The 108,645-nt window shown below is 43.8% G+C and overlaps 5 protein-coding genes across 7 annotated transcripts in view; 1 reads left to right on the top strand and 4 right to left on the bottom strand.

Moving 5' to 3' along the window:
* The first annotated feature begins 6,373 nt into the window (after positions 1-6,373).
* usp6nl (USP6 N-terminal like) lies at positions 6,374-56,994 on the top strand. The gene is made up of 15 exons (XM_061080371.1): positions 6,374-6,488; positions 13,249-13,355; positions 39,948-40,021; positions 43,969-44,048; positions 45,076-45,115; positions 45,515-45,595; positions 48,395-48,502; positions 49,215-49,324; positions 49,880-49,928; positions 50,284-50,404; positions 50,541-50,635; positions 50,824-50,889; positions 51,331-51,430; positions 51,525-51,677; positions 54,243-56,994. The coding sequence occupies exons 2-15, from the start codon at positions 13,352-13,354 to the stop codon at positions 55,793-55,795; spliced, it is 2,634 nt and encodes an 877-aa protein (XP_060936354.1). The 5' UTR covers positions 6,374-6,488; positions 13,249-13,351; the 3' UTR covers positions 55,796-56,994.
* A 951-nt stretch (positions 56,995-57,945) lies between these two features.
* eri1 (exoribonuclease 1) lies at positions 57,946-61,619 on the bottom strand. 2 transcript variants are annotated; one of them, XM_061095025.1, is made up of 7 exons: positions 61,240-61,619; positions 60,306-60,475; positions 59,996-60,212; positions 59,824-59,907; positions 59,608-59,717; positions 59,397-59,511; positions 57,946-58,952 (listed from the first exon to the last, which is right to left on the bottom strand). In XM_061095025.1, the coding sequence occupies exons 1-7, from the start codon at positions 61,318-61,320 to the stop codon at positions 58,710-58,712; spliced, it is 1,020 nt and encodes a 339-aa protein (XP_060951008.1). In that variant the 5' UTR covers positions 61,321-61,619; the 3' UTR covers positions 57,946-58,709. The 2 variants fall into 2 exon arrangements, with proteins under 2 accessions (XP_060951008.1, XP_060951088.1); XM_061095105.1 differs by lacking the exon at positions 61,240-61,619 and adding an exon at positions 60,567-60,653.
* Positions 61,620-62,562: 943 nt separating this feature from the next.
* On the bottom strand, positions 62,563-96,093 carry tmcc3 (transmembrane and coiled-coil domain family 3). 2 transcript variants are annotated; one of them, XM_061068140.1, is made up of 5 exons: positions 95,898-96,093; positions 68,648-68,812; positions 67,227-68,002; positions 66,486-66,621; positions 62,563-65,555 (listed from the first exon to the last, which is right to left on the bottom strand). In XM_061068140.1, exons 1-5 carry the CDS (start codon positions 95,940-95,942, stop codon positions 65,250-65,252), a joined length of 1,428 nt encoding a protein of 475 aa, XP_060924123.1. In that variant the 5' UTR covers positions 95,943-96,093; the 3' UTR covers positions 62,563-65,249. The 2 variants fall into 2 exon arrangements, with proteins under 2 accessions (XP_060924123.1, XP_060924132.1); XM_061068149.1 differs by lacking the exon at positions 95,898-96,093 and adding an exon at positions 85,259-85,486.
* A 3,447-nt stretch (positions 96,094-99,540) lies between these two features.
* ndufa12 (NADH:ubiquinone oxidoreductase subunit A12) lies at positions 99,541-101,022 on the bottom strand. Its single transcript, XM_061074407.1, has 4 exons — positions 100,920-101,022; positions 100,489-100,574; positions 100,287-100,374; positions 99,541-99,820 (listed from the first exon to the last, which is right to left on the bottom strand). The coding sequence occupies exons 1-4, from the start codon at positions 101,006-101,008 to the stop codon at positions 99,640-99,642; spliced, it is 444 nt and encodes a 147-aa protein (XP_060930390.1). The 5' UTR covers positions 101,009-101,022; the 3' UTR covers positions 99,541-99,639.
* Positions 101,023-104,768: 3,746 nt separating this feature from the next.
* LOC133017648 (FYVE, RhoGEF and PH domain-containing protein 6-like) overlaps positions 104,769-108,645 on the bottom strand; it is a 26,381-nt gene continuing 22,504 nt past the window's right edge. The window contains exons 14-21 of the mRNA XM_061083826.1: positions 108,579-108,645; positions 108,344-108,446; positions 108,105-108,254; positions 107,907-108,009; positions 107,688-107,782; positions 107,466-107,594; positions 107,232-107,380; positions 104,769-106,727 (exon numbers count right to left, since the gene is read on the bottom strand). The exon at positions 108,579-108,645 is cut by the window's right edge and continues 13 nt beyond it. Coding sequence (XP_060939809.1) covers positions 106,685-106,727; positions 107,232-107,380; positions 107,466-107,594; positions 107,688-107,782; positions 107,907-108,009; positions 108,105-108,254; positions 108,344-108,446; positions 108,579-108,645 — 839 coding nt within the window. The 3' untranslated portion in view covers positions 104,769-106,684. The remainder of the gene's footprint in view (positions 106,728-107,231; positions 107,381-107,465; positions 107,595-107,687; positions 107,783-107,906; positions 108,010-108,104; positions 108,255-108,343; positions 108,447-108,578) is intronic.

The following is a 108,645-nucleotide window of genomic DNA, read 5'->3' as shown; positions in this document are numbered from 1 at the left end:
TCAAACACGTAAAATATGACATGTAGGTTTTAGAGCTTTAGAGAGGCTGGGAGGCAGATTTTGTCAAGTCAGCTGTTTCCTCCTGTTGCAGTGTTTATGCTATGCTAAGCTAAGCTAATAGCTTAGCAATAGCTTAGAATAAATTTCCCAAAATGTGGAAATTATTTTACCCTCAAGTAGATATTTCTTATTTTGATTCATTATTTGCTTAAATCCAGCTGGGAAATTTTACTTTTTTTAAAAAAGTGTCCATCACTCATAGTGAAATTGGCTTCCGATTAGAGGGCGGACTCTTGGCCGCTCTGGGTTCGATCCCCGTCCTTCCTGTGCTGTCCGCTGTCCTGGGCGAGGCCTGTCCACTGTGTGTCCACTCTCTGTGTCCGATCCACTCCCGTACTGTCTCACCGTCACAACTGTATCCCCGTAGAGAGAGAGAGAGGAAAGAGAAGTCAAAGGTCAAAGTTTCCACCTTTCATTCACAGAAGTGCTGCTTTTCTACCACTGGTTGAAATTTATCACGCAGGAATTGTTGTTGGACTGTGTAACTTGTGAATTGTAAAAAGATCGACAGATTCTGTCTTTTTAAAACGAAGGCTTCAACCTGCACAAAACTTTTTTATCTTTACGACATTCTGTGCTCTCTGGCCCATCACGGCATCTTTTCCTTTCATCGCTGCACCAAGTCCAACAAGTCGGTTATTAAATATTGATTCTGGGTTCGGGCGAGCGCACAATAAACCTCCATTATTGTCGACGTGTGGCCTGTAATTCAAGAAAATGTCTGCGGCTCAAGATTTTTTATTTTTGCTCTTTGGGTTTTATTCCCTCCCATAGAGTCATTTTTAAAACATGGAAGCAGCCGGTGAGGGAAGGTTGTAGGCTTCATGCCGGTGTGTGTGTGTGTGTGTTTTCCAAGCAAAGTTTAAATGAAGGTTACACACACAACTCTGAGAAGCCTCAAAATGTTTTGCTGTGGATAAGGTGAGTGATGACGACGCTCGCTGCATCAGCTGTTACCAGGAGGCCTCGAAACTCAAGGTAAGGTCCGCACCGGGTTCCAGGTAAACAGAGATTTCTCGAGTGTAGATGTCTGAAGAAGAATTTTGCAACTGGCAGCGCTCGGTTTCTTTCAGTCCGAACACTTTGAAGAGCAGAAGGTGTCAAGGATTCACACGACTTTTCCTTTTTTGTGTCCTTCTCCGGATTGAAAAGCTTCTGAAGCAGCATTTGGGCCGTGCAACATTATGATTCTGCTTTTTTAAAGGAGAACATTTGCGTTGCATAAAACTGTGCTTACAACTAGAATTAAGAATTAAGAAGTGGAGATCTGTCATGAAGGACACTAGATTTAGTTTTTTTTTGGGGGGGGGTGGGGGTTAAATCTCCATGTCACACAACAAAGATTTGCTTTTTTTTAAATATTTCTCTTTATGCCAATGCTGGAGAACACACGATGAAAGCTCTCAGCTGCACAGTGTGAAGAACACACGAGTAAATGAATCCAAATAGACGTGAGTATTTATAGTGAGTAGACGGCAGTGGATCAATAGACCAAACACAAAGACACTGTGTGCAGATGAAAATAGGGTCACGCTCAATGAAATAACCCGACAACGGGGATGTTTTTGGAAAACACGGAGAGCGCTGTGACTAATTCAGGTCATGTAGCTGCTGTGGTTTGGATGCAGGTGAAACAAAGCAGATGAATGCATTATGCAGCTGAGTAGGAGGCTATACGGTACCACTCTGTGATTTATTTTGTAAAAAGATATACAAGACGCTCTTAACCACCAAACCACAGAGCTGCTCGATTATTCACATCTTCTGGAGAGGCAGTGGAGAAGCGAGGCGTGCCGCAGGGGGCCGAGGAACACGTTCACATCAGCGCTCAATCCGTCACATTCTCCACGGACACGTGGAAACTTCCTCCCGTGAGGGAGTCGCCACAAAGCAGCAGAGGGAGTGGGCTGCGGAACAGGATGAGAGGAGGATTTGAGATGTGAGCTGCCAGCACAGAATGTTCCTCTGCCCCATCATCCCCGATGGGAGGTTCCCCACAGCGGGGTCAAAGGTCACATGAGGTTTGAAACTAAAAACCCTAGTTTCACAGGGTTTGAGTGCAGGAGATGAGCTATTTGCTTTTTGGTCACAATAAGTCTGATTCCAGCTTTTCACACAAGGACACAATTTATTCAGGAGAGAAAAGCTGATTTCAGTATGTTTAAGTTACTCAGATCCATTGAAATGACAATAATAAATAGTCATGTGAGATTAATAATAATTCCTGTTTTAATCATGAAGAAGATGAACCAGAAAAAATGATTGTATTTAATTGTGTTGCTGCAACTTTGTGTCAATCAGAAAATCATGAATTACAACATTATGAGGAATTTTGATTTATATGATACTGGAACTTTATTGACCATTAAAATACAAATACCAAAATGCAGGAACATTTTAAATTCAATGTTTTAATAATAGACGGTTTATAGAGATGAGAGACATGACAGTTCCCACAAGTGAGGCCAAAACATCTTTATTGCCACCTGGTGGCTGACTGCAGTACAGGTCATAAAACACAATCTCTGCATGTAAACAGATGGAACAAATAAAAAAGTCAAATAAATGTTAATCAAAGATGGTTTCTGTCATTTTAGGTCGTTTTATCACACTGATGTATTTTCATGTGTTCACATTTCTGACAAGTTTGGTTCTGATGTGGAAATGGTGTGATTTAAAATAAAAAATGTAATTAATTAAAACATCTTGGATACATCCCTTAATCTGCATCGTCTCCTCAGGACCAGGCCTCGTCCCTCCACCCAGACTGATGGTTCTTGGTTTTCATTTTGTCAGTGAATCCGTTTTCATCTGTTTTGTGTTTGGGTCGTTTTGAGCTGATTAACATCAGCTGCAACTTTCAAGGAGCGAAACTTTCTCGCTCCTGAATTCACTTTGCCTTGGAGAGGGTACGACGACTGAGATTCCAAATGGAGCCTCTCCTCTGCATGCAGGTAATTAAATTATAGTGTTGATCAAAGGGAGGCCGCGGAGAGTTCCTCTTCTCCTTCTCTCTCCTTCTCCTCATGCGTCCCTTTGAAGAAATGAAGTGACTCATTCTCCCTTTGTTAGACAAAATATTCACTGCATTGTTATGCTTATGCAACGCTCGGGCTCGATGGCGGTGCACAGACTAACCACAGAGATGTGTTAAACACAGCCAGAGGACCTGATGTGTTCAGCTCAGTGATACGATGCTGCCATCTTGTGATGGAGGAGGAAACAAACCCTGATGCTGTGACCGAGGGAGACACAAGTCTTTAAACCAGAAGTAAGAGGCGAACTGCAATGATTTCCACTCCACAGACTAAATAAAGACAAAGGACACGTCTCCAAGTCCTCCTGCTGCCCAGGAAGAGTCAGTCTCAGGTGTCAATCATCATGTCTCAGCCCATTGTCATTCAGTATCATCAAATAAAAACCAAACATGAATATTTAAACATACGTCAGTATGATACTTCAAATAACAGAAATCTTCTTCATCTTTGATAAAATTTAATTTTACTTTTTGTTTCGTCCATGTCCCATCTAATAACGTGGAGGGGGGTGGCCTGTACGTTAGCCAGCCACCAGGGGGAGGCCGAGACACTTTGGCTTCACTCTTGTCGTCCATCTTTATTTACAGTCTATGTGCAAGACATCAATCTGCATATAGTGAGAGTACTGACGACAAATTATAATACCAAAACAAAGTACAAGTACACACAACAGCCTCCTCATAGCAACCTGTCTCTTCATTTACTGCTCGGATGTGATAAAATTGAGGCCAAGATGTCAGACCTTTTATTTAAGATCATATACTGAAGGTCATTTGACACATTCTGTGCTCACGCTCATGTTTGTGTGTCCCCACAGTGTGTAGTTGTGTCGAGCACTTGCAGGTGGAACGGATGTAGAATTTGTTGCAAACTGCGGCGCCACAATCAGCAGCTTAATAGGCCGTGAAATCAACACTCGCAGTGGGGGGGAGCCAGAGTCACGTCCCTCTACTTGTCCCCTCAACGCGGTCATGTGACACATTAGGGGAACAAACAGGCCGTAACGCCTGGAGCTAACAAGGTAAGTGGTGCAGGTCTGCAGCGCCGTCAAATACTGGACCATAAAACATGTAACACAATCAGCTGATGAGCTGCTGGCTGCAGGACACTGAGGTTTACTGACTACACACACACAAACACACACACACATAGCTGGGTTGTGTGTTCCACTGTTTACTCTCCCTCCTCAGAGTTCACCTGACGGACGTGTCCAATAAGTGGACGCAACATGCAGCAAATGGATAAATCAATCCGTGACTTGGATAGAGACTGACATCGTCTGGGGGAAGTCAATAACGCAGATGTAGGTAAACCAAACTCACCCTTTTCTAAAGGTTTGTTTACCTCCAACAAGCAAAAAGTGCCGAACACATTAACACAAAACTTGGTGGAAGGATGCAGCAGAAATAAGTCACAAAATTTTGCTGCAGATTTGGAACAAAATCTGAATCTAATGGATGTAAATGTGGTTTTATACGGTGACTGTCGGGCCCGACTGGTGGAGCTCTGCCATTCTAGTTGATTTTCAAAACAGAAATAAGAACCTGCTCCTTCCTGTGTGTTCCTGCCACATCTCAGCAGCATGAAATGCGCATTTTTCACTGCACACTGAAGGAAGCCAAATTAAATTTTCATTGCATATAATCTGCAGGTTGCAGGAAGCCTTATTTAAAACAGTTGAACTCCTGTGAAATCCAGAGTTGGTCTTTTTATAGTGACTGGTGGGATAAGAATAAATGAATTGGAACCCGTTTTAAACACATATCTGCCAGATTTTAAATACATCTGGAGGCCGGAGCTGCCAATAAGATTCCTCCTGTGACTGTCCCTTTTTTTAACTTCTCCTATTCCCTTCATATTTATATTGCTTGAATCCTGCAAAAATAAAAGCCAGAAGTGTGGAGATCTTTTAAAGTAGAAACATGATGAGGAAGACTCTGCTTTTCTTTCCTGTTGACACTCAGACGCTGCATCTGATCTCCATCTTTCTCCTTCTCTTTCCTTCTCGTGTCCACTCACACTCTTTTTCCAGTAGCCACATATAATATATAATATGGAGCTTTTACCCATAATCCCTTTCTGCCTGTAGAGGTCAGTGTGAACGTACAGAAGCTGAGGTCAGTAAACTCCATGTGTATAATTCAGTGCAGCTTGACTGAATTGAATGAGGCTTTTTGGCTGAGATATACTCTTCACTTTATAAACCACTGTTGTTCCTTTATGTGTTTATTTAGTATAAACTGAATATTAGAGACTATAGATTCCACTGATTCCAGGCTTACATTTTTTTATTGCATATAAGCTCCTATAATAAGTGATGCACGTCCATATGAATGACTTCATTTCATTGGCAGGTTTCTCTCACACACAGGAGGCTCAAAATAAACACAAACGAGACTCCCCAGTGAAATTAAGATATGTAACTTTCCTATGTGTCACAAATAACATATTAACAACCGTACAAAACTGAAAAAGCTTCATGTGGCAGATAATGGTGCAATGCTTAAATGATTTTAGTCTATAGCAACGTCCTCACCTCTAATGCTGTGTTTATGTTTACACTTATGTATTGTTTATGTATGTAAGCGACATGTATTCAAATCTGTGTGAGGATGATGGTTCTCTACCATTTGCACATTGAAGTTACGTATAGTTTGTTAGCATTTGTCCATTTGCGTGAGTAGCCTACAATTAACACCAATTCAAATTCCTTGTGTGTGAACACATACATGGTAAATAGAGCTGATTCTGATTATCTGACTTAAATGAAAGATTTCCTGTGGGGCTGCGTGTGGAAATGTCTGACAGCCGCAGAAGACGTGACATGTGCAAAAAATAACAATAAAATACAGATATCGTGTGATGTAAAGTAAATGGTAATGGTTCTGTATTTATACAAAGTGGTGCCTGAGATGTGGGAGAAACTCCGGAGACTTTATGACTTACTCATTTTGTTTTGGAAACACAAAGTACTTTAATCCCAGCAGATGTGTAAAGTCTAAATTGTGGTTGTTGTGTTTCCATATTAAGACAAGTTGTTAAAGCGGTTTATTGTTGCTGGTTTAATAATAATTACCGTAATAAAGCGTGTTTGGTGCTTGAGGAGCACTGAGCCTCCTGCAGCCGGTGACATGAGCCCGGAGCCCGGCGGGCGGCGCAGTGTCTACCTGAGCTCCTCTCACACACACACACACACACACACACACACACACACACACACACACACACACACACACACACCGACTCACACACACACACACACAGGCAGAGTTTGAGAAGTGCTCCGGACTTCCTGGTTACGGGACCATGGACGTTCCCTGCTCCGCTTCGTCCCGGGAGACCCCCGCAGCGATGTGACCGAGGAGGAGGACCGGCGAGCGGACAGAGAAGGTGAGGGCTCCCAGTGGGGGGGTCGGTGCTCGTCGGTAACTTACCGGAGGGGGTGGGGGTGGAAACGGTACCCGCCGCGGTGTCATTAACGGGGCTCTTCCCGAAGTGACGTCCCAACATGGCGCCGACGGCTCTTCTGATCTCCCCCCGGCGCCAAACGCATCGAGCTCGTTCTACGTTTAGCTAACTGAAGCTACGCGTTGTTTTGTATTATTGTAAACTTTGCGCTTTATTTGTATTAATTGAGGCCTACGCAGCTTTGGAGCTAGCGCAGCACATCAGAGGCACTTCCGTTTTCCTCCTACACAGTAAAAGTCTTTATTTACATGCAGCCAAGGGGTGATCGTGGACCCGAGCTTATGGATAAATTGTGTTATTAATATGTATATAGTTTAAGCTAAAGTGCACATTTGTTAATAATTGTATAGAGTACTGGGACACTTGAGTATAGCAGTCATGCATTACTTTGAAAGATAATAATAAAAGGCTCTTCAAAAGTTTTAATTGAGTTGGTATTTAATCTATCTCAGAGAGGGGTTTATTCACCTTTATGATCTTTTTTGGAGGATTAACTATGTGACGCTGTTGAATTGTAGGTGTTCCTATTATTTGGATTGCCTTATTTATATCGGTGAGGTTGTAAATCGTCACCACATTTGAAATCATTCTATATAAAAAACAATTTTTATCATTTAACCCTTAAAGATTTATGCTAAAGTGCATTTTCTTGTATGTTTGTATAAAGCAGCTCTACTAAATCAGTGTTTTATTTTGAATGTTGAAACGCTGTAGTCCCGGTGTTATTTTGGCGGATTGCTGCAGCTCTGATGTGACCGAACCTCCCGCAGCGGAATCAATGAGGCCGGTGCACAAACCTCAGCCTCTGATTGGCTGTCACCGCGAGCACCGAGGCTCCTGATTGGCTGTGGCGGCCTGTCACTCACTTTGATGAGCTCGGAGCTGCAGCTTCATTTTTTACAAGAATCAGTTGTTTACGTTTAAAAACAACAACAACACGATCGTGCACGCAGGCAGCGGCGCGTGCACGTGTGTTTGTTTAGTGCTCGTGTTTGATTTAAGTTGAGCAGCGCGTGCAGTTTCCTTTAAACAAGGTGCATCAAGTTCAACATGTCAGGAATAACGGATGTAAGGCTGTCAGTTATTCAAAATAAAAGCATGAAAATAATATTTTATAAATGCATATGGTGAATGTCTTTATCGCGTAAAGTAACAAATATAAAATCCTTGTGTTAGAGTCTCCAAAACACTTCTGGACTTTCAGAGGTATACAGCATTGAAGCCAAATCCTATTCAGTTGAGAAATGTCCACTGTTACGACCCCACAGGAGAAGTAATCTAATTTTACAGTTATATAATAATAACAATATCCTTATGGCCTTCTTAAAGAGAATGGAGCATTTTATTTTGAAAATGGTGGTAGGAAGTCGTATTTTCTGAATGCAGGTGTCTTGACAGCAGTGAGTCTTTCAATCCTTCCTATCCCACTTCAGGATAATGCGGCTTAAAGCAGACAGGAGCTTTTCAGTTTGAAAACACAAGGTGTTTACAGTAGTAGTGTGTGTGTGTGTTTGTGTGTGTGTGTTTGTGCTACTGTGACTGCACGAGCTTTAACACACTTACAACCTTTAAACTCGAGGGTTCGATGAAGTGGAGGCAGAGCTTTGACTTTCAGTTTCCTGGAAAACAACCAGAAGCTGAGACAAATTCATCAGAAACATTATAAATGTCTTCTTCTGCAGGCCGGGCGGCTCTGGTTCTAACAGCTGTGGTTAAAGTTTGAGTGTCATGGCCGCAGTGAAACAAGCTGCATGTCAGGATGTGTCAGGGTCAGGCTATTTGCCTCATCAGCTTTTATTTGAAGCCATTGTGTCTCTGCTGCTGAATCGCTTCTTTGGGATCAGCTCTTTCCCGGCTCTCATGCAAAGTAGAGACAGAGAGCAAAGCGTCCGGTCGCTCCACTGTAACATCGACTTTCATCCACAGAGCCTGTGATATGAAAGAAGGATAAATACAGAAACCTGCAGACGTTAGGCTTTAAACAGCTTTATTTTCGTATTTTAAACATGACATTAATCCGAGTTGGAACTTTCATTTCACAGTCCTGCTCCTTCATTTCCTGCATTTTTTTATTTGTTTGGATACAGAAACGTGTTCTAACGCACACAAGGATCCAAACTGTCCGCCCTTAGTCCGTCCATCGTCTTATTCCACACTTCCCTCTCCCCACTCCCTCTTTCCACCTCTTCCTGGTGGATCCCGAGGTTTTCTCAGGCCTGATGAGATATGAAGTCCCTCCAGCGAGTTCTGGGTCTCCTCCCGGCTGTGCGTGCCCCTTAGACCTCAAATGGTAGGAGCCCAGGAAGCGTCCAGATAAAATGTCCTTCCAGAAGTCTGAACTCCTAAATCCTTTCCCTCAGGCTTACCCCAGACACCTGACGGGGGAAACTAATTTCATCTGTTGTATCCTCAACCTCGTTCTTTTGGTTGCTACCCAGAGCTCACGGCTGTAGGTGAGGGTTCATATCGACTGTGAAGCTCCTTCTTCCTGCAGCTGTCTGGTGCAACGCCTGCACTCCTGCTGACGCCGCATCCCGCCTGTCCTCCTCTTCCTGCACAGACTTGACTTGCACAGCTCTGTTCCCAGATGCCCCCTCACAGCGGGTGATGGGTCCATGTTTTTCTTTCGGGCAGGGCCCCATGAGCCAGGCTCTGGCTCCAGGGCGGGCCCTGGTTTCCCTGCAGCTCATCACGTCTTCAAGCTTCAGTAGCGTAGACGCTTGTTGCTGCCGCGTTTTGAGGTTAAAGGTCAGATAAGTCATCGAGCACCATTGTCAACACTTGACCTTTTTTACACAGAACCTCCCGCTGACTTTTATCCAGTCGCTGCTCTGTGACATTTTCAAGACCTTTGAGTGTGACGGGACATTTTCGCTCTGCTATTAACAGAATTTTCTTCATACAACATTTCATCATCAGAACTGTCACAAGATGCTTTTACTCGCATTACACCACCACAGGCGTCTGTAGCTGCAACTACAACTAACATTTATTTCCATATTTCACAGAAAAGAACGTTGAAACTAGTGTTGTTTGGTGTATTTGCGTTAACGTGATTTAGCTTAACTGAACTAACTCTGAGTTATTGTACTTTAATGGCCTTAATTATCACTTTTAAGCATGTCTGCTCTTGCAAGAAATATGGTTTTGTGCAAGCTTTGTTTCAGTTTGGACCTAAATCCATTTCCAAAGGAATCGTTCAACATTTGGCCAAGTTTGATAAACAGATTGATACCTCTCCCAAATCTCTGCAAGAAAGCTCTGCTGTTTCCTGAAATGTGGAACTGTCCCTTTAAAAACACCAAACAGGAATCTAACCTTACACGTTCCTGTGTAAAAGCTGCAGCTTTTGTGTAAATCTGCTAAGAAATTTCAGTTCAGTGCAGCAGAATGACTTCACAAGGCGGGCGGCCCACCCACATACCAGATGCAGTCCACGCACACAGACACACACACACACGATGGAGGGTTTCTGCATTCCCTCACTGCTGTCCAGGCCTTGGCACCGAGCTGCTGCCGCTGCCTGTCTTTATTGGCTGCTGATCTCCGCTGGCTCTGTCCTGCACTTTGTCTTTTAATGCCCAGCATCACACACACACACACACACACACACACACACACACACATACAAAACACAACACACACCACGAGATGCTGAGCTGCCCTCTGCCCGCTGTGTGTTTGTGTGAGGATCCCGGCTGCACTGGCTCCTGAACCTGCATCACATGTAACTAACCTCATGTCCAACAAACGCACCGCTGCTGTTAGGCCGGTCTGAGCTCATTGCGGTCGATACAGATAATTTTGGATAAATCTTCCTTCACCGCCCGTTCACAGTGTTTTTATTCATGTCGGTGTCGGTGGTTAATTCACCCCCGGAGACGTGTAACCAATCTCAGGTTACGTGGTTAATCTTTAACGCGGCGTAACAGTGGCTACACGTCCCTCACAGCTGCCGTCCTGCCGAGTTTACGGCCCCAGAACAAAAGAGGTTTTGTTTCTTGACTAACATGGAGGCTTGACACCGAAGCTGCCAATAATAATGATTGTTTTATGTTACCGACTGTGGAGGTGCCAGAGTATTCTAAAATAAACCAGTTTTATTACATGGACGGTGGGGATCATAATATTTATAATTAAATACAGGATTCTATTGGTGCAGTAATGTTTGGAAAAGTTCAGAATATAAACTTCGTGACTGTCAACTAGACGACACATAAAGAGTTCAGCTTGTGGCGGCAGCTGAGGTAAAACCTCCCTGTCCAGATGTTGATGCTGCTGTTTCTGCAGGATGTGGAAGAAGTTCTTCAGATCAACTTTAAGTTCATATACAGGATACATGCCACAGTTTACTGAGAGGCTGGACCCACCAGTTGGTTTCACTGGGAGTCGTTTGCTGGTCGTTGAGAGTAGTTGACCCACCCACCCCCAGAGGGGCTTGTGTCCTAAAGTGTGAATCGTACTGAAACTTTCTGCGGATGGAAGTCAGGACTGTGTGTGTTAGACCTCTGTTGGATGATGTGTTTACAGTGTTGTGTTGCCTCGGAGCAGAAACTAACAACGACAACAGGTTTTCATGACGTTTCAAACACACCTGACAGATTTGTGATCCAGGCCAAGTCTCGAATTGTGTAGCTGTGTGACTAAGTGATTAATTAACTTGTCATTTGAGAGTTATGTAAAAGAACAATGTGGTGGAAACATTGCAAACAAATGTAGTGTAATCGGATCATGATATTCTCCTTTTAATCGGTTTAAATGCTCCACAGAAACACATCAGAGAAAACAAATCCACCAGTAGCCGAGTGTTAGTCTAAATCTTTTAATAGACCAGTCAGAACGCTGGTCAGCCTCTGAACTGACCCCACCTCTAACGGTGTGTTTGATTGGCTGCCTCCAGTGCAGCTCGTTACTTTCAGTCCTCGCGACAGGCTGGTGTCCGAGCTCGGGACAGAGGCGGACATATGGTGGATCTAATCCCAGGTCACAGCTTGGAGGCTAAGACGTCTGCCGGGAACACTCTGAGATCTCACTTCCTGTCTGTCGCTGTTACACCTCTTCCATCCAACATTTAATCGAGGGGTGGAGCCTGGGTGGAGCGTGCAGGAGGCAGGACATCACGTTTATTTGTCTACTGAGTCACTGCAACACTTGGAATCTCCCCATCTTTCCAAGTTGACGTCTTCCACGTGTTTGGCTCCTCTTAATCACAATGTGATATTTTAATTCTTCCATTTTCACTTTTACTATAGGTAATAAAGTTCTGGGAAATGCCCTGAGCAACTGACTCGGACATTTGCGTTCTAACATACAGGCTCTTTGAAAAAATATTCCTTATCATTGTCATACCTTGAAGTGAAGTCAGAAAATTACATCCTTCAAAAATACATTTTCCGGAATATGTCCGATCCTAAAGCTTCTCTACATCCAAAAATCTATGTATGATCACACAGTAGGAATGACATCATCGTGAAGTCAGAGAATAACGTCATATTGTGGATTAAATCGTTAACTGACGCAAACCAACAAGATTAGAAACCAGATCAATAGCTCATTTTGATTAACCAATCATTCGTCATCTTACATAATCGCCCCTCGGATGCTTTCCATCGTCATTTCACTGTTTACGTAAGTCACCATCACGATCGATGATGAGAGTGATTTGTGAAGAATCTCACACTTTGCACTTGACCTTTTGTGAGGAGCTGGACGACGATCAAACCTCTGCTGCTCTTTAAACTCTGCCTTCTCAAACTGTCTGCAACCGACAGTAAATTCCCCGTGGCTGGTGACGGTAGAGAGACCGGGGCCCTGATGGCTGTATCAGCTCTCTCTCCCTCCAGCCTCACTGTGAGTGAATGAACCGGTGTTTCAGTTTGCTGCTCTGCTGCGTATTTGACTTTCCCTCTGCTGCCGAGGCGTTCTGCTGACCTGTGCTGCTTTTCGCTCGCAGCCCCCGGAGGATATTGGATCTCTCAGCATCTGCAGGAGTCGTGCTTGTGGCAACACGGGGAGAACTTAATTTCTACATCACCTGCATCATCCCCCCCCCCTTCTCCATCTTCCTGCCCCCCCTCAACCCTCTTCCTGCTGCTTCTGCCGCTGCAGCATCTGCAGAGTGATCAAATAACCCATTATTACCGCATACTATCATCCGATTACTGTTATTTAGTCCAACGACCCGGCTGATTGGGATGGATGGATTTTCATCACACACACACATACACAGACACACACTGTGAGGCTGCTCATTCACCCACTCTGTGCCTGGCTATTTCTGTCCCAGTGAAGAGGTTAATGCTAAAGCCCACATCCTCTAATCAACTCATTCGCACATTTCATATGCAATTTGTAGCTTTTGAAGAAACTGGGCCTCTTGCTTTCATCAATTTAGTTGTAAATGATTCTAGTACCTTCACCAAGGAGGTTCAGTTTTCTTCTGTTTGTTTGTTAGATAGCAGGATAACAAAAAACTAGTTGAGGGATGATCATGATACTTGGTGGAAGGATGTGGTGTATCTTACTGTAACATGAAATAGGATCCCAGTACTGTGACTGTCTTGAAGGAGCCTGAATAATTACTTTATTTTGTGAAAGAAAAGAAGAGAACCTCTCATTCTGTCGTTCTTCTTCACTGGAGATGAACAGACGTGATCTCATGCTTTTCTTTTGTCTCCCTCAGGTCATGAGTGCCTCTAGGAAAGACCCAGCGGAGAAGAACCTCACCTGTCCAAAGCCCCGCCCTACCTGGGCCTCACCCTGCCCCCCACCCCTCAACTCCCACCATGAGTAAGTCCCTGTTTTTATTCAGTTTTATTTTGAAAAACCAGCCGTTCACGTGTGCTTTTGTCGAGCTGCTTGTGTTGGAATCTGGACTTTAGTTTGTGTCTCTATTTTTTAAGTCAAACACTTGTTTGACGCTGATGTTCATTGCAGTATCTTCAGTGGTGGTTGTTGTTGGGAGATGTTTCAGTTTTCTAAAGCTGGATCGGTTACTGGAGGGTTAAAGGAGACGTATCATGTTTTTTTTGTGTTTCCGTAGTGTGTTAAAAAAGAACAGACAACGGAATTCAAGAGCTTTTGGTTATAACGGCCAACGTCGGTTTGCTCTAAACAAAAACCTGGTATTTCCTCAGCAGAATTTAAACCTTATCTCCCGTCTGCTGCTGCTCAACCCAGGCTCCACGACTCGCCTGGATTTTCCTGTTGTTGTGTTTGAGTCTGAATCAGATAATCTCCTCCTGCTTCTTCATATGTGAAAGATAAACCCCGGAGAAAATCTGGATTAAATTAAAATAATGACCCTGAATATGAGCAGAATATGTCTCCTCACAGATTAAGCTGAGTAGTTTTTGTGGATGGAGATTTTTCCTCCAGTGGTTGCTCGTGAACATTAAATAGATTTCAGATCGGCAGCTCAGTGGGAATACTCGTAGCACGAACACACTTCATTTGCACCTTCCTGCTCTTCCACCCCTGATGGCAGAAACATATGGCGCTCAGGAGAAGTGCTGCAACCCTCAGCACCTCATCACTCATCAGCCACACTGCAAAGCATGATGGGAGGGCAAATGTAGCAGGTTGTGGAGTCCATCCCATCTCCACCTTCACTATATCTGCTTGTGTGTGTGTGTGTTTGTCGGTGTGCTCCTGCACCACTGTATGTCACTGTGACTGTAATGGCTCGGCCTCACATGTCGGCTCAGTGTGAGTCACGCAGCGAGGCCAGACTGCAGCATAATGTCGTACATACATGTGTGTAGCGTCACACACGCACTGCACCAGAGGATCGGTTTCTGGGGTGTGTCCTGAACATGAAACTGGATCACATGGATGAAATCTGCATCACTAGTTTGAATATATTCCATAATCTGGTAAATATTTGCAAAAGTCACAGGTTGAATAATCCAATTAGTCTTTAGTTTTATTTTGTGTATCGCTACCTGAAGGTTCACTGACGGCGGAATATTCAACCTTTACATATTTTAATTTGATATTTCACGTGGATCTGTCACATCGTGGACAGGGAACTGATCCTATCTCTGTTTCCAACGCACCGGATCAGTGCATCACTAAATGTCACGTAGCCAGTGAGATTAAAGCTGAGATTATCGTCATTACATTAATGAAAGAGGCAGAAGTTTTTTTTTATCCTGTGAGCAGTTTATGTATGTTGTGATATCGTACCAGTCATGGAAATTCAATTGGGAAAGTGTTTATTTGCAAAATCAAATTTATTTTGATGACATTTTAAAACAGATACTTTTATATCTATATATATATTGAGGTTAATTGGCATCTATGTGATTGTGAGCATCGATGGTTGTTGTTTCTATCACAGACTGTGAATAACGCCCGATGATATCACAGCTCCTAAAAAGTAAAGCCAAAGCTCTTGATCGTCCCCTGGTGGTTTGCTGCAGCTTAGATTGTAAACCCCGGCCTCCTCCGTGTTAGTAGATGGGACATGGAAGAAAAATCCTTTGACATTGTTTTTTTATCCCAGGTCTTGGCTGAGCATGTGTGAATTATTAAGGTTCAGAAAGAAAGAACAGTGAGAAAGTGAGTTTATTTGTTCTTTGGTATCAGGCCTCCACTTGTTTCAGCTCTCTCCTCTCAGACCTCCTTGTTTTCTTTACCATTTAGCTCACTTCACAGATAAGGCTTGAGCGGGAGCCAGCGTTTCCTCCTGCCAGCGCTGTCGACTCCCGGTGTGCCGCTGGCGTCTGGTCTGCGGCGTTTCTCCGTGAGGCTGCAGATCTGTGTACCAGGGGGCAGGGACTGGGTTACCGGGGCAACCATGTGAGGTGTTTCCTGGAAGGAGATTGGATTAAGCACACGCTGTTGAAGGAGGTGGGGAGGGGGGGGGGGGTGCTGAGAGGTTTAACCCAATTACTGGCTTTGCCTTTACAGACTTTGTCAGCCGCACACACACACAAACAGGTGTGTGAGTGTGTGTTAGGTGGTTGGTCTGATTGATTGTGAGTGATGAAAATGGAGAAAAGGGTGATTGATGAGTATTGGTAAAAGCCCACCAGCAGCTCAGTGGTTTACGTGATACATTCTTCTGTGTGTGTGTGTGTTTGTTTGTGTTTGTGTGTCTGTGTTTTGCTGCTTTCCTGAAACTTTGTGTGGTTCTTCTTTTCTTAACCTAAATGTGCTTTGTAAGCAGCTGCCATTGTGTTTCATTATTCATCTGAACCTTTGATGGACTCACTCTCTCTGCCTGAGATGTTGATATCCAGAACTAATTATCCTAATTGCCCTCCTACCACACACACACATGACCGTCGACCCCGGGGCAGGGCGGGATGGCCTCCTCTAACGAGAGCCTTAACAAGGATGGATGAGTGTCTCCGGTCGGTGTGACTTTTAGTGGAATGGGAGGAAAACAAATGAGACAGAAGGAGAACAAGCTCCAGAGAACCCTTTTAGATTTGGTTAAACTCACAGAAGAGCTGGTTAGATTCTGTTGGTCGAAGGTGAAGGTCATTCTGACTCCACAAAATGCTTCTTTCCCCTTGTGACCGTCTTATCTTAACACAACCTTGAAAAAATCCTTTCAAATGTGACACAAACGTTCACTGGGACTCGCAGATGAACTGTTTAGATTGTGCGACTGCATGCGAGTCTGAAACTGTACTGGACTGCAGCACCGTAATTCTGGTAAAGGAAAACAATTAGTGCTTGGCTGAAAATCTAAATTATTCCATATTCACAAATTTCCTTTCAACACAACTGGTAACACTCAAGGTCTTTACTGGTCCATTGCAAGTTAGTCTCTAAAACAGGACGACAACTGCCCTGAAATTACCTCTTCACAGGGTCCATGTTGTTATTAACCCACGAAAATACACTTTCAGATGTGCCGCTGGTCTCCATGAACTCACAGGTTGGAGGTTTCTGAGGAGCACCTGAAGGCAGCATGAGTGTGCAGACGTACACTGTTGGCTCCAATCTGCTCACCTGTCCTTCACCTATCCCCCCCCCCCCCTCCCACACACACACACACACACACACACAGTCATCCCTCCCTGTCAGAGGGAGACTGATGTCATCTTGGCGTGCTGGGCACACAGCGTCTGGGTGTGGTGCAGGATAATTATCCCCTCTTCAAAGCATCATCTGGCCTCCATCTGCTGGACTCGAACGCGTGGTTAGCTTTGCCACAGGACACACAGCCGAGGTCCTTGCACTTGACTCTGTTGCCAGACCTGCAGAATCTATTCACAGTCAGCTGAACATGCATGTTCTTTTTCCAGCCTGCGTCCCGGTTTACATTCGTGCACCCACACACCTGGAGGCTGCCCGACTCGAGCTCGCTCTCAGCAGTCGCCCGCTTTCAGGGAGAGTTTGTGTCCGACCCCCCGGGGACGCCTTGGCAATGGGGCTCGAGGGAAGCGAGAGTGTTATTCACTCGACCACATTTTCCAAGCCGGGGGGAATCTTGTGAACACGGCCTGTAAAGCTGCCAATTCCCTGCTATGATGTTAATCACACAGGATAGATGACAGCTAATGGTGCTAATGTCTCCCCGCGGTGCATGTCATTCTCCGCCCAAGACATCGCAGTTTCAAATAGCTCTTAGCGGGTGTTCAGCCTGAAAATAGAATGGAATTAAAGCGGCGCTTCAGTGGAGGTGCGTCGTTTCCGGTACCACCCAGTGGGCGAGGGGGACGGATGTGTGATTCAAGGAGAAAAAGACCTTACAATATTCTCGGTTTACTGCAAGAATACTTGAATTTAAGAGAAGAGAAGAAGAGAGGATGCAGGAGGGTGTGAGCCAACACAATACTGAAACATCAGCTGATATAGACATCAAAACAAATACCCAAGACGTCCATGAAGTTCTGTTGTTGTTTTTGGTTCCTTTCCAGCACTCATTGTGTGTGTGTGTGTGTGTGTGCATTGAATTATACAATATTGAAGAACCTGTTTAAGACCTGAGGCAAAGATGATGGCAGATCTCCTGTTGGGAAATACCGTACCTCTTCCCTGGCTCCAGATTCCAAGAGCTTCTCTGCCCGCACAACGGCTCCAGGCTGATTACTGCAGAGATCAGTATTTGCGGAGAGTTTCAGTTTGTTGTTGTCGCGCAGGTTAGGCAGGTTTATTTGCTCGTGGCTTCCTCCGCGTTGAGGCCTCGTCACCGTGGGCATTCTGTGGATTTGAACTTGAACGGAGATTGAGGATTAAGCCGAGTCCTGATTTAAAAAGGGATGACACGCTGTTTTTTGTCAGGTCCTCATCGAAGGGGACAGGCGTTGTGGCGGCGGAGTTTGTCTCTGGTGTGTGTTTTTTCACTGCAGCACCAAAATGCTCATTAAGTCTGAGCTGTGCACTCCCACAGTTCTCTCTAGTGCGGCTGTTACACTGACTTTTCTCTCTTACTTACCCGCAGTTCAATTTCTTTCGCCGGCTGCTTTAGCGGCATGACGCAGACATTTCATAGACCACCAAAGCACGAGCTGGCAAAATGGCAAAACATTCAGTGTGGAGCAGAAACAATCTGAGGAGAATTGATTAGCTCTCTGCCTTTTCTCTTAACACGACGTGACACAACTCTGTGTGATGGCGGCAAATGATTTCACACGATTTAACCCATTTGCCACAAACCATGACTGCTGCCGACCACGAATCCAGAGTCACTCAGTCAGTCCTGAACCGTATGGATTCATGGAAACCAGTGGCTGCTTGAAAAATATGAAGATACATTAGAATTCATAAAACGACTCCACCACCAGATCCTTCTAGTAGTTCTAGTTTAGTTTTAGACCCACGCTAGAGGATAATCAAGCCGATTTCTGGTCCAACGATTTGAGACTGATCTGAGCAGATAATCAAACCAAATGATTGTGTCGTGTGAGGAGTTCAAAGATATATAAATATCAGTATTATAGTAGAGTATTAGAATAGTATAAAGTCTGCAGAAAGTCCAGAGGAGCTGATGTGAGAACACAGCAGGATCTGTGACGTTTCTAACATGCGACAGATGTAAAAATGTCAGAGAGAGAATAAAACTCTGAATGTCTCACTTGAATGTTTCGGTTTCTTCTGTCATTATCTTGTCTTCTCTTCCAACTTCCTTTCTCTTTCTGTCAGTGATACTTTTCTTTCCCCTGCCACGTTCTCCCCTCATGCTCCATAACGATGGAAGATTGAACCATGTGTAGCATGCGGGAGACGTGTGATCCGATGCCAGTTGTGCTACTGTGGAATGTTGTGTGTCCACTTTCTTGGCGTTTTCTGTCCATTCCTGCAGAGTTGAAGTCTGCTTGGATCTGATGTTTGTGGAGACGGGTGTCTGTGTGTGTCTGTGTGCGTGTGTGTCTGTGTGTGTGGAGTTACAGGAGGAGTGGTGGTAGTGGGGGGGAGTTAGAGGAAGGAAGCCTCGCTGGAATATAATTACATCTCCCAGTAAACAGGGCAGCAGGAGGAAATGGATCCACAGACCCTGTCCTCAGGGCATCAGAATGTGTGTGTTCACTGAAGTAGCCAGGGAGAAGTCTAATGAGTAATATAATGTTACTGCAACACACACACACACACACACACCCACACGCCCAGTAGCTCACATACCTGAACACATCCTCACCTGCACATTACGTACTTATGTGTCAGGTTTTCCGTACGTGGGACCTCTTATTAAAAAGCAGCTCTGGTCCAGGCAGTGTCGTCCTCTTCTGGCTCGATGGATCACGTGCAGGTCGATTGATTTGTTTTTACTTTATTTGCTCCGGTGGTTTGTGGGAAAATCTAAAACCACAGGGACTCTCCCTTGTAGGAGCCACAGTTAAGTGACGCCTTAACATCCTGGAAAGTGTTGAATATGTAATGGTGTCCTCATCTCACCCTGGTAGATGAGTGTTTTTCCACTCACTCATCCCACTAACTGAAGTTTTAAGACCTTTTTGAGGTTTTTGTTTATCCGCTGATGATGTTCTCAATTGATTGACTGATCTTGTGGCTTAAAATGTCAGAAGAAGGTTAAAAATGTCCATCACGGTTATCCAGTGCCTCAGGTCATGTCCTCAAATGACTTGTTTTGTGCAGCCAACTCCTCGAAACACTAAGAAACTTATTTGCTCTCATCGACGCTGAAGAAACTCGCATTTAAAAAGCTTGAACCTGAACATTAAAACGCTTTTTATTGAATAATCAACTAATAGGTTCACCTTTCCCAGCATTTTGATGATATTCTACCAACCTAAGACGTTTTAGACATAGAAGAACACAACTGTGGTGTTTATCATGTGAGACTGATGTAGATGATGTTAAGGGAATAACGATTGTATTCAATAAAGTGAAAATATTTACAGAGACCAGTGCCTCTCTGCTAAATTTGTAACTGCAGAGTTTCAATAATTGATTTTGGATCGGACGGATGTTCTCTCTGTTGACGAGAGGAGCATGAAAGAACATTTTTGGCACATTTCTCTTATTCGCTGCTGCCGCTGAAAAACAGTAACAAGGTTAGCAGCACTTTCATCGGTTTACTCTGCTCCTGCCGTGCAACATTTCCACTCTGCCACACTTTTATCAAGTTTTTCTGCTGCATTATACAACTCAAAGTGGACCTTGGGATTTATAGATGGTCAGTGCAGCGTATATATCTGTTCTTTATTCTGATGTTCTTGAGAAAACACCAGGTGGGCTGGCGACCCCGGCAAAGATTACAGAATGTGAGAGTAGCAGAGAAAACGGCATTTTGAAGCCATGAAATATCAGATTCACAGGGAAACAGAGAGCTGTGGTGCTCTGAAGGTTTGATCAAGTTGATTTTGTGAATTCTTGCAGCTACATCATAAATATTCTGCAAATATAGTTTGTCCAGGCGCTGATAAATCTGCAAAAGAAAGACTTGAAGCTGCTCTGTGCCTACTGAGGAAGAAAGAACATTTTCAGGTATATTTTAAACCAACCCTCTTTCCCTCAGACAGGAGCACACAGACATTCTGAAGTTGTCTAATCATTAGCTTTTGTTGGCCTCAGTTTCCATGGTGAGCCGAGTGGAGTTGCTGTGTTTCAGGGGCGGCGGCGGCCCTCCTGCTCAGAAAGTTGAGTCCATCAATACTTCATGTCTGGAGTGGACTGCAGACAGACGGGTTTTTATAACAGTAAAAAGGTTCAGCTGTGTTTGATTGTATCTCTTCTGTGACCTTTTATAATATGTTCTCACATGCAGCCCCTCTGGAACATTTCAGGGAAATGTCCGGACGTCAGTGCATGTTTGAAAGCAGCTTTACAGCGAACCACTCAGTACCCTAACACATACACACATACACACATACACACATACATACACACACACACACACACACACACACACACAGACAGTGACAAACGTCTTACCGCCTGTCAACCTCATGATATACGACACACGCCTTATCGACCAGTGTCAAGCGGGATACACCTGATCGACTTTGTGATGTATGAATGCTGCCGTGTTTGCGTCAGAGAGAGTGAGAGCGGGCGAACACAGAGCATTGTGGGTAATATTCATAGTCTCCCACGCTGGTGCAGTCACTGCAACCGTGCGGTCGTAGATCTTCGGCAGTCTGCTCCTGCGTACATCAAACCATGTGCTCCTCCTCCTCCTTCTTCTGAAAAAGAAGAAGAGGAGGAGGCCCTCGGCCCTCTGCTGCTTTACCAGCTGTTTATTCAACTCTTGCCTTGTAAACAACGCACACACACACACACAAACACACACACCTTTGTGGTAAACATGGTGGTTGTTCAGTGGGAGGCCTGGGAGAGGTTAGCTCGGAGGGAGGCCTGCGTCTTAATGTGGAGTCCCCGTCACAGTTTGGATTTATTGGTTCACTGATCCTTTGGCCTTTTGGTTAAAGTTATACTTTCACTGTTTAGTTTGAACTCTAGAACATTTACTCCTCTAGTTATTTCTCAATTCATCAGTCAAAGCTTAGAAGGAAAGTAGCGGTTAATTCAAATCATATTTATATCTATTTCATTTGAATTTCTTATTTTTATTGATGGAACAGATTGGAGCACTTCCTCCGTTCAGTTCCGCAACTTTCATATTCTGCGACACGTACAACATCCTCTATGTTCACTCCCTGTGAGTTGGACACAAAAAGAACGTGTCTAACAAACACGAGGAGGAGGAAGAGCGACTATAACGTGGATAAAACAAATAATATCAAGTAATTAAAGTACAAACTACTTCACTGGGGCTGATTGAGTTGGAGTCCCTGACTAACCACAGGAGATCACCACTTGTGAGTCATAACCTTTGTTTGCAAATGCTGGTTTGTATTTTATGTGGCAGAGCGAAGCGAAGAAAAAACCACATGCAGTGAAAATGCAGTGAATTAAAGTTAACCACGGTGGTTTAAAGCAGAACAACACAGTCAGCCAGAGTTTGAGCGGAGCTGCCAGCTGGACTCAGATCTGCCACGATGATACGATTATAAACAAATCTATGTATTTATATTAAATCTATCGATCATATTTATTGTTCACTACGATTCTCTAACCATCTGTACATAGAATAAAGGTCAGGAAAATCGAAATCACATACAGAATATACACTTTTTTAATAAGTTGCCTCAACAGTAGAGTTTATAGACAATTATTGACCTATATTTCATAAAAAAACTGTAATGGCTGTTTCCATAAAGAAGTAGCCATTAGGTAGTTTTGGCTGAAGGACTGGTTAAAGGTCGCTGGAAAGTTTCATGCACGACATGTGACATGTGAAGGACACTGGATCTCTCTCTGACGTTCCTATTGGCCTGAAAAAGTTGCACACTTCAAACAGGAAATGACACGGGGAGGGCAAACAGGAAGCGCGAGGCAGAGCGGCAATGTTGTTCCAGCGTGTTTTCTTTCCCGTCCGTTCCCGTTCCCTCGCTCGCCGCGGCACGACGCCAGCTTGAGAGAGGAAGGAGAGAGGAAAGGGAGTGAGAGAGTCAGAGAGAGGAGGGCATTCTGGGTAATTCCCCCCCTCTCCCTTTCACTCCATCCTGAGACATTAGGTTGTTTCATCTTTTCGAAATGCTGACTCTTTATTCTCACTCTATCGTGTCAAATGACAGGGAAGTTTTTAAATTGAGATATTGTTGTTTTAGTTGAGTTTATGCTCCGGAGTTTTTTTGTTGTTGTTGGTGAAACATCATTTTTGAAATATCACCAGACACTTCAGCTCTCTGCTGTTGGAACTACTCTCTGCGGGCAGGACACAAACATGTCTCCGGTGGGATCATGTTCCTGAAGTTCTGTTGGACGTGTGAGTACGCAATTGTTTTCATAACATTTTCAAACTGAGTTTATCAAGCTGCAAATATTTTAGCTTATAAGAAGAAACCAATGCAAAGCAATCATCTCAGAACAGCTGAGGTCAATGGAAATATGTCCGTTAGTTTCCTAGAGGCATTGAGTCATAAAATACAGCGTCTTCTCCTCTCTTTTTATTATTCATCTTCATAATTTTGTCTCTATCTTTGTTTTCCTGCCTTTGGTGTTTCCTCATTGCAAACCTGTGAGATTTATGTCACAGTGGAATCACTTCCTTTTACTGTTCTGTTCCGTGTGTGGATGAACGTCGCTGGTTGTTTGTTTTATTGTTTTTTCTTTATTGACCTCCTGAAGTCTGATGTAATTGAATTGAAGTGGTGATTGAAAGTGAGGGAGTCAAAGTTTCTCTGGGTCCAGTTCAGGAGTTAGGGGAAGAGGGAGTGGGGGATGAAGATCTGACATGCATTGTTCATGTTCATATTGTTCCTGTGCATTATATCTCATTCTGCAGCCGGTTTCTTGAGTGCCACGACGCACTGGAGCGCAGCAAGCAGCATTAATCAATGTGCCGAGCAATCAGCGCCGAGCCTAATCCAATCACCCCCCTCCAACAGAAAGCTGCCATTAGGACAGCAGAGGAGTGTGTGTCCTGTGTGTAGGACGTGTGTGTGTGTGTAGCAGCGCAGACAGACGTCCAGACTCGCAGGCCGGAGATGACAGCGCGGTTGTTTCTGTCATTTTCACCGGGAGGGGAGATTACTAGGAAAGAATGAAGTGGCAGTGAGTTGAAGAAAAAGCTTTTTTTTCATTCATTCATGTTGTGATAACTGGCGACTGATTTTGGGAAATTGGGACAAAAAGTGTTTTTCCCAGTGTTTCTTTCCTCCACATGAAAACACTGCTCTCTGCAGGATTCGCTGTGTGAGTTTCAGCCATTGTGCAGGATCTTGTCTTTCTAACATCCAGAATTGAAGACCCAATGCAGCATCGACGTCGTCCTGGTTTCCAGTTTGAGAAGAGAAACCTGTCGCTTCCTCAGCGACTCCAGCAGACTTACAGTAAATGTCCGTTCTCAATCAGCATTATGGCAAACTTGTCGAGGGCCCATTGATCTGGTGTTGGCGAGAGCCTCCCATGTATGACTGGACCTACGGGTGTTGTCAGGAGAAGACTGAGGTTCAATATCTCCCTGTCCCCCCCCCCCCCCCAACTCCATTACAATGATAGCAGCTCAATCCATATCTCTGCAGGTGTCTCCACCTCCACCTCCTCCTTCACAGTTTCTATGTCTCTCACCTCACTCACCTTTTCAAGTGAGACTTCTTTGATTTTCTATTTTAAAATACACAATGGAAAAGCCACTGAAACGTAGAGACTGGGTGATGTGGATATTTGACGGGCTCTACAGAGAAATACATTTCCATAAGACAAAAGAATAATTGTTTAAGATTTCTAAGATGCTGTTTTCAAACCCTTATGATAAAGAAATGTAATTGAGGCTTGATATTATACATTTAAAACATTGAAACACAATTGTTCTAATCGTTTCTTGGCAGTTTGACAGCATTGCTTTCACAGTTTGGTTTTAGAAACACCAGGATCATGTTTGTGTCATTCATGTAGCTGTCAACGAATGATTGTCTTTACGATTGGCCTCCATTGTGTTTTTAAAAAGGCCACATGTTCACCTCGTGTAGTTGGTGTGTGTGTGTGGGGGGGGGGGGGGGTCACAGCCTAGCAACAGTGGGTCTGAGGCATAGCAACAGCAGCAGCAGCCTCAGTCCTCCGACCCTGTAATTGGACCTCATGACTTTGTGCCGGAGCATCGACACACACACTTCATCACAAGGACGCATGTGCGTTCTGTAGCTCAGAAAAACATGTTTATTATAGAAATAAATACACAGTGGTTCCATTCGTACACATAATAAACCTGCAGGTGTTGCATCACCAGCTGTTCCTCTGTGTGCTGCACTGTCCTTGGATCTGTGCTGCGTGTGCATGTCATATGTGTGCGTGATCTCATTGTGGGTGTGTGTGTGTATATCTGCCTGTTCAACAGGGCAGCGAGATCTAATGACACACTTCATGTTCTTGTACCTTGAAGGAGTCTCGCTGCTCAAGGTCACTTCCCGGGGGCAGTTCATCTACCGTCCGACTCAAATACAGATATAGGAGGATGTGATTCGCTGCAGGGGCTGCTGGGAAATCTAATCTGTATTAGAAACTAGAGAAGACGAGGAGGGGGAAGTGGTGAAGTGGGGGCTTTTGTTTGTTTGTTTATTTTCAGTTTCAGTGACACCAGCTGAAACTAAATTTATGAAAAGGTCGACATGGTTGTAATGAAATTACAAAACTGAATCCGACCCAACGCGGAGGGAGATGAATTCCAGTATCAACAATTTGAAGTATAAACGGACTGATCACATCAAGATGATGCAGTTAGAGAGAGGAGCAGCGAGGGCGTTCAGCGTTTGGACTGATTAGAGAAGAGGCGAGGAACAGAAGAAGGTAAAAAAGATGAGAGTTACCAAATATTATCAAGCCACAGACATAATGGATCTGATCTAATCTAATGGAAGGATGGGAGTGCCGTGTGTCCTGCAAAACAATTGAGCGCTTAATTCAATGATTTCTGGAGTCAAGTGATTAGGAAATCTGCCAGTGAAGCAACAGTTTTCTATCCTGTGTCATTTATAAAGTTAATTTCAAAAGTTTGTCGTTTAAAACAAAAATATATAAGATCGGAAGATGGTGAAATTTAGTAAATCGGCTTAATAACGCTTCATCATAACATCTTGTTAGACACAGCTTCAGTAACGCTTCTGTTTTATATGCACGCTGTAAATGTCATCTGATTATAGTGTGTCCACCCCTTACAGCTATAAACATGATTTCTGATATGGTGAACCAGTATGAACCAGTAGCATTGATAACAAATGGACAGAAAGGGAGGAACAGTGGGATCCAATGTATCAAAGCTGAAGAAGCGTCCAGAGGTCAGACGGCATGATCACCTGCTTTAGGAAACATTACAGATGGTATTTCATGTGAGGAGCATTTGGAAATATCCTGAAAGTCCAAACAGCCTGATATTCTTAAATGAGCAATTTGATTTTTCTGTTTTCAAAAAAATCTGTATCACAGTGAGGGAGAGAAGACAGAGACAATTTGAACAATGTGTGAGGGCGTGGCCTGAGGATTTAAGTGGTCCTGACACAAATTCTCTTCCCCTCAAAGAGATCTTGTGTTAGCCTAACACACACACACACACACCTACCTTACGTCTACCCCTCTACATTCTGCCCATGTTCTCTGCTTGGCTGTAAATGTACTGTAAATGGAAAAAGGGGATGAGTGACTGAGACAGAAAGTGACACGCTTAAAAGAGAGAGGGAGGAGGGGAAGAGAGCTGCGAGCGGAAGGGAGGGATGGAGATGCTGTGGGTGAGTAAGTGGAAGCGCTCATTAATTTGAATCTAAAGGATGCGAGGAGAGGACAGCGAGCGCAGGGCGGAGAGAGGCTGATGGGAGAAGATAGAGATGGATGAGAGGAGAAGGAGAAGGTGAGGGAGTCGAGCAGTTGAGAGGCATCATCCACGCGCAACTGTGCATCTACTGATCCACAACAACCCGGTTGCTCGTCTGTCTGCGGCAGCCACGGAAGAAGAAACGGCAAGAATCAAAGAGAGAGAGAGAGGACTGCTCTGTTCTACTTCTCTGCTGCCGACCGCCAAATGAAGAGTGTGTGAGAGCACTCCAGCTGAGCGACAACACACACACACACACCACGCTGGAGATGAACACACTCAGTTTGAGAAGAGCCGGCGCCGCCACTTTCAGCAGCTGCCATTAGTTAGGATTTATCGTCTGTTTCATGTGGACCAGAAGCAGGATTCGAAGCAGCTGTTTTACAGAGAGATATCAGCAAAGAGCATCTGTGTTCTGTGCATCTGAGTGTTGCAAGCACGTGGAGAGTGAACACTTGAATAGAGGAACCCGCTCCGGATCTGACTTGTGGTTCCTCGCCTCTCGTTCGGGATGTTAAAACCAGGAGCCCCGGGTGCAGGGAGTCCAGATGATGATTAGCGGATGAGTCCTGAGGAGGAGCCAGGGAGGGATGAGGTGGAGGGCGGGAGGGCAAAGATGGGCTGCCCCTGCCCTGTGGCACCTGCGGCTGCCTCCACCACTGCCTCCCCGTGAGGATGCAGGTCCTACAGATCGTCAAGGAGCTGGTGTCGCCTTCCAGACGCAGGGCAGCAGTCAGATTCGGAGGTGTGTGCATGTCCGGTGTGTCCGTTTGGTCATTAAGGTCATTTCAACAGACACAGTACAAATATGTGACCTATTTGAGAGAAATTACAGACATTTAACGAGTAGCCATGTCCTTGTTTTATCATGATCATGATCTTTCTGCAAAATCAAATACAATTTGGGACCTCAATATGAGGACAGGGCAGCAGTCCAGCAGATTTATGAGTCTTGTGAATGTTTGCAAGAAGGTTAGACAAATGGAAACGCAAACCTTTATTAAAGCCGGTTATTGGCCAGTTATATGGTTCAATGAAGGTCTGGTGCTGTTCCTACCGGTAAACACAGAGTGAAAGCTGCCTCCCCTCCATGTCAGGGGCTGTTAATCCACCTGAAACAACTTCATTAGTTCACTCTCAGCCCAAGTGTCGGCATCCTGTTATCGTCTAAATGCTGCATCCAAGGCTTCTCCTTAGTGGGTTCAGTTTCTGGAAGATTTACTTAGACTGATCTGCAGGATTCAGTTACTTTACAATATCTGCAAAGTGATCGACATCTTAAAAGCGTGTGTTTTTCTACCTTTTCTGAAGTTGTGCACTTGAAGAAAAATGTCACTCTGGGGAACTTGAGGGAAATTAAAGGCCAAGTTGGCAACTCTTTTGTATGATGGGGTTATCTGTCTCGCTGTGCTCCTATCATTTCTCTGAGTGGAAGGGACATCCCCCCTGGAGCTACCACTGTAATAGCTCTGTTGCTGCGGGACATGATTGTACGTGTGTGTGTGTGTGTGTGTCCTGCAGCTGCACTTCCTCTAGTGTGCGATGAATAATGAAGCACAGTGCCCGCGGTAATGGGGACACTCTGTGACCCCTGACCTCTCGTCCTATGTCCTGCTTGTTCCATCATCTGATGGCTTCCAACAAGCAACGTCTTTATTGTCGTAGCCAAACATTTATTCAAGCTTGTCACAATAAAAGCAGCAGGTTTGCATAAACTTTACTTGTGGCTAATGGGCAGGTAGATTTGTGCCTCTTGCAGTTTTTTCCCCAGAATGTGTTATAATTAGAACGTTGATGATAATTAATCCTAAGTACTTTCATTTCCAGTTATTAGTGAAGTCTGTGTGCAGCTAGATTTGCCTGGAGTGTATCCAGCTGTGTTTCCTCATATCCTCAAGTTCACCTGGATCATCTTTTCCGAACTTGATTCAAAAGTCAAGTGATCATTCTCATTTTGCCTTTCAGTCTCTTAAGCTGCTTTCAGGCATGCACTGAACTTCGGACATTTTTTAGGCCGTGTTTCTAGTACCTGCCGGATGTGAAAATGGTGGAATACAAATTTCTCAGAATGAAAAAGAGGAGACATACACGTAAAGGATGCTTATGAAGACGTCCATTTAGAAAGACGATTCCTGTTTTGTGAATGCGTCTGAACCAGACAATCATCTGCTGCGTTAGCTTTATTGTTGCTTGTGCAGGAAACAGTGGTCTTTTCTTCATTTGGGCCCTTTAAGCATTTCTCTCTGAGTGATAAAAGTAATCTATTACATGTGGTGCCAGGTCTCAGCCCTCTGTGATGTAAACATTTGTGCAACAGAAGCCAGTGAACAAGGCTGAATGTACCTGCTCTAAGAGCCAACAAGGACTTTTCTTCAGGTAAAGAATGCTTTCAGTCTGGTGCCAGCTGGCTTTCATAACAGCTTTAATTTATGACCTCCGCTGGGAAGTCGATATTTTGGGTAGAAATAGCTTTTGTCTTGAGTCGGTGAATGATAGATGGAGGCAGGTGCAGTTCCTGGGGCGGTGGACGAGGTCAAATGAGTCCGATCGAAGTTACATTAGCAACTTAACCTCCTGAGCTGATGCACGGACTCAGTGACCACTTTAATGGAGTCGCTCCAGAGGCGTCACCGACACTCCTGACCTGAGGTACTCTGTCTTTAATGATGATGATTGAGTCACCAGCTTTGGCATAAATTCTGCAACAGTGATTAACTCGTCTCAGGCCGGCCACACACCGGACGCGTAAGCGTCGCGTTAGCGTCGCGTAGGCGCACCGTCATGCCTTAAATAACAGCTGGCTCCCATCCACTCCCACGTTAATCCCTTGTGCCGGCCACACCGGACGCTGAAGTGCAGCGCTGCACCAAAAGTGCCTCGCGTCGTGCAGCGATCGTTTCGGCGTCGAGTCTATTTTTTGCGCTTGACGCGAGCGTAGCGCTCCGGGAAACACAGTGAAAAATGATTTTAAACGATATTGGGGACATATTTTATATTATTCAAATGATAAAATATGTATCCCATAGTTTGTATTCCCCTTCTGTTGTCCTGGAGTTTTAATTTTACCAATTTTACCAATCACATTATTAAATGTCCCCCTCTGCCCCTCCATACAGACACACAAGCAGTCATAAAGATAGAAAGAGAGAGGGTGTGTGTGTGTGTGTGTGTGTGTGTGTGTGTGTGTGTGTGTGTGTGTGTGTGTGTGTGTGTGTCTACGTAGTCTCCACATAGGCTTGAGTGGAGAATACGTAATTTACCCTCGACACCCGACATTGAACTGAGCAAACAGCGGAGAAGTTCTTGAAGATGGATGACATTAAATTAATAATTGAAGTGGAGAAGTAGTACAGTGAGCTGTACGATCCTCGGCCGTGTTGTTTAAAGACAACATTAAAAAAGGACAAATGCTGGGACACCGTTTCAGTTAATAACAAATATCAGCTGTATGTGTGATCACGGGGAGGAATCGCAGGATGACCGCCGCGGAGTTCAGCGTGTCCGGTGTGCAGCCTGGCCCCAGCGTGCTAGGGATCTACGCGACGCTTACGCGACGCTTACGCGTCCGGTGTGACAGCCTAGCGTTTACGCGACGCTCACGCGACGCTTACGCGACGCCAACGCGACGCTAACGCGTCCGGTGTGTGGCCGGCGTCACTCTTCTTTACTAATGTTTCCACTGGGACCCTTTAAAAACCAGTCATACATCCGATCACCTTCCTTTAATTGTTCAGGCTGCTGTATCTGATTGGTCGGCTGTCTGGAACGGCTCTGATATCGAATCACTGCTAACAGCTAGTTCATGTTTGTCTACAGTAAATCCTCTAATGCCTTTTAAATAAATGCTTCAGTGATTTTATCGACCTTTGTGACCTTTGTGTGCTCTGCCTCCAAATTCAAACTGCAGCTCCTCGGACGCTGTTGTGAGTGCGCGGACTCGACGACAAGTGTGTGTGTGTGTGTGTGTGTATGTGAGAGCGACTGCGAGGCCGGTAAATGTGTGTAATCAGCTCGAAAGGCAAACACACTTAAACAGAGGGAGCTTCGCAGCTGCTTTATCGACTGCCCGGGAACGATTCGCACTTTCCATTTGGCCACCGTCTTTATCTCCGTCCATCAGTCCTGCGGAGGAATTCACCTTGGCTCTTCTCTTGGCTCGGATCAATGCAGGCAGATTTAGAGATGGCATCCAACGGATACAGGACACACGCACACACACACACACACACACACACACAGACACACACATATACATACATAAATTCCCACACTCACTGCAGTGCTGTGCAGGCCTGAAGGTTTGACGACTGGAGGAAAGGTGCTAGCAGATGTTGGTTGCGTGAGGCTGATGACGAGGGTGATGCTGAGAAATAATTTCCTGTATCAATCATGCTCTTTCACTTCTCTCTAATCCTCTTGGACGGGTCCTGACCTCCTCTCTTTAACGGCGTGGAGGTGCACAGGTATTTACAGGTGGTGTTTAGGAGCGCTCGATGACCAGCGGGGGGGCTTCATTAGCTGCACAGTTGGCGGTTTGATCCCGACCTCCTTGTGTCAACAATATAGAAGAGGGAAGACGCACTCTATTGATCCCAGGTTATATTTAGAAGTGGTTTCGATTTCTTTGTTTTTTCTTATCCCCTGAAAGTTGCTGGTTCAATTTCCAAGATTAACAAGGAAACATGTGTGAAGTTCATTTGCCTTTTAAGAAAGAACATGTTAATCTTTGGACTGACCACAGGGTGAATGTGGCCATGCATCATATTTGGATTTTTTTATAGGAGCAGGATCCTAGAGGCTTCGGTTTCGGACCCTCACTCGAAGCTGTTTGTCGAGTTCACACCAGAGTAAAATCGCCGAGGGACCACATGACTTAACAAATAGTATTTCTGAGGTCAATAAATTACCTTTCACCCTAAATCTAAATGGATTCCTGCCTTGTTTTCTGGATTAAGTCAGTTGTTAAACTGCTGGTGATGTAACTTGGGCTTTTCTCTGCCGCAGATTGTATCTGGTGGCTGTTGAGAAGGGAGGAGGAGGAGCGGATTGGATTTATAACAAGTCTAAAGCAAAGGCTGTGCTGCTGCTGCCAGACTGCAGCCTCCTCCTGGTCAGCACCATCCACGGCTCAGTTTCTCTCTGCATTATTCAGCAGCTCTCGTGCTTCTCTCTCTCTCTCTCTCTCTGCTCGACGCCGACTGAGAGGAAAAGCGCTTCAAACTGCGGCGGGAGCTTCACTTCTTGCCGTTTTGCATACCAACTCATGAAGCATCTGTGGGTGTGTGAGCTCTCCAACGTGTGTGTTTATGTCTTACGAGTGGACCGGAGCTTTAAGGGAAAACCGCAGGCCGGTTTGTGAAGGAGCGAGCGGTGGCGGACGGTCCAGGCCCCAGTGGCTGCTGGGTAGAAGCTGCCTGCTGACATCCACACTGTAGCAGCCAGGCTAACTGCCCGTCTGTCCTCCCTAAAGGGCAAAGCTGCGGTGCGCTTCATGCTGCTGCTGCCGGCCTTCGTGGCAGAGCCGAGTTTAATCTCAAAATGCTGTGTTTTTACCTCAGCTGCTTCTGCCTCATTTGAACATCTGGGCTTGTTTTATATTTCTCTCTGCTGGTGTCAGATGTAGCAGAGTGTATTGATCCCTGCCTGCAGCTTCACACCTATAGTCCTTTTAAATTATGCATCAAGTGGATCTGCAGCTCCGCAGAAATCGATGCAGAGTTTTCTTCTCCCTTCACTGCAGCTTCATAACATTTTCTTTGAGGTCTCGTCTTCACTGTTCAAGCACCATTTTTTTCTTTCTTACATTTTTTACCAACTATGAATCGGTCCCACTAACAAGAACTGTGATGTGTGAGTCCAAAGTCTGATGCACACACAGACCAACGAGTCTCGCGCTCCAAAATGTAACTGGTTCTTTCTTGGGTCATTTCCCAGTCACCGCTCCTTGAATTTCCATGGAAATCCCTTGTGCTTATTTTTGAGCAATCCGACAAACAAACTACAATAGAAGATATTTCCCCCTTGGTGGAGGTTACAAATAAAAAACTTTAGATTCAAACATGAACACGTTGTCCGCGGTCTGACTTCGTCTCAGATCTGTGGCTGTGAAGTGAAAGTTGTTATTGCACGCGTTTATCTTTCAGTGCGTCCCGCCCAAACATGTCCCGTCTTGTTAGCGGCGAGCCGATGACAGCCATGATGTGGTGATAACAGCCTCTGAGAGACAATCAGCTGTGTTTCTCTCTCTGGACCGAACTTAACGTCAGAGCTTCATCAGATTAGAGTCAGATTTCAATGCTGCCTGCTCTAGTGTTGTTTCTGGAATCGTGGCTGCGTGAACCAAGAGCCATCAAATATATATATTGGTGGAGGATGGTGCTTGAAATCGGCTTCACTCTGTATTTTAACCTTGACAGGGTTTTATGAATGTGGCATTAATAACGCTGTGACGGCAGCAAATGGTACTGAAAAGGAGGAAGTGACCTCAGACCACAACCTTAACCAGCGAGGAAGTTGATCATGGACTTTTGGGAACAGAAACTCTTTCCACTTTCTGTGACTGTCTGTCGTAGCTGCAGAAGATATGAGTACTGTCGTCGGGAAAATGCAGCTCGCAGTGTTTTACATTAAGAGTTAACCGTTGATATTGAAAGTAAGAACAGATCATTTCAACGGCAGCTACATTTTTCAACTGCATCTACAAAGACAAGGAGGCAAAAATGATCTCATGATTATTTCTCACTTGAGACGCCGTGTTTCTGTATTTAGCTCCGTCAGCTTCTGATCTGTTCCCACTTTTAGCCTCTTTGAACGATACGACTGCTTTGTTCTTTGACAAACAGTCTGCACATAAATCGTGAGCTTTGATTTTCCTTCATGGAAGATTTATTTGTTTCTAAAAATCGCATTGTGCGCTCATCTATACGCGTTAATTAGCTGCAGCTGATGTAATCTGCCACTAAATGTGTATATTTAACTGCTGAGAGGAACGTCACTGGTGTCTGAAGATAGAGAATCGGCTGCAGGAACGTTTTGTTCATCGTTAAAAGGCAGAGGAGAAATCGAAGCCTCCATTAGCATCGGTGTTTAGAGAATCTGGATTTGAAACAGCGTCATGGGGCCTAAATACAGACGTGGATAAAGTGGACTTCCAGAAAAACAGCCGTGACGCTGGAGAGCAGTAAATGTCCTCCCTCTTTCCTCTTTGACCTCGGAGCTTCAGAAGTGATAACAGCGCTTCACTCTCCGCTGATAAACACAGATATTTCTTGTGCCGATGCAGCAGCGAGATAGATGACGAGAGAGAGAGAGCGTCTGTCGCTCATCGCAGCCCCCCCCACCCCATCTGGGACACGCCACATCACAAGACCCTTCATGCTACATCACGTCTGTCTCATAATGAAGTTTTAATGGAAACTGTTTATCACCATACTGTCATCGTTTGCCCCCTTCAGTTTCTCTCTCTCTCCTCCCGTGCTTCCATAAGAAAAAAGTTTTGAAAGAAACTCCTCAGAAAGAAAAATCACATTTCCTCTGAGCGACCACGTCACTGAATGGTCGACTCCTTTTCCTGAAGATGAGTCCCTCACAAGTGCATTTCTTTTTATGACTTTCAGAGAAATCATCAGACAGATTTTTTTATTGTTGTGACATTTGGAAAAACCTCCCTGAGCCTGGTCTGTCGTCTGCAAACAGCGATGCCCCCTGTTCTGCCTCTGTGAGTCTCTCTGATGTGCTGAACAGAGCCTGTTGTGTTGTTGTGTTGTTGTGTCAGGGTGGGGGAATGTTGCGAGTGGGACTGACTCGCTCCTGAAGTCAGATTTCTGCCTCTCTGCCTCCTCCCCGTGTCGCAGCCACAGCAACAAACGGCAGCATTGTTGACAGTAGCGCCTCTGATCTCACTTCTCTTTGCCTCGGGCTCCCGGTTCCTCTCTGCCTCGCGGCTGCAGGGCTGTGGTGGGATGAGGCTGCGAAGGTAGTGTGTTAAGAGTGTGTTGGACCTGGGTGAACTGTGACCGATGAGGACTAAAGCTCTGACGCGATTGGAAGATCCACCGGACGCCTGGAAAAGAGGTAACGGATAAAGTGACTCTTGAGGAGGTGGACTTTGTCTAAAGTTGTATTTAGGTTTGACGAAATATTCTCTGGTGTGTGAAATTAACTGGACTCAGTAACTCAGGAATAGTGTCAGTCTCTTGATTTAATGAGCCGCTGTGGCTCGTAGAGGTAGAGCGGGTGGTCCACTCACGAGTAGGTCGGTGGTTTGATCCTCAGCTCCAGCAGTCCGCATGCTGAAGTGTCCTTTGTGCAAAACATTGAAGATGTATTTTTATCATTTCACCTCACAGTTATATTTTCTTTACACGTGTTAACATGACTGTTATGATGTGATACAGAGGCCTCTGTGACCGACCAGTGTAGACATTCACCAGTTTGTCACCTGACACCTAAATATGATAATGCTAAAAGTAATACCCTAATATTAGAATGCTAATGATAGGTAATGATGTGGTGTGAAATGTCTGCTGCCGCCTCATCATCCCTTTTTAAATGCTGCACGTTAGCCTGCTCACATTAACATACAGCGAATCCATGAAAACTTCAGCCTGGTGGTTTTAAACCAGTCAGGAACATGGAGCAGACAGTGTGGGAGTTAATTATTTTCAGTGTAAAAGTCCCGTTGGGATCAGGACGACTGATGGAGTCTTTTGATTACTGGTTGGCACGCCGTGTGTGTGAGGTCACGTCATGTCCCCGTGGTCGAGGGTCAGGACGGAGACGCAGACGCACGGAGATGAATGTTTTGGACGTGCAGTAATGACATGTCGCAGTTTACAGTGAAGTGTTGCCTCATCACTTGTTTGTTGTGGAGCAGGTGACATCACTGCGTGTGTGTCTGTGTGTGTGTGTGTGTCTTCTTATAGAACGGTGCTACATGTCTCAGTTGTACTTGAATTAGCTTCACTGACTGTGCGCTCTTTAAATAGTTGAATATACAGTAGGGATGGGGGAAAAAATCGATTCAGTTACAAATCGCGATTCTTGTGAATGACGTTTTTAAATCGCCATGCTGCCTCCCAAATAAATTTTTTTTAACTTTTTTTAAAACATTTTTTTATTTTTTTTAAACATATTTATTGGTTTATTCAGAGAGGGGGATATATGGGGGGAGCAACATCGCCCCAGAGCATGTTGACCAGCTCTTGTTTTTGCACAAGGATCTAAGCATACCCAAGCACTAGCTTTGCATAGCCTACATGCAAACAACAATTAAGCATAGCCTACTTTTTGTTTGTTTCAAAGTTTATATTTTAAGTAAACTATTATTCATTCTATTTAATTTTATTTATTGTTTAAAAGTAGCCTAACTGGCATACATTTTTTAATCTGTCAGTTTGTGTGCAGTTGACAGGGGCTATTCAATAATAGGGCACATTTTTATTTTTTTTCTCTATTGGCTGCCGGGCAGTCATTAAGTTAATGTTAATATTTTTTAAAAAACTTTTAAAGCTCTCAGTTAATTTGACTGTGTTGTATTTGAAAATATGATTCAACCCTTTTCCATGGTCCAGTATTTAAAAAAAATAATAACCAAAAGAAATCGCAGGAAATCGTAATATCGAATCGCAATACTTACAGAATCGCAATACCCACAGAATCGCAATACATATCGTATCGCCACCTAAGTATCGTGATAGTATCGTATCGGGAGGTCCCTGCCGATTCCCGTCCCTAATATACAGGTTTGTGTTTGAAGCTGTTGAAGTGCATGTTGTGTTCCTGTTCCTGTAATGACTCGAGTTCTGTCAGAATTTAAAACCATCATACTACTAGATAAACCAATATGTCTCAGACAATGGGATCATTGATCAGTAAATGATCTGTATTTGTAGATCTGTAATCTCAGACTGCGTAAAAACATCATAATTCACGTACGTGTTTATTTGCATTAGAGCGGAGAAGTTTGTTCTTATTGCAACTGGTCACAGGAGACGTGTTAGACAGTTTAATACCCGGTGTAAATAGCATAGCTATTAGAGATTTTCCATTTTTAGAGTGGGATGTGTGTCGTCCATCTTCATTCCAGCTTTCAGATATGCAAACATTCAAATTCAGCTTCATATAAAAGTAGAAAGAGTTAAATGTGTCAATCTGCTTGTGTGTGAATACAGGCCATGTTTTGACTTCAGCACCCTGAACTGTGGCTTCAGCTGAACCGACTGAAGCGTCAGCGCATGAACAAAAGACGGGAAATGAGTTATTCTCCAAGCGACCTCGCCATTATCATTACCGCCATTATCATTATGATTATTATTCCTCTTTCTGAGCAGATAGCATCTATGAGAGATGTTCAGCGGCTCCTTCACATGAAAAACAAAGAGCGCTCATTACAGCAGAGGAAACTGGAAAGGCTGTGATTACGCTTTGTCGTGTTGTTCATTGCCAACACTATAGTCTAAAACAGCAGTGATAATGATGGACTATCACTTCCGGTTACATGTGGTGGTCTTCAGCAGAATTCGATTTTGTCCTGAAATTAAATCTCTCGTCTCTGAAGCTTCACGTTTCTTCCTTTTTTTTAAACATCATTTACCTTCCAAGTCACGTGTGTTTTAAAACAGGTGAAAACGTGGAAATCAAAAATATCATAAAACATTGTGAGCTTCCTACGTGACAATATTGTTCTCATCACCTGCAGGGGAAGTTGCACCTAACTTCCTGATTTCTCCGTGTAACCGTGACAGTTTCAGATGAGTTTGTACGTCACACGTGATCACTTCCAACGCCTCTCGCCCCGGGTGGTGACAGTGAAGTCCCACGTGACCTGAATGCTGCATGAGGAGTGACTGGGTGGGAGGGTGCGGGGGAGTACAGGGTCCCTCCAGCTGACCAGGCCAGGGGGTGACGGACAGAGACATTTTAATCACAGCTGGATGGGGACACTTAGCTGGAGAGCGACTGGCAGCCGAGTGCGGAGGAGGTGGAGAGTCATTGCAGTGTGTGTGTGTGTGTGTGTGTGTGTGTGTGTGTGTGTGTGTGTGTGTGTGTGTGTGTGTGTGTGTGTGTGTGTGTGTGTGTGTGTGTGTGTGTGTGTGTGTGTGTGTGTGTGTGTGTGTGTGTGTGTGTGTGTGTGTGTGTGTGTGTGTGTGTGTGTGTGTGCTCTTGTGAGTGTGTGTGGCCTTGTAATGAAGGATAAGCAGCATGACGAGCGACAAAGGCGGAGAAATAATAATCCACCCCCAAAACCCATTAACCTTTCCTTATAGATGTACTTTTGTTGGTGAATCTGTTCAATCTACTTCATGTGATTCACTGTGTTTCTCAGATTCATCCGAGCGTTTCATTTCATTTTGTGCGTTAATTCTCCGAACAGAGCGGCTGCACATCATTTACTACCTGATTCACTTCCTCACCAGCTTTAAGAGGCAACTTTCTGGAGAATATAGTGTCATTCTGTGTCAAACGTTTATGTGATTATGGTTTTCTAGTAAAATGGCAGATTTGAAATCCAGTATTATTAGTTTTTTTCTTCAATTTTGGTCTCCACCAACAAGAAACACCTCTTTAGCGTTGTTTGGGTCCTTCTGTGTCAAATCATCATACCTTTGAAAAAACCTTCCTACTTTAAAGCAAATGCTGGTCCAGGTCTTATTTGAATCTGAACTTATTTGTTTAGTTTTTCTCATACTGGATTTTGGGCTCGCGTCCTTTACTTAAAATGTCCTCCACCATTAACCTGTGGTGTTCAGTTACAGTAATGTCTCTGTGAGGGTTCCTGCTCGTCAACATGTTTCAGAGCCGTTAAAGTTTATTTCAGTCACTCTGGGTCATCTTCTTCAATTGGTCGTAAACTCCCTGGACTCAAGTCCGGCGACGGCACCTCGGCCACAAATAAAAACAAACACGTACGCCCCCCCGGTCCCCGTCACGGATGCCAATGTGATCCTCGAAGCATGAAAATGGCTCTAATTGCATTTAGCTTAAGTCAGGCCCCAGTGGAATACTAATATGGCTTTAAGGGGCTCAGAATCCAAGCTGAGCGTCAAGTGCAAAGAAAAGACTGAATCCTCGTTTCCTCCCCAATTCCTCTGCGCTCACCATGGGAACCGCAGGGGCCTCCTGGGGCGGACTTCCCAGCAGAAAAAGGGCTTTACTGTATTTGTTTATTTGCCCCTGGCAGATTGTCCTGGTTGGGATGGACGCCCCCCCACCCCACACAGCGTCTTCTCCCACTGTGTGTGCTCCTGGCAGCCCACAGCCACACGTCTTTCACCAACACACACCATCCTGTCATAAAAACGCCAGCCAGCTCAATAAGGAGCGCGTTTGTCCGGAGCATTTTGCTGGAATTCCAGTAGAGCCATTCCTTCCGTGGAACACCCCCCCCCGTGAGACCCAGAGAGGAAGTGGGAGAATGCCTGTAGTCAAATGCTTCCTGCTAAAAAACTAGCAAAGGGAAAGCAACTGGGAATATATTACATAACCTCTGGGACTGAACCACAGGAGTTTGTTGGAGGCCAAAGTCGTTTCAGATAAATGCTGCTCGTATCTGATGTGTGCAGATTTTAGTGTCTTTAATTGAAATTATAGTTAGACATTGGAATAACAATCACACAACAATTAAAACAAGACTGAATCAGACATACACATCCATAACGGCCAAACTCGTTTTTCATTCCACAATCAACACAAATACACATGTAAATCACAACTTGTGTTATTAAATTTAAAGTTTTGTTAAAGTGACTGATGTAAGTTTTCAGATTGCATAACTCAAACCAAAAAAAGGCTGAATAGAGCTTAGTTTAATTCGCAGTCTGACTTTAGCTCACTCCATAAAAACCACGTTGTAAAAGATGAAAGTAAATCAACTGGAATAAATTACAGTTTGATTATCAAAGAATCAAATCAGATTTGCACTGAAGCAGGATTTTGTTCAGGCTCTGAGAAGTGTTTGTTATAGTGGGTTTGTCTGTAACAACAGAAATACACACATGTGTGTGTATATATATATATATATATATATATATGTATACCCTCAAGCAGCGTCAAGCCTCTGTCACAGCAGCTCCCAGTTTAAAGTAGCTCCTCTCATCAGAACAGGCAGAAACACACATTATTCTCTGAGGCTGAGGTCAGACTTCAACGCAAAGAGAGTGTGTGTCTGTGTGTGTGTGTGTGTGTTTGTTTGTGTGTGTGTGTGTGTGTGTTCTCCACATCAGCTCCTGGCGCTGACACATCGAGGGAGAGCTGGAGAAACACAAAGCGAGTCTGTGATTACACAATAGTCTGATAAATATCAGCTTGGAATCAGAATGTGCGTTTATATTTGCATGTTTATTTCCTGAATTGCCGTTCTTTGTTTTTCCGTTATCTTTGTGTTTTCTTTTTATTTATATTTCATTTAAAAAGTTTATGTTTACTGTGAAATATCTAGCTTTAATCTAAGGAATTGTTTATTTATTATGATGTCAGATTTACAGGATAACTAAGAAACCCTGGCCACTGTCGTCTCGCAACTCGTAAACTTTAATTTGATTGATAACTTGTCGTTAATTTTTCCTTCTTTTCTCCCTCTTGTATTTGTTCTCCAGCGTCTGATACCGACCAGGATGCGGCGGTGAAACTTGACCGGGAGCGGGCTGACATCGTCGCCAAATATGACAAGGTTGGTTGAGAACTCCCTCCGGCCGGCAGAGAACCGGCTTCATCCTGGAGAAAGTTTGTTGGCGTTGCAGCTTGAAACAATTGTTTAGTTATTTTCTTGAGGTCGTTCATGACCAGATTCCAGTCAGTCCCTCCTGCTGAGACCAGACTTAATAACACTGTGGTTAAAGCCTCTATAAATCACTGCTTTATTGTCTGTGAAACACAATAACAACAGCGGGTTGTGTGCAGAATCTGCTCCTTCGGGTTCTAGACATAAATCCTAAATTGGGCATAAGGTTGTGATGAGGACGCTCAGCTGACATTAACATGTAAATTACAGCGTTTCGTATTTTGTAGCTCCCTGGATGCTCGCTCCCACAGAACAGTTCACACAGAAGTTTAAAAAGAAGGCGGAGGACAAAGATGTGTGTTTATTCGTTAGAGTAAATATCAGAGGTTAATGTGACGTCGTGGACGCAAAGTGATTTCACTTGGCCGAGATCCAAAGGCGCCCTTTTATGGAACACTCAAACAAAAAGCCGCTATCAGCAGTATCACAGATGTATTGATATCGGATTAAAGGTTTTTAAACACATGAAAAAAAAATGTCACTTTGTTAAGTGCTACTCCAAACTCTCCTAACCTTTATTTACCCTCACGTTTCAGTGTTGGTCTTTAGAAGTGAGATTTAGTCAGGGAAGCCCAACAGTTCCCTCAATGAACAAACACTCAATTAGAGAAGAGGAAGAGGAAGAGTAGTAGTGTCAGATCTGTATCCTGCAGCTCTGGAGTCACAGACACCTACAGAATGAAAGAAGAAGAGGAACTTGGTGACGAAGAGGAAGAGTCTCAGATCTGGATCCTGCAGCTCTGTACCTGCAAAATGAGATCTCCCTTAACGTCTTCCATTATAAATTGTCCCCTAATCTCAGTGTGTGTCCATGATGTTAAATGATATGAATGGAAAAGATTTCAACAGATAAAAACGTGTTGAACTTTTAGTTTTGAGATTCATCTCCAGACTTCTGTGGTTATTTATCCTCCCTCTAATCCTCTGATCGTATCTGCGAGTTTAATAACGGCTGTACGCTGATGTCAGACATTAACTCTCCATAGCTTCTCTGCTGTGTGTGTGTGTGTGTGTGTGTGTGTGTGTGTGTGTGTGTGTGTGTGTGTGTGTGTGTGTGTGTGTGTGTGTGTGTGTGTGTGTGTGTGTGTGTGTGTGTGTGTGTGTGTGTGTGTGTGTGTGTGTGTGTGTGTGTTGTGTGTCTCCTGAGTGACACCTCTATTTCACAGCCCAGTGGTATCAGTCGGACCAGCCCACCACGCTTGGTTTGTAAATTAGTCTTTTTAATTTAGTCCAGCAGGCTGCATAATCAAGCTGCCTCATTAAGAGTGAAGAGACCATGGAGGGGAGATGATGGAGGCGTGTGTGTCTGTGTGTGTGTGTGTGTGTTTGTGTGTGTCGAGGCGGAATGAGTCACAATCAGAGCTAAATCAGTGTCATTGTTGCTGTCGGGGATGGGGGTAATGGAGTCAGATATCAGGCCAACCACACACATGCTCGTCGCTCGTTGTTCTCAGCGTTCATTAGTGAACATTAAAAATGGGTTTTTCTCATCTTCGCAGAAAGAACAGAAAGTTGAGTTTTCTTTCCACGTGGTGGCTGCACAGACGCCACCGACGCTGGTGGTTCTGGATCCGAGCCACTGATGGTAAATCAGCAGCCGGGGGTTTAATATCCTCTTGCTTGTTTGGCAGCACATCAACAATAGCACAGTTTAAAATTCAGCGGTTCACTTCAGCACTTCGGTCCAAACTCCAATATGCCAGTAGCCAAAAAAAAAGAAATAGGTGAAGAGAAACGTGGTCCCCAGAGGTTGAATCAAACTGACGTTGATTATTATAAAAGTGTTGGATGAGTTGTTTGACACAGACATTCATGATCTCAGGAGAACTTTGCCAAAACTCTCGGAAAATTTAGGAACATTCATAAACTTATGTGTGTGCTATATGTGTTTTTAAAAACTCTGAATATCAGGAGGCGTTCCCTACAAGGTGTCACGTGATATTTTTAGGTCACAATATGATTTAAGGGTAGAAAATAAACTCGTTAATTTTGCGCTACAAGTTTATTTTTCCAGACTTTTCTCAAATCTCTTTGTTTGACTCTGAAAAGAACAGATGTAAAACCTGAGCTGAAAAATGACTGAAGGTCACGAGCAAAGGCCTGTGGACAACCTCGGATTTATGGATATGAATGGGCAGTGGTTATATTATTAAACTGTAGAAATGCTGAACAGTGGCGCTGAGAGGACGCACACATGACTGAGCCGTGCAGTCCATCACAGACCGGTGCTGACACACAATCACAGGAGGCGTGACGGAGCGGGCGCCGAGCAGCAGAGAGTCCTGCTTCAATTTTCTCCTGAAATTGATTTTAAGCAGAGAGAGAAATGATAAATGTGTCGGCCATGATGATGCCGTGCCCTCGACTCTGTGGACGCACACACAGACACACACACACACAGACACACACACAGATGGGCTGAGCTGGGATAAAACACTGAGCTCTTTGGATTCTTCAGAGATTAGTTATTTGTTTAACTGTGTGTTTCTGCTGAGCGGAGCAGTGGGCGAGGGAGGAGGAGGTGAATTCTGGAATATTTTCACCTCCACATCTGGACGTCAGACCGACGTTCCTCCGTCTGTGCTGCCGCATGAAAAATATTTTGAAGATGTGTAGAGCTGCACACGGTGGAGTTTGAGATTCACTGATGTTTCCTTGTTTTTTCAAAGTATTCAGATGAAGGTGTCCTCACATCCCGATGTTTGTTACAGGATCTTTGATTCAGTTCAAATAGCTTAATGTCAGATCTGTGCAGTTTCAGTACATGAAAGCTAGAGCCTGAAGGATCTATAGGATCTATATGTTATACAGAATAAACAATGTTAAAAAGATGTACCTTAATGTTTACATTTTAAGTAAAGTAAGTTCCGCCATTGTTGATATTTCTTAACGGAAAGCAGGCGCCGTCCTTTTCCATTTTCGTATCTCGCATCGAGCATAAATAAACCTTGAGGAATTTAATATAACAGCCGGAGTTGTAAAGTTTTTGGTCGGGCTCTAATTTCCTTTTTTCATTGCTCTTTCTCTCTTTGATATTCTCTCCATCCTCTTCGCCGCATGATCCTTCCTCACACATTCACCTGTGGGTCTTTTCATCTCACCCGTCTTTCATGAGGCCTGGAGTCAGACGGTGACGCAGGTGGACGTCTGAATGTTCATTTCACACCTGTTAATCGCTGCTCACACTCTCTTTGTGTCACATAAACACTCTCTCACGCCGACACACTTTCCCAAGGGCGCCGGAGTCAAGGCCCCCCCCTCGCAATCGAGCCGCCAGTCACAACATGAGCCTCTGCCCCTGAAGAACGTGGGTGGCATGTAATGAGCAGCTCAGTCAGAGGCCACTCTTCACTTCATCTCAGCTTTATCACCCACATGATCACTGCAGACGAGTGGCGCGGCTATTTCTATCATGAATTGATTAATAATTTAACTGAGAAATGTCAGAATCTGATCCCTGAACATTAGTCAGTCTAGATTGTTCTCGTTTGTGGTGGAACGAGCTTCCAACCCTTTCTGAAGCTGCTTTCAGACGTGCACTGAACACCAGATATTCTCCTGAACTCAAGGGAGGTGCAGTAAGTGAGAAAGCAAAAGTTCTGGATAAAAACTCTTGATAATCTCCGACCGAGCCCCTGTGAGAGCTTTTTTTATAATCATTTAAATCAAACTGACAAAAACAGGGACCAGGGCCTAAAAGATATCAAGCACAAATCAGTTCACGTCCATGGACCAGACATCTTCAGTCTGTGACCTCCGTGCACAGATCTCAGTGTTCGAGAAATATTCTGTTTCAATGTTGTCAATGGTTTTTCCTTCTCTCTTGTCATCTCCAGGGAAAGGAGGCCAAGGTGGAGCCCTGGGAGGACACCAACTTCCACCTGTACAAAGAAATCGACCGCTTTGGCTTCGTCCAGTAAGAACATCACAGTCTGTTTCTATCTATTAAGTAAATGAATAACCTGCAGAAGCCCAGTGTGAAGCAGTGTGAGCAGCAGCACCACACTGAAGGAAAAGAGGAGGAGATGACAGAGAACATTGTGTTTGTGTGTTTGTGGTTCTGGACGAGCCCGGCGAGAGGCTGCGAGCCTCTTAAACAACCCGGCGCTGGAGGGTTATATATAGTCTGGCGCACGCAGGCAGGAAACAGCCTGGTTCGCCACAATCACAGGCACCAGTGTCGGGATGGAGCGGTGCGAGCCAGACCATAGGCGGTGGGTGGAAGATGGAGGGAGAGATGAGGGGGGGAGGGTGGAAGGAGGGAAGAAACCTCAGGGTTATGTGATCGTTGAAGACAGGGACACAAGTGTCCTCGGGTGAAGGTCACTGCCTGGACATGGACCCGAGGAGGAGGCAGAACCAAGAGGGCCCGTTGTCTGCGCCTACTTGTCAGGGTTAAGACGCAGAAAAGGACTTTTTAACTCCTGATGAGGTTCCACAGATCTGCTGCTTCTATTCTTCTTCCCTTTAGAAGAACCATTTAAAATACTTCTAGTATTCAGTGTAGTAGTATTCAGTGTAGTAGTATTCAGTGTAGTAGTTTTCAGTGCAGGAGATGAAGGCAGAATATTCAGTGCTTTTGTCTCTCACAGATAAACAGAAGCAAAGATTGAAGAAGGTCTAATCGGTTGTTTCCTGTTTGTGTGAGCGATGCCGTGTCTGATGTTCCCTCCTCCTGATAACAGTCAGACGAGCAGCGACCCCGATTTCACTCCCGCTCGTTTCATCCCTGTTTCCCGAAGGAATCTGACTTTGAACATTAAATAAACTGAGAGTTAAACTTCACACAAACTGTCCCACTGATCTGAGACCTGTTGTTTTCCATCTGAGATACTAGTTTACATGAGAAAACAAACTGGAGCTTTAGAGATAAATCTGAGTTTCATTCTTCATTCTCTCCTCTTCCTCTATTTCATTCCTTCACTTTCTTCTTCTCTCCTCAGTAAAGATGAACTTCCATCCTACGACTCGGTGGCGGAGAAGGTGAGTTCAATTATAAGTATTTAATATATCTACTGTAAATGAAGATGGACGACACGACAGCTTCTTGATTGCCCCCTGGTGGCTGGCTGCAGTATAAGTCATAAAGCCTGCCCTCTCCATGTTAACAGAGGGGACACAGGCCAAATTATGTTAAATAAATGTTTCTCAACATCGTTGTTCGATAATTTGAATCATCAACTTAATTATTAATTCATGTGATACTGATGTAAAACACCAGAGCATGAAAGTTTTAAATAGAGCAGCTTCAAACGACTTTGAAGACTCTGAAGTCACTTTGCTTTTGAGCTGACAGCGATTCCCTCTGGACGTGAATCCAGCCGCACGGCGACCGACTGACAGGAAGCTCATCGTTAACATGTCACTTCCTTTTCTCCACAGCAAAAACACATGGAGGTGGAGAGAATCAGCAAATGGCTGAAGATGATGAAGAGCTGGGACAAGTACAAGAACAGTGAGAAGGTGAAGGTCTTTTCTGTTTGTCTTCATGTCTCGTCCTCGTCTCTTCTGTCAAACTCTCACATTCGCTTTGCAGTGTTCATATATTCATGGTATGAAACCGATGACTGGGTGTTTTCAGATTAATTTGGATTTATCACAGTGCAAGATCTGGAATATCTAACTAAAACAAGACAATTTTATATGATAACTTCACTTGATATGAAAACTTATTTTACAGAAACTGATGTCTACATTTGACGTTAAACTAAAACTGTGTTGTCACTCTATCATGACACAGTCCGTCTCCTTCTCAAGCATCGCCTCCTCTTTTGTTGTTTACAGCCAAGGACACACTGGAGCGTTTCAGCTTCTCTCTCCATCACGTCTCCTCTCTTCCTCCTCCTCTCTGTCCATGTCTTCCTCCGGGGAAACTCTTTTTCTCTTCATCTTCGCCAGTCGGCGGCGTTCTTTCAGCTCGGCGAGGAAACAGGTCACGCTTGAAGTGTCTGTTGTTCTGTTTCCTTCTCTCGCCAGCTGCTGAGCACGTTTAGCCTGCAGTGGGAAAATACTGGAGAGCCGAGCAGACGTAAAAAGAGTGAGAGCCACATGACGAATTTGGTTGAAGGTTGTAACAGGTTGTAACATCAATGTTCAACCTCGGAGCGGTTGTAGACGCTTCACCTTTGAATGTTTGCAATCGTTGAAGATGTTACTTGTCTGAGTTTATCCCTGAGAAGAATAGTCAGAATTTTAAAAGAATTATATTTAAAAAATGGGTTCTTTTTGTTGGTTGTTTCCTAAATTGTTTGTATCCTTATAGATACATGAAGATGAAAAAGCGTCAGTTTCACCAATCTTTCAGGATCTTAACAAGACCTCGAGGGACTCAAGGATGAGCCAATTAGTTTGCTGGTCAAAGGTCACTGAGACGTAAACAACTTGCTCGCTGGGTGGAAGAATAAACCTGCGACCATTTAACTATTATTTCAGTTAAAATTTGTAAAACAGTGAGTTGTAAATACAACAAAAGACTAAAAACTGAAATGTAAATGTTGCAACACACACACACAGACACACACACAGACACACACACAGACACATACACGCACACACTCAGAGGATGATTAGCCCAACAGATGCTCTCATTGACTCCCTCATCAGAGCCTAATTACAAGGCTGTTGCACGAGAAACTAGTGAGTCCCAAGTGTGGAGGGGGGAGACTGATGGAGTCTGTGGATCACACACACACACACACACACACACACACACACACACACACACACACACACACACACACACACACACACACACACACACACACACACACACACACACACACACACACACACACACACACACACACACACACACACACACACACACACACACACAAGCAATAATCGTCATTAATCTTGTGATGACACAGCATCACAACACTCAGACGAGCTGATTTATGAGTCTTCATCAACTCTTCATCTCACGCTGCTGAAAACATGTCTCCCTCTGCTCGTTCTGTTTCTCACATCATTATCTTATTGCAGCAAAACATCTGAAACCGTTTTGAGTTGTGGGAAATGATTCAGGGACGTTTACCGAATCTACTAATTGATGTAATTTTCACTCCTGAGAATCCTGAACCAGACGTTTGTGCTCAAAAGTTTCTATTTGATTATCAGAATAATGGCTGATCAATATTCTGCCGATGGAATGATCACCTTCACTGAGGAACTTGTGTTTTCATTGTCTGTGTGGATCTAGTGAATTTAAATGTGGTTTCGTAAGGTGACTGCTGGGCCTTGGTGGAGATATGAGCTCTACTGAGTGATATTCAAGTTTCAGTTAGTCTCTTAACGTCTCAGAGTCTGAGCTACTTCTAGAGCTGAAAGGTTTTTCTTAGACCAGAAAGTAAAAAGTTATCGCCGACACGCCTCTAAGTAGTAATTGGACCTAACTCGACCCGTAAGCAGCTGATTCTAAACTTGTGAAGTTTTGAGAACACTGTCCACTAACACACACACAGAAACTTATTTCACTAACGGGGACACGATGACATAAATCAGTCTCCGGCCTCATTCCAAAGCCTCAAACATCAAAACTACATGACTAACCCTTGTGATTATCTTATTCTAAACCTAAAACCAAGAGCTAAACCTCCAACTGTCTGTCTCTACCAATCCTGACATGAGTCTGAATGGGTTTGTGTGTGTTCTGTTTAACGTCCTTCACCAGCATTCAAACACACACACACATTTACAGACACCTCCCATGTCGGCTGTGTAGCTGTCCCGGCTGGTCGGGTTTTAACAGCTGCACGCGGAGGATTCACTGCAGCGATTAGCTCTGCTGCTCCTGCAGTTTAGGCTTTAAGACTTAATCTTCCTTGCCCGCCGTCCGAGTGAGTTTATATCTCTTTGTGGACACTGATTTACTCCGGACTGTTCTGCATGCGTAGCACTCTCTCTTTCTCTCTCTCTCTCTCTCTCTCTCCAGCCAGATGGTCATAGTTCACCTTCCAAAGCCCTTTGCTTCTGCCGAGTGCCGAGTGCATTCCCGCTCTTTGTGTCTGTGACAGTGGGAGAGCGGCTCGGCTGATGGGTCGCTCTAGATCCTGAAAACATTTTGGCATCAGCCAGCGGTGTGGAGTGCATCTGGATTGTTCACCTTGATGATATTTAATTAAAAGGCCCCGATGATGCTTCAGACTAAACCCTGGATAACAAACCTCTCTCCCTTGATCTGAAGATACAGGCTGTTTGTGAGTTGTGTTCCCTTTTGATCGTGTCCCTAACAATGGCCTCCTGCTGTGTGCTTCCTTCCAGCTGGTCAGGAGAGTCTACAAGGGAATTCCCCTGCAGCTCCGAGGGGAGGTGTGGTGTCTGCTGCTCGATATCCCCAAAATAAAGGAAGAGAAGAAAGACTTCTACGAAGTACGTACCCAGCGTCCTCCTCTGTGAGCTAGCACCAGTTTGTAAAACGTCTCCGGCGCAGCAGCGGCCTCATTAAGACTGGAGCCATTCGCAGCACCTCGTCTGGATTTGATTTTACTGAGCTCCTGTTTCATTGTTGTCGAGACATGGCTGTGGAAACTTAATTGTGTTTTAGTGTGTAACTCTTTTGTTGTTCTGCACTGAAACAAACTTTGGATCTCATTAGAAAGCTCAGCAACAAGATCAAAGTTTCCCCGGCGTCAGTTTACTGTGGAAGTATTGCAATTATGAGATGAAGGCAGAAACTACTTTAGCAAACTATACTGTGATTAGGGCTGGGCAAGTTAACTCGTTTTAATCGAGTTAACTCAAGTGATGAGTTAACTCGATTGTTTATCCGCCAATTATTTTCTTTTTTCCTGTTCTGCAGCAGTCAGCAACAGACTTTCACAAAATAAAAGCCTGACTTTCACAATAAAACAATAAATAATCAAACCTGAGTTAATGCGATATAAAATAATTAATCGAGTTAACTCATCACTTGAGTTAACTCGATTGAAACGAGTTAACTTGCCCAGCCCTAACTGTGATATTTCTATTACATTTTTGATTCCTTAATATAACGTGAACAATTTTCTGAGGCTTTCGACACCTGAAGATAATATAACGATTCTTTTGACATAGCTTAACTTTTCTCTCCTGCCCTCCACAGAAATTAAAAGCCCGAGCCAGAGGCGTCTCCCCTGACATCCGACAGATTGACCTGGATGTGAACCGGACGTACAGGGACCACATCATGTTCATGAACCGCTACGATGTCAAGTAGGTTCCACCTCCACGTTATTGTTCAAGGTCGTGAGACAAAGCACGCTTGACAAGACGCTGTTGCCAGGCAGGATTATTCAAAATGACGATGATCACCATCACGATTCTTGTTCGTTTTTATTCTAGGAAAACTAAATGTGTCACTTTCCACTTCACCCGGGAGAAAAAACGACCTCCCACTGTTTGACTGACACGTAATCTCAGGGAAATTATAGAGCAGAGGGAACGAAGCAGCAAGAGACTGCACTTAGGATTTTTAAAGCCCTGAGTGAGGCGAGAGACTTCATATCACCTTTAGTATTTTGTCTTGTAAAATCAAGCTCACACTGGTTTTGGCACCACTGTAATGTTGTTTTCCACACGCTGTTCTGGAATAATTACAAGAAACTCCAGCAACAGCTCAAGTCTCACACTTTAAATGTTTTACATGGGGATTTAGTGCATCACACTGAGAGTCTGACGTGCAGCCACTACACGTGGGTTTGAAGCAGGAGACAAGGATTTGTTTTCTAGGCTTTTGTGTTGATTGTGTTTTGTGTTTGCTGTTCACAGGCAGCAGGCTCTGTTCCACGTCCTCACTGCCTACTCCATGTACAACACGGTGAGTCACTTACACTCTGAAAAGGTCACCGTGTCTCCGCCGCTGTTCTGGATCCGAGCACGTCTGTGTCTGTGTGCCTCCTTTTTACAAACACTGAGAAAGAGCTTTTTTAAGGTTTTACATATATTCACACATGAGAAACACAATGCATCAGAAACAACAGGTTGTTAAACACATACATTCCGGAGTTTTACAACTTTACAGAGTTAAATGCATGTGTTTTAAACGTTTAAACATTAGGAACCTGTTGTTCCTCCTCTGAGTGATTAGAGTGTGTTTCCCTGTGTGTGTGTTTCTCTGTGTGTGTTTTTCCCTGTGTGTGTGTTTCACTGTGTGTTTCACTGTGTGTGTGCAGGAGGTGGGTTACTGCCAGGGCATGAGTCAGATCACGGCTCTGCTACTGATCTACATGAACGAAGAAGACGCCTTCTGGGCTCTGGTCAAACTGCTGTCGGGACAGAAGCACTCCATGCACGGTAACACACACACACACACAACAGAGTTTTTCCAGATTTTTGGAGATAACTAGTTAATTATCTATCAACTCAAAATGATTTGCAAACATCAGCCAGACAGCTCAAATCCTCTCTTCCCGTCTGGTTTCACCTTCAGGGTTTTTCGTCCCTGGTTTCCCGAAGTTGATGCGTTTCCAGGAACATCACGATCGCACACTCAAGAAGATGATGCCCAAACTGAAACAACACCTGGTGAGACACAGACTGGGACGAGGGTCAATGCAGCGACTGGTCCTTAAGGACAGAAAACATAGAATTACATAGAACCTTAGAACCATAGAACCTGAAAACATATTTCAGAAACATTATTTATTCTGTGGATATGGAAGCTTCGTGCCTTGTTCATCTCTTGTGTCTGTTGTGTGTCTGTTGTGTTGCAGGACACCCAGGAAGTGTTCACCAGTCTCTACACCATGAAGTGGTTCTTCCAGTGTTTCCTGGACAGAGTGAGTTCATTAACACAAAATCCTCTGATCACAGTGAAAAGAATGAATAACTCATAAGAACACAGTCTGTCTCCAGTCAGGAGGAAAACAACTTCCAGATAAATGTGTGGAGACTAAAAGGATGATTATAATATTCAATATTTCTCTTAGACCAAATGCATTAGTTGCTCCTGTGTTAACAACATCATCTAAACACTTTATCACTCGTTAGGTGCTTTTAAAGATTTCACATCTCCAGTTGGAATCAATGAATCTGGAGATGAGACTCAGACACAGGAACATTATTGGATTTGGTCTTTTTCGTGGGGATTTGATGATAATAACAAAAAATATTGATATTTAGCCGAAGCTAATCCTTCACGGTCACAGCGAGCCGGAGCAGTAACATCCATCTGCGAGAACACAACAGCTCTTCTAACCGGTTCCTGTGTTTGTGTTCAGACTCCGTTCACCCTCACGCTCAGGATCTGGGACATCTACATCATGGAGGGGGAACGAGTGCTGTCCGCCATGTCCTACACGCTCCTCAAACTGCACAAGAGTAAGACCGCTCGCTCTGCACCACGTCACCAGCTGCTCTGTCCTCACATGAAGCTAAACCCCTGATCTGTGTGTGTGTGTGTGTGATGTCGCAGAGCACCTGATGAAGTTGTCCATGGAGGAGCTGGTGGAGTTTCTGCAGGTGACTTTGTCCAAAAACTTCTACTACGAGGACGACTTTGTGATCGAGCAGATGCAGGCGGCCATGACGGAGCTGAGGAGGGCGAAGCTGGACGTGCCTGCGCCAGGTAGAGCTACAGCGCACACACACACACAAACACACACACACACAGACACACACAAACACGCATGATGGGACGTTGAACTTGTTGGTCTCTGTTAGAACGCTGCTGCCAAACAATAACAGTACAAATCTGATCTCAAATATTGTGCAATGTGTCTTATTTTTTAATGCTGACCTGATTAGTAATAAGTTATAAAGATGTACTTTAACCTAACTCACTATTAGAATATGTCTGATTACGTTTCTATTAGTATTCGTCATTATTACTTAATTTTTTAGTGATACAGTATTATTTATATTTCATTATCCGACAAAAGGTGAGAATTTACTGCTTTTGCTTTTTTCTGTTTGATATGTGGTTATAACCTGGATTTGTGACGGTTGATCAGAGCGAAACAAACAATTTAAAACTATTAAGAAGTAGCGATGAGCATTTCTTCACTTTCTGAGATTAAATAACATCCAAAATATTAATCTAATAATCAAGCAATGAGGATTAATTGTAAAATCATGGAGTAAAATGTTGCTTCTCTTATAAAGCATGATGTGGAAATTAAAAAACAAATCCAAAGCAGAAACACTGATGCTCAGGTATTGTGGATTTAACCTAACCATGCATTGGCTCTTCCTGGAAAGTTTGTCTTACCTTTTACATCCGTCCGATAAGAACGAGTCTGATTCTCTGTTGTGTTCTGTAAAAAAGACAAAGCTTAAATGATCAACCTCAGAGTAAACCGGCAGATCTGCTTCCTGCCGCCCTGTAGCTCATCTAGAGTCGTGTGTTTCTCGCATTGCTCTGTCTTCTCATTAATCTGCCTTCTCTCCCTCTCCCGTCCGACAATGTTAAAGCCAACAACAACAAAACTGTGGCCGCGAGCGGGGGCCGCATCCCCTCCTACAACAGTAACCGGTGGGCTATCCTGACTGGTCATGTCTCTGTCCATCTGTCCCTCAGTCCGTCCGTCCTGTCTGTCGCCTGTCTGTCCAGCAGCACTTCGGGTTCTCCCTTCACAAACTAGTCTTCCAGCTGTTTTTTATCCCTCCCCTCCACCCCCCACATGATGTGTATTTATTTTGTTAACACTGTGCAGATGCATTGCTTCAGTCCTGCAGTGGCTGGCTCTCCTCTGTCTGTTCCTCTTTTCTGTCCTGTCCAAGGTCTTTCAGGTGACGTAGTCTGACCCCTGGTGGCCAATTACAGCCACTAAGATGTTCCTAATCCACCGCTAATGTTGACTTTAAACCTTCAGCTTCATTTTATTTGCAGCTCCTGTATGATTTTGAAATACAAACTTATATTTGTTAAGATGAGTACCAAACGTAAACTTTCATTTAGAGGTTCACAGAATTCCTCCTCAGGGGTTTTCCTCATTTCTCTGTCTTCCGTCCTTTGTCAGTTACTCGTCTGTAACGGCAGCAAGTGGGTTATTATCAGGATTTCTCTTTATTCCTTTTCTCGCGGAGCCCACACGACTGGAACAGTAGCCGTCTGTCGCTCGCTGACAAGATAATGAGCCACTTTCCCAAACACTGGAGGCTTTTGTTAAAGTTCTTTCTTCTTCTTTTTTTTTAACAACCATCTGCAGCCTTGTTTTCTGCTATTTTTCGTATCTGAACTGTGGGAACTGACAGTGATTTTCATGGTTCTGTGGTTTCCCACATTACTGAAGCTGGTTTGAGCTAAAAGATACTTTCCTCATCAACGTCTCTTAAGCAAGTCTTAGAGTTAATTATTAAAACTACTTATTATTAAGGATCTTTTCGTCGTGGCAATTACTTCTCGTAGTTGTTCATTTAAGACAAAAACATATGAAGAAGATTCCGACGCTTAAAACTACAACAACGTCAAAGGAAGTGATTGTGAACGTAGACGTGGAGCAGGTTAGTTTCCTCTGCTTCTCGATGGAGTCCCTTTAGTCTGTGGACTCGGTGCCAGTCAGTTCATTTCCTGGATCCCTCCCCACAGCACTTCCTCTTCCTCCAGCTGCTGCCTCGGACTGCAGGGATCACACTTCTCCCTTCCAGTCCCCGACACGTCACCGCTCCTGTCAACTGTCCCTGTTTTACGTCTGTGGGACACGAAGCACCGGGTGGACGTGTTGCTCAGGACGTGTGACATGTTCTGCTTGTAGAGTAGTAAAAAGAAAAAGCATCCCTGTGGTTTTAACGCTTGTACTTTGCAAGAAGCCTCATTAATCAGGAACTATTATTGGACGACCTTTAGAGTCCAAGCCTCCTGCTGCAGTTTAATGAAAATGGAAAGAAACTCGATTCACTGTCACTCTCCGACTGAGCCCCTCCAGCAAACCGGGAATTAATATCAAACACCACTTCTGATTGTTTTTCTGTCCTGTGCTCTTTGCCTGTGGAGATTTGTGATTACGTGTCGTCATGAATGTAATTCTCCTTCATTTTTTTGACCTCTCTATGGCAGTGGTGTTGCATGAATCCATGTCCCCGTTGTGACTCCTCATCTGATGTGAATCAGCGCCACAGTGTGTTCACCCATCAGCCGGCAGCTTCTCTCCTGAGGATCCTCTAACGTCTTCTCACTGATTCCCTTCTGCAGGTAAAGACGACGAGTTTCCCAAGAAGCCGTTGGGGCAGCTTCCTCCGGAGCGGGCAGCGGCCGTGGTGGGGAACCACGTGGCCAACGGTCAGAGCCACGTCGAGCCAGCCGACCCCCCCAGGGAGCCCAGTCCTGTACCGGAGCGCCAGCGGGAGAGTCGGCCTCCCAGCCGCGCGCGCCGGGACTCGCTGGACAAACCGTTCCGTCACCACAAGGCCGACAGGAGGGACGCTCGATCCCGGGGGTCCGGGGAGATCACCACGCCGGAGAGGGGGGTGACACCACCCTCAGCGCTCAGCCCGACGCCGCAGCTCACCACAGTGGACAGGGGGAAGCCTCAGAGCCACGCCACCGCCAACCACAACTCCAACGCCGCCTCCAGCTCTCACAAAGAAATCACTCCCCGCTGGTTCAAGCCCTCCGACACGAGGCTGGAAGCCGTCAAGGCGGCGGCGGGACGGGACACCAACCTGAGCCGGGGGGCGTCGCCGGCCCCCTCCAGCCCCGACGACACTGCACTCCCCCAACGCCGACCGCGTCCCAAGGGCTTCGTCCCCGGCACCGACCGGGGCTCCAACGCCTCCCAGTACGACAACGTGCCGGGGCTGCTGGAGCAGGAGTTTGAGATCCTGGAGCTGGAGAGACCTCTGTCCAGAATGAGGCCCCCCCGCAGCGAGACCCCCTACAGCGCGTCGTCCCCGTATCAGGGCAGCCCCAGTCACGGACCCAGTCACGGACCCAGCCTGACGGGGAGCGCCGTCTCCATCGCCTCCGGGCCGAGGACGGCCAAGCTCCCTCCGTCCTTCTCCCACAGCAGTCCCCCGGGGGGGCAGTCCAGCCAGCCCGGCAGCCAGAGCCAGTTCCACACTCCATCCCCCAGCAGAACCACCACGGAGGTTCCCATCTACCACCCGGGATACGGCATGAACCTGGAGCACAGAGCGGAGGACAGACTGTACGCCCCCCCCTCCAGGCTCCCCCCACCCTCCAGCATAGCGTACAGCGAACAAGTGTACGCCACCACCCAGCGGCCGCCCAGCAGACTCTCCCCGGAGAAGGCCCTCATGAACAACTCCTTCGCCACCTACCGCCGGCAGCCGCCACCCGGCGCCGCCCTCGGCCCGCGAAGCACCAGACCCCCCCTGCAGCTGGAGACCCAGGGAAGCTCCACCCCCATCTACCTGCAGCAGCTCACCTCCACCGCACAGGTCCACGCTCTGGGGGACGGCAGGTTCGAGGGGCAGCTGAGGGGGAGGGCGAGCCCGCAGTACCAGCCAGGGGGGGGGGCTCAGCGGGCGGTAGACGTGCTCCGCTGGGCGCCAGAGGACGCGCTGCCCCCCCCGTCCCCGGGTGGAGTCCCCCGCTCGCCCAGCTTCCAGCAGGCCCAGATGTCCCCCCACAAGGAGTTCATATTTCCCGCCAGCCCCGACAGCATGCTGCAGTACAGGACTCAGCTCCAGGAGCAGCAGCAGCAGCTCCCCCAGCTGTTCGGAGGACCACACTACAGGCACGCACAGGAGGCGTTCGCCCTGCAGGAGTCGATGCTGCTGTAATGCGGCGAGGACGTAAAGAGACACTGGAGACGATGATGAACTGAGGTGTAGTCACTGACACTGTGGTGTGGAGCGTTGTGAGGAGCCTGGTGTTGTCTCCGCCCTGTTGTTGTTCATGTGTGAAGTTGTGTCCTCGTCCCTGCAGGACGCACCGGCCTCGGACCTTTTTACTGCTCGCACCGAAAAGAGACAAACTGACTGAAGATGTTATTTTATTTTTGGATGTAAATCTTTAAGCAGAGGTGACCGTGTATATCTTTTAGAGTCTGACATGTACAGTGGATTATTTCTTTTTTGTTAATATGCTGAGTTGTTAAAAAAAGTAGCAGGGGGACGATCTCCTGACAGAGCAAAAAAAAAAGCCGCTGATTTATTTTCCAATCTTTTATTTTTTATATGTTACTTACAGATATTTACAGTAGAGATCAATTTACTCGATATGCTCGTGAATGTTATTTTTCAAAGAGAAGTAAAAAAAAAAAAAAAAATGAAGCCCAATGACACAGTAGAGAAGCCGATCACTGTAAAGGTTTGATTCCCATTTCCACTCCGAAGCGACTCCGCTGTAGAAAGAGTTTGTTGTTTATGTTCTAGTTTGGTTTTGTCCCCGATTAACTTGTGTGCGTTTCTCTTTTACACGTGAAGTACAGTACGTCGGGTATTTATATTTGAGGCCAGTGTAGTTTCTGAATAAATCTCCCACCCTGATTAGAACAACTCAAGGAATAGAGAACTGGTTTTGCGAGGGGCAAGTCACGTCTGTATGTTTTTGACTTTACGACATCTGTGTGTGTTTGTTTTTTAATCGCTGTACTATAGTTGCACACGTCCTGAGCTCACGCACCAGGACACGGATGTGAAATAGTTTCAGCACAATTTGATTTACTTCATTATGTCTCATTATCCTCAACACTGTCACATCAACTACTGCTCAGCTGCTGGCGATAGTCATCTGGCACACACACACACACACAGAGACACACACACACACACAGAGACACACAGACACACACACACTCACACACGTCACATGTTAACATTTAATCCGCCACATTCCCAGTTATTCACGCAGTTGCTCTCACACAGCGTCGTTCCACTGCTCAGTACATTCCCTAAGTTCTCTTTGTTTTTCTGCTCAGCGACTAATTGCAGATCATTCTGATACTTTGCTTAATAAAATGAGGTGGGTTGAAAATGAGGCTGTGCAGTTGGTCTTTTTCCCTTTTTTTTCTGACTTTGAAACTCTGACCCCTGGTGGGGCAGTGATGCGATGGGATAATGTTGCGTGACATGAGTCAAATGAAAGATCCAATCTGTGCTCTGAGGATTTGGATTTTTGTGCATGAATAAATTCAGAGGTATCTTCTGCACACGGCCGGAGTCGTCGCTGTGCGATGGTCAAACTGGTTCTAGGCTTTTATTTTGATGACAGACACACAGTTTGAAGGTGGAGTCTGGATGATTCACCTCAGATTACAAACAGCAGAAATAAAGTCTGATGAAGTAAAATCAAACCGATATTAAGACTTTCTGTTGTCACCTTAGATTTAAAAGCAAAACGTTAACTTAATATTACAGAATAAAATCTGTAACTGATTATTTTAACCATTAATTAATCAGGCAATGAATCAATTCGTGTTTGCAATTAAGAATATAAAAAAGTGAATAAAACGTGTTGATTTATTCAATCAGAAGTCGAAATTGAAAGTTGTGAATAAAACCGTCAAAGTAAGTTTACAATATTAGACATTTATCACTCAAATAAAGCAATATAAAAATAAGTATGTAAATAAATACAGTAGTAAAAATAGACTCTGTAATTGTGGCAGGATAATAGAAGTACTAAAGTAAATAAGGATACAGTAAATACTGAGTTTTCAGTGTGGATGGACTGAAACCTATTTTAAAACTATGTAAATATTCTGAACCTTGACAGACACCTCTGGGTCTGTAACAGCCTCGGTCAATTTAATGAAATACGACTAGTGCCACTAATGTAGTCAGAAATGCCTTCAAAACACTAAATGTAATAAAAGCAGCAGGTGTATGAAGCAGAATTTCCAGATTTAAACATTAAAGGAGAGGAGACCGCAGAGCACAAGCTGAGGAATCAAACACGTGACGCTGCAAACATGAGGAAACACAGGATGTTGCATTCAGAAGAATATTTATTCCTGTTAAAATAGATCAGGCTCCATGAAACAAACATTAATTCCATAGAAAAGGCGACGCGGTCCTACATCAGGGCTGAACTCACTCGGCTGCTCATCAGTCTCACGGGAGATAGTTTCAGGATGTCGACACAGACGGTGAAAGTCAGCAGCAGGTTTCTAACCCTCGTGGTCGAGTGTTGTGGCTCCGCCGCTCTTCACACAACACAACGGTGTTCAGGTTTAGAACCGCAGCACAACAGGCACAGAGATAAAGGACATAAGATAAACACCAACGGATGTTTTGTTTTTTATTGCCTCAAAAATAAAATGTGTGTGTCTTAAATGTTTCTTTTTCTTCTCGGGAACAAACGCTGGTAAAAACAAAAACTAAATCCTCCCAATCAAGGCAGATATGAAATGGGTTTGAATCCGTGTGGATAGTTTTTAGCAGCTTGACAAGGCGGCGAGGCGGATTGAACACAGACGAGACTGAAGCTGGGGGGGAAGCTCCTCCCACAATGCGGCTGAATGACCTCACACGTGGCGTTAAAACAGATGCAGACGTGATGAGAGTGAAACACTCACTTGATAAAGACCTGCACAGTCTTTAAAAAACTAAACAATATCAAACTCACAACCCCCCCCCCCTGTCACTGAGCTCCAAAATAAAACCCTTACATGAAGTCTGTAAAGTGCTTTGGATTCTTTGTTTTAAACTCATGGGGGGGGGGGGGGGGGAGGAGTCGAGACAAACAGTGGCGTTACTCTCTGCTGCGGGGGCTGTGCGGCGGGGGGGCTCCCTCCACGGGGTCCGAGCTGGGGACCGACAGCAGCTGGCCGGCGTGCATGCGCTCGTTGACGCGCAGCTGGCAGCCGTCCTTCAGCATGCGCAGCGCGATCCGCGAGATGTTGCGCGAGTCGTCCAGGCCGGAGTGAGGGCGACCTTCGTACTTCAGACCAAGCTTCTCCAGCATCGTGCTCAGCTTGGTCTGTGTGCGAGGGACCTGGAGGGGGGGGGGGTGGTTATCAGTGGTTTGCTGTAGCAACATTGATGTGAGGGAGGTCTAATAACAGTAAACTTCCACTAGGGGGAGCCACTTCTATAGTCTGCCTACACTTACGTTTGTTTATTTTCGTATTTTACATTTACATATATCTAAAAAATATATATTGTGTATTTAATGTCTGTTTTACGATTGTATGCAATTACTGATGTAATTTTTCTGATCAGTTAATGAGAGTTAACAGTTTTTCTACATCAAGAAGTCATTGTTTTTTTATGAAACAGACAAAAGCTGATACATTTAACTTAAATCGGTGGATTAGAAAACCTCGAGAAAAAACAAACAGGGACGATATGTGAGGAAATTTGCTCCATAACACAAACAGTAGTAACACAATCCAGAGATAACCTTTGTATAAAATAAAAAAACATTCAGAATTCAAACCTTGTAGAAGTTGCCGTAGGATTTCCTGATGTTTATCCACTTCTTTGCAAACTGAGGATATCTGATGTCGCTCAGACGACACTGGATGTTGAGGAACTTGCTCATGTCCCAGGCCCTGGAGACGACCGGGGACAGAAAGTGACGTTAACGGTCAGGTGAGGTTTTACGGAAAGAAAGAATTCTGCAGCAGAACTGAAGTGAAGCTTCTCACCCGTCGGTCAGGATTGCGTATTTGTACTTGGTTCCCAGTTCTCTCTCCTGGAGCCAGGTGACGACTCGCTGGAGAACCGCTGGGAACGGGTCTGCGTCGTCAACCATTTTCTGTTCAACAAAAACGAACAGTTCCTCCTGTTCACTAAAACTCTTTATCGTTACAATAAGACACTGATTCAAGAAAACACTTGACCATGAACTGAGATCCACCCACCTGTGTTATTCCCGTTAACTTCACACAAAAGTCTGAAAGCTGTGGATTCAACTGAGGCTTCACATATTCCTGAAAGCTGTCGACCTGCAAAAAATAAACCCACAAATAAATCAAAACCTACTTCACATATTAAAAAGTAAACATCTCCATCGTCATCACAAAATAAACTCACAATTTCTAGCGTGTGTGTGCTGACGAGCACCATCGGGAACTCGATGATTTCGTGGAGGAAGTCGGGCGGATTGTCTTCTTCACACGTCGCCTCAAAGTCCACCACGCAGATGTAGTCGTAGTAGGTGTCGGTGGCCCCCCCCTCACTGGTGGACTGCAGCAGCTTCTGCTTCTTGTAGTGGCTCTTCAACCTCTTCTTCATCACGTCCTTCACTCCTCTTCACACACAAACACACAGAGAGTGGGTTAAGAAATATGAGCTTAAAGGAGTTCAATGAGATGATTTCTCTCCAGCGTGTGAAACCTGTCACCTGGTGTCGAGCTTCAGCTCAGACAGCTTGATGCGCAGGTCGTCCTTGGACATGCGGTTGATGTGTCCGTTGGCCACGGCGATCTCCTTGTAGACCGGATGACTGAAGTCGCTGTTGGACTGAGGCACCGGAGCATCGGACTCGGCTGCGGGACAGATCCTGCTGCAGGTCTGAGGAGGAAGGACCAGGATCAGCAGCGATACACAATCACCCACGTGTAGCAAAAGAAGGACATAATTGACATGAGTAAATATACTTTACATATTCATATTAAATATCAGAAGCACTAGAATCCAATAACAACAGGTGTCCGCTGTTTGTCTAGAGCAGCATAAAGTCAAAGTGGGTAAAATGAAACATGAATTCATTGACAGTCCCTAAGTGAAACTCTGGGATCAGAGTCCATTGAACATCTACTTTCACCACAGTATTTACTATTTGCACAACGTTTGTTAAATATTAACTCTACACCCTGAACAAATCACTTTTCTATTTCTTTGTGTTAATATTTTAAATCAAGAAATAAAGGGCATCTTTAAACCACAAAGTGTATTTAGCCTCTATAAGGAGAAGTCACACAAACACAACACAGTTAATGTGTCAAGTGTGAAGAACAACAACAAAAGCGACTTGAGACAATTATTGTGTTTGACTACAGTAAGAAACACATTTGAATAAGTAGTATTTCACTACACGTACGTCACAATAGTACAACACACCAAGTACTTCATTAAACTTTAAGTATATTTAGTAGTTTATGTTTCTGTTGGAATGAGAAACTCTCCTGATGTGTTAAATACACATATTTATCTCAGAAGCGATATTTGAAAAAATAAAAAAGAACAGAGGAGATAAAGCTAATAATAAATCGATGCTGAACAATCAAAGTGTAAATATGAAAATCCTTTGTTTTGACTGTTTCTGTGACACGAACCTTTTCTTCTTCTTCTTCTCTGGTCGCGGACATCTTCACGTTCACGTCCTTGGTGTTGATGTTTTCTTTGTGTTCCTCCATTTAGATCAGAAGTGGATTTAAAAACACAACTTGCACGCAGATTTATTCAGACTGAAAACACAACGTCCCTGATGCTAACACTGATGCTAACCCTGGTGCTAGCCCCTGTTAGCCGCAGCACCGCTAACATCCCTGCGCGGCCTCTTCTTCTACGTTTGTAACGTTCACAGGTAAAAACGTTTAGATCCTGATTGTTAAACTCGCTCCGCAGAAGTTTCGGGTTTGTAATAAATCACAAATCACCGGATTCACTCTTAGCTTCGTGTTCAGCTTCTCACAGGATGGAGAACTGTGGCGGTTTCCGGTTTGCGCCAAAACAACAACGAGGTGCACCACCAGCGCCCTCTATCGGTAGGGAGGAGAAAACACTAATTTATTATAATCTCATTTTTACTTTGTTTTATTGAAGTTTTAATTAAATCAAATCGTCTCAATTTTCCATTGATATATTTTCTTTGTGTAAAATATACAATATATATAATATAATATTCAGGAACAGAATATCACTAAACAACTTTCCACTCATCTTTCCTGCTTTTGTCTGTGTGTTTAAAGACATGGTTTTCATAAATAATCAACATTATAATAAGAAAACAATTGTTTTAAAAAGCGTTTTTAATGGGATGTGAAGGGAAATTATTATAGAACAACATTGTTGAACTGTTCACATATGACCACTAGGTGTCATTATGCTCTCATGTTTGTTATATGCAGATGAACAAAAACTGGATAAAAGATTTATCCAAATTTCACACTACACAACGAATTCTGTTTGTGTCTGATTGTATTCTAATATATTCTAATTTATTATTAGTATTATGTACCATTTAACTTTCCTCTATTTGATTTTACCTCATGTCTTTCATATTTCTCTTACAACATTTTCTGTTTTGTGTATCATGCACTTTGAAAGGTGCCACAGTCAGTTAGATACTTATAACTGTTCATTATAACAGCGGACAGCAAATAATTCTTCAGTGCAGAATAATATGACCTAAGTTAAACATGAATATAGCTGATACTCTTTTAAATACTAGAGAAAACACACTAAGTGGCGGTCATTTGCGTCTGTAATTAGATTTTAAAGTCAAATTTTGTGTAATTTGTATTATACAGTGCACCGTGCTGTTATTTACATATGTTTTGTATGGATGAATTCCTTCTGCTGATCATCCCTGAAGGCTCCTGAGCTGTATAATGGATGAGACGTGCAGAACAACAAGGCAACAACGGGAAACAGGCTCAATCTTACAAAAACAAATATTTATTTTGTCATTTGAAAAAAAATAATGTCATGGAAAACTAGAAAGCACATGGAATAGACAGAAATGTGAAAATACACATTATGGACTTAAAATACAGATTCTGCAGAGAAGGTGCGTGTCTCACGAAGAGCAGACAGAAGTATTAGTAGTGTGTTCTGGGCCAATTAGAAGAAAAACATTGAGGACTAATTGTAAGAAAACAGTGTTAATTAATTAAAAAGGGCTAATGTGCCTTTAAAATCCCCATATTTGGCTCTTTTGTTTAAACAGATACACGATGAGAAAACAGAGTTACACAGTCGACGACAGAAGCTGCATTGAAAAGGCATCAGTCCCACTTGGACCCGTCATCATCTTCCCAGTGATGGAGGGTCACTGGGAGCGTGGAGCTACATGGTTCAGTTCAGTCTGTGATGCTGCATTCGGGACACACGGGGAAAAACAGACAGAGATACGCATTTAATGGTATGTGATCACTGGATCGGAACGTTTCTGTGTATTTGTGTGAGAATCTCTTAGCTGGTTGACCTGGTTTTCTAGAAAACTATAGATAATTTTACTTCTGGAACCAGAGTCGTCCTATTTAGTCACTTTCCAGCTGTGTGGGAGATCCAAGTGAGAATAAGCTGACAGGAATAATCTCGAGCGACTAAAATCCATCTGTTATCTATCCCACTTTCCCCTTGAGGGCCGCAGGGAGGCCGGAGCCAATCCCAGCCGGCACTGGGCAAAAGGCGGAGCCACTAAAACCCACAATGGAAATCAATCCTGTTCTCTTTCATGGTTTAAAAAGAAGTTTCAACAGGTGGAAATCTTTTCAAGTCGGTACTTTGAGCGTCTGTTATGCCCACCGGACCTGAACGCAGCTCAACAGCAACACAAGGCTTCACACACACGTTCATTTGTTCTGTTCAACCTCGTTAAAAAAAGGCAGTTAAATAAAATCAGGAGTCAAACATGTTCAGAGAGTTTCTCTCTAGAGTTTCTCTCTGATCGTAGAGGACGGATCTCAGTGAAACGAGTTTACTTTCTATTGTTTCTCTCAAATCGCTTTGAGAAGTTATCTTTACCCCGATAAAACATACAACAGATTTTACATGACGGAAACTTTCTAAGCAACACGTCTCGAGGCCGCTCGTCAGATTTCCTCTCAAGGAACAATAGGATATTCAAAAGGCAATAAAATCCACCTACCAGCATCTTTTTATTAATAAACTAAATTAACTAAAGTTTGGATGGATTAGCTGCATCTTTCCAAAGTGCAGCCTGCTCTTACGATTCACTATTCCAGGATTACCAACCCTAGCTTTAATTTCATAAACATCTTTAGTGGCAAACAAATTTCATGACCTTGGCTGAGTTCTGCAGGGGCTGGTAGGTGTATTTTATGTTTTCTTCTGTCAGATTCTGATTAACAGTTTCATTGATAAACGGCTCTCGCTTCATATTTTGCACGTGGATTTAAGACGGAAATCAATTCCTCAAAATGTTGAACGTTTCCTTTAAAAACAAACACACAGTTACAGACACACACGAGCAGGAAAACACAGACGTACAAACTCAGACAGACACAATTAAAAACAATGTGGACCCAAGGCTTTGAAATATTCTTTTTCAACGAGACACTGACGAGAAAAGCTTCACATAAATACACACAAACACAGAGACACACACACACATGAATCAACCTTCGGGTGGATGTGTCTATGTGAGTCACGGCTGGTGCACGAAAAGGAAACTGGATCTGCTGATGAACACACAGCCAGAGTTTGTTCAGCAGCGTGAGGCGGTTTCCTTTATGGTCGGGATATAATCTCTGCATTTCCACGCCGCAATAAAAGCCCCTTGTTTACATTTAGACTTTAGCGGCGGTTGCTGCGACTGAGAATCTCCTGATAACCAGAAGACTCACATGTGATCAATTCCAGCTTTTTTGATCCTGTGTAGGAACCCGATCAAACCTGGTGTTAACCTCTGTCCTGAGGGATCTCAATGCGTCGTGATGCATCCAGAGTTTCACGTATATTGAAGTAGTTTCTCGCATCTCAGTGATCACACATTGTTTTGTGTGTGGCCACAACACGGACCAACACAAAATGATTTCTCTGTATTTTTAAACTCCTATTTCTCTCTCACACCAACGCTCAGACAAAGACGTTGACATCGGACACATCTGTTGACTCGTGTAAAACCATAGTTGGGTCTTCGTGAACAGAAATGATGAACGTGTGTTTTGCATATCGAGCTTGTGATCGGATCCCTCAGGACGGATGTTGATATCAAGTCTGACCCAGAACCCGATAACTGGACTCAAGTCCAATCATTTCCAGCTTATTTATCCTATTCTCGTCTCTATAGTGATTCACTGTTGCTGCAGCTTTGTGCCATGTGTGTGTGTTTGGTCGTCACACGTCTGCTCAGCTGTCATATCAGCTTACATCTGTGTGTTGTTGGTTGGAGTCGCTGCGTGCGGACCCCACTGAGACATGCAAAGCACAAAGTCATGAATCGAGTCACCCACAAGTTAGCTGGGGAGCTGTGTGGCTGGTGTAAGGCTACATGTAAACTCCTCCCCAGTGTCTGTGTTGCCGTGACAACACGCCTCCTGGAGACCTGGACCCGGGGTTCGGATGAAAGTTATCTGCTCTCGCTCGTCCGCTCGGCTCAGTGCGGCAGCAGCACTCGCTCCATCGCACCTTGCAAGTGTTCCCAGTTCTTCCACAGCAGCGCTAACACGGAGACGCCCACGCAGGTGAGCGCCAGGTGGAGGCGGCTCCGCAGCAGCGGGGCGGTGAACTTGGCCGCCGTGGAGACGCACACCAGGATGACGGTGACGATGGCCAGCATGATGTTGATGCACTTGCCCAGCAGCACTTTGGCATCGGTGTGTTCCAACTGAACCGTCTGCTGCTGCTGCTGCTGCTGCAGCTCCAGCTTCGACACGCGGGTCTGACACGACTCCAGGACCTCCTGCACGCACACACAAGCACACACAAACACACACAAACAAGCACACAATGATTACGGTTATGGGAATACTGGGACAGGCAGTGAAGTTAATTAGATTTGAATTGAATCAGCTCCATTAGAAATTAAGAGGAGGAGTGAATCACATCAGAAGTGATTAGATACTGGAAGCATCTCTGTGGCTCTGGTGGGAGACACGAGACCTTCTCTCACTTTTTTGTAAATTGGTTTGTTTTAGATTGATAGTTGATTATAAATACTTTTAATTTGCATATAAGATGAGAAAGATCTGTAAAAAATATCAGACAATAGAGTAAAACAAAGCGTCCATTACAAACGTTTCAGAGTCCAAATTGATAACTTGATAATTTCTTGTTCTTTCCAAACTTACTAGTATTTAATTCACGATGAGCTATTACACGGTTCATACTTTAATCCTTTTTATAAACTTGCTGCAAGTAATTATTTAAGTAGGTAACAACAATGACATGGACGATGACGAGTGGTTCCAGAAATGCACATTATAATTACTGTTGTTATATTTATTCTCTCCGAGCAAAAGTAACCATAAAAACTTTCCCCTGGTGACCAGCACTGTTTTGTAACTTTATTCTATTCTTCATATTGTTCTGTTGTTCTATTGAAAGTAATGCAAATCATATGCAACAGTCGGAACTGACTAAAGCCTCCGTTGGATTCCTCCAAATAAAGCCAAAGGAAACTCAACATTAGAGAATCCTGCAGCAGTGAATGTTCTAGTTTGATAAACAAGTTAATTCAATAATCTACATCAAATGTTTTGTCTGTTGATCTCTTCACTACAGTGTCGTCTGAAATCAAAACTGAGGAACAGAAGAGTCCAGGTACAAGGTTTTAGTAAATAACAGCTTCTCATATTGACTGTAAACTGAGCGTCTGAACACAAAACATTACCTGTATGTCCCGGGCTCTCTCGTAGGCCTGGTACGCCACCTTCTCCTCGATGCTCGCCAGCTCCTGCTTCAGGTTACTGGTCTCATTCTGGTGCAGCTCTGTCAGGTCATTTAACTGGTCCTCCAGCCGCTCATACCTGACGACGCACACACACACAGAAACACGTAGAGTGGGTGGAGGCCGAGCGCCAAAGACGGAGTAAGAAAACAATGCATAATTGAGTGCGTGTGTGGGTGAGTGCAGCCGTTTATCAACTACTGCTCCCAAGCTGCTGAAAAAAACATTTGCCCTTGGTTGACGTAGCAACAGTCCGGGGATTTGTGTGTGAGCTCCGCCGTCTATTTTTAGGAGACAAAAGCTGATAATAATGTCCCCCATAAAACTGTCAAAAGCTCGTGTCAGATCAGCAGCTGATGTGCAAACAGAAATTACCCAGTGGTGAGCGTCACTGCAGGCGGCGCTGATTAGATTATTGTGTTTTTGTACAGTGAAGCTGCAACAAAAAACGGACACAACAAAACTAAAGAGCCCCTGCTGGTCAATTTGTATTATGTGTTTGTTTTTAGCCAAAGCACAAGAAGAATGAATTAATTCTTCAGATGCATTTGATTAATTAGAGAGATTTCCCTCTTTTTTAAATAATGTGGGTCTGGTTTTATTTCTGATGACAGAATGGACCCTTGTGGTCACAGATGAAACCAGACTTTTCACAGATGATTCTTCCATCTGCCCTTCACTCACCTGTATCGTTCCTCCTGCAGCACCTGTGTGAAGTAGCCATAGTCTCGTTTGAACTGTGTGTTCATCGTCTCCATCTCCTCGGCCAGCTGTCCCTGTGCGTCCCTGATCTCACGCACCATGTCCAGCACCTCCCCCAGACGTGCGTTAGAGTCTGACCTCCCAGGACCCCCGGACCCGGCCATCGAGCCCCCTCCTGGGTTCCCGTTAGAGTCAGCGGACGCCGATGTCCCGGTGGAGCACTCATCGTCGCTCTGGTACTTGCCCGCCTTGGCCACGGTGTTGGCGCTGCCGCTCAACCCCCTCGCCGAGATGTCCACCTGCAGCCCTGACCCCGCCTCCATGGAGCTCTTGAGGTGGGCGATGTTGTCGGCGCTGCCAAACTTGTTCCTGATGAGGTTGGCAAACTCCCGGGACTTGTTGAAGAAGAACGGCGGCGACAGCGACACACCGGGCCCGATCGTCTTCACCTTGTCCAGCGCCGGGTGGCGCCCGGTGGCGCTGACGTCCCGCAGGCTGCCCTCCTTGCTGAGTGTCCCCGACTCCTTGCCGTCCTTGTGGCTGTGCTTGCCGTTGGTCTCGCTGTCCTTCATGCGGCGGTGGTACTGCTCCAGCTTCCTCTGCAGCCGGGCCACGTTGTGCGCCGACTTCTGGTTCTTCTTCTCAAAGACCTGACGGATACGAGACACCTGCTGCTTGTCGGCGTTGTTCACCAGCTTCAGGTACTCGGCCACATTCTGGTCCCGGGCCGCCTGCTCCACCTTAATCTGCTCCGTCACCTGAAGGGAGGATGACAGAGAGAAGAAAATATATCTCAACTATTCAAAGTTTCTAAATACTGCATTTGTTCACCATATATAAAACATTGGAAGTTGTATATTGTAAGTCAAATAAAATTTTGTGGTAGCAATATCAAGAGAAATCCACTTGTTAATTGTTTTATTACAATTGTTTTACTTTCTGTTTATTACTTTATATGTATTACTCACTGGCGGCAGCACTTCATTAAACTAACTAGTTATTATCTCGTCATTAGGTTCCTGTTTCTGCCCCAAATTACCTCCACAGCTCAAGATAAAGCCCCAAAGTAATCAAACTAAACCAAACTAATCTTGCTCTGGTGGGACTAACTCCACTCGGAGAAGTCTATCTAGAACTTTTTACAAGAAACGATTTGACGATTAGGACGTTGATAAAAATGAATCACAAGATGCGGTGGAGCACAACTTTTCATTATTTCAACTAATTAATTTAAAAACGTTCATGACATTTAATGGGAATTGCCTCATTACTGTTTAAAAGAATTTCCAGCGAACTGAGCTGAGGAAATTTGATCTTCTAATCCCGTGTGACGTATGTTCAGACGGCTCACGTGTCACATGTGTAAATTCAGTGCGCTGGAGTTGAGTTACGTCTCCTCTGACCTTGAGGGTCTTCTGCTGCAGGCTGTCGATACCCAGCGCTCCCTTGGTGAAATCCAGTCCCACGCCGTCATTGCCGACGCTGTCCACCAGGTTGGACTCGGAGCCGCCGCGGCGCATGGGCACCGGGATGCTGAGGGAGTTGACATCGCAGCCGCTGCGCTCCGCCTGTGGACACATGGAAGAAGGAAGATAAGTAAAGTGAAAATCAGAGGCCAGACTACATCCGACATTATTCTCTTCGCCAGGGAAGTTATGATTGTATTTGCAGATTTTTCTATTGCATTATTTAGAAGCTTCTGAGAGAAATCTGAACTATTTTCAGGCTCAGTAAGTGGCAAAAAATCCAGACAATTATATATCGGCCAATATGTAAATAAACTACCTTATAAACTTTTTTTTTTCTTTTTCTAGTGACGTTGTTACATCACTAGAAATAGAAGAAAACACAAATACAAGCAAATATATAGAACTTGAATTAAGAAAATAAACATCAACATCTTTTCTGCATCGCTCGTTCTGTAAAATAAAGGTTTTCATGTGGACAAACATCAACACTATGACTGTGAAAGGCTCATGTCCGACTCTGCAGTGTTTACAGACATTCAGGTTTTTATCATGGACCAGAAACCTGCTGCACAGTCTGGGGTCATTGCTCCAATCAGGTGCTTTTTGACCCTTGTTCAAATACTTCTTTCATCTTCCCAGTTTTTCGTTGCATCTCTCACTCACTCACAAGAAAGAAAGAAAAAGGCACAGAGCTAAAAGGGAAGAGGATCAAAAGAGTATTGAGTCATCTTCAGAGGATTCTTGGGTTTTTAGATTTGAGTGAAGGCGGGGGGGGGGGGGTGCAGCTGATGAGGCCGTAAATCTGTCTTAAGACGACACAATGCTGAAGTCAGTGGAGCGGTGCAGAGCCTGGGGCTCCCCCCCCCACCAGTGCCTCCTGTCCTGAAAAATCCTCTCTGCTTTGACAAAGACAGACAATTATGTAAGAAAACCTTAAATATTAGTAGGTGGTGCCTCTAGTTGCCATGGCTCCAAAATATACACACACAACCACACACACACAGACACACACACAGTCACACACAAGCAAACTGCTGACATGTCCTGAAGGCAGGTTCGCTGACTTCACTTCTTTTGTCTTTTTCACCTCACACAAGCAGAACAAATTACACTTTGATGGCGTCCTGTGGCGTTTGGCTGCGCAGCCGGGGACACGTCCCGCAGCATCAGCAGCCGTCGTCCCCGGCACCGAGAAGACATCCTACGATATATCGACTGCTCTTCATCACTAACACAATCATTCATGTTAATACTCTGTAATAAACAGCGTTTCTCACTACTCCTGATTACAGATGGCTCACACGCTCAGGACATCACACTTCTATCGGTCCAACCAGACGGCGAGAACCAGCCCGAACAAACCTGTTTAATAGATTTACAGGTTGTACGCTCACAAATTGAAGATTTGCTGGGTTTTATCACGATAGAATAGAGAATTTGAGTTTTTTAAAACTGCTTCTCAGACTTTCTATGCTCTGGTAGCTTGGGATGAGATTTGAAAGCTTTAATGAGAAGGCCATGAACATTCAAACTTGCCCAGAAACACAGTATTTTATCATTGCAAAGCTGAGATACTGAGAGTTCACCAGGAGCAGCACAATCCTCAAAGAAATGTGTGTATCGCCTCTAGAGCAGGGTTAACAAGTTAGAGAACATGGGCTTCCTATCTCAACATACATGTGGTGATTCAACATTGAGTCACGCTATTCATACATATCTGAGCAGATCCCACTTTCATTTGCATGAAACCAGCACTTTTGCTTTCCCTCTCACGCTCGGTTACGCAGGTCGTTAGGCGGCAGGTCGGGTGAGTGAACGCGAGGGGAGTCGTTAACACGTGAGGCGCCATGCAGGGCAGAGATCGGGGGGGACGGTGCAGAGACCGGGGGGGACGGAGCAGAGACCGGGGGACAGAGCAGAGACAGGGGGATGGAGCAGAGACAGGGGGACGGAGCAGAGACAGGGGGACGGAGCAGAGACCGGGGGACGGAGCAGAGACCGGGGGGGACGGAGCAGAGACCGGGGGGGACGGAGCAGAGACAGGGGGACGGAGCAGAGACAGGGGGACGGAGCAGAGACAGGGGGACGGAGCAGAGACAGGGGGACAGAGCAGAGACAGGGGGACGGAGCAGAGACAGGGGGACGGAGCAGAGACAGGGGGACGGAGCAGAGACAGGGGGACAGAGCAGAGACAGGGGGACGGAGCAGAGACAGAGGGACGGAGCAGAGACAGGGGGACGGAGCAGAGACAGGGGGACAGAGCAGAGACAGGGGTCGGAGCAGAGACAGAGGGACGGAGCAGAGACAGGGGGACAGAGCAGAGACAGGGGGACGGAGCAGAGACAGAGGGACGGAGCAGAGACAGGGGGACAGAGCAGAGACAGGGGGACGGAGCAGAGACCAGGGGGACGGAGCAGAGACAGGGGGACAGAGCAGAGACAGGGGGACGGAGCAGAGACCAGGGGGACGGAGCAGAAATCTGGTCAGTACTCAGCCCGTGACCCCCGGTCTGCACTGAAGCCATTTAGATCACTGCACAGATGACTAGACACACGGCCAATACACATAAATAACACGTCTGTGAAAGTGTCCAGAGGGAAATATGAAGGGAACATTCACTTGTCTGGTACCCTTCTCCGAGTAATAAAAAATGTATGAGTGGTTGTGTGTGTGCTTCTCTTGAAAGTGAAACATGGTGTGCAGACGTTATGCTCAACATAAAAAGTGCTGCTCAAATATTATAAATCAAATTTTTTTTTTCTCCCTGCAACAAACAGCCTACAAGTACAAATTAAATTCTCGGTTTACTTTACATCAGCAGCTTCCTGGAAGCTTTGATGCAAAAGAAAATAATAATACATTTATAAGAACAGGCTCTGCTGCTTTCAGTTCTGTTTCTGTTTCTCTTTCCATGAAACTGATCCTCTCCCTCTCACACGTTATCACAAAAACACGTCAGTGCCGAAGAGGGAGGATTTATGAATCCATTTTCAACAGATTATTGATTGACAAACGTTTTTTCTCTATGGGCTGCAACGTCCTAATTGAAACTGATCCACGATTGGTTGAGCCTGTGTATCATCTTGACTTTGATAACACGCCTCCATGTCACAATCACGCCTGCGGACTCTAATTGACAGAATTGTATTCGAGACATTTTGGCTTAATTTTTGTGCGAATGGGAGGATGAGGAGACTCATCATCCATTTAATTCACTGTCTATGGTTCTGATGATGATAATAATCGTCTGTTCAAGCCTCAAACTGCTGCACATCCATGCAAAGCAAACAAAATGATCTAGTCGTGTGTGTCTGTGTGTTGCTGTGTGATTTACGTTGCCTTTTTATGTTAAAATTCTAAGATTAGAGACTGCAGAGCAAGCCTGTGGTCTGTACTGTGTGTGGAAAAGAAAGAGAGTGAGCGAGTGGGCCAGTAAGAGCTACTCCAACTCCCACAGATCCAGCTCCTCATCTGAGCGGCTCATTGATGGAGCGGGAGTAAGGACCTTGCCACAGGAAGAGGTTGGCCTGGCACCAACACACAGGAACCTGCCCAGGAAACCTTTTGATTTGACGCATTCTGCACAAACAGGAGCCAGAGGTGGAGACGTGTCATCCACGAGGAGATGGGGAACACGATGTTCCACCCGTCAGCTGATCAGTGTCATTTTGATAAAAAGCCACTATGACAGGGTGGGACTCGAGCATTGGTCAAAATACATTAAGTAGCTGTCGGCTGCTGACGCGGGAGCGAATCGATCTGCTGAACTGATCCATCAACACAAGGCCTTTAAAGAAAGATACAACCTCCCATGTGTGCTCGAAAAGAAAAGAGTAAAGAAAGAAAATGTACTGGACAGAAATGTTATTTGTCACTTCCAACAGTTACAAAGAGAGCTAATGCACAGGATGATCATCAAATTATCATTTTATTTGTCGTATTTTAAGCAAAAAGGCTAAAAATTTGTCAGTTATACAGATTTAAATGTTGGTCGGACGAAACAAGACATTTAAAGACGTCAACTTAAAGACAAATGATGAATCAATAATGAAAATCATCATTAATTTCAGATGTAAGATGAGCCAGTCTTAAGCAGCACAATCGCATTTATGGTATTTTGCATGGAGATAAAAAAAACATTTAATTAATTCAGTGATTAATACTAATAATTCAATTTAGTTTGAATCATTTATAAAGAAGATTTATCACATATCTGCTGGTTATGATTTTCAGAGAGTGAACATTGATTTTAAGATGTGGTTTCAAATGGATGAACTTATAAATACATATATAGACGTATTGTCACAATGAATACACCAGATTACACCTCATTAGTCAGCTGTTACTGGGCTCCAACCCAACACGCAGCCTGAACCAGATTAACTAAATGAAGCTGGTGTGTGTTTGAGAGAATGAGATTTAGCGGAGGTGTTTGAAACTGGGGTTTTTAAAAAGCCCATCACAGAAAAGCTTCCTGCCCATAATTATACTATTAAGTGTGATGCGGTCGTGTGATTGTCCCACACAGGAACTGAGGTGGGGGATCTGCACTGATGAAAGAATTATCAACAAAACGTCATGAAATATGCTGAATTAAAGAACAATTAATGATCCGACATTAAACAGACAAACTGCTTTTAAGATACTTCAGTTCAGAAGTTCTCGATAACCAACACCCTTACAGTAACTGTGATAGCTGGGCTAAAAACGGATGGTTATTTTAGTCCTTCCCGTTTTCTTCACTTTCTATAAACACATGTTTTCTCACCTTCTCACCCGACAGCACAGAACACACAGCGGCTCCATCGACAAACACGTAAATGTACTCTGGCACCATTTACAAGTTTGTGAAAGGCTTAATCCGGCGATTCCCTTTTCATATTTGCCAAGGCCACTCTGTTCCAGCCGACTTGAGAATAACACAGATGAGTACCCCCCCCACGCGCTAATTTATGACTGTGCCTCCCGAGGGCTCGAGAGGAAGCTCGCACACCGGCTCTTATGCACCCAGATGCCACAGAGTCAGTCCAAGTTACACAAACCCGCAGCACCTGCAAGTCAAAGATATCCAACCAGCTCGGAGTGGGCGAGGAACGCTCTGTACGGACGGATGACTAAAACACTCTTGTGCAACAAAACGATTGTATCCTCTGCATGAATAATAAATGAAACATGGTCGAGGAGTGGATCTTTAACGGCGCTCTCCATCAAGAAGATTGCATCGAGCACAACGTGGGCTATTAAGCAGCGTGTGGTATATATATTCACATTATCTTCACATAATCTTGGAAATATGGAGCCCCGGCTGTGGTACTTCACAACAGCATTACACTTCTGTCTCCACTGCTTGGGGGACGTTTCTTATCTCAAGTGTAAACTTCTCTTTTATCCGCGAGTCTGCAATTAAAACTGTTGTTTTCAGACATAGACTAAAGTCCAAAGATTTCCCTGAAAGTTTCTGGAGGGGCTGCTTGTAAGAACTCAAACGTCCAAATCAGCTCCTGAATTTTCCAACAGTTTTTCCTGCCAGACCGGTAAAATGTCCGATGAGCCCCTACATGAGATTACAGCAATGCAGAATACATTTACTGGACAATTTCTGGAGTTCATGTTGGAAAACATCTCTATTGAATATTTGATTTGTGATATTTATAGAGGTAAAAATAGTAAGAAGCGCATATGTGCCACGAAAAAAACGCACTGGATATATGTTTTGAGTTTTTAAACTGTGTTCAAATTGAGCACAAAGGCAGAAACTAAGTTTTAGTTCACCTATGACTTCAAGTACGAGGTGAAATGAGACATTCGCTTCATGTGAATCAGAGCAACCAGCCTGAGGGGGAGTAGCTTGACTCTGTGACCAGAGAAGAGAAGCCTCCTGTGGGGAAGCGAGGAGCGGACACAGCAGAGAATCACACACAGAATAAATGAAAAGCCAAACAGTCTAGGAACAGATGGAAAACTGGAAATGGGCTCGAAGACAAGCGGAGAGCCGAGGCAATGTTCAGCATCGTAACGAGGGCTCAACACTAACGTTTGCTCATATGCTGCACAGACTGTGAAGGGACATGTGATTCAGAGCTACAATAACCAAACTGTCTAGACTAGATTTTAATTTCAATATCATAATCGATCAGTTTTATGTGACAACATAAGATTCTGTTGTCACAATGAACGATAACAAGCAGATTGTATTACAAAATATGGTAAAAATAAACAAGAATTGGATAATAAAACATTTTAGGTGGTTTTGCATATATTTGCGATAACAAACCTATGAGAAAAATATCTTAAAAAACTTAACAGACAGTTATTTTGTTATCAAAGTATCGCACATTTAAATGTTAGGTCTATTTTAGGACTGTCGTCTAAATACATTAGATCCACAAATATGCAAATGCAATCACTTCTTCTTCTCTGTTCCACAACAACAGTTGCGCTGCTCTGCCACCGGCCAGTGCTGTTTTTAGAACAATGATGAAGAAGAAGAAGAAGAAGAAGAAGAAGAAGAAGAAGAAGAAGAAGAAGAAGAAGAAGAAGAAGAAGAAGAAGAAGAAGAAGAAGAAGTGAAAATATCAACAAATAGTAAAACGGTGACATTTACCGTATGTGAAACAACAGTTTCGAAAGATGGGACCAGAACACTCTAACAATAACTCATCACTTCCGTGCAGGATTAGCAGCATACAGCTGTTTAAATATGTTATATACAGTAAGTTGTATTATTCTTAAGCTCACTGGTATCTGAACTAAGATCTACACACGATCCACAAAAAAAGCAATTAGTCCAAAGTCGAACATTTTTTTGATTCTGCCTTCGCTTTGTGTTGACATATTTGTTCTACTATCTGTAACACACACACACACACACACACACACACACACACACACACACACACACACACACACACACACACACACACACACACTCACACTCACACACTCAGGCCAAACCCAAGGTGGGGCTGAGGGGAGTAAACAGTGTGTGTGTGATTACAGTGTCGCTGCAAAGCCTGAAAACCAATTTCAAGTCCTGACAGGCCGCTCTCCGCACACACATCCCGACACACACACCCAGACACACACACACCCAGACACACACACACCCAGGCACACATACACACACGCTGACGTGGCGGGCAGAACAGGACAGGTCCACATTATCAATCGGAGCCCGGCTGAAAGGATCCTTCCCTGATCAACATGTCTCTGATCATTTGTTCTTCACTGTGGTTGCAGTCGCTTCACTGCTGCGGCTTCTTCTTCGCTGCTTTTACTGTCAAGCTTCCAACGCCACTTAATTTGATTCAACAGCACTTAAGCAATCATGTCACATTGTGAAATTATCTCATCTCAACGGCTTCTGCATTGATCTACAGGAAGCACAAACCAGTGAAGACAACAGAGAATCAATGGGAAGTATCTGAAAAGCGTTTAGCATCAGGGCCACTACCTGTTTGTGTCACGGCAAAGGGATGTTGTGTGAAATGAACAGGAAGGAAACCGTGTGTTTGACGAAATAGTGGCGACTGAAACTGGACTGGAATGTGCCCCATGACCAACGGGACCTAGTGGCCTGCTCTGCTGACACTATGGTAACGTCTCTGTTAAAGAGCACAGGTTTTCTATATTTCAATATTTGGAAAAGAGCGAGAATCCTACATCACGTAGCTTAGAAAAGAAAAATAACTTTTCAACATTTCAGCCTTTGAGCCACATGTAAGCTGTTTGAGAAGAAGTTTAATTTCCAGCAGAGCTGTGTAGTTTGTCAAACTGACATGTTCATAGAGAATGAAAGTGGCTCAGTGCTGCAGTGACATGCCCCCCCCCCCCCCCCCCCCCTCCACTGCAGTACCTCATTAACAATCCACAGATGGAGGGAGGAAGGAGGTCGAGATGTCTGCCTGAGTCAGACACTGAGACATCATCTTCTCATCCTCCCCTCGTCTCCGACCTGCTGCAGTCGCTGAAAGTTTCGGTTCAAACTGATCGGTTGAGATGTTCCAAGGGTACAGACGTCAGGGGACAGATGTCAGAGGACAGATGTCAGGGGACGACTAGCTGAGACTTAAAAAGAACTGAAAAGAGTAAAGTTGCTATAAAGGGATTTGATTTCAAAGATAAAACGTGCTGTATTTTCAGATTAACTCTACTGACAATACTTAGAGCTGATGCTTTACAGGTATTATGTGTATCATGATATCTATAGAATTAAAAACAAACTGGACATTTTAATATTTGATGTCACTATCTGAACAGTTATTAAATGTCCTCCTCCGCACATCGTGGTTATCTCTTGAAATGTCACGGCGCTCCCTCCTTCAGCTGCTGAGGTACCTGTCTGGATTCGAGTGGTGGTTAAAATCGGCAGCTCTTGAAAGTGCTGTTACACTAGAGTCTGTGCTTCTTAACTCTCAAACCACATTTGGCACAAACTGATGCAAAGAGGAAGCTGCTGCATCAACTTCAACAGAAAACTGATGTAAATAGGACGAGAGTCGTCAACAGGCTTTTATAAAAACCACTTATTCATGTTAAAGCAGTGAGAGGAATCAATCTAAGCAGAACACTGCACATCACTTGTTTTCAATCAGACTGGATGGTGCTTAATGTTAAACGCAGATGTGCAGCTGTCAATGATAATCTGGTTTTATCTGTTTGTTGTAATTAACTAATGTCTCTGAATGAATGATGGTAGTGATATTTGATGATAAAGAGCTATATTAAGTGAGGGCACATTCTAGTATGTACAGTTGAAATTTCCTACAATTTTACGGCTTCATTTAAGCTCAGCCGAGTCTTTCTGGGCTGGAAGCTTCATTCCAGTGTTTGTTTTCAGAGGAACTTATAGAGAAAGAGAAAAGAGCAAAGAGGAGATGCAGTCAGCCAACACCAGAGAGAAACTAGGTGATACAGCGAATCAATGAATCGCAGCAGAGTGAGAAAAGAGGAGCGTTGTGGACGGACAATCGAGTCGAAAATCAATGAACTGTTGGCCATCCATTAATTATCTGGAGAGCTGGGTATCAGCTAATGATGCTAAATGCTTGTTGAAATAAAGCAACGATGAAACACAAAACTTAAAAAAACTAAGCAAAACGTGTACTGGGCCGTTTCCAGACATGACAGATTGGGTCAGGACGTCTTCCATAGTTTGACTTTCACACATGAAGAAGAGTACACAGCACATCTACATCGGCGTCTGTCCTTATCGCCTCAAGCCTTTGAATCTTGTCGCCTTTCCAAGTTGACATCTGCATGGGTGTCTCATACTTTTTTCATCTTGAGATATTTCGGTTGTTTTGGGTAATTCCAGTTTTCCCACCATCACGTGTCGCTCTCACCGGCTCATTGCCATGTTTTTCGGAGATTTAACCAGGTTCTGCATTTGCGTTCTCACACAGATTTCCGTGCGTGTCCGACAGCAGCTCCACAAAGACCACGGGACGGGTTTATGCCAGTGAGAAAATAGCTCGGAACAATCTGAACCATGTGTATTTTTATATGTGACCTCCTTTACACTCCCACATGCAGTTTGGGACCTGATGAAAAAAAGGTTGTAATCTCTCCTCGCGCTCTCTCTCCTCTCCTCTTGTAATCTGAGATTTTAATCTCGTTTTTTTTCCAGAGCAAAGATTACGTCGGCAGCCGTTGCTCTTGTTCAGACGCTGTGGGGATGAAATCAAAATGCAAGGGGAGGGAGGGTGGTGCTGGGTGAGGATGCAGATGTGTGAGGTGGAGCAAAAAGACAGAAACAGAGATTTAAAGGGCGCGGAGGAGGACGTGATGGAGACTGAGAGTGACAGCGAGCGAGGGAGCGAGGGAGGAGAACGAGGGGAAAACCCTGCCCGCCTGCTGCAACAAGTCCGGGTCAGAGTTTGAACTCCACAGGTGGATCATCAGGATCGGATTAGAGCTTTAAAAAACAGAGCAATCACACAAGTTAAGGTCAGAGTGTGCATCGTGGCCTTAAAGGGAACAGGGAACATCTCAACCACTGATCCTCAGACTGGTCAAAAAACAACTTAATACTCGTGGGATTAATCAGAGACATCAACATGGAACCAGAGGCTCCAATACCCAGCAGCATATGAAGAATTGTTCAGTAATGATCCGACATCTCCAAAAATTTCATTTCTGTGAATAAACTATGGAAGAAAATAATCCCTAGATTGATATGAGTCATAAAATGAATCACTTTAAAAGGAGACATATACTTTGTTGTGTTCCTTTCCTCATTGTTTATATGTTTTAAGCAAATTTTAAAAGCCATAAATGTCCCACCTTTAAAAAAGTCACTACTCCTCAAACAACTTAAAGCACCAGAATCAAAACACGGGAGTTTGAATCAGAGTTTGAACCAAAGGAGATGTAAGAGCGAATCTAAAGAGAAGCAGCCACTTCTCCACATATGAAGTGCTCTTATCGTTAATGAAGCTCACGCTCGGTTTGGCTGATTGCTTTTTCATGCAGTTCGGTCCCAACGCTGAACGTTAGGAATAGTCTCTGATTCGGCTTCTACAGCCGAGCCAGCAGCGTCACCATTAGCCATGGGGGGGGGGATGAAGATAGAACCACTGACGACTACAATCAGTGCTCCAATCGATCCCCAGAGTCCCTGAGCGGCCGAGCAAATCACTAAAATCTGCCAAAGGTTGTTGGACTTTCTGTTATTGAATAGATCTAGACATAAATCAAAAGGAATTTAAAGGAAATAAGAATGGTTGATCCACTGATGAACTGTAGAACTGAATACTGCAGAATCATGACAAAATATATTATTTACAAGTGTGTTTCTTGCTTTTCCTCCAGACAAAGACAATCTGATTTGTATTTAATTTGTTTTGAAAACCATCTTAGGACAAGTTAATGCGACAGTTAATCAATCAACCAAAATAACTCAAATCGAATCTGCAGCAATTTCAAGAATTAAAGTTGAACATTTTTTTGGTAGCAGCTTCTCAAACGTGAGGATTTAGTGCCTTTGTAACGCTGATTGAACAATAGCAGAATAAATAATGAGATTTTAACTGTTTTCTGTTTGTCTGTCAGATTTTTAACAAAATGACAAAACAACATTAATCGCTAGCGACAATAGTTGCAGCCCGAGATTTGTCAACTATTTATTTTATATGAATAAATCAATCGCTCGGTCTACAAAATGTCAGTAAATGGTGAAAAATATCCAGCTCTCTATCCTGGTGTAAAGGAATTCCCAGTCTAAATCCCTTGGTATTGCAGAAACCACATCACTGGGATGTCTGATACTTTTCAGACATACACACTGTACATTCACACATTCTGTATTTAGATACTCAACAGAGCAAAGAGTTCAGATGCATCCAACAGCTCGACCGAGACGTTTTATTTTTGGACATCTGATTCGAACACTGCTCTTCTACTTTAATCGCACACTAACCTACAGTGCGTGGCCCTGCGGTCTGAATGATCCCGAATTCTAATTTCGAAACACGGCCGCATGCAAACACTGCCCTGTGTGAGTTATGTAACCGTGACTGGCAGGTGGAATTGAACTGAAATAATCTATAGCTTTATTTGCACAGGGTCCATAACTGGAGTGTGTGTTTGACGAAGGCTGCAGCCGTCAACTTCAGTGTCTTTATGATATTTGGTGACGCTTATGACTCATTAAGTGGAATAAGAACAAAAAATTTGTTCCAGTGTTTTTAGTGATTTACACGTCTTGAGCATTTATTATGTGGTGTTGTCACATTTTTAAAGTAAGAGTGGTTTAAGTGTATTCAAATGAAAAATGCTTGAAGGGCCGAACAAGATTTAAGCAGCTAAATGTGTCTCCTCACAAGAGTCTAATAAATGAGAAAGAATCTGCATTACAAGCTATGACTAAGGGGGAAAAGCTGTGTGGTGGTGTGTGTGTGTGTGTGAGTGTGTGTGTGTTAGGCTAACACAAGATCTCTTTGATGGGCAGAGAATTTGTGTGTCGGTTAATCCGCATCGTGTTACTCACATACCCGGCATCGCTGCTGGTGTATGTCTATTCACTGTCAGCTTAGCCCACTCAATCCCTAATCCCAACCCAGAGAGAGAGAGAGAGAGGCAGAGAGAGAGAGAGAGAGAGAGAGAGAGAGAGAGAGAGAGAGAGGCAGAGAGGCAGAGAGAGAGTGTGAAATAATTTACACAATTTACAGAATACGGTCACAGATTCTCCTCTTAACGCACCGCGTCGCTTCCTCCTCTCACGCTCGCTCGCTCACCGCCTCGATTATAATGGATCTAACCCCTCAGTTATTCCACGATACGACAAAGAGCAACAGAGAAAGAGAGAGAGAGCGATAGGGAAACAGATTCCACCGGTTGCCGTGACAACATACGCGACCGAGCAGAGCCGGGATCGCATCTCGCTGTAAAAGCGAGCGAAGCGATTCAAAAGGCGAAGACCATCAGTCAGCCCCCCATTCAGCGGCATTCACTCCCCCCAGTTGGTTCCCAGTGAATGGACAAACAATGACCCCAGCTCCGCTCATCCCAGTGATTTGTTGTGCTGATGGGGGAGAGTCACTTTGTTTGTGTGTTTGTGTGAGTGTATGTGTGTGTGAAGAGGCCATTCACCCATGGGCCTTTATATGAGCTCTGACCTGAGGATCACAAGATGCAACTTCTAAGCTCTGTTTTCTCTCAGAGCAGCACTGCAACAATATGTCCATTATCTAATTAAGAATCTGGAGAGAAGCACCAAAAGAGAATCCTCTAGTTCCTGACTCTCCACCCTAACCCTGAGCTTTAATGTTAAAGCCTTTGAAAACAAAAACCTACAGAGAATGAATCACATAGAACTTCTCTTATGATCTAATTTGCAGTCACAACTGACAAAGAACACAAATACTGAAATCTTGCACACGTTGCATGTTGGGGTTTTACTGGAAATAAAGGTTTTACATACCATCTGAAAATCAAAACAAAGACCTGAATGCATGTGTGCAAGAGGTAGATAAAAAAAATACCTGCAGTCACATTATTCTCTTTTCTCTGATGTCTAACAATACAACACAACCCTTTAAAAAGGTCTCTACATGACGTATTTCTCGCTCCAAACAAAGGAGCCTCATCCTACTGCGACTGAAGGCAGACGCATGCTTCTTCCCTGGTGAATAAATTCCAGGTATGTCTGTGCCAACAAAGCTGAATTAGACCTTGGCCAAGAGGAACAAATCTTAGAGAAACACACAAACCGCAGCCCGGAGGGAAATCTGTGAGACTCGGAGAAGGAAACCCCCCCCATCCCTTTCCTTTACATCAAACACAAACATAAAACTCCAGCGTGCAGAGGGTGAAATCTTCCTCTTTGAAAAGTGATCTAATGATAACAGGAGAGGAGGCTACTCCGAGCATTAACTATGCACCACCACCCACTCGCTCTTTAGGCTTATGTAAATACTCACAGGAGAGGACCGACCTTTAAGAGCCATCCATATTGATAAAACCATAAACCAAGCAAACAGCGATTCTTCCATGCCCGGCTCAGCGAATCAATTTCCTTCTTCGATATTAGATCACTTCTGTTTTCATCACATCCTCACAGACCTGAGCCGTGCGTGCCCGACCAGTTTAAACATGCAGCGTCTGTGCAGCTGTTGGCGTCGAGGCTCCGAACGACAACAACCCTCTGAACTCAGGAGACGCTGAAGAAATACCAGATGTGTTGCATTATGTATGAAGGCACCCAAGGTTAAGACACTTGTTTTTCTACCTGCTGCATTAGATTCATGCCAGGAACCGTGAAGAAAGGAGAGAAGTAAGATTTAGACATCATAGACAACATCTTCGACGAGGTGCTTAGCGTATGGACGAGAATTTAGTAACAAGAGCTGACATCTGTTGACTGTATGTGTTTGAAAGCGATTACGAATCAAATAGTTTGACCCAATTTGGTGAATAACTGGTTAATAAGTAGTTATTAAAAACACTTAACACTTAACAAAAGAAATGAGAGCAGGAATCATTCTGACAGGTTCCTGTACTTCAGACAACATCCTGCTCCCTTACAGACGCAGGACTTTCCAGATACTGACTAAAAAACAAATGTGCCTGAGGAAAGTGAATGACTAACGCTGGATACTTCCACAACAACTACCGCTGAGGCGCCCCTGAGCAAGGCCCTCTGCCCTCCACAAACAAGAGCTGCTCAGCAGTCAACTGTGTTTGTGCTGGGTTGCTCCGAGGTGTGAGCGTGAAGATGCTTAGTCAAAACTCCCACAAGTCCTCCCCCCCCCCCCCATGCGTGTTGTCAGATAAATGTTAACCACAGAGAACGGGAGGATCTGCCTGCAGCTACTGAAAGCTCACAGAGCCCTCATGGGTGAGTTTTAAAGGAGACATATGATGTTTATCAGTGTTTCTGGAAGTTCTGCAAAGCTGCCAACAGGCAGTGGTACAGGAAGCTCCTCCCCTCCACAGATAACCCTGCTCCCGAAGCTGCTAGCTTGTTAATAGCCGAGACGATAACGCCAACATTTGCATGACACACACGTAGCAGCTAGTCAGGCGTGCTTCTTAATAGGGCCTTCACGTTTTAATTTGAAATTCAAAACGTGAGGGGGGTTCATATTCCAGCTGTAATGACCTGTTCGAATTCAAAACACCAATGACCAATCACAACAGAGGGGACCAGCCTTCATTAGAGCAAGTAAACCTTTAAAGAATAAATGCAATTCAGCTGAATATGAGCAGAATACGCCTCCTTTAAATTTGTGTATGTCTGCTTGGGCACCTGGGAGCGCCGATGCCTCACAGACGGCAGGACAATGTGGGTGTCAGCTGGCATGCTCCCACTCAAAGGATTGTAGCTGTCTTTTAACAATTATATTCACATGAAGTGAGGGAATTGAGCAATTTTTTAAGGAGAGCCTTTTAAATGTGTGGTTCACTCGAGACCTGTGAATTCCAGTGTAAGTGAACTCCATCTTTTTTAAAGCTGTCATTTCCCTCTTCAAGTGTTGAAGTGTGAGCTAGTGGCCTCCACGGACGAGACACTCTCCGTACGCGAGACCCTGTAACTGGGTCAGGGAGGAAACCGTTTGTCTGCCGTGACACATCATGTTATCCAACCTTTCCAAGGAATAGTGACACAAGCATGTCGCCGCTGCATGCCTGGCATTCGAAAACAACAAGCTCTGTGATTGGGTATGACAACCCTGAAGGAGAAAGAGATTTGAACCTCCACCTGAAATCAATGCTGACAGGCCGGACGGACCTGCTGCGCTGCTGCCTGCGCCCGAGGGGCCCTATACTGTTTGCAAACAGCTCTACTTGATGATTACATCACAGAGTCTCTGTGGCGAAAGGTCGTCCGAGCAAAGTGTCAGACTGTAAGTGTTGGGACGACTTCAGTAAACAGATTAGCAGACAACGTGGAAGACGCTCAGTTCCTTTGCACCAAACATCCATTAGGAAGGAAGGAAAGATACTTTATTGATCCCGTGGGAAATTAAGGCAGCCATTAGCAAACAAACTAGTCAAATACAAAGAGCATAAGAATAATTAAAAGGTCAAAATGAGTCTAGGGAGAAAGTCCAGCCAACAGAACTACTACAAAGATGTCCCTGCAAAGAAGTATGTGCTCAATACAAATATTTAAAGTATAAGGTGATTAAAGACACAAGTAACACAAGTACTGAAGCCGAGTATAAATAGAGGTTTAAAGGTAAATAACCGAAAGTGCATTAGACGAAATGGTCAGTGGTTACATCAATAGAACGCTATTATAGCAATGAGATACCAATATGAAGAATGGAAAATCATTATCGTGTTATAGCTGCGCTGAAATGCAGAAAGGCTCGTAAGGCTTCACTTGGGGAATGTAAATATGCTAATTTATTCAAAGCAATAAATAAATCAAGCTATTTTTAAATGGAATCTGGTCAGTGGACATGATGGTCCTGGTGGTAAAAGGTCGCCTGAGCCCAGTGTCTGAATCGCTTCAGTGTTTTACAACTTCCATGGCAGGTCAGCACATGATGTGGAAGGAGTTCATCTGCACCAAACCCCATAAGGGAAACACTGCATTTTTATAGAACAGTATTATTATATGGGAAAGAGACACCAATACTAATAATGGAGTAATAAAGAGGAACATTAGATTATTAGAGTATTATAGCTGAGCCGAAATGCAGAAACCATCCTGAAGCTTCACTTTGAGTATTTAAATACGTTCTGCTTTGGGCGATGTTCACGTTTCAGACACGCAACAACTAAATGGGGGTTTTTCCCACTGGAATCTGGTCGGTTCTCAGGGACCGAAGCACACAACAGCTGTTCGCTTGGGGAGAAGAGGAGGATTGATATCTGATGATAAAACACTCGAGGGTTCGCTTGTTTTAAAACACGACATGTCCCCGTTTTCCACTTAATTTAAAGAACCAGGGAGGACAGAGGAAAAAGGCTGAAGTCGTTCGGTTTCCACACCGACAAACACCGAGGTATCCCCGCGGGGAGTTAGCGAACCCTAGCCCGGGTTGTGATATAATTGTTATATATACAGTCTGCGGTTGTGACCCGTGTATTTACCATGTTGTCCCCGCTGGTGGTGTCCGTGTCCCCGGACTTCTCAGAAAGTTTCCCCCCGCCGCAGCGCCGCCTCCTCCGGCCACGACCTCCGGGCTCTCCCCGTTCCTCCGGTGCGAAGTCCCCCGTGGGTCCGTGACCATCGTCGGGGAAACCCCCCTCGTGTCCCGGCTGTTAGGAACCGACCGACGGGCACCGAGCAGCGGCCGGGGTCTGCTCCTCAAACCCACCCGCCCGGTTCTCCTCTCCGGCACCGGGAGCCGGGGCAGCGCTGGATTACACCCCGCCCACCGCTCCACACGCAGGGAGGGGCTGCGGGAGATATCGATTACACCCGCGTTAATTGACTCATATAAGATAACGAGGACCTGTCTGCTTCCATCCATTATTTAAAAAAGCTGTGGTTCAAATTTATCCCAAACTTATTTTAGCATGGCGAGCAAAAGAGAACTATAAGATTTGGATTATTATTTTAAATAAAAGATGGACGGATGGACTGATGGAAAGGTGGACAGATGGACATATGGGTAGATGGATAAATAGATATATAGATATATAGTAGATAGATAGATAAATAGATAGGTAGATAGATAGATAGATAGACAGATAGACAGATAGACAGATAGACAGATCGATCGATAGATAGATAGATAGATAGATAGATAGATAGATAGATAGATAGATAGATAGATAGATAGATAGATAGATAGATAGATAGATAGATAGATAGATAGATAGATAGATAGATAGATAGATAGATAGATAGATAGATAGATAGAAAGATAGATAGATAGATAGATAGATAGAAAGATAGAAAGATAGAAAGACAGACATATACAAAGATAGACATGCAGACGGACAGCCGGAAGATTGATGGACGGATGGATGCAGAGAAGAATAGAAAGATAGATAGATAGAGACAAAGAAAGACAGATAGACATGCAGGCGGCCTGAATGATGGACGGATGGATGAATAGAAGAATATAAGGTTAGAAAGATAGATAGATAGATAGATAGATAGATAGATAGATAGATAGATAGATAGATAGATAGATAGATAGATAGATAGATAGATAGATAGATAGATAGATAGATAGATAGATAGATAGATAGATAGATAGATAGATAGATAGATAGATAGATAGATAGATAGATAGATAGATAGATAGATAGATAGATAGATAGATAGATAGATAGATAGATAGATAGATAGATAGATACTTAGATAGATAGATAGATAGATAGATAGATAGATGGAAACCTAACAGGGCTGAGCGATAAAGCAATATAGGTAATTATCAAAAAATAACTTTCCCCGATATAAATATGAGACACAGTCAGTCGACACAACGTTAAAAGAACTCACTCCATCGCATCAACCCACTGGAATGCAATGCTCGGGTTGTTTATTAATGCATCAGGTGTTTTTCATTTCTCTCTGAACATTATCAGTTGGTCATTATTTTCACCGAGAAAATTCTGAAGCTTCATGTTCATCCTCATTAATTCTCAGCTCCACATTCCCGGCGTCTTGTTAAATATCTGGTGTTTACAGCCGACCAAAGGACACCGTCCTCCTTTGTAATGAGATAAATGAAAGAGGTTTACATGACACCGGCCAGATCTCCAGTGAAAGGATATAGATGAATAACCCCCACGAAGGTCTGGGGAATGAGTCATGAATGATTTAAACGCACGGCAGGTCTAATCTTGCCGCCCGATAAAGAAACCAATTAGTATTGCCAGTGGCCGTGTCATAGGATCTGGACCTGCTAATAGTTTACTGTCCAACAGGAAGAATTAATGACAACTTCCTCATATACTTGTTCACTGGCTGCGTCTGCAACAACTGGCTGTGGTCTCCTCACAGGTTTTTTCTTATCTCGCTCTTCTTTCTCTTTCTCCTCTGTCGTTCTTTATCACTTTCTTTTCTCTCCTGCATGAGGCCGGCGAGGGAGTCAGCAGCCAGTTACTCATTTGGACAAGTCCATGTGTGCCGATAGGTTGGACGCTCAGTGATTCAGCCTGCGGGGCCGAACGCAGCACCTGGCGTGGAGGTTTGCCTGTAGGGTCGACATTACCGTCACCGAAAACTGAACGAGATCCAGGCTGATTCAATTATATCGTTTCCATGAGGCTCGTGTGAGCATAGTTAGAAAGATCATTGCCACAGCTCGGGGACAGACAGCGACAACAAGTCTCTGTGCTGTGATCAATCCAGAAAAAAAACTAATAAACTTCCAGTCCATTTTCCCCCCTCCGGGTATCGATTTATAAAATCCATGCTCGTGCGTGTGAAAGAGAGATAACAGGCAGGGAGTTAAATGTGACATTTAATTATGGCCTGATTGGTGCTCTCTCTGTGCGCCGCATTGATTCGGTTCAGAGAGGGCATCAGCTCAAGCCTACTTCTGACTTATGTAAATGCTATTCAGTGTCATTTGATAATGAAATCTCCATTGCAGACAAACCAGGTAGGATGAACACAGACAATAAAGAAGTGACAGTAGAGAACAGTTTGACGAGGACTCGCTGAGGTCAAGGAATAATTCTGAAGTAGCTCCAGAGCATCAACACTGCACAAGAGAACTGAACATTGCAAACAGATTAGAATGGACGCTCCACTAGTCCTATAACAAACGAGATGCAGCACAGCTTGAGCAATGAGATGATGTAAAAATCACATGTGCATTTGCGTGTACAACTTCCACACTGTTTATCTCAAGACTCCATTGTTCCCTGTCCCCCACCAGCGGTTTGTGTTCTTTATAGACTTCCTCCTGCGCTTCCTGTCTGCGTCTCAGCCGTGACATCGCTCCGCTCAGGGGAAACTGATACTGGTGCGTTTATAGGTGGGGCTCCGGATTTGTCTTAGGTGAGGACAAAGTTCACGTCGTGCTGGTCGAGGCTCCGGGAATGTACGAGGGAGTGTGGAACGTTGTGAGGGGATTCCATGATGTTTTGGTTCCAGAGGGATTGTGGGATATTTAGAAGGCGAATAGGAACATTCTGTAGGGGCTATGGAATGTTTAGGTCAGGGGTGGGTCAGGATGTTCTTGATGGGATTTTAAAAAGTGGAAGGGAGGGATCACATACACTCTGATGAGGTTTCTAGGATCAGAACAATCTGATGATGTTCTTTTTGTGCGTTACACAATGTGCAAATTGTTTTTTTTAGGCTCCACTGACTAATATTCATATATTTGCAGTAAATAATATAACTATATTGTCACTCATAGGGATGAACCCACGAAGAAAGGATCACCTGACTTTACAGTTGACCACAGCTCCACAGATCATTTGACCATGTCTCAGCACATTGTTTCATTTTATGGTTACTGTAATAACTTCTTTTTTTTATAACTTTTTTCTTTTTCTTTCGTTGCTGAGTGCACAAAAAAGCTAACAAACAAAGTCTGAAGCTGCAAAAAATGCTTTAAAATCACATCACGAATAATTTAATAGTTTTGTAGCAGTACATCTGACGTCAGTGCAACTGCAGCACCGGGGGAAAAACAGGAAAACTCATATGATGAAATGCAACGCAACACGAGAGAATAAAGATATTCTCTTGAAGCTATGCCTGTATTGTTGATGTTGCATTGAAGTACAATATGAGATATTTCTAATAAATGTGTCCACATCATTTACAAAAAAAGAGGAGAAGATAAGATAAGAAGCATCCACATGTCCTCATATCCTCAGTTAGTTCACAGGAGCCCCATTAAATTTAATCAAGCTGCAGCAAATTGCACATACTCATAAATATCAGTTCCTTTATGTGAAATATCAATTATTCTCTGGGAAATCAGTGAAAATTAAAAAAAAAAAAAAACAAGCTTTCAATGTTTAAGAAAGTGATAAAGGAAATTTGCACCGAATCAACCAATCAATCAATCAAATGTTATATGTGTAGCCCATATTCACACATCACAGTTTGTCTCAATGGGCTTCACAAGATGTGACATCCTCTTTTCTTAAACTTCAACAAGAGTGAAGGAAACTACCTAAATTGCCAATAATACAAGAATAACTGAGCAGACACACTGTGTAGCAGAGCAATCTGGTTGTAATCATAAACCACGATCAGCTGCCACCGTGATCATGCTCAACCATCACGTGACCAAATGGGTTTTGCGTTGTCTTGCTTGAAGACAAACTTGCAAACCCACAATCAAACTGAAAGAGGCGAGTCACTGAGTGAGTCACTCCAACTGTTTTTAATGCTGCTAGATTATGTCATTCGATACCTGTAACAACCTCCAGTGTTTTAAGTTCATAACCGCCTGCCAGTAAAATTAACGTCAGAGCTAATATCAAATTATCATCTCTCTCCCTCTGTGTAAGTGACTGCCTATGTGAGAAAGCTGAGGTGACAATTGACAAGCAGCTGTTTTAACCGGGTTTGCTGCTGCGTCTCTGAGTCAGACAGGAAGGTGAAACTCTCCAGAGCAGAGACTGGATGTCCCCGGCGTCGTCCCCCTGTGAGAAGAGCCGTCTCTCTGCTTCCTCATTTCTTCTAATATCTCATTTCCACTCCAGCAGACACACGCCCACGCTCATTTTGTGGTCGTAATAAAAACTGTCCAATGGATTTGTGTTGCAGGGATGAGATTAAAACTATGGAGGAGATTGTATTTAATTAATCCTGCACGCCTTTTCTCAGACAGGGAATGAACCTCATAACTTTAGGAGCTCCAGAGACAATAAAGAGACTATTTTGACACCAATCTACTGCCTTGATAATGTCCCTGTCCATGATGGGATGCACTAATGTGTTTATAATGTGACACTCGGGCTCAGAGGCAAAAAGCTGCAGTGCTGTAACGCGTCGTTTACTCGTCGCACCAACCAGAGCAAAGTGAAAACAACATCCCTTCAGTCAGAATCCATTGAGCAGCGAGACACATGCACGTCCTTTGGGCTCAGTAACTGGTGCAGTGAAGTTATAGTGGGTTTGTTTGGGGAGGGGGGCATTACATAACTCCCACAGAACCCCAATCACACCTTTCATCACACCTCGTCCTCGTCTTTCTGTGCCTGCGTGTCACCTGTCCTCAAATCTCCCTCTTGGCTTTATAAATCTGTCAACCTCACATCTCTCCCCTTTTTTTTATATTACAAGTTGATGCTTCCGTGCCAGCAATTACATTTTCTTTCATGATGCCCCCCCCTTCTTGGAGGATCATTTCCCAGCCTCGTAGCTTTTATCTCTCTTGCTGCACCTTAGCATTTCATATTCAGTGACCCCTTCTAACGACGTGGCCTCTCCTCTCCTCCGTCACCAAGCTTGGGATCTGTGTCTCCCTGAAAAACTATAATATAATCCGTAGGGATCTTGCAGCCGAAAATGATGGAGCGTCACTTGGGCTAAATTCGGCTAAATAAATGTTTTTTCCATCTATTGATGCTGATAAGCCCCATTAGGCTCGATAGTGGACAAGTAATGATCCTTATACTTGCACGAGAACACAAACAAGCGGCGACACGAGGGGATAGAGAGCTTGAGGGAGGCTGCTGCTGCTGTAGCTGCCGGTTGGCAACGGTGACAGTGATTAATCAGTCTGAGCTTCTCCAGGCAGACGTAATAAGAAATGAACTCCAGCAGCGGGGTCAGATAAGACAGGGAAGTCCAGTGGAGACTGAAACAAAGCTTTATGAATCGCAAGAGTCACAAGCTCTTTATAACTGACCAGTGCTTCACTCATAAAACTTTTATTTCTCTCAGTGCATCAGAAATATAACTATCAGCTTTAATTTAGATGATCCATTGTTGATATTATAAATTCCACTGTAGGCGGAAAATGTCCATAGAGTGTCTCGCTCTGACATCTCATGCACCTCCTCCTCCGGAGAAAAAGTTTGTTGCCTCTTCTTCTCTCTCTCTCTCTCTGCACCTCAAAAGCAACTCTTTCAAACAAACTAACATCAGTCCTCCCCCTCCTCCTCCTCCTCCTCCTCCTCCTCCTCACGTTCCCTGAGCTATTTCAGCCTCGATAATAGCATTTCTTCAGGGAGGACTATGGTTCCTTGCTTTCCAGCCGTGCCTTTTGTCCAAGCCTAGCAGGGGGACTAAATCAATGGGGCACTTGAATGGACTTGCTGGGAATGGAAAAGGTTTGGCAGTTGTTTTTATTGCACTCAGGCGGTGGATTTAGGCGGAGAGGAGATGAAGCTCCGCAGCAGACAGATGCAGCTCTGTCAAGGTGAATAACACGGCCACAAAACCCTGCTGTAGTTTTACTGCTGTTGGCAGTGATGATACTGATGCAAGTCTGAAGCCTGAAGGGGTAGAAAAGACACGATTTGGTGGGGGGGGGGGGTTCGTAGCCGGGAGGTTTGAGGCCCCAGGTTATAAATTCCCACTTGGGAATGTGAGTCAGTATTTCTGACCCTTCCCTTGAAAACTACATGAAAACTGGTTGACCTGAACATTTAAAGTTAAATATGTGACATCATTATGTCAACGAGGCTTATTATCAACATTTGTAGCCTAAATTAATCAGGTCTTACAAACATGATCAGGCTACAAATGAGTGTTATCTGTTGGAATTTGGGGACTTGAGCAACCTAGAGGCTTTTCACATTTCAAGTTTAAAACCAACCTGCCTTTTCTCCGATTTATGTTTGCACACTGAATATTTTAAATTTTACATTTTAGATTTCAGATAGATGGATGGATGGATGGATGGATGGATGGATGGATGGATGGATGGATGGATGGATGGATGGATGGATGGATGGATGGATAGATGGATAGATGGATAGATGGATAGATGGATAGATGGATAGATAGATAGATAGATAGATAGATAGATAGATAGATAGATAGATAGATAGATAGATAGATAGATAGATAGATAGATAGATAGATAGATAGATAGATAGATAGATAGATAGATAGATAGATAGATAGATAGATAGATAGATAGATAGATAGATAGATAGATAGATAGATAGAACTTCAGGACTTGACCTCTCACCTCATGTAGATCACAGAAAGGATTATATTACACATTCTACATTCATACAAACATTGCTGTTCTACCATGTGAGGCTCTCTGGACTATCAGAATGTACGAATGCTTGTATAAAGGACGGATCCGCCTCACTCAGGTCACCAGAGGCCGTTTGAAATAAATATCTAAGGGGTCAGACTTTCAAAGCATGTGGGGGCACGAGCCACGCTTTCATGTGTCATCCCTCCGCATGCCCCCTACGTCAGAGACAACCCTGCAGCAGCAGCTCGTGACATTTCATTTCCTTTGTCTTCCCCTGAGTGGTTTGAAGTCCCTTTGGAGAATGTTTTAGTTGTGGATTAAATGACACCTGCTGCGATAGCTGTGGGCGAAGAGGGAAAGAGAATTTAAGGGACAGAAAAAACACAGCAGTGAGACATTAAAGGTACGATAGAGATGAAAAAGAAGACGTTTCAACTGGCTAGTTTGTGTTAGCTAGATAGCGTCTTTTCTGGCTCGCTAACCATAGCTAGATCCACAAAATAAAACTCAAAATATAACACTATATACTTTTAAAATTATTACAATGTTTACGCCGAAACCCTGGATAAATTAATTTCTTGTGGAGATTTAAATCTCTAATCTGTCCGTCGCCATTGGCTTGTAGATGCCCGTGTTTATAAAATTCAGACCTAAAGAAAAATTAGAAAAGCAGAAAAGGAATATAACATTTTATTTATCTGCTGACTTCACTGAGAGAAAAACACTGAACCTTTGTTTACGGTACAGAGCCTGTTTACTCTGTTGGAGCAGGTGTCTGCAGGCTGAGGACACAGACAAGGTTAAATGTTAATGAAGCTGAGTCAGAAAAGTCAGGTATAAATAAGACCTTCAGACCTGCTCTGAATTTATTCACACAAACAGAATGCATTTATTTTGTGTTCTACACTTCCTAACAACACAACACACATACTGCCACTGATAATAATGCAGCTAATGTAGGTAAGGTGGAAGAAATGACTTTGGTTCAGATGGACAGATTATAATTATTATATATTTATAGGTGATTACACAAAGTTCGTTTGACAGGGATTTATTATCTTTATCTTTCTGAAAAACAGATCATCAGCTCTACAACATGAATGTGGTGATAATAGATGTAAGACACAATCTGTGTTTTATTTCTCACTTGCAAAGATACTCAGTTTAATGCCTGTTAGAGCTGAAGCCTGATGGTCACTACAGAAGTGGCGGCTAGCATCATCTTTTGTTGCCATGGTGACAAATTGAATGGTCCACGTGTAACAAACCTGATGAGAAATTGATGGACACAGGATGACAGCTTATATTAACGTGTGTGTGTGTGTGTGTGTGTGTGTGTGTGTGTGTGTGTGTGTGTGTGTGTGTGTGTGTGTGTGTGTGTGTGTGTGTGTGTGTGTGTGTGTGTGTGTATGTGTGTGAGTGAGGCACCAACAGCAAACACCTATTGGTTCCTGCTTTGAAAGTGTGAGAATCTTCTCTTTCAGATCATTATAATTAAAATAATTAGAATATTGCAGTTTGATGGTTTCGGTTGAACAATAGAAGCTATTTAAAGATGAGCTGTAACTTGTTCAATCAGGGTTCACCCCGGGGTTGTACTGGAAATAATTGCACTTCCTCTCTGAGTCATAACTCAATTCTCAACACTGAAAAAAATAAAACGCCATGGGTAAATCTGCACTCTTGGATTATTAGCAATCTGTCCCTGTGGTTCTGCAATCAGCGCCTGAGGGGAGTGGGTAGAACACACAGTTCACAATTTCTTACATTGTGTTTTACTGACTCTGCCAGAGGATATCTTTTTTTATTTTTCATCAGCATCTTTTCCAAGAAACAAAAATCAACTTCTGTGACAGAAAGAAAGCTGCTCATCATCACTGCAGAACTAACAAAGACATTTTCTCAGTCTATGGAAAATGTATATTTCAATACCTACATTGTATACATTGTTAGGTAAGAGATATTCTGAGGAATCTGCTGGAATAAATAGCATATGAATGATGAGAGAGACTGGTTGTACCAAAGCCAGTAAATTAAACAGGTGACAAATGGAAGTGCCCTTCACGCTGAGAAACAGAAACAACACGAGGCTGCAGCCGAGCCTCCAGCTCTGTGAGGCTGAGCTCTGAGCCAAATGCAGCTGGAAATATCATCCATTTACAGGAATATGGTCATAAACCAAACTAATGGACACTATTTAAAAATAATGACCAAGGTCGCAACACTTCATCCTGAAGGAGGAAGTAAATGTCACAAAGTTTCAAGGCAACAGATGAAGAAGTAGCCGACAAACTTTGATAAAAATGTCAATTTAAGGGGACAAATTGAGCAAATGTCCCCACACAGAGTGCACGTGAGGATAAACGCACACGACAACACACAACAACCACCGCAATGAGCAGAGAAAAACCCTGATGTTGTTGACACTTTACACTGTGATGTCCTCGGAGATATTACCTCTGTTGTGGGATAAACACGACTTAATGATAGAGCAGACCCGGGGGGTGTGTGTGGATGAAAGCAGCCTGTGAATCGAGGTCTTGAATTAGCGGAGACAGTGATGGTTTCCATGGTAAACACATGGAAGAGAGCAGAGTTAACAGTTCAAGGGAGCAGCCACATTTCTAAAGGCTGTGCTGACAGAGGATTTAACAACATATCGAGGCTGCAGGAGCTGTGAAAACACGATTGTGTTGCTGCTGCACAACTTTTCTGCAGAGCTGAGACCTTGAAGAGGCTGAAAAAACACTGAGGAGCGATAAAAAATGTCCTGCGTCTTCTTCCTTTTTCTGTTTCCTTGTTTATGGGCTGGCAGGAAGAGCCCCATTAAACCAGAGGGCTTACATAACATGTTTAGCAGCATTTTGTTGTGCACATACTGGCAGACTAGGGCACATGATACATGCACACGCAGAGACGTGCAGCGTCAGCATATTACGCACGCAGTCACTGGGCAGGGACTGGCCCAGGGATGCTTCTCTTTCAGACACATGACCCGGTCGGCTGAGACAGAGACGGACAGGGGGAACACGACCTCCTGCTTGAGCGCTTGGATGCAGAGAAACTCCAGGGATGTTGGAGATGATACAAAGCTCTGTGCAGTGTAAGAGCCTGTCCATGATCTATGGCTTGATGTAGACATTCCTCAGGCGTTTCTCAAGCAGCAGAGGCCAATTACACATTTCCCATAGAGAGGGAGACGTGCTGAAACTTGTCTTACCCAACCGTTAACTGTTAAGAACATAGATCTAGCCATAACAACAACACAATTAAGTTAAATAACATGAATAAAACTGCATGAAATCCACTCTTTCATGCTTAAAACCCTTAAAAAAATCAATGATCTTATGACAGAAAGCTGCACAGAGAATGCCAGGGTTAGATAGTGACCCTGCAAAGTCACAATTTACAGTCTTGGTTTGTAACAGAGCACATTTCAGTGATAAATCAACTTTCTCTGTGTTACGTCAATGTAACCCGAGTGAACACAGGGTTCACAAAGGCAGTAACTCACAGCTGATTACATCTGAAGACTGAATTCATCTTTTCATTCATGCAGAACAGCTAAAAAACACCGAGCAGAAACTAACACCAACAGCAGGGAGACAGATTTAGGGTCGAAACAAGTGCAAACGCTGTACCTCCGTCACGTAGATGAGTGGAACAGCGCTGTGGTTCTTCCTCATGCCTCCTCTTCCTCACAGCCTGAGGTCAAAGTGCATGTCACAGCAGCTCCAGAGGACCCCTGCATATCAGAGAGCTGTGTGTGTGTCCCTGGAGGGAGAGGACTTCCCTCTGAGGGGGAGGAGTGTGTGTGTGTGGGTGGGTGCGTGTGTGTTTGTGTGTGTGTTTGTTATTGTGAAATGTTTTCTCTTCCTGTTTCTTCAGCTATCACTCACTAAAATCCCAAATTGCTGGTGCACTGCCTCGTCCCGAGCTGCGTTCCTGACCTCCAGCGTCCTCACACATTCTGCCCTGCTGGGGAAAGACCACCTTAAAAGGCAAGAAGCAGCCAGGAGGAGGTATTCCTCTGATCCCTATCTGCCACCCTCCACCGGCTCGGGGCGGGCACACGTCTGACAACAACCTTTACTGCCTCTCATGGGTGGAGAGGACGGTGGAGGGGCGGTGGGGGGTGGGGGGGTGTCAGGGAATGAAGGAGTGTGGGAATTTTGAGTTAGTTCTGGAATCTCCTGCCAGACTCGAGCCCTGAGGGGTGAACGCTCTCTACAGGATGGAGACTCCGACAGCTCTTCAAGTCTGTGGGGCCAGATAACAGCCTGTGTGTGTGTGTGTGTGTGTGTGTGTGTGTGTGTGTGTGTGTGTGTGTGTGTGTGTGTGTGTGTGTGTGTGTGTGTTTGTGTGTGTGTGTGTGTGTGTGTGTGTGTGTGTGTGTGTGTGTGTGTGTGTGTGTGTGTGTTTGTTTGTGTGTGTGGACTCTGCACCCCCTCCCACTCCTGCTCAAAGACCTTCTTTATGAGTGGGAGTGTTGCTCCTTGTCAAGCAGACGACTCACAGGATAATAAACAGGTGCGGCTTCGTCCTTTTTTTTTTCATCTGGAGAGTCCGGAACTAACAAAACATTTTTTCAACTGACAAATGTTTTCTTTGACCATAGCTTTCCCCTCTCTGCCTAACTTTAGGTTTCTCTCCCTCTTGGGTGCAGAGACACACACGTGTTAAATGAACAGAAAGGGGAAGTTGACATTTATGCAGCTTGGTTCGATGTAGGACCCCCCCACCCAGGCCCCCCAGGCCCCAAAAGTCCTTTAAAAACAGTCCAGTGTGTAGATACTCATTAAGGATCTCAGACGCTCCTGCAGGAGTCAAATCTGTGCCAAGGGAAGAAGTCTGGCATTAATGACGCAAGAGGAGAGGAAGAGGAGGGAGAGAGGGATGGAGGGTCAGAGGAGGAGGGAGAGAGGGATGGAGGTTCAGAGGAGGAGGAGGAAGAGGAAGAGGACAGTCAGGAGATATGACAGTTGGCAGGGGGGGAAGCCGCAGAGGTCCAGACAGAGGAGCGTGTCTCGACATCAAGACTCTTCAGTCTGTTTCTGGTGCCCAGCTGGCACCACCACCACCAGCATTTACTGCTGCATCAGCAATTACAAGAGGGATTATCTGCTCCATTTGCAGAGGATGAATCAGACGCTGGCTCTCATCTAATGCAGGATGAAGACAGAGAATTCATTCAATGTGAATTTGACTTCAGGTTGTGGGGAACGTCAGCCACAGCTCAGGTTTACTGTCGACTGTCTAAGTATTTTCCAGCTCATTGATTTTAATAATTCATTTCAGGTTATTTGTCTGGTTTCCATTCTGAGCAGCAATAGTCTCCTGTGGTTTCTAAATAAAGACCAGAGAGGCTTGTTGTTCTGAAAACGCTGAGTCAAGAGGACGCCAGAAGCCCTGAGAGCCTGTGTGATGCAGCCGAGGTGACAGAGCTGCCTCCTGGATGCAAATCAAAAGGAACGACGCCCCCTCTTGGATAAGAAACACTCACACACACAAACATACACACACACACACACACACACACACACACACACACGCACACGCACACACACACACACACACACACACACACACACACACAGAGGGAACTCACATTCACCTGACTTTCCTCTTCTTCTTCCTTTTCTTTTTCCTCTTCTTCTTCACCTTCCTCCTCCTCCAAACTGTCCTCTCGAGGAGAAAGAAATGAAACTGTGAGTTTCCTCATTGAACTGCTTCGGATCCCTGAAACCAGAAGAACCAGCAAATCACTAATGTTTTTTTTTAAGTTTTCAAATTCTACAAAATAAACAATATTTTTCCACATAAACTTGCCTCTGGGATTAATAAGCAGCATTTTACTTTTCTTAGTTTTTACTCTTTCAGTTTTACTCCAGTGGAACCGAACGCCGGGGTCAGGCTCCTGCAAAGAGTCACCTGATAAATCCAAGAGGTTTCCAGATGATTAATGTGAGATCTGACACACACATTACTTTTAATTAATAACCGTACTTTGTTAATTAAATGCTGGATATTTATTTGACCTGTCAGGGCCTTAGAAATTAATTAAATGGAACCAACTGATTACGTTTTGGTGGAAGTGATAATAACTCCTACAAACTAGACCCCATTTCATAAGAGGCGTCACAAGACAAAAAAATATTGTTCAAAACCATTGTTTTAATTATGGGATCTATGTTACTTTATTTATGTAAAATAACTTGTTTCAGTTACATAATTTGTTTAGTAACCCTGGATTTATTATAGCTGCAAAAAATACACAGTATTTCCATCTGAAATGCAATAGACATTACAATAGTAACCAAATGTGTGTGTGAAAAGTAATCATTAAAAATCCTTTATATCTAAGTTAAATGTTAAAAAGTGGAAATAAAACAGTGTACAAACCTCTGAGTCTTCGGTCCTACATGAGCGTTCTGTTCCTGGCTGGAGATTCACACAGACTGAGTCATGAGTGTGTGGGTTTGTGTGTGTGTATTTTGAGTCCGGTCACTTTCACACACACTTGTCAGCTCTACAGAATCTCTTTGCACCTCAGTGAGAAATGCTGCATGTTGCAACTTCCCCTCAGCTCAGCATAATCCTGCAGGTTAACATGCAACAGACACGGGGCAGTAAACTGACTGAGACACAAACCCCTGGATCAGTGCACCGATACTGAAATACACCATGTACCTGCTCTAAATACTGTTTGTGATGATTATCAGGCTGAGTCTCTAAAGAAGAATTAACTGTTACCACAATTACACAACAATTAGACGATCAGTCCATTGATTAGATTCCATAAAACAACTGATCAAGTAGTCGGGATAACAATTGGCATATAAATCAATAATGACAAGCCCCATAATCAATTTAAAAATGGAAAATGCTAAATGCTACACAAGTAGACACATTAAAGTTGTGGAGACTTCACAAAAAGTAATTGGTGAACATTTATCGCAAATAGTCAAAATAGTGGATTCATTTCCACAGCTGCCTTCTCCCATTGGAACTCTCTCCCCAAACAAATCAGAGACGGAACTGTGCAACTTTAAAACATTGATTAAAACCTAACTCTTCAGAAGCTTTAATGTTGCACTGTGACGTTTATTTCATATTTTGAGTTGATTCCATTTGGCTGCAGAGGTTGATCAGAAACCAGAATATAATATTATAGAAGTTTGGCAGTAGATTCCTTAATATGTCATATATTGGAGCTTCATCCACCAGGAATCAATTCTCAACCTTTGGGGAACACAAAGCTTCATGTAAGGACTGCGACGCTCATTTCAAACATTTGCGTAGAGATTTTATTCAGGACATGTTGGATACAGAGGCAGGAAACCATTAATTTACAGAGTGGAGAATGCAACGTGCAGTGGGAGGTCACTGGGCTGCAGGTTTGGGGGGAACCCACTCGTGGACCTTCTTGCGGGTGGTGGAGTACGGCACGTACTGCTGCGCGCTGCCGCTCACGTTGAACTGATGGACCTCAGCCAGGAACTTCCTAGGCTCCGGTGGGTGTGTGGTGGGGGGGTCGTCTGTCATACAGTGCAGCCAGCGATGCCTAAAGAACACAGATATACGATTCCAATGATCCTGATTCCTGACATTCAAACCCATGATGCATATGAGGAAGTTTCCCAAAGGTTTTTCCTGCCTAGCTTGAAATAAGCATATTAAAAAAATTCGTCATTGTTCTGTGTGACTGAATTCACTCTTTGGACGTTTCTTCATCTCCACCATGACGAGTAAATAGTGGAGAAACAAAATACACTTATTCTGAGTTCGACTTACAAAAAGGAAACATTAAACCTGAAGACTTCTGTGGATGATGTCACAAAACTTGACACAAAATCTCATGACAGCACGTGAATGTTTAGGCCATTTTCACACCGTCCTGATTACATGATTTTATCAGTATTTTATAACTAGATTAGACATAAAGTTAGTGTCGTTCCGATAAATGAAATGCTGCATATTCAGCTACTGTTGTTTATTGTATTATTTTCACAATAAAACACGGATCGTACCATTCCGCAGGCACCATGCTGCCGTCCACCTCCCACATGGTGTTCTTTCCGTTCATCTCTGTGGTGTAGAGCACCCAGCGGTGTCGCCCTAAAACAACAACAAGCAATATCTTTAGAAGTGGTTTGCAAAAACCAAATGTTGTAAAAGTGATAATACAACAAAGAACAAAATAATTTAGTTATTTATGGAAAATCCACTCACCAAAGAAATAGTGCTTAGTGTCCTCAAAGTATTTGTTTCCATATTTATCGACGCCGATCAGAGCTCCGGTCTTCACATCATTCGCTCTACAGACGAACCAAAAACAATAATGTTAACTGTCCCAACACAGACAATTCACTCTTATTTATTTATTAGCAAATTCCTTCAGTGAAACAGGCAAAAAGAAAACTTTCTTAAACACAACTTGTGACCCGAATAAATCAGAGGCGTCTAAACTTTGTAAAGTTTATCTCAGTCTAGAAACAGATGTTGTTTATAAAGACCTTAACCAGCTGCTCCTGGTTGAGTTAGCTGTCAACATGCTAACTTAGCTCAGCTGACTAAAGGAGATAAAACAAGATAAAACCAAGTCACGCTTCTGTTTCCTGTTTATTAAAAAGTTTCTCACTAACTCGTGTCACTGAACTCACCTGAAGAACTGAACGAGAAGACCTTTTAGTCCCCCGTGACCTCCTATTTGTCCCAAAGCCCTTCGGACGACGTTCACATACTCCGCCATCTTCACACGGACGACTTACCGAGACGGACCGTGCGCTAGCATAAACTGTCCGGGTCACACGCGGACAAGTGGGAAACATCGTTCCAGTTAAAAATACAAATAACTTCCGTTTAAATCATAGACAGTATTTAAAAATATGAATCATATGATCATAATTATTTTAAATGATTTCACATTGATTATATAGGCTTATATTTTACAATTATACCCTCAGATCCCATTTAACAAAAGTATAACCTTATACCTTACGCTGTCCGACCTCTTCTATGTTTTCACAAAACTGTCATAATCATCAAACTTCAATTTGAAAACATCCTCACAGTTAATTATATAAAATATATTTGATGTGTAATTGACCTATATCTACATGTTTATCACATATTGCCACCTGCTTCATAATTTATATTTTCTTGTGTTACTTGTACTTGTAATTGTGTACATGTACATGGAAGCCTGTGTATGATAAATACATCTTTAACACTAGAGTTTCTCAGAGTGCAAACCTTCCTCTCTCCACTGCCCATGAACTGGGATCAATCACAGGCCAGTGTCTCTGCCAGGGGCGGCTCCTGGTACAGGCGACATAGGCGGTTGCCTAGGCTGAAAAATGGCGAGAGGGCGGCACAAGAGACTGAATTATCATGACGTGACACATGCAATGTAAAACAATATATTAACGTCACGCCATCATCCTCTAACCCCGGGACGCACCGGAGGTAGAAGCGCCGCGAAAAGCGGTCCGCCTCATTTCCTTGCCCATGTTTGCACCAGCGGCGTAATGCAGGGAAGACACACACACACAAGCACATAATCTCCTGAGGAGGGCGGCTACAGGCTTGCGTAGGTCAGTCACCTGTGAAGACCAGCATCATTTGCCCCTGAATCAGCGCGGAGAAACGCGCTCCCTGGGCCGCAGGGATGAGCCAGCCCCACGCCACTACGCTGCCATGGGTGGAAACAGGACACCAGTGGACACAGGAGCTGGGTCCGAACTCATAGGTAAGTTTGGCAGGCTGTCGTGTTGGCAGGTCTTCAACCACCTATTCGTTGCACAATATCTAATAATATGTACATTTAAAAACAAAAATGAACCATTACCATTTCATTCCACTAAATATATTTAAAAAAAAATTAAATTAAATTAAACAAAAAAATTAAAATTAAATTAAATTTAAAAAAAAAAACCTTAGGCGCAAGAGCCCACTGCGCACATCCTGCAGAAGACCATTGCGCACATCCTGCGCAGAAGCCCATTGCGCAGGAATTTTTTTATTTATTTAATTTATATTTTTAAATTAATTTAATTTAATTTAATTTATTTTTTTATTTTTTTATATTTAATTAATTTTAATTTACATAGTGTCCTCCTGAGAGGAACTAAGCACCCTAAGAAGATGGACAAATTATCGTGTGTGTGTCCGTGTGTGTGCTGCTTTTTATACACACTTAAGAAAAAATATTTTCTACTTTACTTAAAAGTTGGATTTTAGATACTGGAGGATTTAACATGCTTTAATAAATTTATTGATAAGTCGACCAACAGAAAATTACCAGTCAACTATTTTGATATTCTAGAAACATTTCATTCTACTTTTAATTTCCTGTTGTGTTTCTAATTATTAATAATGTTGGTGACATTTCCTTGATAAATGTGTGGAGGTTTTATTACCTCTGCTAAGGAGGTTATGTTTTCACCTCTGATTTGTCAGTCAACATGTAATAAACTACATTGGCAAAAAACACACTGGCATGAAAATGAATTAAACATGGACACTACAGGGGTATATCAGGCAGTCCATGCCCAACATACTATATTGCCATCTCTCTACAGCAGGACCCTGAGAAACGAGAATGCATAACACATCAGTATCATTACTTAGGTTTCCATGGCTGTGACCAAACAGCTGCACTCCAGCTGTTGTCCTGAATGAGCTTTGCTAATGAAAGAATACTGCATGGTCACATTTAGTATGCGTTGAGAGCACAGCATCCTGGTTTAAATGTTACAATCAACACATCTCCTTTGGTACTCTGTGTGCAACAAGCATACTGTGTCAGGGTGAAAATTAAAATTAATTACACATGCAGTGTAATTAATTTTGTATTATTATAATTTTGTACTAACAGGAGAAAACTTACGTCAAAGTCATATGGATGATGGGTACCCAGTTGTAGCGATGGTGGATACTTGTGTATTCAAAACAAATGAGATGTTAAAAGACCTACCTCAAACATAAGTAACCGTCAAGTAGATAAACTAAAGGTCTATTAGAAGAATTTAGATAAAACATTAATATTAGAAGAAGAAAATGTCCTTCTCAAACTTCTATGTTTACACCTTAATCATAATATAGCTTAAAAACCCAAAGCAAAGAATTAAATAATTTTAACATGCATCAGTAGACATTCAATTATCTGAAATAGTTTTAATAAAACATGCACTTGTCAAAGGGTAGGGGTGCTATGTCTTGAAAAACAGTTTCGGATTCCTATCACTTGTGCACATGTACCAACTTTCTGGAGGCCAAGTATGAATTACGAAATGTGAGAATGGATTTTAAAAAAAGAACTGTACTTGTCTAGCAGTTGTCGTGGCAATTTCCACAATAATCCCACTACCAACGAGGAAACGAGACTCAAAATTCTCTTACAGTATTGTCACACTTTAATGCTCAGAGCATGGTGCACACCACAGGGTTTAGTTGTAATAATGCACAACAGATAGAAGACATTTCAGTTCTTTATACATTCGGCTAATCACTCCCATGCTGGAGGGGGTGTGTTAAACAGGAAAGGTTGAGATTCTTTGATTACATGAATACAACAATCTAGCAATCAGGCCAATATGCATTCAGTAGTAAAGGGCTGTGTCTAGAGGAAATCAGGTTACAGAGTGTATGTTAATCAGGTCAATACACATTCAAATAGTACAGGATGCAGCATGATAAAGGTTACATCGTCATTCAATCATGATCAAACAGACGGGAAATACATGCCATTACACCGTGTATTGAATATAGGTGCATCATTGTCAGCTGTACAGCAAGTCAGTTTTTAAGTGCAATATTGAATTACCTTGGACCCCTAAAGAATGTTTATATTAAACTATGAAATGGTCTCAATCTCCTTATTCGCCTCCCTTCAATGTTTCTCATCCCTCTCCCTCTCTCCCTTTTCCTCTCTCAGCAGCAAAATGACAGGCTGGAGTCGGGATCACATCAGATACCATGCAGCGAATCCAGCCACAGCAGCAATCCAAGTCGCAAACAGAACCTGTCCCGTTGGGTGTCGGACTAGGCCATGGCGAGTTGACTGGCATATGCCGTTCCACTCGACGCTGCTGGATGCACAAAAAGAGAAAAACAAACTTTGACAACAACAACCTCACAACAGTTCCTCATAGCAGCATGATGCATACAAAGAGAAGTATAAAAAAAACTACTGGTCATGGTCTCTGCTGAGCGAGATATGAAGGAATGTAAATCATGAAGCTACAATCAAATTCAGAGCTTTGTGTGAATCATGACTCATTTCTTGTAAATTGAATGTCCACGTCTCAGAGAGCGACCCACACTCCACCGGGACCCGACGCACACAGATGCCTCCGACCTCCTGCCTCCCACACATCTGTCTGCACCCTGTAATTAAGTGGGGACAGTGGTTTTGTGATTCTGTGCCTCAGCTCGCCGTCTTTCAGTTTTTTTTAGAATAACAAAACAGGAAATGAAAACAAGGACAGGATGTATTTATATATATATTTATTCTTTTTTTGTATTTATTGAAAACTGTTGCCTGACAGTTTTAGAAACATTGTTTATAGGAAACTCTAACTCAGCCAGAGTGGATGTTTACAAATGTTAATGTACAATCATGGAGAAGCACATGATTTAGATTTTCACTAATCCAAATCAGAAAAAGGCACAAATGGAATAAAAGACCAACATCAACCAACAAGCTCTGACGACAGAATTAACCATTTGTATTTCTTCAATAAAAAAGAAGGAAGTGAGTTTATTTATATTCTGTGGAATCAACTAATTTGCCCACAAAGTGCAACCTGGCATCTGAACCAAGAAAACCCTGAAACATTACTTTTTGTTAATGAATTCAAACCTCAAGTACCCAGGCTACAAAGTGAGTGGTTACATGAGCAGGATTCCTACATTTCAACATTTGTTTAGCACCTATATTAATGTAGTTTATTTCAGAACAGGAGGTATAATCCACTAAGTCTGAACACGAGCATCAAGAAATGACTTTCTTCAAAAAACTCAATTTGTAGAGACGGTACTAGAGGTTTGTAGTTTTACTTGTTCAGTTACCAGGTTAAACTGGTCCGTCATCGCAAACTAGTTGTTTCCACAGTTAAATAAACCTGCGTCCTATTTAACTGTGGCATCAACTCCCCACGATGCAGTGCAACCTGTACCCTGGCTACAAAGTGAGTAAACACGTGAAACAGATGCTTACATTTATACCTTTAATCCTACAATTTCAAACAGAGCTCCTACGCAATTGCAATTTATCTCACAACACGAGATAGAAAAGGCACAAAATCTGTGAACACAAGTATAACAAATTCTGAATGTTTTAGTTCTTTTGAGCATTTCCTTAAAAATATATTTCATGCACAGTTTCCACAGTATAAAAAAGTCCCACTCTCTTTCAGCACTTCTCTTTTCAATCTAAAAAAATAAAAATAATGGTGTTTGATTGAAACATATTTCATATTAAACCCTGACTCCCAAAATAAGTGGCAGCCTGTGCTTTTCCAACAATAAATCTTCCTATTTTATAAATATTAGCTCTCGGCTTCAATATAAAAAAGGTCAATGTTGCTCTTCTATTTCCATATAAACAGTTTTACCCATTAAACTGTTTTAATGTGGCAAAACCAACAAAAATACATTTCAACTGAATGAAAAATATCTACATTATTCATGATTTTTTCCAGTTTTGTCCAGGATGTTTTTATTTATTTTTTATCCCATGATTTAAATGATTGTTTTTAATCTAAAAATAAAAGAGTAAAATCTCTGAACCAGAGAGATTAAATAAAAGAGAAGAAATTCAACTTCAAGCCTGATTTTCACAGTAAAATCTCACCTTTTACATGACATCAGATACTTTACATCCGTGTTTCAGATCAAACATCTTATTTTGAAGAGTTTTTCGGCAAGATTTTGCTTAAAAAACGGAACCCAGGGTTTTAACAACGTGCTTGAATGAAGCCAACATTTCATATATTTAGTTCCACACGAAAATGATTCCTTCATCCATTTGCATTTAAAAAATCCTCCCGAGACTTCAGACTTCCGAGGGGCTTTAAACGGCCCCGACAACTGTTTGGTGTCACTTCCACACACATGCTTCTGCACTTGACCTGTGACCCGCAGCTGTAACTCACAATTAACTCCGACCTCAGCCGGCGGCGCTGAGCCACAGCAGCTGCTGTCGGTAGAAAGAGATGTTTAGAGAAACAGAATCCAGCTCTTTGAGGGGGAACGCAGGCAGATCTCCACACAGTCTGTGTGTGTCTCTGTTTAAACTAAACAGTCCGTCCGGAGTCCTTCCTGAGCTGGTGACCCCTGACACGACATCGATCGGGGGGGGGTCGAAAGTTAACGATCAACTAGCTCCGTAGCTGAGATGTGACTTCACCGCTAAAAAAAAAGGTTACTGCTCGAGAATCATCGCCTCCTGGAAGGCCTCGATCCATCTGAGGACAGAAAGAAAAACAGAAAATGAAATCCATTAAAATAGGAAAATAAAAGAATACATAGAAAATACATACATACATATAAAACTGAAAATTAATAGAAAATACAAAAAGCAATGAAACATTCAACATCATAAACATTTGAGAATTAAACTAAGCCAGTGAGAATAAGTGGGTCTTGATCATTGATTTAAACGTTTCTAGGGTCTGAGCGGTTCTGGTATGAAGAGGAAAACTGCTCCAGAGATTGGGAGCAACTCAGTCGCCTCTATTTTTAAGCCCAGATCTCTGGAGTGATGACATTAATATCTTCACACCTCCAGCGCCTTCATTTTTGTTTCTTTTCTTTATTAAACCTATTTGAGAGGAGCTGTCCTAATGTTAGATTTGTGATACGTCTAAACTGAATTAGCTTTAATCCCGGTGACCACAGGTGCTGCAAAATCAATCTGGATTGAAATCTTTACATCTATAAAGCTTTGGCTGTCATTTTGAGTTGGATACCTCTGTGCAGTGGGGATGTCGTCGGCTTTAAAGATGTTAAACAGCGTGTTCTTGTGATACAGTTTGAACTGAAGCTTCTGAGCCGGCCCGTTCTTCTCCTCCCGCAGGAAGAAACCCAGCAGAGGCTGACTCTCCAGCGCCGCAACATCCTTCAGAGAGAAACAGACGCTCAAACAAAAAGGCAGAAAAAACACACTGGGTTTACAGAAGAAGCCAAATAAACAGTTAAAGTACCTCACTGGCAGCATAAGTGTACAGGACTTTGTTCTTAATGACGAACCAAAGCCTCTTCCACTGCTTCTTGTTGCCTTTCGACCTGTTCAAGTAGCCGCTCATGGAGGAGTTCTCTGTGTTCGCTGAAACCTGAAAAACCCATGTGGGAGAAATCCATTTCTACACCGCGAAAACAAAATACAGTATTTAGGGAATGTAGCTCATACATTTTTAATTCCTCACCTCTTTTAGTGCAGCTGGAATCTTTTTCTGTTTTCTAGTGAAGGAAAAAGCTCCAGATTTGATGGGAGACACAGACGTTGAGGCACAACGGTCACCTGGAAAAATTCAGCAAATAGAAAAAGTCAATATGGTTTAATCACAAGTAAATAATCTGTATTATGTTCAAATTTCTAAATGAGGTAAGGGCTCAATGATCTGTAGGGGAAGTTGTTAGCTCACTATTCTCCTGTAGCTTAGCGAAGCAGTGATCACACACTCGTGCCGGCTGGTTCTTCAAGTACTCCAGGTAGTACTTATTAGCAGAGCACGCCTGACACACAACCTGTCACACACACACAGCATACACACATCTACAGTGAGAGGAAGGTCGAGTGAATGATATTGTGACGGAGCAGCGGGGGTCTCAGTGATTCTGACCTTTCCACAGGCGCGACAGTGATGCCTCCTCCAGGTGAGGGTGAACTCGCAGGTACAGATCATGCACATGGTGGCCCTCAGGTCTGGGATCCAGATCGGAGCCTTTGAGCCTAACGGAGCTCCGCTGTCAACAACCCCCTCAGCCTGATACTAGAGACAGAAAGTTAGTGAGGATGCAAACAGAGTAAAAACAACTTCTCAAAAGACTTAACAAACTCCTGCAATGATTTTTGTTTTACCTCCTCCTGACTGCGACTTGATGTGAAGGTTATTTTCTTCTTTGTGTAGTCGTCGATGGCCTTGGCGATGGCCTCCAGCCACTCGTCTCTCTCTGTAGCCGAGCTGCAAAGACACAAAATAAATCAGAAGCTGCGCCAAACACAACCAGTTACAAATGTTCAAAGCTCATAATGTAATCAATTATGAGCTAATGGAAATAAAAATGAAATAAAAATGTAATAGTCAGGTGCTGACCCTGCAGACAGGATGAAAGAGCGCTCAACGCTTTCAATGTTCAGCTCGTTCTGATACGCCTCCTGGC

This window comes from Limanda limanda, chromosome 1 (assembly GCF_963576545.1).
Source record: "Limanda limanda chromosome 1, fLimLim1.1, whole genome shotgun sequence".
NCBI classification, from domain to species: Eukaryota; Metazoa; Chordata; class Actinopteri; order Pleuronectiformes; family Pleuronectidae; genus Limanda; species Limanda limanda.
Note: the sequence above shows the minus strand (reverse complement) of the source record. Positions and strands in the feature narration are given on the sequence as shown.

Coding starts and splice junctions, on each gene's coding strand:
- usp6nl (XM_061080371.1), top strand. Junction 45,116..45,514: donor ACGACTCGGTGGCGGAGAAG/GTGAGTTCAATT, acceptor TTTTCTCCACAG/CAAAAACACATGGAGGTGGA. Junction 48,503..49,214: donor AGAAGAAAGACTTCTACGAA/GTACGTACCCAG, acceptor TGCCCTCCACAG/AAATTAAAAGCCCGAGCCAG.
- eri1 (XM_061095025.1), bottom strand. CDS start 61,320: ATGGAGGAACACAAAGAAAACATCAACACCAAGGACGTGAACGTGAAG. Junction 60,476..61,239: donor GAGAAGAAGAAGAAGAAAAG/GTTCGTGTCACA, acceptor CTTCCTCCTCAG/ACCTGCAGCAGGATCTGTCC. Junction 59,512..59,607: donor TACGCAATCCTGACCGACGG/GTGAGAAGCTTC, acceptor GGTCGTCTCCAG/GGCCTGGGACATGAGCAAGT.
- tmcc3 (XM_061068140.1), bottom strand. CDS start 95,942: ATGAGGAAGAACCACAGCGCTGTTCCACTCATCTACGTGACGGAG. Junction 68,813..95,897: donor CACTCATCTACGTGACGGAG/GTACAGCGTTTG, acceptor ATGTGTCCACAG/GCGGAGCGCAGCGGCTGCGA. Junction 68,003..68,647: donor TGCAGCAGAAGACCCTCAAG/GTCAGAGGAGAC, acceptor TCCTCCCTTCAG/GTGACGGAGCAGATTAAGGT.
- ndufa12 (XM_061074407.1), bottom strand. CDS start 101,008: ATGGCGGAGTATGTGAACGTCGTCCGAAGGGCTTTGGGACAAATAGGA. Junction 100,375..100,488: donor CACTAAGCACTATTTCTTTG/GTGAGTGGATTT, acceptor TTGTTGTTTTAG/GGCGACACCGCTGGGTGCTC. Junction 99,821..100,286: donor AGCATGGTGCCTGCGGAATG/GTACGATCCGTG, acceptor TGTGTTCTTTAG/GCATCGCTGGCTGCACTGTA.